Source organism: Cnephaeus nilssonii (genome assembly GCF_951640355.1).
Source record: "Cnephaeus nilssonii genome assembly, chromosome: 6".
Taxonomy (NCBI): Eukaryota; Metazoa; Chordata; class Mammalia; order Chiroptera; family Vespertilionidae; genus Cnephaeus; species Cnephaeus nilssonii.
Genome location: NC_137077.1, coordinates 52,256,654 through 52,371,524, shown reverse-complemented (window position 1 = coordinate 52,371,524; position 114,871 = coordinate 52,256,654). Strand labels below are relative to the sequence as shown.

The following is a 114,871-nucleotide window of genomic DNA, read 5'->3' as shown; positions in this document are numbered from 1 at the left end:
ATTTCAGAGCTGGTAAATTGAGTTAGCAATTTATTTTATTTTTATTGTACTGTCAGAACAAATGTGGTAACTTAACTTTTTCATGACGCTCAGGGATCATAGTTCTCTCTCTTTTTTTAAAAAACTAGTAATATTTGACAATATCTTTTATTCCTGGTACTGTAAAATTTTTGGAACATATTATCACAAAACTCATTCCTGCCTTTTTTCTCTCACCTGAGATCCATCAATTACACCTGGGTGGATAAATAAATAAATAAAAACATTTATTAAAGATTTTCTTTGTATTTATGGAAACCTTTCAAAAAATATTTTGTAATTCTATGACTACACATCTATAAAATCTAAATATATTTTCCTTATACTTCAGAGACTGTGATGTTTTCCTGCAAATGTTGTTTTTTAAAAAAGGAAATAGCAATGTTCTTCTTTATATATGTCATACGAGTGGAACTAGACTTATTTTATCTGTGTCTTTCTTATTGGCTCAGGGGAGTTCATTAAGTAAGCTGAGTGCCAAGGAGAGGCATCATTAACAGATACAGATGATTCATTTTTATAAATATTGATAAAGATTAAAAAACAAAATGGTTGAGGTAAATGAGGCAAATATATAAACAAGATGTATATTGAGTGTGTGTAAGTTTGATTTATAATATGACTCTTCTAACATTGTCCAAGGAGTCTATTTTTTTTTCTCATAAAGATTCTGGACGTAAACCTCAGGAAGGTTCATGTGCTTACAGGTACTGAATTTTGGCAAACTAAAGAAGAGTTCTTTACTGTACCAGGATGAAATGGTACAAAACACTGCATTGGATTTCTAGTATGACCTGATTGTCTTCTGAAATGGACAACATGTTAAAGACTGATGAGGAGTTTTATCCCAATATTGACTCTGAATTGACAGAAACCCTTCCCATGGCCCATGACTAATATCATAGCAATATTTGCTATGAGTTGTGTTTATTGCTTTTGACTACTTTCCTTCACCATATCATTTATTTTCATGCCCAGCCGGAGTAGCTCAGTGGTTGAGCATTGACCGATGAAACAGGAGGTCGTGGTTTGATTCCCAGTCAGGGCACATGCTTGGGTTGCAGGCTTGATCCCCAGTGTGGGTGTGCAAGAGGCAGCTGGTCAATGGTTCTCTCTCATCATTGATGTTACCATATCTTTCTCCCTCTCTTTCCTCTCTGAAATCAATAAAAATATTTTAAAAAACAAACAAATTTTTTTTCATGAAATCCTAACATTAAATTCCTTTGCCTATATTTGTGAATATGGCATCTTTTTATTGTGAGAATATTTATAAACCAAGAAAATAAATATTTGGAAATCAGGCATTAGATATTTTTAACTTGCTCATTTTCACACTTTCTGCAATGAGAGATATAAATTTTATAACTAGAATATAATATTCATATACTATACTAGAGGCCCGGTACATGAAATTCGTGCATGGGGTGGGGGGTGTCCCTCAGCCCAGCCTGCACCCTCTCCAATCTGGGACATCCCTCTCACAATCCAGGACTGCTGGCTCCCAACTGCTCACCTGCTTGCCTGCCTGCCTGATTACCCATAACCGCTTTTGCCTGACAGCCTGATCACCCCTAACCACTCCCCTGCCAGCCTGATTGAAACCTAACTGCTCTCCTACTAGCCTGATGGCCCCTAACTGCCCTCCCCTGCTGGCCTGGTCACCCCTAACTGCCCTCCTCTGCAGGCCTGTTCCCCCCTAACTACCCTCCCCTGCAGGCCTTTTTCCCCCTAACTGCCCTCTCCTGCAGGCCCTTTCCCCCCTAACTGCCCTCCCCTGCAGGCCTGGTTGCCCCCAACTGCCCTCCCCTGCAGGCCCTTTCCCCCCTAACTTCCCTCTCCTGCAGACCTGGTCCCTCTCCTGTAGGCCTGATTGCCCACAACTGACCTCCCCTGCTGGCCATCTTGTGGCGGCCATCTTTGACCACATGGGGGCAGCCATCTTGTGTGTTGGAGTGATGGTCAACTTGCATATTACCTCTTTATTATATAGGATATACACATGTATAATTGTGTATATCAAGTTATCCTTATTACTTCATAGTTATAAATAGGGACATAAACTATGTGTGCATGTAATGCCAGGAGTAAAAGATGAGAATATATGAAATTGGGGTAGAAGGAAAAAGAAAGGAAAGGATGAACTAAGTACTAGTTACAACATAGGACAATACGTAGACATCAAGATGTGTTGAATTTATAATTGATATACATTAAAATAGTCATTAAAATTATTAAACATATTTCAGTAGAAATAGTGAAACTAATTTTCTACTTATGGAAATTCTTTTCATTTGCCTTTATATTTATCCAAATACTGAATCTATTTATATTTTGTATCTTAAACTTTTTAATAATAATACATGTAGCAATATTTTTTAAGATTTTATTGATTACCAGGCCTTGATTATACACTTAAATTTTCTCATTTCCCTACCAAACAGATAACAAATAAGCTTTGAGGTATTATTATTTTTTATATAAAGAGTCAGACACAGGTAGAAGTTGGTTACGTATCTTATCTTCATCACATTCATATTTGTGAGTAATGCAGCCTTTATTGATTTTCTTAGAGGAAAGGAGAGTGAGTTTCTATCTCACAAAACACCTCATTTCATTAGAAAAAGTCTATTAGACATGTTTCTTTTCCATAATATCTTTTCTCAGTCTCTTAGATACTGAAATTGCCTGCCTCTCTTCCTTGATCACTCTCTCACTCTCTTATTTTCTACTTTTATTTTTTTATTACTAGTTCCTAATAGCTTTCTAGCTTTAGACTGACTTATACCCATTACACTTCTGTCCACATACTAGTAGGACATCTGCTTTTTAATATTGTATCCAGTTATGTCCAAGTAATTATCAGGTTGATCCGTGACTAGGTTTTATTTTTTAAGTATATTTTTATTGATTTCAGAGAGAAAGGGAGAGGGAGGGAGAGAGAGAAACATCAATGATGAGAGAGAATCATTGATTGGCTACCTCCTGCATGCCATGACTGCAACCTGGGCATGTGCTCTGACTGGGAATTGAGCTGTGACCTCCTGGTTCATAATAGACTAGGTTTTAAACCAATGAAATACATAGTTCAACCCGGCAAGAGGAGCTCAGTTGGTTGGAGTGTCCTTGCACTGAAAGGTTGTGGTTGTGATTCCAAGTCAGGGCACATACCTGGTTTTTGGGTTTGATCCCCAGTCGGAGCACATATGAAAGGCAACTGATTTATGTTTCTCTCTCACATCAATCTCTCTCCATCCCTTCCTATTTCTAAGCATGTCCTCTGGGAAAGATTAAAAGAGAAATACATAGTTCAACTACCAGGTTTCACTCTTCACAGAAAATGGAGGAAGAAATTAAATTACAAATAATATTTTGTCATAACATGCTCAAAATCCAAAAACAAAATTTATTAAATCAGAGTGGTTAAAGGATCTAAATATTTTAAGACTTCTCTGAAAACCATGCACTTATCACAACATTATTGACTACTAGAGGCCCGGTGCACGAAATTCGTGCACGGAGGGGGGGGGGTGTCCCTCAGCCCAACCTGCACCCTCTCCAATCTGGGACCTCTTGGTCCATGGGATCGGGCCTAAACAGGCAGTTGGACATCCCTTTCACAATCTAGGACTGCTGGCTCCCAACTACTCTCCTGCCTGCCTTCCTGATTTGCCCTAACCGCTCTGCCTGCCAGCCTGATCACCCCCTAACACTCCCCTGCCAGCCTGATAGACGCCTAAATGCTCCCCTGCCAGCCCGATCATCCCCAACTGCCCTCCCCTGACATCTTGGTCACCCCCAAATGCCCTCCCTTGCATATTCCCTCTTTATTAGATAGGGTTTTTTCTTTAGCATATTGGACAGTCCTAACTGGTTTGGCTCAGTGGATGGAGCATTGGCCTGCAGACTAAAGGGTCCCAGGTTCGATTCTGGTCAAGGGCATGTACCTTGGTTGGGGGCACATACCCAGTGGGGAGTGTGCAGGAGGCAACTGATCGATGTCTCTCTCTCATAGATGTTTCTAGTTCTCTATTCCTTTCCCTTCCTCTCTGTAAAAAATCAATAAAATATATATTATAAAAAAAGAAACATTTAAGATTCCTCCATATCTGCCTGGCTGGTGTGACTCAATGATTGAGACCCCAGGCTGCCACCACTGGAAGGGGATCGTGCCCTGGCCAGGCTGAGACCCCAGCCCAAGCTACCATCTCAGCCCAGCCAGGCTGAGACCCCTGCCCAGGATGCCATCTCAGCCTGGCCAGGGATAGCACGGTGGGGGTGCACGGCCCCAGCCCAGGCTGCCTCCGCTGGCCTGAAGATCTCGTGGTGGGGTTGCATGGCCCTGCAGGTCTGAGACCCCAGCCCAAGCTGATGCCTCGGCCAGAGGATCCTGCAGCTTGGGTGCCAGGCCCTGTTGGCCTGAGATCCCAGCCCATGCTGCCTCCTTGGCTGGGGGATTGTGTGGCTTGGGTGCAAGGCCCTGTCGGCCTGAGACCCCAGCCCAAGCTGCTGCTGGGGCTGGGGGATCGCATGGCTTTAGTGCTTGGCCCTGCCAATCTGAGACCCCAGCCCAAGCTACCGCTGCTGGCCGGGGATCGCGCCGGGTGCTGGCACCTCCCAGCCGGACACCCTGGACTGCCGCTGCTGCTGGGCGGACTTGGGGACTCCAGCGGGGCTAAGAGGACTGGGAGCCACCATCTTGTGGCTATGGGCACCGCCATTTTGTCACGGAGTGATGGTTAATTTGCATATTACTCTTTTATTAGTTAGGATATTCCCCTTCAACCTTTTTTTGCCATCCCTACCCCTTCCATCTGGTAACCATTTTCTTTGGTCTCTGTATGAGTGTGTTTTTGTTTTGTTTTGTTTGTTCATTTGTTTTGTTTTTTAGATTCCACATATAAATAAAACCATACAGTATTTGCCTTTCTCTGTTTGACTTATTTCACTTAGCATAATACCCCCTAGGTCCATACATCTTGGAAATGGCAAGATTCCATTCTTTTCTATGCTGAGTAATATCCCACATGATCTTTATTCATTCACCTATTAGTGGATACCTAGATTGCTTACCTATCTTGGCTATTGTAAACAATGCTTCAGTGAACATAGGGGTGCATAAATCTTTTCAAATTAGTGTTTTTTTTCCTTTCGATAAACACCCAGAAGTGGAATTGCTGTGTCATATGAAAGATCTATTTTTAGTTTTTTGAGAAATCTCCATACTGTTTTACATAGTGGCAGCATCAACTGTCAATCCCATCACAATGCACAAGATCTCTCTTTTCTCTTCATCCTCGCCTACATGTGCTTTTTAACAATTTTATTGTTGTCACTATTATATATGTCCCCAATTCTCCATGTTCTCTATCCACCTTCACCCAGCCTCCCCCTCCTTCCCTCTGGCCATCAACCATACTATTATGTGTGTCTATGGGTAATGCCTATATGTTCTTTGGTTAATCCCTTCACCTTCTTTCATACAGCCAACATGTTCTTTGTTGACTTTTTGATGATAGCCATACTGACTGTGAGAGGTGATATTTCATTGTGGTTTTGATTGCATTCCCCTGTTGATTAGTGATATTGAACATCTTTTTACATGTCTATCAGCCATTTCCGTAGTTCTCAGAGGTGATTTTTTAGCAAAAAATGGTATCTACAGCCCAAGATCTGGATGCTTGGTGGGCTCCTTGCTGTTGGGTTATTGTTATTCTTTAGAATTTTCATGCAACAGAGAAAAATGCATTTATAAAAATAATAGTCTTAAATTGACATTTCGTATTCCAGTACATTAACATATAATTTTTTTCTCTTATACCACATTTGAATCTCTTTTCCTCAGCACTAAGAAATCTGACTCCAACAATCTATTTACTAGTCAATTATTCTATTCTACAACACACACACAGAATATTTTTAATGGGAATTGTTACACTCCCATTATTATTTTTAAAAATCTACTAAATTAAGTACAAAACACTTTTTGCAGTGTCTGTACTACTTATGACCAATTATCAAAATGTTATCTTGAACAATTAATTGTATCAATTCTCTATTCTTCCCATAGTTATTGATTTAGTTTATAACTAGAGGCCTGGTGCATAAAATTTGTGCATGGGGTGGGGGGTCCCTCAGCCCGGCCTGCACTCTCTCCAATGAGATACCCCTTGGGGGATGTCTGACTGCCTCTTACAATCCGGGACAACTGGCTCCTAACCGCTAACCTGCCTGCCTGCCTGATCTCCCCTGACCCTTCTGCCTGCCTGATTGCCCCTAACCACCTCTGCCTGCCTGATTTGCCCTTAACCAAGTCTGCCTGACTGCCTGATTGCCCCTAACTGCTTCCCTATTGGCCTGATCACCCTTAACCACCTCTGTCTCGCTCCGCATCTGGGACCCAGGATTCCCTCCTCTGGCCAGTCGCTGGTACCCAGGACCCAGGCTGGCTTCACCTGGGGCCAGCCGCAGCCGCAGGGGCCTGTGGGTGGGCGGCTCTGCCTGGGCCGCAACCCCAAGTGCCTGGGACCATGGGGCATGCAGCTTGTCCCTCTCCTGGGCCACAGGTGCAGGCACAACCGCTGTCGCCCAGGACCATGGGGTGTGTGGCTTGTCCCTTTCCCTAGCCGCAGGTGTAGGCGCAGCCGCTGGCGCCTGGGACTATGGGTTGGGTGGCTTGTCCCTCTCCCAGGCCACAGCCTGGCTGGTCCCCATTCCTTTACCATGAGCTCATTTGTGCCTGATGGTCCCCATTCCTCTCTCCCCAGTGTTGAGTGTCTGGGCCATTATGGCGTGATGGTGTGAGGGCATGATGACCATTTGCATATTAGCTCTTTATTATGTAGGATTATGTTCACATACATAGAGGTTTTTCTCATTCTTGGTCATTTAATTTTGTCTGTGGAATATGTGAAACAATAAGAAAATTTTAAAAGTTAAAACTATTTAAACAGTTATACTCAAAACACACCACTTATATTTTTACTACATTAATTTCTCACTCTTCATGCCTAAGTGCATGGTTTAATTATAGAAGCTTTATATTATATTTTAATATCTCTATGGTTATCCCTCTCATATTGCTTGTTTTCCAATATTACTTAATTATTACTGTATGCTTGACTTTCCATATAACATTTAGTATTGATTTTAGTGTTACTGTTCTTCCACTTGACACAAGTGATCAAGAAATTCTAATGCTACTTGAAGTGTCAATGACAAACAGCGATGCTATATGGCACTTGTGCTGTGCCACTATGGGAAGATTAATAGCACAGACTGTGACTATGGAGCAAGGTATTGCAGATATTCACTCTTCTTTTCAACAGCACTTTCTGGCTTACTACAGGGACCTAGTAGAGACTAAAGGTCAAACCATAGGACATCATCAATTGACGATTAGATTTGAGCTTGCTCTAATGAGTTGAATGTTATTGGGCCCTCTGAGTTATAATGCTGGTCATTCTATCATAGCAGCAATCTGTCATCAAAGGGAGATAGTACTTAAGAGATCAGATTTGAGCAGGTCCAGAAGGCACGAGGAAGGCTTATGAACAGATGATTCAGGCTCCTTTAAAAGGAATTTCTCCTGAATTTACATTCTCTTCCTCTATCCACATATATGGCCTTATTGGGAGTCCCTCATAACAAGTTAACCGATAAATACAAGTATATACTTAGTCGCAGATGTTCTGTAAAATATGCTAGTATCCACTCAAAAGTAAGTGATTGAAACAATAAAATATAAGTGATGTGTACATTATTTTTTTAAAAGCTAGTATAGTTATATCAATAGTCAATGTAGATGTTACTGATGAAAGTACACTTCAGAAAGAGAGAAATTGGTGTTTCTTTCATAATGACAAGATAGGTTATGGTCACTAAAAATATATAACCGTTTTAAATTTGTGTCTGCACAAAATCACAGTGTTAACATTTTTTTAAATAAAAAAATTGACATAACTACAAAGAGAAACCACTCCAGAGCTGTATAAGGACATTTCAATATCTCAGTAATGATAAAAACAGTAAAAGTAGAAATTTAAATTACATGGTTAATAAACTTAACCTAGTTGACTTATATAGAACACGGCACTCAATTATCATTACCTATAAATTCCAAATGTACAAGGAACGTTTACAAATCTCTGACCATCCTCTAGGCCATAAAGAGATTCAACTAATTTAGAATGATTTAAGGTAAAGAAAGTATGCTTTATGACACTATAAAAGGATTTTTAGAAAATTTTATGCTTCATAGGATCTATTTACAGCAGCAGATTGAAGCCAATCCAGCTTGCGGCCCCTCCCCCAGGAAGAAAAGAGAAGAGTGGAACATGAGTCCAACGTTTGGGCTTTTCAGTGGCTGTTCTAGGACTGGTGTCCCTTTAGCCTATCTTGGAGCCCTCATGGGACCTGACATCTCAGGATGCCTGGAAGCTGCTGAGAACATACTGAGCTGGGCGGCATGCCATTGCTTCAAGGAGCTGAGTTACAGCAGACAGAAAGAGAGAGAGCAAGAGATTAGGAGCGCCATCTTTCTATATATTTTTTTACATGGGCAAAACCTTCTCATTAAGAATCTCCAAACACAAGTCTGAGATGCTTCATCCTCAGAAAAGGTTAGAGAGGCCCCCAGAATCTCTAGTCTAGGTGGACTGAATAGTGATGGTCTTCCCCTGTATGAACCCTGTTTAAAAAGACTGGGAGAGGTGATGACTTTTTCAAATGTGTAGATAAGTGTCCCAATCAAAGAAACAAAAACAAATCTCCATTAAACAGACCCTTTAAAAAATGGAGGAAAATGAACACCTAACAAATAATTCAAAACAACTGTTATAAAGCTGCTGATTGAGCTCAGGACAGCAGCACGTGTTTTAGGTTTTTTTGCATCTATTCTGAATGTTTTTAATGAAAATATTCTCTAAAATGCTAGAAACATAGAAATTCTGTAAATAAAACTGAACATTATGATCACTACTTATCTTGAAAATATGAACTAATTTTCAGAAAGTATAAAGCACTGCATGTAAAGTGCAATGCACAAGTACATATTACCTCATAGAACCTCATTTAATGTGCAATAATATCAGAACATTTAGATCCTTTAAATGTTAAAAAAGTATCAATGTCTTGATAACACACAAGAAGTTACACACTATTTTGGAAACTCAACTTTTAATATACAATGTGATATTATATGCATCTTTTAGGGACTGATGTTAACAGAATTAGACCTATTTTTTTTTACATTACACTCTAGAATATATCTCAAAGAAATATATTTCATTTCCAGAACATTCAGTAGAAGAAATAAACTTAAGTATATTTTTAAATAAGTCAATTAAGAATGTATTGGAGAAACAGTATGGAAGTGGAAGAAATGGGAAATTATTAACTATAATATGGCATATAAAGAGACTTTGGAGAAAATGCATACTTACATAGATGTTTAGGAATTTCAAGATTTCATGTAATTTTCTTTGAGAGTGCCCTTTATTTCTGACAAAAATATCAAATCATTTACTTGTAGAAAATACTACTTTATGGACCACGTCTTTGAAGGCTTGTTTTACTTGCTGGTTTCTCAGGGTGTAGATGAAGGGGTTGAGCATGGGGGCAACAGAGGTATTTAGAATAGCTACTCCCTTGATCAATGATGCCTTTTCTTTTGCAGAGGGATTAGCATACATGAACATGCAGCTTCCATAAGAAATGGAAATGACAATCAAATGAGAGGAACAAGTGGAGAAAGCCTTTTTTCTCTGACTGGCAGATGGGATTCTCAAAATAGTCCTGATAATGTACATATACGATAAAATCACCAACGCCAAAGTGAATAGCAAAGTAACCAAAGCAAAGTAAAAACCAATTGCTTCTAGGAGCCATGTATCTGAGCAAGACAGTTGTAAAAGGGGGAAATAGTCACATACAAAGTGATCAATGATATTGGAAGCACAGTAATCCAGCTGGAGGAGAAGCATAAGGGGAGGGAAAATGGTCATAAACCCTCCCAGCCACGCACACAGCACAAGCAGGGTGCAGAGTTTCCTGTTCATGATGATTGTATAATGCAGGGGCTTGCAGATGGCAACATAGCGGTCATAGGACATGGCAGTTAGAAGGTAAAATTCAGTCACCCCCATGAAAATAAAGAAAAATAGTTGGGCTGCACAGTTATTATAGGAAATAGTCTTATCCCTGGTGATAATTGCCCCCAGAAATCTAGGGATACATACAGTTGTAAATGAGATTTCTAAGAAAGAGAAGTTCCGGAGGAAGAAATACATAGGCGTCTGTAGATGGGAGTCCACCAAGGTTAGGGTGATGATAATCAGGTTTCCAGCGACACTTAGTATATATGTGATAAATAAAAGAAGAAAAATCATAATCTGAAGGTCAAAATCATCAGAAAGGCCTAAGAGGACAAACTCTGTGACCACCGTGTGGTTCATTTCTCTGTCTCTCTCTTTCTATTCTTTTAAAGATATTTAGGTGGAAAAAGTATTAAAGAGAGGCGATGAGAGATATGATTCATCATGATCAATATCATCATCACTAAATTCTAAAACATTTTTTATAATCTGTGCAGATTTTATTTTCTTTTGGCTGGCTTGTTTGCATTATGTCTTAATACATATTTATGAGTTCTGCTTTATGTACTAGTTCTTTTATTTTAAATCTAGGTATCTTATTTTAAATCTAGGAGAAGTTAGGAACAATTCATTCAACAAATCACATCATTGAGATATGGTAAATAAAATTAATACTTTTTGCAAATCTTACATTTTTCTTGAACCAATCATATGAAATATGCACGTTCTTTTTTTCCTGTCATGTATTTATTAGAGGGTACTGCCACCTAAAAACAGAAAAGAATGATCTTAATTCTATCAAAATGTAAAGGTGAAACTTAGAAGACTAAAATAACAACCCGTTACATTTTCTATAAGAAATCAATTAATAATTTTCTTAGAAAATAATTAATTATTTTATTACATTATTCATTTTTATCTTTAACATTAATTTTATAGTGTAATTATCAAGATGATATGAAAACATTCTGCACATATTATGTAATAATATGTATATTTTCATTAAGATAGAATAAGTAATCTATTTTGTTTAACAAATAGTGAACATGTTCACTTATAATTCCATAAAAATCATTAATGTTTGACATCTTCTATGACTTTATGGAAATATATATAGGAGAATTTTTTATTTTTGAGCTTAAAGGAATATGCTGTATTTCTCTATCTATTTTTCATTTTTCACTGAAGTACAAATTGGAAAAATACTACTTGCCTCAGATCTTAGCGCTCTGTCACTCAGATTGTAGCCAGTGTATTTTCGCTTTGAACATCATTTTTTCTGAGTTAATAAAGTTTATGAAAAAAATGTTTCATTCTTTTATAATTTGGCCCCACATTTGTCTTTTACATGAGACCTCTGACCCATAAAGATATTTTAGAACTATATATAAAAAGCACTCCCCCACTCATCCTAACCTATTCAGTTAATTCGCAGCTATTTGGATAGACCATGCTGTAAATGCAGTTTGCTAAAATTGTGACAGTTACCTCCTTCATATTTTAGATAGTCAAATTTCTGCCATGAAGGATAGAATGTAAAACCATCACTTCTCTGCCAGCCACTAGCAAATTCCTAATCAAATTTTATTTTATTTCTTTCTCCATTTTATGATGGCTCAAAGGAAATAGCTCAGCAAGTAGAAATGGAAAGTCAGAAACCTGAAGATGTGGAAATATACAATAGTCCTCTTCAATAACGTTGATCTAGGAGTTTAAGAAAGCAACATTTAAAAAGAGAACAGAGAGCCCTGGTTAGTGTTTCTCAGTGGGCAGGGTGCTGGCCTGAGCACCAAAGGGTTGCAGGTTTGATTCCCAGTCAAGGCCATGAACCTGGGTGGTGGGTTCGCTCCCTGCCCCTGGTTGGGATGCATGCAGGAGGTAACCAGTTGGTGTGTCTCTCTCAACCTCCTCACTCCCTTCCTTCCACTTCCTCTGAAAAGCAATGGGAAAAAAATATCCTCAAGTGAGGATTAGCAAAAAAAGAAAAATAATACATTAGAAAAAAGAGAATTGAGAGAGATATGACAACAATGGGTATTATGAGTATAGATTCTTAAACTAGGATCTGGCTTCTAGTGGCACTGTAGTTCAGATATTTCAAGTCCACTTGTCTTGACCTCAGAAGGAAGTTATGCATTGATCTCTTGGGAACAAGACAAAGTCCAAGCCACGTCTTGGCTACATTATAGACCATGAGGGATTTCTGGAAATCCTCCTTGGATTTTTCAATAGCCTAACTCTTCTCTTAGCCAATGGTTATGTTCATCTTTGTATCCCACAGAGGACCTAAAATGTCGACTTTTAGAAAACAATTACTTCCATTAATCACAATTGCTTACTATTTCATGAGTGATAAAATAGTTTTGAACTCCACTTTCTTACAAAAATACAACTCCTTATTTATATTAAATAATCTTGAAATATAAAAGTTTTCTACATATATTCTTTTATTTACCCTTTGGCTTTTTTAGTGTTGGGGCATCAAGAAACAATATTATTTCATAATTCTAAGTTAAATAATAACTATTATAATACACATATTGTGCTCACAATTATTTTCTCACAGTTTTTAATGTGATTACATAGGTTAACTAAATTAACCCTCATTATAAACAGCAATAATTAATTGCAGTTAATTTTGTCCATTTTTCTCATCTTGGTCTTTACATTTATTTATCATATTTTTAACATTCTAATGAGACATATTACAAAATACTCATTTTGTTTATTTCAAATTCCATTAAGTGAATTATTATTTTTTAGTTAATATTATTTATTTGGTAAAACACAATGAGTATTTTATGTTAAGTGGAATAATCATTATTTATTGTTCTTCATGTTTCCAAAATATTTTGATTATAAAAATTATATTATATGTAATCAGTTAATAATAAGCCATGCATTTGTTATCTATATATATAAAAAGCCAGCGACCAGAACACCATAACGACCGGAATTACTGGTGGCTATGATGCCCACTGCAGCCAGTAAACCCGCCAGATCTGGTGGTGGGGCTGGCTGGCCAACCCCCTGTGGCCCTTTCCCCCAGCCAGCCACGCCCCTATCACTCCCCCCAACCCCAACAGGGGGTGGGGCTGTTGGCCAACCTCCTGCAGCCCCTCCCCCAGGCTGGCCCAGCCCCCAATGGGCCCTCTCCACCCCAATCAGCATGCAGCCCCTCCCCTCAGCCAGCTCTGCCCTCAATCGTCCCCCCCCTCTCTAATCAGGGGCAGGGCTGTCTGGCCAACCACCCATAGCCCCTCCCCCAGGCCGCTGGCCCCCAATCAGTCCCCTCACCCCATTTGGGGGTGGGGCTGGTTAGCCTACCACCCACAGTCCCTCCCCATCGCGGGCCCCACCCCTGATCAGCCCCCACCACCCCAATCAGCCCACAGCCCCTCCCCCAGCCAGTTCCACCCCAATTGTCCCCCCACAGCAATCAAGGGTGGGACCAGCCGGCCCACCACCCATAGCCAGCCTCGCCCCCCATCGCCACCCCAACCCAATTAGGAGCAGTGCCTGCCAGCTAATCGCCCATGGCCTCTCCCCGCAGCCAGCCAGGCCCTGATTGGGCCCCAATTGGAGTGGGCCGGGCAGCCAACCTCCCTCCATCTCCTCCTCCCAACAGGCCAGGCCCTGATCCACCCCGATTGGGGCCAGGATGGCCTGACCACACCCATGCACAAATCCGTGCACTGGGCCTCTAGTATAATTATATAAGTTATTAATACATATGGTGTAACTTAATGTTATATATTTAAAAAATAACTAAACATGTATTTAATGTAAGAAATACAATAGTGAATTTATATAATAAAATAATAATACAGCCATCAATGTAGAACTAAATCATGGCTGGGACGTGTCTATTTGGGAATTACTTATTGAAAGAGAGGAACTAGAAGAGAGTGTGTAGAAAATAGAAGAAAAATATAACTCAAATCTATGACAGTGCATGTGTGTTATGTGCCATTAAGTTAGCTCAGACTCTGAGTAACCTTGTGAATGAATAATATCTACCATGTCCTGTCCTCAATAGCTCCACTCAGCTCCTGTGGACTCATGCCTTTGACTTCTTTAAGGGAGTCAATTAACCTCATATTTGGTCTTCCTCTTTTCCTGCTGCCTTTTCGTTTGTTTATTTTGTTTCTGACAATTTGATTATAGTGTGTTTCAGTGTGAATACCTTTAGCAAATTTCAAGTACATAGTACAATTATTAGTAACTATAGATACTATGTAATACATTAGATCTCCAGAACTTATGCATCTCACATAATTGATCCTCTCTTCCCCTTGGTGAATTATCATTCTACTCTCTGAGTTCAAGTTTTTAAGGTTCCACATATAAGTGAGATTATGCAGTATTTTTCTGGGTCTTTCATTTACTATAATGTCTTCCAGTTCACATCCTGTTGTAGCATATGACAGAATTTACTTATTTTTAAGACCGAATTATATTTTATTATATATATAAACCATTTTTAACCCATTTATTAGTTGATGGGCATAGGTATTTCTATATCTTGTCCTTTATGAGTAATGCTGCAATAAAACTGGGGGTGCTGATGCCTCTTTCAGATATAATTTCATTGGCTACTGGAATTATATACCCAAAAAAGTAATACTACTGGATCATATGGTAGTTTTAACTTTTGAGGAACCTTCATACTGTTTTCCATGATGGCTATTTTAATTTACATTCCCACCCCAAATGTTTATGAGGATTCCTTTTTCTCCATGACCTTGCTAAAATTCATTTTTTGCAAGTGGTGATATCTTATTATGGTTTTTAACTCTCTATAAAACTTAAATAATTTTGTTTAGATATAAAATAATTTGTACATATACTCAGATTTAAGCAAATCCAAAACTTCAGAGAAGTAGAATTTACCTTCTATGGAATTAGAATAAACTTATTCTATATATAGGCAGTCTTTGGATTACGTTGGAATTGATGTATGTTGTTTTGTGGTTACATCACTATTTCCCATTTATTTATAAAAAAAATTCTGTCATTTCGACATATGTAAATAAGTGCTTTATGTTTTTTATTATTTACTGTATTTACCACAAGTAAAGGTCAGGAATTGTTATCTTTCTTTTAATTTTTTTTTTACTGTTTCACTTCATTACTGCTGTGTATGTGCTCCATGTGAGTGACATAGGTGCTTATGTAGGTGGGTTCTGACTTACTGCGAAAATTGCGTTACATTGCAGCATAACCCCAGGACCTACTGTATCTAATGGCCGCTATTTTTGATAGATAATTTATATGGACATACTCTATTAAAGTGGGAAAAAAGTACTGTTTCTCAGTTTTTAAATGAAAGCATTTACATTTTCAATAAATTATAAGGTATTGCCCTAACCCTGTGGTCAGCAAACTGCGGCTCACGAGCCACATGTGGCTCTTTGGCCCCTTGAGTGCGGCTCTTCCACAAAATACCACGGCCTGGGCAAGTCTATTGAAGAAGTGGCATTAGAAGAAGTTTAAGTTTAAAAAATTTGGCTCTCAAAAGAAATTTTAATCATTGTACTGTTGATATTTGGCTCTGTTGACTAATGAGTTTGCCGACCACTGCCCTCACCGGTTTGGCTAAATGGATATAGAGTCAGCCTGTGGAGTGAAAGGTCCCAGGTTTGATTCCGGTCAAGGGCATGTACCTTGGTTGCAGGCACATCCCCAGTAGGGAGTGTGCAGGAAGCAGCTGATCGATGGTTCTAACTCTCTATCCCTCTCCCTTCCTCTCTGTAAAAACTCAATAAAATATATTTTAAAAAATTATAAGGTATTTACATTTTCCCAGAGAAACTGTAATATAGTTAAGAGAATATCTGTCAAATATAAATTAAAAATAAAATTATATTTTCTATGTGTAGTAAATAAAATATCATATAACTATTTTATAAGTATCGCTGTCATTCCTAGTGATTATTTTTTCCTACACAAAACTCAAAATATAATTTTACTTTAAAAAATAATTATTATTTAATAAGCTGTAATATTGTATACCTGAAACTAATAGAAACAATGTAAGATGTATACCAACTATCCACAAATTAAAAAATAAATTTACTGGATGAAAGAAAGTGAAGGGGTTCACCAAAGAACATATATGCACAACCCATGGACACAGACAACACTGTGGTGATGGCCCGAGGGAAGGGGGTTGGGGGCTGGGTAGAGGGATAGAGAGGGGGGGAAATGGGGACATCTGCAACAGTGTCAACAATAAAATAAAGAAAAATTTTTGAAAATAAATAAATTTTAAGAAAGTTGTGACAGTGTTCAGAAGAATGAGAGTCAGAATGACATAAGAAAAATAGTTTAAATTAAATGGGAAATATATAAAACAAACAGAATTGTTAGAAATAAAAAGGATGACAGGGAGTTTATTGTGATGTGTAGAAGCTACTGAAATTTCATGTTTACATTTTAAATATTTCCCGCAATGTTCTCAAATTCCTAACACCACATTATTTCATTTGCTTGTGAAGAATAGTCTTCCTTGCCATGTCCATGAAGGCTTGCTTGACTTGCTGATTCCTTAAGCTGTAAATAAAGGGGTTCAGCATGGGAGCTACTGAGGTGTTTAGCACAGCAACTCCCTTGCTCAAAGACACCCTCTCCTTTGCTGAAGGTTTGATATACATAAAAATGCAGCTGCCATAAGAGATAGAGATGACAATCATGTGAGATGAACACGTAGAAAAGGCCTTTATCCTCTGACTAGTCGAGGGAATTCTTAAAATTGTTCTGATGATATATATGTAGGATAGAAATATCAGTGCCAGAGTGAACATTAGAGTAAACACAGCACAGGCAAACCCCATTATCTCTAGGAATTTTGTGTCTGAACAAGAAAGTTGCAGCAGGGGAAAATAATCACAGGTAAAATGATCAATAATATTTGACCTGCAGTAATCCAGGTTTAAGAGCAAGATGAGTGCAGGGAAGATGATTAAGAATGAAACTAGCCACGAAGAGAAGACGAGGAGTATACAGATTCTTCGATTCATGATGGTCATGTAATGCAGAGGTTTGCAGATGGCAACATAACGATCATAGGACATGGCAGCCAGAAGGTAAAACTCAGTGACTCCCAAGAGAATGAAAAAAAATAACTGAGCAATGCAATCATTAAAGGAAATGGTTTTATCTCCTGAAATAATAGTGGCCAGGAACTTGGGAATACTGACAGTTGTGAATGAAATCTCTAATAAGGAGAAATTTCTGAGGAAGAAATACATGGGGACCTGGAGGTGGGAATCCAGCAGGGTAAGGGCGATAATGGTCAGGTTCCCAGTGATGCTCAACATGTAGGTGATGAGCAGAAAGACAAAGATCACCACCTGAAGCTTTGGGTCATCTGACAGTCCCAGGAGAATAAACTCTCTTACTTCTGTATGGTTTCTCATTCTTCAGTTGCTATTTTTTGTTTTTCTCCTGCCAGATCGATAGGAGAAAGCACGAGGAACAAACCATCACAAATCTTGAAGTGGCAGGTCCGGGATTTGTTCCCAGACGTTTCTGACCCCAAATACACCCTGTGAAGTTTCAGAGACGTGTCCACAAAGTTTCTTCCCAATGAGAACCAGCTTTGTGCTATTGCTCCAGTCCCTAAATGTTTCCCATTCTGTGTAAATGTTTAATCACATTGAGAATCCTAAAAAAATGAGAAAGATACTACATTGTTAAGTAAAAAGTGACTTTTGTCCTTAGCCACTTAACAATTTTGTGAACACGCAGCTTTATCAACTCCTGCTGCACTTCATTGGTAGTCAGAAACACTAATTCCATTGCCACCAGCAACCTGAGATGCTAGGGAAAGAGGGGAGAAAGAGGCAGAAAATAATTTAAGTAGAAAACACTTAGACCTGAGGCTGATTACATCTGAGTTATTTTATGACATTTCAGCATACCTATCTGCCATTTGTATGACCTTTATTCCTATGCGACCTATTTCCTTTTATATTTTTAAAATCTTCATATTATTATTATCATTATTATTTAAAATGTTCTTTCAGTTAAAGAGTGAGATGAATGATCTCCAGGAATACTTAATAACTCCAATAAAGCTGGTCTTAACAGTTTAATGTCTTTATTTGTATGTGTTTTTACTTATTTTTTTTTAAATTTTAATTGATATTGAGAAAGAGAGAGAGAGAGAGACCAGTTGCTTCTTGAATGTGTCAGACCAGGGATCAAACCAACTACCTTTTGATTTATGGGAGGGCACTCCCATCAACTGAGCCACACCAGCCAGTTTGTTGTGTTTTTAAAATATTAAGTTTCAATTTTTAAAAATAAAACAAATGATATTACCATAGATATTTTCATAAGGAATAGTGATGATATCTAGGCTAAATCCAAGCCACTTACTAGTTCTGAAAATCAGTCCCTTTGAGCTTCTTCTATAAATACAGTTTATTCCTCTGTATACAAGCCTATCTCATAAGGTTATTATGAACATTAAATGAGTTAATATACGTGAAGCATTTGGAAAAATGTTTAGCATTTAATATAAGCCACACAAGTTTTTGTTCAATGAAAAAGATGTTCCCTAACCACTGAGCTGAAAACCTTTGGGCTTAATATGGTGCCCCTGTGTGAAAAACCAATATCCAATTTAAATAATAATGAATGAATTTAGCACCAAGAGAATCACATAGAAACAATGACAAAAATAAGGAGGAATCTCTGTGAGGCATTCTAGACAAATGAATCTTAGCCCTGTTCTTCCACTTTTGTGCATGCTGACCTCTCCCATCATGGTGTATCTGTCCTCTCCACCCCACCACCCCCTACCTCCTCTATACAAACCACATGCCTTATGTTGATCTAGAACCCGATCATCACATTTGAGGCATGTTAGATATTTGCAGCATGTCAACATGGCTACCAGTGGCCACTTTTTGTTGTTGTTGTTTTTGTTCATCACTAGTAATAGTAATCTTTCTGAGAAAGATTGTGAAGCTTGCATTAAATAAAGTAAATGAATGCAACTAGTATTGTAGGTAGCAAATTTCAGTGACACCCCAAATCACCTCCTTTCTTATTTCCACATTGGGTTGAGTACCCATTGTATGAGTTCTATAAGAATCTTATAGTCATTCTTCCCAACCCAACACATATACTGTGCTGAAATCTCTTGTGAACTCTCTTTGCATTTATGCAAGTTAGGACAGTCTTACCTCCAAAGCTATTGAAACACAATCCATTGCCTAGTGTAGTCATAGTAAGTTTAAAATAAACACTTTTCTTATTAGTTATTGGTGTTGAGTTTGTTACTGAGTCACATATTGCCATCAGGTGCAGTTCTCCATTTTATGTCAAATTCTAGGCTTTATATTATGTAAGTAGTATCTTTGTTTTATAAAATGTGTTTTCCTACTTTTCAAGATATAGTCATATACTTAGCCTAAATTATCTATATTGAGTACATTTATAACAAAGGACATGTAAATAAAATAAATATTTTTCTAAATAATTAAAAAAAAAACTTCTTAAAATATTAGCTTAAAGCCAGAGAAACTCTATATTACAGGATACATAGAGTTTGTTCCTCAGAGAGACTAAGAGGCTTTAATTTATTTCATTTTTTTCTGGTGTGTTTTGTTGTTTTTAATAATGGCAAATGTTTCAGTGGTGGAAATATCCCTTAGTAATGCTATAACTTTGAAAGTTTAATTGTTTCAACTTTATCTATGTTTATTGAATTCTCTCTTCTTTGGCTCAACTTTATTTGAGGTCGGTCAGTGGAAAAATTTTGTAAATCATATCTCCACAGCACTGTGTTTTATTGATCATACTGCTCTGTTTTTTCTACTTTATGAATTTAAAGAGTTGTTCTCGGTTTAAGTCTATACCTTAGAGAAAAGGAAAATTGTTCAATTTGTGTTGTGGGAAACTTCTAGTTTGGCTTCATAATTACTCTAAATTTATTTTGGGCACTACTCCATGATTTGGGCTTTGGAACATGACACCGGACCCTTTAAGAACCTCTCTTGTCCTGAATGAAGCAAAGACTCCTCAGGAAGACCCAATAAGTGGTCAGAAAGATTGTTTAGATGCTTTTTTCCTTTTCATAATTACTTTCGGTGAGTATTTCCTGGAGATATCTGAATAACTTATATTTCATCATTTCAATAATGATGGGGATATTAAAATCCCCGCATTCATACCAATATTCATAGAAACATATCAAGAAAAAGGAGACATCATTGAATCTCATTCAATAACAATTTTAGAAATAGTAACACTCATATCTGTAGGGGTTTATGACAAATGTCAAATAATTCACACTTTCTTTCTTTTTTTTTTTTTTACTCCTCACCTGAGGATATTTCTCCCATTGATTTCTAGAGAGAGCGGAAGGGAGGGAACAGGGGGAGAGAGAGAGAGAGAAACGTTGACATAAGAGAGATACATCCATTGGTTGCCTCCCACACGTGCCCCTACTGGGGCTGGTGAACTGAGTACTTGCCCTTGACCAGGAATCAAAACCGCAACCCTTTGATCCACAGGCTGATGCCTTAACCACTGAGCAAAGCCGGCCAGGGCATAACCTCACACTTTCAATTCATTAGCTAGCCATCTATAATTTGGACAAGAAAGGAAAAGTTAATTGATAAAGTTTTTGGTATCAAAACATTATTCATTTCTTATTTATGGCATTCTAGGGTAAATTGTTAATACAGAAAGTATATGGATTTTTCAGTTAGAGAAATATGGATTAAAATCCAAATGGACCACTTAATGGACTAGTGACTTTAAGTGAGTTAATTTCTTTAAGCTTCAGTTTTCTCTGTTTTAAATGAAGCTGACTACCATGAATAATGCTGCAATGAACATAGTGGTACATATAAATTTGTAAATAAATATTTTCAAAATTTTGCATAGATATCAAGAAAAGGGATTACTGGGTTATATTACAGCTGGATTCTTAAATTTGCAGACCTCCCTTCCTGTTTTCCATAGTAGCTGTACCAATTTACATCCCTACCAGCAGTTGAAACTTATATAATGTTATCAACCAATGTTACCCAATAAATTGAATTTTAAAAATGAAGTTTCAAGGATGTTTTGAGAATTAATTTTAATAATATAAATAATAGTGCTCAGTTACTTATGTGGCACTTAACGTATGTTAAGAAGAGCTGTTTTCTTTATTTTTCTCTTAGTTGGAATTAATTTCAACCTCTGGAAAGGATATTCACAGTAATTGTGATTTATCAAAGCAGTATTTATTTTAGTGAAATACTAAGGACTTTTAAATTTTCTTTCATTTAGCCCTCGTAACACACCTATGAAACTTTATCTTTATTCCCAAATAAAGAACTGAAGCTCAGAGAGGTTATGTACATTAGACATATTCATACATCTGGAAATGTCAAATATAATTACACACTATCTAAAATGAAAATATGTTCTCTTAAAGTGCTGCACAGCCTATATTCAATTAGAAACACACAGGCACAGAAATGATAATTTCCTGCCTTTATAGAGAATTGATATAATAAAACAAAATATATCAATCTTTTTTTAATTTTCAATATATACAGTTACAAAACATAACTCAAATATGTAATTTGAATTAATTAAAAGTTGGCTAATAAGTGATGACTCAATGATAAGATTTGGGAGACCGCCATTGCCTTCTTTCTGCCACACTTACCTCTGATTTTCCAATTGCTCACCAACAGTCAGAACGCCTGGACTGTGAAAACTATTAACAGCTGTCACTATTAATAGGATACCAACATCTCTGAAAATATTTCCTCTCACTTAACAATTTGCTTTCTATTGTCAATGTTTTTGTCTTAAATTTCCCATTTTATCCAGAGGGGATATATTAGTTTGACCATAGAAAGTGAGAAAGAATCAAATATATAAAAGAAAAGATCAGGAGGTGTTTTAAAACTCTCAAGAATGGTTTCTATATAGATTTTACTGGCACAAGCTACTTAATGTTTTATCTAGTCTCTCTGACACTGGGGACTAATTTAGCGAATCAAAATTGCCAAAACAGGAATATATACAGCACACTAATGAGTGTAATGGGCAATACATATTAGTATTAAAATTTGTAAAGAAGCTTGGTGGACAGTGTCTCATGCGACAGAAAAAAAAAAAATAACAACCAGCAAACAACAAAACTAAATGTGAAGTTTGTTTTCCTTGACATTATTTTCAGACAGAGATTAGCAATCAAATATCTTAATTTCCAATGCAGATCTCTCCCTAATACTCTATGCCATTAAAAAAAAAGAATCTGTAAATATATCACATTATATTATGTACATTCATTAACTCTATCATTTTTAATCTACCTTCCAAAAAAGTGTTTGGTACCATAATACTGCTAATGTATTATGCTTATTTTTCTGCTCAGTCTTGCTCACCAAGAATGGTAGTTGAAGAGTTTCTGGTTTTGATTGATTCGTGTTGCAACTTATATGCCAAGTATAATATTAGGAGTTAGTACCTTCTGTGACTAAACTATAATAATATAATCATGTCCAAATGAGGTGAGGTGAGTTTTAAAAGCCCCCCAAAAGGAAAAGAAAGATAAAAAAACTCATGGGCGTGGACAACAGTGTGGGTGCCTCGGGGAAAGGGAGGTGAGGGAAAGGTAGAAGAGGGTAAAGGGGGGAATAAATGGTGATGGACAGAGACTCGACTTGGAGTGGTGAAGTGGTATACAGATGATGTGTTGTATAATTGTGCACCCGAAACCTGTATACTTTTGTTAACCAGTATAATCTCAATAAATTAAATTAAAAATGACAGTAAATTTGTGCTGGTCATTAGTAAAAGCAGCATAAACCTTGTAGTCCCTTCCAGAATTTCAAGTAGTATGTATAAAATGAAGCAAAAACAAGTTTTGTGTTTTATTTTATTTCATTTTTTAAAATCAGGCTATCATATTGGCTATTAGAGCTTAAGATCTTTAGCAAGTTATTCAACATTTCTGAGCATAAATTTACAGATTTGTAAAAAAGGAGATAATTTTTCTAGTTGCCAGAGGTGAAGATTACATAATATATAGTATAAGGTATATCTAGTTCAGCATATTCTATAGAATAAATGCTCTCTATAGAAGAGATGTTATTATTTATAAAATTTCTTTCAAACTTCCAGGGGGTATAAGAGTAATGATGGCTCCCTAAATATTCTTCTTTTACATATTATAAAACATAATACAGCTAAATAAGGAGAGTTTACAAAATAAGACATACATGCCTTCAGCATGCCAAAGAAATATCCTATATAATAAAGAGGTAATATGCAAATTGACCATCACTCCAACACACAAGATGGCCACTCCCATGTGGTCAAAGATGGCAGCCACAAGATGGCCAGCAGGGGAGGGCAGTTGTGGGTGATCAGGCCTGCAGGGGAGGGCAGTTGGGGGGGACCAGGCTGGCAAGGGAGGGCAATTAGGGGTGACTGGGCCATTAGGGAAGGGACGTTGTGGGAAATCAGGCCTGCAGGGGAGGGCAGTTAGGGGTGACCAGGCTGGCAAGGGAGGGCAATTAGGGGTGACTGGGCCATTAGGGAAGGGAAGTTGTGGGAAATCAGGCCTGCAGGGGAGGGCAGTTAGGGGTGATCAGGCTGGCAAGGGAAGGAAGTTAGAAGTGACCAGGCCAGCAGGGAAGGACAATTGGGGGCAACCAGGCCTGCAGGGGAGGACAGTTAGGGGTGACCAGGCAGGCAGGGGAGCCGTTAGGCATCGATCAGGCTGGCAGGGGAGTGGTTAGGGGGAGATCAGGCTGGCAGGGGAGTGGTTAGGGGGTGATCAGGCTGGCAGGCAAGTGAGTGGTTGGGAGCCAGCAGTCCTCATTGTGAGAGGGATGTCCGACTGCCCATTTTGGACATCCCTCGAGGGGTCCCAGATTGGAGAGGGTGCAGGCTGGGCTGTGGGACACACACCCTGACCCAGTGCACAAATTTCATGCTCTGGGCCTCTAGTAGGATATAATGAACTTCAAATTATTTGCAAGTAGAAAAATAAATATACATGTGCATCAGATGAGTGGGAATAATTGAACAGATACTACAGCTAGTGTGAAAAAAATACAATAGTTGCAAGTCTTTAAATAATTCCATATTTCATATGACTTTATGAAAAAATATACTAGTAACAAGAGAACATTTAAGAGTAAGATAATTGAAATAGTGTATACTCCTTTAGCTATTACTGTATGAAATATTTTTATTATTCAGAAAAATAATCAAAATGATTCATTTTCTATAGCTACTGGTTTTCTATCCAGATATAATCAATGATTACATGGAAGCTATCAGACAGCTTGAAAGGAAGACACAATATAGTCACTTTCAGGTTGAAAAGAAAGCTTAAGCAAATGAGATCAACAATACAGTTATCTGTGAGATGGGTAGAGGAGGATATTGTAGAAGTTACAATCTCATTGTTCCTTTATTGAACCTTCACAATGACATTCCTTCATGCTAGTACACAATATCATTTGTTTCTAGAAAACACTATTTTTTGTTGTTGTTAATTCTCACCTGAGGATAGTTTTTCCAGTGATTTTAGAGAGAGTGGAAGGGAGAAAGATTTGAGGAGAGAGAGAGAAAAAAACAACATCCATGTGTAAGAGACATATTGATTGATTGCCTCCTTCATGCACTCCAATGAGGGCCAGGATTGAACCTGCAATCCAGGTGCATGCCCTTGATCTGGAATCAAACCCATGACCTTTCAGTATACAGCCCAGTGTCCTAACCATTTAGCAACACCAACCAGGGCTAGAAAACACTATTTTAAAACCAAATTTTTGAAAACTTTTTTATTTGATGGTTCCTCAGAGTACAAATAAAAGGTTCTTCATGGGGCAAGTGAAGTGTTGATACAAGAATGAGCTCCTTTCATAGAATCCTAACCAACACTAGGTATTAAAAGTCCTTTACAAATTATCCAGAGAGATAAAAATGGTGTCACAATTCACTTATTCTTTTTCTTTATTGATTAAGGTATTACATATGTGGCCTTATTGCCCCCCCAACCCCCACTCATGCCCTCAACCCCCCTGTTGTCTGTGTCCATTGGTTAGGCTTATAAAGTCCTTTGGTTGATCCCTCCCCCTACCCTCCCCCTCCCCCACCTTCCCTTTGAGGTTTGATGGTCTGATCAATGCTTCTCTGTCTCTGGATCTGTTTTTGTTCATCACTTTATGTTGTTCATTATATTCCATAAAAGAGTGAGATCATGTGATATCTTTCTCTGACTGGTTTATTTCACTTAGGTTAATGCTCCCCAGTTCCATCCATGCTGTTGCAAATGGTAAGAATTCCTTCTTTTTTACTGCAGCGTAGTATTCCATTGTGTAAACGTACCACAGTTTTTTAATCCACTCATCTGCTAATGGGCATTTTGGCAGCTTCCAAATCTTAGCTATTGTAAATTGTTCCACTATGAACATAGGGGTGCATATATCCTTTCTTATTGGTGTTTCTAGTTTCTTGGGATATATTCCTAGATGTGGAATCACTGGGTCAAATAGGAGTTCCATTTTTAGTTTTTTGAGGAAACTCCATACTGTTTCCACAGTGGCTGCACCAGTCTTCATTCCAGGCAGCAGTGCATGTGGGTTCCGTTTTCTCTGCATCCTCGCCAGCACTTGTTTGTTGATTTGTTAATGATTGCCATTCTGACAGGTGTGAGATGGTATCTCATTGTCGTTTTGATTTGCATCTCTCGGATAATTAGTGACTTTGACCATGTTTTCATATGTCTCTTGGCCTTCCTTATGTCATCTTTCAAAAAGTATCTATTTAGGTCCATTGCCCATTTTTTTATTGGATCATTTATCTTCCTTTTATTAAGTTGTATTAGTTCCCTGTAAATATTGGAGATTAAACTTTTATCAGTGATAACATTGGCAAATATGTTCTCCCATGCAGTGAGCCTTCTTCTTGTTTTGTTGATGGATTATTTTGCTGTGCAAAAGCTTTTAAATTTGATGTAGTCCCATTTGTTTATTTTATTACAAATAAAAAATTGTAACTCTTTAGTTTCAATTGACCTAGGAGCTGTATCAGTGAAGATATTCCTTCAGCATATGTCTGAGATTTTGCTGCCTGTGGATTCCACTTATATTTTTATGGTTTCCTCTCTTATGTTTAAGTCCTTTATCCATTTTGAGTTTATTTTTGTGTATGGTGTAAGGTAGTGGTCTAGTTTCATTTTTTTGCAAGTATCTGACCAATTTTCCAAACACCATTTATTGAAGAGACTGTCTTGACTCCATTGTATGTTCTTGCCTCCTTTGTCAAATATTAATTGAGCACAGTGGTTTGGGTCAATTTCTGGGTTCTCTATTCTATTCCATTGATCTAAATGTCTGTTCTTGTGTCAGTACCAGGCAGTTTTGAGAACATGACTTTCATACAGCTTGATATCTGGTATTGAGATTCCACCTACCTTGTTTATCTTTATCAGGATTGCTGCAGCTATTCGGGTTCTTTTTTTATTCCAGATAAATTTTTGGAGAGTTCATTCTAGGTCTGTGAAATATGCCATTGGTATTTTAATGGGGAGTGCATTGAATGTGTAGATTGCTTTGGGTAGTATGGACATTTTAATGATGTTGATTCTATCAATCCATGAACACGGTATGTTCTTCCATCTGTTTATGTCTTCCTCTATCTCTTTTTTCAGTATCCTGTAGTTTTCGAGTACAGGTCTTTTACCTCTTTAGTTAAGTTTATTCCTAGGTATCTTAATATTTTTGGTCCAATGGTAAATGGGATTTCTTTTTTAGTCTCTCTTTCTGTAAGTTCACTTTTGGTGTATAGAAATGCCATAGACTTCTGGGTATTAATTTTGTATTTTGCTACATTCCCCAATTCATTTATTAAGTCTAATAATTTTTATGGAGTCTTTACAGATTTCTACATATAGTATCATGTCATCTGCGAATAAGGACAGTTTTACTTCTTCTGTTCGAATTTGGATACATTTTATTTCTTCTTCTTATCTGATCACAATGTCTATTACTTCCAGTACTATGTCAAACTGGAGTTATGAGAGTGGGCAATCCTGTCTTGGTCCTGTTATGAAAAATAGTTTTATTTTTTGTCCATTGTGGGTTTGTCATATATGGTTTTTATTATGTTGAGGTATGATCCCACCTTGCTGAGAGTGTATATCAAGAAAGGGTGCTGGATTTTGTCAAATGCTTTTTCTGCATCAATTGATATGACTATGTGATTTTTATCTCTTAATTTGTTTATGTGATGTATCACGTTTTATTGATTTTCGGATATTGTACCATCCTTGCATCTCCAGGATAAATCCTACTTGGTCATGATGTACGATCTTTCTGATGTAATGCTGGATCATATTTGGTAGAATTCTGTTGAGGATTTTGGCATCTATGTTCATGAGGGTAATTGGCCTGTAATTCTTTTTCATTGTGTTGTCTTTATTTGGTTTTGGTATTAGGGTGATGCTGGCTTCATAGAATGAGCTTGGAAGTGTTCCTTCCTCTTAAATTTTTTGAAATAGTCTGACGAGGATAGGTTTTAGTTCTTCTTTGAATGTTTGGTTAAACTCCCCTCTGAAGCCGACTGACCCCGGACTTTTGTTTGTTGGAAGCTTTTTGATGACTGCTGCAATTTCTTCCATAATTATCAGACTTTTTTCTAGGAATATGTCCATTTCCTCCAGGTTGTCCAGTTTGATGGAATATAATGTTCATAGTATTTTTAACAATCCTTTGTATTTCTGTGGGGTCTGTTGTTATTCTCCTCTTTCATTTCTAATTTTGTTTAATTGGGTCCTCTCTCTTTGCTTCTTGGTGAACCTGATTAGATGTTCATCAATCTTGTTTATCCTTTTGAAGAAGCAGCTATTGGTTTTATTGATCTTTTGTATTGTTGTTTTGTTTGTTTGTTTGTTTTTGGTCTCTATGTCATTTATTTATGCTCTGATCTTTATTATCTCCTTCCTTCTGTTCACTCTGGGCTTTTCTTGTTGCTCTCATTCTAATTCTTTAAGTTGTAGAGTTAGATGATTTACTACCATTTTTTCTTGTTTTTTGAGGTAGTCCTATAGAGCTATAAACTTCCCTCTCAGTACTGCTTTCATATAGATTTTGGATTGTTGTGTTTTCATTGTCATTAGTTTCCAGGATGTTTTTAATTTCTGCTTTGATCTCTTTGTAACCCAATCATTGTTTAATAGTATGCTATTCAGCTTCTAAGTGTTTGAATTTTTAAATTATTTTTATTGTAGTTTATTTCTAATATTATGCCATTGTGGTCTGAGAAGATGCTTGATATGATTTCAATCTTATTAAATTTGGGGAGACTTTGCTTGTGACCCAATAGGTGGTCTATTTTTTAAAATGTCCCATGTGCTTGTTTTGGACTCTCTGTGCTTGTGTGACTTTTTTCTTCCCCACATCAGGGAAGTTTTCTGACATTATTTCTTCAAATAGGTTTTCTAACCCTTGTTTCTCTTCCTGTTGTTCTGGCATCCCTATTATTCGTATGCTGCTTTGTTTCATGTTGTCCCACAGGTCTCCTAGGCTCTCCTCCTGTCTTTTAATATTTTTCTCCAATTGCAGTTCAGTTTGGATGTGTTTTGCTTCCCTGTCTTCTAATTCGCTAATTCGGTCCTCTGCTTCTCCTAGTCTACTGTTGAAACTTTCCATGGTGTTTTTAATTGCAGCTATATCACTCTTTATTTCTTCTTGATTTTTACATAAGTTGTTGATTATTTTCATCCATCCGGTTTATGAAAAAAATTATTGAACGCTTCACGAATTTGCATGTCATGCTTGCACAGGGGCCATGCTAATCTTCTCTGTATCATTTCAATTTTAGTATATGTGCTGCCAAAGAAAGCACACAATTCACTTGTTAATAATGACAGTGTCATAAAGACCAGATCACACTACCTGGGTTTTGAGCTTAAAGAGATTCAATATGTTTGTAAACTTACAAAATTTATTTAACATTTCAGACTATCAGTTTCTCTAGTCATAAAATAAGAGGACTAATAATCTTAACTTATAGGATATTGTAAAGATTAAATGAGATAATATATCACTAGTGCTTAGCAAAGTAGTTAGGATATAGTAAGTGCTCAGAACTAAATGTTATCTATAATTGAAATTTTAGTATTCTTTAATTAATAGATCAAACATTTTTAATATTTATATTTCTCATCCATGAATTACCTATTCATAGCTTATGTTCACTTTTCATTTATTTGTAGGAGTTATGTATGTACTATGGGTATAACCTTTTGGGTATATTTCTGTTGCAATGCTGCCAGAACTTATCATTATTTAACTTTTTTACGGTGTGGTTCAACTCAGAAAGATAGTGTAGTCTATCATGAATTTTTGGTGACCTCTTCTCTATGGGACATCCTTCCACACATACTTGAAAATAACATAGATATTTGTTTATATTTAACACTTTTATGGCTTTGCTTTTGACATTTACGCCTTGAATCCATACAGAGTTAATCATCTGTGAGATATGGATCCATATTTATTGCTTTTTAATTAAGTTTACTGGGAGTGACACTAGTTAATAAAATTATATAGATTTCAGGGGTACAGTTCTATAATCCATCATCTGTATACTATATTGTGTGCTCACCACTCCAAGTTACATCTCCTTCCATCACCATTTATTCCCCCTTTACTATCTTCTACCTCCCGACCCCACTTTCCCTCTGGTAATCACCATACTGTTATCTGTGTCTATGAGGGATTTTTTTTTCTTTGATTAATCCCTTCACCTTTCTCACCCAACCCCCAGCTCCCTTCCCCTCTGACAGCTGTCAGTCTACTCTCTGTACCTATAAGTCTGTTTCTATTTTGTTTCTTAGTTTATTTTGTTCATTAGATTCCACATAGGTGAAAACATATAGTACTTGTCTTTCTCTGACTGTTTTATTTCACTTGCTTTTTTAACGGATAACCAACTGCCCTAACATCAAGCTAGAGGCAATAGGAGTTTAGAGAGTGAGTTACTGAGAGCACCAAAATCATGTTATTACTTTTTAGTAATGTTTCCAGCCCAGTGTTTTGATTAACAAGATGCACAACTAATCTTTCAGCTGAAGATAAAACTGATTCCATTGAAAACTTTAGTCTGATAACTCATACTTCTATTTCAGGAAATTTTCTTCTTAGTGCCCTGAACATAAAGTATCCAATTTTAACTGAGCTAAATCCCTGAAAGATTTGACCCCCCACTCCTACTATTTCAGACTCACTTCATACCATATACTCTCACTTTTTCCACTCCAGGATTAATCTGTACTGTGGTTTTGTTTGTTCATTTGTTTTAATAATCTGACACTTCCTCTTCTCCTTCAAGACATGCACACTCACATGTTTTTCCAACTCGGGAAGTGGTTTTTTGGTACCTCAAATCACTTCTACTCATTCATAATTCTACTTTAAATTTATTCTCTTCATGAAAGTATTCTTCATTCTTTGATTTTCTTAAACACTTATATGTTTCCATAATGCCCTGTGCTTCATCTTTGTCACAGTAATTATATTTTAACTAGAGGCCCGGTGCACAAAATTCATACATGGGGGGGGGGAGGGGTGTCCCTCAGCCTGACCTGCACCCTCTCCAATCTGGGACCGCTCGAAGAATATCCTACTGCCAGTTAACAGGGACCAGGCCTAAACTGGCAGTTGGACATCCCTCTTGAAATCCAGGACTGCTGGCTCCTAACCACCCACCTGCCTGCCTGCCAGCCTGATTGTGCCTAACCACTCTGCCTGCTGGCTTGCTCACCTCCAAATGTCCCTCCCCACCAGCCTGATCACCCCCAATTGCTCCCCATGGCAGTGTGCTCGCCCCCAACTGCCTCCCCACTAGCCTGCTTGCCCCCAACTGTCCCCCTGCTGACTTGCTCACTCCAAACTGCCCCTCCCCCTGCTGTCCTGATGACCTCCAACTGACCCCCATGGATGGCCTGCTCTCCCCCAACTGGCCCCCCTGCTGGTCTGCTCACCCCCAACTGCACTCCCCTGCCAGCCTGATCACCCCCAATGACGCCCCCCACCAGCCTGATCACCCACAACTGCCCTCCCCTCTTGGCCTCTAACGTCCTCTACCTTGGCCCCGCCATCATGGCTTTGTCCAGAAGAACATCTGGAAGGTCTCCTGGAAGGTCTCCCAGTCTAATTAGTATAGATAGAGGCCAGGTGCACAGGTTGGGGCTGGCTGGTTTGCCCTGAAGGATGACCAGGATCAGGGTGGGGGTTCCCTTGGAGCATGGGGCAGCCTGGGCGAGGGGCCTGTGGTGGTTTGCAGGCTGGTCATGCCCACATGGGGTGAGGGTCCCTGCTGGGGGGTGTGGCCAGCCTGGGTGAGGGGCTGAGGGTTGTTTTCAAGGTGGCCACAGCCCCTTCACGGTTGGGGGGTCCCTTAGGGTGCCTGGCCAGCCTGGGTGAGGGGCTGATGGCTGTTTGCAGGCTGTCCAAGCCCCCCAGAGGGGCCCCTCACCCCATGGAAGCAAGGCCAACTGGGTGAGGGACTGAGGGCTGTTTTCAGGCCGGCCACACCCCCTTCAGGGTGGGGGTCCCCACTGGGGTGCCTGGCCAGCCTGGGTGAGGGGCTGATGGCTGTTTGCAGGCTGGCCAAGCCCCCCAGCAGGGACCCTCACCCATGGGGGTGTGGCCAGACTGGATAAGGGGCTTTTTCTCTTTTTTTTTTTTCAGCCCCTCCTTGAGCAGAGGCCAGGTCCAGCTGGAAGCAGGTATTTGGGATATATTTCTTCTATAATTGAAACTCTGTATTCAATTATAGACGATAAATAGAACAGAGGCCAGGTCTGGCCAGGGCAGGCGGGAAGCTTGGCTTCCTCCATCACCGAGGGCAACCCAAGCCTCCTGCTCACTCCAGCTCTGTGGCTGCCATCATCTTTGTTAGGTTAATTTGAATTCTCGCCCCTGATTGACTGGTGGGTGTAGCAGAGTGATAGTTAATTTGCATGTTTCTCTTTTATTAGTGTAGATATTTATTTATTTAATATTATTATTATTATCCTATAAAATAAAAGGCTAATATGCAAATCAGGGCAGAACAACAGGTTGCTATGATGCGCACTGACCACCAGAGGGCAGGCGCTCAATGCAGGACCTGCCCCCTGGTGGTTAGTGTGCTCCCACAGGGGCAATGCCACTCAGCCAGAATCCAGGCTCATGGCTGGCAAGCGCAGCGGCAGTAGCGGGAGCCTTTCACTCCTCTGTGGCAGAGCTAAGGACCCCCCAGTGGACATCCCCCGAGGGGTCCCAGACTGGGAGAGGGTTCAGACCAGGCTAAGGAACCCCCCCCCCCCCCACACACACACACACTGTGCATGAATATTGTGCACCAGGCCTCTAGTTATTTTTATATTTGTATTAGTATTCTACTTCCTATTTTTATTTTTTATCATTATTTTACTGTATCTCATTTTTTCCTTCATGCCAACCCTTTCTTCCTCACTTCTCCCTTTTTCATCATGTTTATCTTCTCCTTTTCTTGCTTTAACTTTTCTCTTTCCTTTCTTTTATTCCTTGTTAAAAATTGATCTTCTTTATCTTCTTTATTGATGCATTACTATTATAGTAGTCTCTGTTGGCTTACTCATATATCTAATTTCCTCTCCCCTACTCCAAGTCCATGTACCCTTTTCTTTTCTCTTCTTCACTAGCCAATTTTTTTCTTGTTATTGTTATTTGATTGATTGTTTGTTAGTTTGTGTTTTTGTTTTATGCTTTTGTTTTTTTCTCTCCTCACTCTCTTCTTCTACTAATAGCTTAATTAGTTTCACTCACCAAACTCCAGGCCTATATGCTCTCTATTCTTCTTTCCTAAAAATAGGTGAATATATAGATAGATAGATTGATTGATTAAAGAAAGGGGATTTTTTTTATTTTTATATAAAAAATTTTACACATATATTTTAATATATATTTTAATTATTATTATTTTAATTATTATTCTTATTGAATATTTTGATTTTTACTTTTCTTATTATACACTCATTCTCTTTCTACCTCTTCTATACTGAATCACGACCATTCCCCCATTCATTTAATTTCTTTACCTTACCTTCTGGAAATAAGCTTTGCCTCTTCAGATTCAGCTACCCCCTTTTTTTTCTGGGTGTTTGCTCTTTGCATTTTTTATCTAGTTGTTTGTTTTGTGCAGTTTTCTCCCTATAGATATATATCCTCCACCCCTTTTTAAAATTCTTTTTCTTTTCTCTCTTACCTTTTTTCCTTTTCTCAATAATATTTTTGTGCTCTTTTCTCTTCCCAATTTTATTTCCTCTGGTGGTCACCATTATTTGGAGTTATTGGTGTCATGAATACATTAGTATTTTGTTCTCTTTGTGTCATGTCTTGTCGAGTTGTATTTTGTACCTTTTGTTCAACATGATAGAGGGTGAGCCACATAACCAGACACCCTAAGGGGAGCAAAATGGGGAGACAAAGAAACAGCCACATATGAAAGGATAGCAGGAATCACCAGAAAAGAAAGTAAACAAAATGGAGACAAGCAATTTGTCAGAGAAAGAATTCAGAACAATGGTCATAAGGACGCTGAAAAGGATGGAAGACAAATTCAATAACATGTGAAAGAATCAAGAGAAAATTAAGAAGAACCGGGAGGAAATGAAGAGTGGCATAGCTGTAATAAAGAACACAATAGAAAGCATCAACAGTAGACTAGAAGAAGCTGAGGACCACACCAGTGAGCTAGAAGACAAGGTAGGAAAGAGCAGCAACTGGGGGGGGGGGGGGGAAATAAGCTTAAAAAACAGGAGGAGAGCCTAAGGGAGCTTTGAGACAACACAAAACAAAACAACATCCACATAATAAGGGTGCCAGAAAGATTGGAAACTGAGCAAGGAATAGAAAACCTGCTTGAGGAAATAATGACAGAAAACTTCCCTGACACTGGAAAGAAGAAACACACAGAAATCCAAAAACTCACAGAATCCCAAACAATATGAACCCCCCAAAAAAGACTGACACCAAGACACATCATGATTAAATTGGCAAACACCAACAACAAAGTAAGAGAGACAGAAAGTTACCCATAAGGGATCTCCCATTAGACTATCAACTGATGTCTCAACAGAAACATAGCAGGCAAGAAGGTAATGGAATGAAATATACAAAGTGATGCAAAGCAAGGGACTGAATCCAAGAACAAGGCTATCATTCAAAATTAAAGGTGAAATCCTAGTAGCTTCACAGACAAAAGGCTTAGGGAGTTTATTACCACCAATGCAAGAAATGCTAAAGGGACTGCTGTAAAAAGAAGCAATAGAAAGGGAAGAAGGAACACATGCATAAAGAATAAAAATGGCAACACATAAGTATCTATTAATAATAACCTTAAACAAAAATGTATTAAATGCTCCAATTAAAAGACATAGGGTAGCTGAATGGATAAGAAAACATTACCCATATATCTGCTGTCTACAAGAGACCCACCTCAGAACAGACTGATAGTGCTGGGATGAAAACAAAATTTTCAGGTGAATGGAAATGAAAAAAAACTGGGGTAGCAATACTTATATCTGAAAAAAATTATTCCTCAAAGTGAAGGCCCAAACAAAAGATAAGGAAGGCCACTTCATAATACTAAAGGGAGAAATTCAGCAAGAGGATATAACTCTGGTAAACATACATGCACCCAATACAGGAGCACCCAAATACATAAAAAAAACTTATGGAAGATATCAAGGGAGAGATCAACAGCAATACACTCATAGTAGGGGACTTCAGAAGTAATACCCCATTGACACCACTGGATAAATTCTCTAAACCAAAAGTCAGGAAAAAAAATTCCTAAATGACTCGCTAGATCAGATGGAACAAATTGACATCTTCAGAATATTTCACACGAAAGCTACAGAATATACATTCTTCTCAAATGCACACAGGACATTTTCAAAGACAGATGACATATTAGGGCACAGGCAAAATGTCTTCAAATTCAAGAAGATAGAAATCATATCAAGCATCTTCTCAGATTATAATGGCATAACATTAAAAATGAACTACAGTAAAAAATGAGAAAAAAATCAAATACTTGGGGGCTAAATAGCATGCTTAAACAATGTTTGGATTACCAAATAGATCAAAGAAGAAATAAAAAGTATCCTGGAAACAAATGACAATGAAAACACAACAATACAAAAATCTATGGGATACAGCAAAAGCAGTTCTGAGAGGGGAGTTAATAGCATTACAGGCCTACCTCAAAAAAACAAAACAAAACAAAACAAAAAATTAGTAATAAATTACCTAACTCTACAACTAAAAGAATTAGAGAGCAGCAAGAAAAGCCCAGTGAGTAGAAGGAAGGAGATAATAAAGATCAGAGCAGAAATAAATGTCATAGGAATATCTTTACCGACACAGCTCCTAGGACAATGGAAATTAAGGAGAAAATAAAGAAATGGGACTACATCAAAATAAAAAGCTTCTGCACAGCAAAAGAATCCATCAACAAAACAACAAGAAAGCCCACTGCATGTGAGAACATATTTACCAATGTTATGTCTGTTAAGGGTTTAATCTCTAAAATTTACAAGCACCTCATACAACTTAACAAAAGGAAGATACACAATCCAATAAAAAAATGGGCAAAGTACCTACATTGACACTTTTCAAAAGAGGATATATATATAAGGCCAAGAGACATATGAAAACATACTCAAAGTCACTAATCATCCGAGAGATACAAATCAAAATGACAATGAGGTACCATCTGACACCTGTCAAAATGACTATCATCAACAAATCAACAAATGACAAGTGCATGAGAGGATGCAGAGAAAAAGGAACCCTTGTGCACTGCTGGTGGGAATGCAGAATGGTGCAGGCACTGTGGAGAATAGTATGGAGTTTCATCAAAAAACTCAAAATGGAAATCCCTTTAGGCCCAGTAATCCCCACTTCTAGGAATATATCCCCAAAAAATCAGAAACACCAATCAGAAAGGATATATGTACCCCTATGTTCATAGCAGCACAATTTATTATAGCAAAGATTGGAAACAGCCTAAGTGCCCAACAGCAGATGAGTGGATTAAAAAACTGAGGTACTTCTACAGAATGAAATACTATGCTTCTATAAAAAAGAAGGAATTCTTACCATTTGCAACAGCATGGACGGACCTGGAAAGTGTTATGTTAAGCGAAATAAGCCCTTTGGAGAAAGATAAATATCACATTATTTCACTCATCTGTTGAATATAATGAAGAACATAAACAAAATATATGATGACCAAAATAGATCCACAGAAATAGAAGCATCAAACAGTCCAACCTAAGATGGAAGACGGGTCGGGGGTGGTGGTAAACGATCAACTTGTATGCATGCATATGAGCATAACCAATGGCCACAGTCAGTAGGGCAGTGAATGCATGTGCTGGGGTGTGGGAGCGGCCATAGCGAGATCAATGGGGGGAAAAAGAGACTTATGTAATACTTTAAACAATAAAGAATTTAAATTTTAAAAAAGATATATGTACCCAAATGTTTGTTGCAGTATTATTCATAATGGCCAAGGCATGAAAACAACTTAAGTGTCCTCCATTAGATAATTGGATAAAGGTATACATAGAGAATCAGAGTGCTGGGAGTCAATATCACACTCCTAAGAATTTACTTATAAAGAATCTTTTTGCCTGAGGAAACGTCCAGAAAAAGAGAAAGAAAAAGCAAAAAGTGTTCAACAATGACTCTTTCTCAGGGATGAGTGACAATCAAGAATGTGGTTATAGCCAGGCCAATGTGACTCAGTGGTTGAGCATCAACTCAAGCACAGAGATTTCTAGTTCTATTCAAGGTCAGGGCACAAGCCTGGTTAGCGGGTGTGCTGGAGGCAGCTGATCACTGTTTCTTTCTCAGCTATGTTCCTATCTCTCTCTCCCTCTCCTTCCCACTCTCTCTAAAAATCAATAAATGCATGTATATATTTTTAAAGAATATGGTCATAGAATTCTCTCAGGAACAGTAAAAAGGACTGGACACAGCTCAGAGGGCCTTGTACAGAGATTTGATTGTGGAGAGCTACAGAAATCTGCTCTTCCTAGGAATTTCTCTTCCTGATCTGAATATTATTCCCATTTCAGTCCAGGGAAAGCTCCCTGGACTCTGGAGAGTGAGTTGAATATAGTAAAACAAAACAAACAAACAAATAACACAAGTTAGTGGGAATGAAACAAAGGTGTGAACACAGGGCTTATTGCCAATGCCAGGCATAGAAGATTGATCACACAAAATGCTACTGGTAAGATATGAAAGCTGTGGCCTGAGAATGTATACTTAATGAAAGACTGGGAATTGAGTAGAATTGTGAAGGGCAGAAAGATCCTATAATGGACATAGCCATGCCGGGACAATTACTAATAATAAAATCCTTGTTGCCAAAAGAGATCAAAGATGCACACCATTTTAGGGAAACTATCTCTTTAAAAAAGTTACATTTGAAAAAAAACACTGTGTTTCTGAATGCAAAGACCCAGAACAATTTTTTTTAAACACACATATTCTTCTAAAGGAAATTTTGAAAATCTGAAAAGTCATCTAGTCTGTGCTACAAATAATCATTTGGACCACTTAAAATGTAGTAACAGATTAAACAAGAGTCAAACATTTCTGAAAATCAGAGATTTAAAAATAAAGACAGAAATTCAAAAGGTGATCCATTTGAGAATCTATTAACAAGGGATTCCTTATTCTTTTACTGAGAAAAATGCCCTCCTTACTCTAAAGAATATAATTTTTACAAACTTGGGATGGTCTTTATACCACCATCATGATTCAATAGGTATCATAGAATAGTTATTTGGTAATAAATGTACCCGTTTAATAAAATTAAAGTCCCCATAAATGAAATTAATGGCTTTAGTTTTATCAATTATTACCATACTATGTGTAATGGAGAGAGAAGTAATCAATTGAACGAATTTTGGAAAAGCTTTAAGGGTCAAATCCTAATAAAATGTCTGAGAACTCATTTTCCAGAAAGCCATTATAAATGTGGGAAGTCTTTAGTCAAAGCTCTAATGTATTAGTAGACATTAGAATAGTCATAGTGCAAAGAAGAAAAACAAAGATAGTGAATGTGACAAACCTTTGAACCAGTCTTTAAATCTTGGTGATTATGGTAATATTCATACCGGGGAACATGCTTACAAATTTAATCAGTGTGTGGAAGTCTTTACTTAATTATCCAGTCCCAGTAGATAAAAGAAAATCCATACTGGAGAGAAGCCTTACAAATATGAAGAATGTGTCAAAGTCTTTAATCAGAATTCACATCTTACTCAACATGGAAGAATTCATAGCAGAAAAATACAAAGCCTTGCAAATATAGAAAATGTGGAAAAGCCTTTATTCACCATTTACAGTTTACTCCACACATGAATATTCATAATGGAGCGTAAAGAATATGGGAAACCCTATAGCTGGACCTATAGCCTCACTCAATATCAGAGAATGCATATTGGGGGGAAATTCCACACTCATAATACACAACAAATGACCTTTGTCCAAAATATATACTTTGAAAAACACCATAGAATTCATGCTGCAAAGTGACTTTAAAGGTGTTTTTTTAAAATGTGGGGAAATATTTAATTAAAAATGAAATCTGAAATGTTAGAGAATTTACATTAAAAAGTAGTAAGTCAATAACATTTTTCAGATATTATGCTAAATTAGAATACATAGAGGATAATCCAAAGTTTTAAAACATGCTAGTAGATAATAATTTTTAATATGCTTCAAAGTATTAGGAAGACAGATTTCTGGACAGGTGTAATTACTTAAAATGTATCCTTTGTATATTGACACTATTTGGGATTATTTTAAAAGAAGATATTAATGTGATTTTACTATGAAATCACTTGATGCTACATCTTTATCCTTAGTGTATTTGTGAAATCATGGGGTTGATTGTTGCTGCCTCAAATATCTGAGAGCCCTTGTGTATTGGGGTTTGGGGGTTTACTCACATCTATTTCCTTGAAGTTTAAGGGAAATGTGATGTGCAACATATGAAGAAAATCTAAATGGATATGCTGTTTGTGGTTGACTTAGGATGTTAATGTAAATCACCATGAAGTAGATATTTCGTGCATGGGGGTGTGTGTCCCTCAGCCCAGCCTGCACCCTCTCCAATCTGGCATCCCTTGAGGGATGTCGAGGATCGGGCCTAAACAGGCAGGTGGACATCCCTCTCACAATCCAGGACTGATGGCTCCCAACTGCTTGCCTGCCTGCCTTCCTGATTGCCCCTAACTGCTTCTGCCTGCCAGTCTGATCACCCCCTTACCACTCCGCTGCCAGCCTGATTGATGCCTAACTGCTCCCCTGCCAGCCTGACTGCCCCTAACTGCCCTCCTCTGCAGGCCTGGTCCCCCCAACTGCTCTCCCCTGCAGGCCTGGGTCCCCCCAACTGCCCTTCCCTACAGGCCTGGTTGCCTCCAACTTCCCTCCTCTGCTGGCCTGGTCACCCCTAACTGCCCTACCCTGCAGGCTTGATTGCCCCCAACTCCCCTCCCTTGAAGGCCTGGTCCCTCCCTACTGCCCTCCCCTGCTGGCCTGATCGCCCACAATCTGCCCTTCCCTGCTGGCCATCTTGTGGTGGCCATCTTGTGTCCACATGGGGGCAGCCATCTTTGACCACATGGGGGCAGCCATCTTGTGTGTTGGAGTGATGGTCAATTTGCATATTACTCTTTTATTAGATAGGATTTCTGTGAGAGTGTTTCCAGATGTGATTAGCATTTGATTCTGTGCCTGAGTAAAACAGATTGCCCTGACCCAAATGTGGGTGTATCATCCAATCCCTGAAAAACCCAAATAGAACAAAATGGCAGAGGGGTGGGGTGGTATTTTCTCTCTGTTCCTGTCCTCAACTGGGACTTATACCATCAGTTCCCTGGATCTCAAAGTTATATCAATACTTTCCTGGGTCTCCAGCTTGCATAGCAGATTGTGAGATTTCTTAGCCTCCATCTTCAAGTGGGGCAATTCCTCATCATAAATTTCATATTGGTTCTGGTTCTCTGGAGCACCCTGATTAATACAGGTAGTATATGCTTACTTCAGATAGTGATGTTTCTTATGGATTAGTTCTGTTTATGAAAGATCCCATTTTATCCATGCTAATGCCTTTTTCAGTAAAGTCTACTGTATCTGCCATTAGTCTAGCTAGAACTTATATTTTTGGTTAATATGTTCATGTTACATAATTTTCTATTCTGTTTTTTATATTAAAACCAAAGGACTTGTATGCATGCATATAAGCATAACCAATGGACACAGACACTAGAGAGATGAGGGCATTGCCAGGGGGTCGGGGAGGCCAGGGGAAGGTCAATGGGGGGAAAGGAAACATATGTACTACTATTTGTAATACTTTAAACATTAAAAAATAAAAACACACTGTCAACAGGGTCAGTGTGAACTTCCAGAAGGTTCTGTGCCTGGAAGAGCATTTCTACAGGGACATGACGGGGGCAGCAGGTGCTGGGGGAGCAGGAACTCTGCAGCTGGAGTGCTCAGGGCAGACCCTGCCCCTGCTATCACGTGTGTGATTCTGGGAGTGATGGGTGCCTCTGTGCCTCAGTTTCATTTGTAAAATGATGATGAAAACCAGAGAAAATGAATCAATATTTGTAAAGGATTCCAAAACATGCCTGGAATATATTAAACATGTCCATGCTTATGGAAAAATAAACCTTTTATTCTCTGTTTAAAAAAAATAATATAACTTAATCATCATATAATTTTATAATTGAAATGAAAATTAGTTTGAAAAATGTTTCATCCATGCAAATTCAATATAATTACTGATATCTACCTTTTTATTATTTTTTATCCACTTGATTGACCTGTTTTTGTTCCTTATATTCACTTTCAAGTGCCTTTACTTGGGATAACAAACTTTTATTTTATTATTCCATTTTACCTCTATTGATTGCTTTGTTATATTTAATTATTTTTCAGACATTAACCTAGAGATAACAGCATACATTCTTACCTTAATTAATTTTCATATTATTAAAACCTTAGAATATTTTAGCTTAATTTATCTCTTCTTACCACTTATGTTATTGTTGTTGTGCATTTCAATTCTACATATCTCAAAGTTGTCCTGAACCTATTATCTTCTTACACCATTATTATTAAATCAATATTCATTTATTTTATCTAATTTTTACAATTACCCTTCTTGCATCTCTGTGCTGCCTTCTAACTGATATGTTTCTTTAATGACAGAACTGTTTACAGCACACTTTTGAGCTACACATCTTTATTTTATTATAAATATTTTATTTGAATATTGAATTCTAGATTTTTCATTTTGTGTTATTACATATGTGTTCTGATATATTTAATTAGTTTTTAAAATTCTTAATAATTATCTTTTCAACTGAAGCTTTTGTCCTATGTTTCTCTGTTCTTTGTTTCCTAGGACTGATTTCATTTTACTAAGTCCCATAGTAAAGAATATGTATTCTGTGCACTTTTTATAAAAATAATTCTGGATATTTCTCCTAACCATTTTTCCAGTACATAACCCCTCTTCTGCTGTCAATTATTGTATGAATATTTCTTGAATTCTCAATACCAATTATTTTAGATCATTAATTTATACTTCTTCTATGAAAATAATGCTCTAATTGTTTTTACAGACTGTGCTAAATACATGTAGATCTTTTGAGTCTCTTTCTATTTCTGTTATTTTCATGGGTTTTGGTCATTGGAAACTCCCTTGGTATGTTTGTGACTTTTTTACTGTATACTCAAAACTATACAAGGGTTAAGTCCCTGGATGATGACTTATTCCCACAAATAGGATTTGATTTGCTCTGGCACATAGGTACAGGCAGACATCCTTGACCAGAACAATAAATAAGATTATCAATTCTGTTTTCCTTTACTATAAACATTACCATCATTGCCTTGGTCACTTTCTTTCAGAGCAATTGAAATGAGAAAAAAAAATATATTTTACTTCCCCTTATTCCAGTTTTGAAGCTCTTCATTTCATGGAGAAAATTTAATTTTTTTATTTAAAATATTTTGTTTCTGTCAGTAGGAAATCCTTTAACATTTCTTGTAACGTAGGTTTGTTGACAATATATTCCTCGGTTTTCATCTATCTGAGTTTTATTTCTCTTTCATCTTTGAATGTAGAATTTTAGGTTGTGACTACATACCTTTTTTGCTTGTATTGCTTCTGATGAGAAGTCAGAACTAATTGTTATTCATGTTTATATGTAGTAAATATGTTTTTCCCCTTGAATGCCTTCAAGATTTTCTTTTTGCCTTGTTATTTTTTCAGCTTTAAATGGTTGTGCCTAAAGGGTGTTTTCCTCTTCTTGTGTTCTCTGACTTTCTTTAACTTACGTTTTGCCATTTCTCAATACTTTCAGAAGATTTTCAGCCATTTTACACACACACACACACACACACACACACACACACACACACATACACACACACTATTGGAATTAGATGTGATCCATCATTAGGGAAATTGCAAAGATAATAAAGAGAAGAGCATTGAGGATTCTAATATTTAGGAATCAAGCACGGGGGAATCAGCAAAAAAAGAGATGATAGATAGAGATAGAGATAGAGATAGAGATAGAGATAGAGATAGAGATAGATAGAGATAGAGATAGAGATAGAGATAGAGGTAGAGGTAGAGGTAGAGGTAGAGGAAGGGGTAGGGGTAGGGGTAGGGGGAGAGAGAGAGAGAGAGAGAGAGAGAGAGAGAGAGAGAGAGAGAAACCTCCAGCCCTAGCCAGTTTGGCTCAGTGGACAGAGCATTGGCCCCTGGACTGAAGGGCTCTGGGTCTGATTCTGGCCAATGGCGCATACCTGGGTTGCAAGTTTATCCCCAGGCCTGGTCGGGGTGCGTTCGGGGGAGGCAACAAATCAATGTGTCTCTCTCACACATTGATGTTTCTCTCTCTCTGTCTCCCCCTCCCCCCCCATCCCTTCCACTCTTTCTAAGAAATCAATGGAAAAATAACCTTGGGTGAGGATTGACAAAACAAACAAACAAACAAAAACACCTTCCATATAATCACAGAAAACCACACAATAAAATCTAATTTAATCAAAACAACTAAATTCTTTTAACTATTAAGGCAGAGATCAATTGTTCTAAGTAATGCTGATATTCATTACTATGACAGTAAAAAGATGACTAATCTGGAAAGGCTGTGTTTAAAAGAGGTTACTGAATTGGTGGCTTATAAACCAGTAAAAGATGGCTGTGAAGAGAATGTGAAGTAAAAGTTGATGAAGGGAATAACAGATAAATGTAGGCAAGGATGATACTTTTCAAATTCAGATTACAAAACAAGCAAGAAAATATATTTATTAGGAATGGAATATTTCAAGTATTTTGATCACAATGGAAACCCTACTTCAATGTTTAGTAAATAATATCATGAATAATAAAAAATTCTAGTAAATTAAGTAAGAAAAGAAAACATGTATAACTGAATATTTCAAATTATGACTGACTAACTTAAAATTAGAGATTTTTAGACAATCTGATTATAGTGATTATGCCATGTTGGGAAAAAGAGAGCACTACAAGATGATAAATATATTCTAAACCATAGAAACTTACATTTGAAATATTCAGAAATAAACCACATTTCTGTCTAGAACTTACATTTATGGGAGAATTATCTGCACGTTTTACAGACTCTAATCACATGCCAAGATGACTTCACCTTAAAAAATATTGGTGATCCTTATTAAAAGTCACAAAACATCCTCTATGGTAAATAACTAATAGAGGGCAGACATTTAAATATCTATTAAGTAAAGCATTTCAGAACAGCTCAGTGATGAATTAGTGGTTTACCTTAGATGTGATAAGGGAAGTCATCCTGACTGAGATATAACAGAATCAAAATTAATCATAATAGTAAGAGAAACTCAGGTTTTATTTTTATTAGATTAACTCAAAATTAACATACATATTTTTCTCATTTCCTTGCTCTTAAAATTTCTAAAAGTTTGATAATGTTTTAGGATTATTAAATCAACTTTATCAAAACGGATATACAAACAAAATTATCAAGAAAAAATATAATTAATTGTTTAAGTAACCATTTTCCCTGAAATCATATCTATGATCCAAATATATTTAAGATCCTGTTCATTCTACAAATGCTACATAAACTTATATAATTGTCTAGTCAACTATATACCTTATGTAGTTTTCTTCCTACCTATCTTTTATCTCATTTCTATTGCTATTTTTCAAATATTTCTTATAAATAACTAGTTTTATAAAATGTACTTTAAAACAACAATCATATTTTTAATAAACAAACATTTTCAAAGATGAGCATCAACACTCTTGCAAATCTGTTACAGTTTGCTTTTAATTATTTCAAATAGAAAGTGCACCAATAAATCAGTAGTATTACAGAAAATGTAAATGAATATTAGTTTTAAATAAGTTACCAATGATCATAATTAAAGTACAGTAACAAACTTTGCATTGCATGCTACATGAAACATAATTCAAATTAAATATTATTTCATTGTCTTGACTAATTAGAATTGAAAGATAGAAAAAGACAGATTAAATATTTAGTTCAATTTCTTTTACATATCCAGAGGAAAACAAAATGAGGTGAGAAAAAAATATCTATATTGAAGAAAATAAAGAATATTAATGTAGAACAATGATTTCTGTGAAAATAAAGCTTCAAAGAGATAAAGGTAAACATCCTAGAAAAGAAAGGGAAAAAAGGAGAAACTATGTATGGAAGATACTATTAGATATACTGTTATTATTAGGGGCTCCTTTGTTCATTTTTTTTAATAGAGAGTGCAATAGGACATTCATTTCTTTGAGAAAAAAATAACCCTGTGGATCATACTCATGAAGGCTTTTTTCACTTGTTGGTTCCGTAAAGTGTAGATGAAAGGGTTCAAAAGTGGCGCAACTGAAGTATTGAGCACGGAAATTCCCTTGGAAAAATATATCTTTTGTTTGACTGATGGATTAACATACATGAAAATACAGCTGCCATAAGAAAGGGATATCACAATCATGTGAGAAGAACATGTTGAAAAAGCTTTTTTCCTCTGACTAGTTGAAGGGAATCTTAAAATGGTCAAGGCAATAAAGGCATATGATATTATCACCATTATCAATGTGATCATGAGTGTCACCAAAGCTGCGATGAATCCCATCAGCTCAAGAGTCTGTGTGTCTGTGCAGGAGATCTGCATAAGAGGAGTAGTGTCACAGTAGAAATGCTCAATAATATTGGAGGCACAGAAGTCAAGGTCCAGGCCTAAGATGAGCGGTGGAAAGATGACAAAAAAACCAGCAAGCCAAGAACTGAGGACAAGCTGTGTGCAGATTTTATTGCTCATGATGACTGAGTAATGCAGGGGCTTACAGATGGCAACATAGCGGTCATAGGACATAGCTGCCAGCAAGTAAAATTCAGATGCCCCCAAAAGGAAGGCAAAAAACACCTGAGTAACACAACAATTATAGGAAATGGTTTTGTCCCCTGTTGCCATAGTAAGCAAAAATTTAGGAATGCATGTACTAGTATAGGAAATTTCTAAAAAGGAAAAATTCCGAAGGAAAAAATACATGGGGGTCTTGAGGTGAATATCCACCAAGGTGAGTATGATGATGATCAGATTGCCAGTGATGCTTAGCATGTAAATGAGAAGCAGGAAGATGAATAACACAACTTTCCATTGTGGGTCATCAGTCAAACCTGCTAGGATAAACACTGTCACTCTCGTATGATTTCCCATTACTATACTTGCTATATCTGAATAGGGAAAAAGAAGAAAATGATGGTCCCAATGAAAAAATAACCATGATAATTAACGTTGAAACTAAAGTTAGCAAACTGATATTTCAGATAGAAAAACACATTGCTCTTTTATTTTTTTTAAATGTTTTCTTTGGGGGGGGTGGCAGTAAAAAAGTAGTTAAAACTGTAGTTGAAAATTGTACTAGAGAATAACCTATATAGCAATAGTAATTGTTGATTGTTTTTATGTGGGTAAATTAGAGAGATTAGAGAGATTTTCAAAGCATATGAAAATGTGTTTTTTCCTCCTGTTAATATTCAAGGGTCAGGATGGCATGCCATTTCCTGTTTAATAAAGAAGTTTTCATCCTAGAATCAAAATGATGTCACTACAAGCTCATAATTTGCCCCCCACACACATGTACCACAAACCTAGCCATCATCAATAAACAAGGCTAATATACATTTACTATTTTACTCAACTAAGCAAATTCAAATGCCTGATTCTTGTCCCATTTATTTTCATGGTTAATGATATCCAATTCCAGGTAAGTGATTAGGAGATATTGGGGGGGAAAAATCTGTTCTCAATAGTATGTCCATCCCCTCAATCTCTGTTGCAAACCAGCACTTACCAATTTGTACCCCAAAAGAAAATCAACAAGCACAGTCTGGTAATGTCAGTCTGTGTAAGAAGAAACTGCTAATTTGTGAGAATAAGGAATATAAAAGCTGAGAGAAATAGCCCAGGTTGGGTAGGTCAGTTGGTTAAAGTGTTATCCTAATACACCAAGGTTGAGGGTTCAGTTCCCAGTCAGGGCATATAGAAGAATCAACCAAGGGATGCATAAATAAGAGGAACAACAAATCAAAGTTTCTTTCTCTTAAAATTTTCATTTAAAAAAGAAGCAGAGATAAGCATATAAATATGGATTCTTAAATCATATGAGATGAAAGGAGTAAAGAGAAATATAAGAGCAAAGATAAAGCTTTATAGAAACCTAGAGAGGGAAGAAGGGTTTTTGAGAGATAGGATAGTGAATTTGAGGGGAAAAGTAAAAAGAAGATTAAAAATATGTAGATTAGTAAGTAAAATTGTAAAGAGAAACTATTTACCAATGCAACTTCTCTCCATCTGCTTGCCTTTCTTATACTTACCTTTTTGTTCTTTGTCTAAAATATAGACGGAAACATAAACAGTTGTGAAATCATCATAGCCTGAAAGAGAAGATAATTATTTGGCAAATTACAAACACAAAAAAATCACAGAATAGTGTGAGGTATATATTTTCTTATCATAAGAATATTCAAATGTTTGGTAAACACAGTTAAGGAAATATCTATAGATGACTAGTCTCAACAAGAGGCATATATTGAGACAGATTGTTCAGGTTTGCACAGCTATTAAGTTGGACATCAGCATTAAGATTTCCAAAGTAGTCTCCTTAGAAGTATACATTTTTTACATAATACTATGGGCCAGATAATAGCTTATTTCTTTAAAATAAAAAAGCTTAACAATATCTCTAAGGAAAATTTCTTTCCTCAGTATCTTCATCTAACACATAAAATGATTAAGGTCTTATGATAAAATAATGTTTTCTGTTTGAGAATACAAAAATTATTATTTCTAACTTATTTAAAACATGTATTATCATTAAAGAGCCATATATATAGAAATAAAAATAAACTTTTAAGGACAAATAAACCTTGGTTCCAATAATATCTAGATGAGTTCACAGAAGGAAAGTTAGATTTAAAGAGGTCTTAGAATATAAAAATATTAGAGAATGTATTCATTCCTTAGAGAGGAAACAGCCTGAACAGAGATAAAGTGAAGACTACATGCATGATTTCATTAAAGGAAATTATTAGAGATTTATTATCGAAATCATGTATGTATATAGACATTTATGAGTGAAAACAAACTAGCCTTTCTCCCTGGACATTCCTTCCACATGCAGATAATTGTGAAGTTGCCTGTTATAAAATTTTCCTCATTTACACAACTTACCATAATGGCAACACTGTAGAAAAGTTATATTTAAATCACCCAAATAAGAATTTTATCACGTCAAATCATTTCTTTGTCCAACTTCAACAATTGTGCACACCAACTATCTCCCAACATACACTGTAACATAAACAACAACAAAGTTGACAAAATGAAACCGTTAGAAGTCAGGCCTATGAATGCAGGTATATTTCTTTGTATTAGATACTATCAATATTAGATAGATTTCAAAAAGAAAAAGGATTTCAATACTAAATGTTCATTATATTTCATTTGTCTTCTTCACCATTTTCCCTACCTTAAAATTTAAAATGTTGGGGAAACAAGGTTAAAGGTGAAAATAGAACAAATGTGAGATAAAATATACTTACCAGGGAACATTGCCATTACTTTTGAGAAATATTGTTTTCATCTTTTCGAGTCTACCAAAAACAGTTAAAAACTCAAACACCTTTTAAAATAAGATATACCCACAGATTTATTCTGACAAAAAATCTCAGTTTCAATACTTAGATCTCTTATCATCAGCTGAACAGAACACACCAATGTTCCATTTTTTTAAATGGATTTCACTCTATTCTACAATCTATGATTGTTTTTTAGCCCCTACTTTGGAAAGAGTTTGATTAACTATTTTATTACAGATTTTTATGCAGTGAATTAAATGTTCCCATTATGTGTTGAATATTCTAAGTATTACAGATTAATCAACACTTGATCCCATGTAGTATTTATGCTTTCTGTACTCTAAAGGAAAATTATCTAGATTACAAAGAATTCTCATGTGGATATGAGATTCTTGAACACCATATCCCAAAGCAAACCAATTTATATGTTGTTATAGAAGTATTCTCCCCAGGTACTAAATTACTTTGAACATATAAATTTTTAAAAAATTAGTTTATACTGTATCTCCAGAGAATTCAGTATACTAGTACATTTCCCTAACATATGTGTGACTTACCACACATTTGTGTCTTGAAATCCCAGATAAAGACCTGAAAGAAAAAATAAAGTTTGTTAGTTAGTAATAAAATGTGAGTATATGAGATAGATAATTTAGCCTGGCAGAAAATAGTGTACCTCAATCTAAGTGCACCATCTATATATATATACTAGAAGCCCGATGCACGAAATTCGTGCATGGTGGGGGGTTGTCCCTCAGCCCAGCCTGTACCCTCTCCAATCTGGGACTCCTGGAGGGATGTCCGACTGCCCGTTTAGGCCCGATCCTGGTGGGATCAGGCCTAAACGGGAAGTCGGACATCCTTCTCACAATCCAGGTCTGCTGGCTCCCAACTGCTTGCCTGCCTGCCTTCCTGATTGCCCCTAACCACTTCTGCCTGCCAGCCTGATCACCCCTAACCACTCCACTGCCAGCCTGGTTGATGCTTAACTGCTCCCCTGCCAGCCTGTTTGCCCCCAACTTCCCTCCTCTGCCGGCCTGGTCACCCCTAACTGCCCTCTCCTGCAGGGTTGATCACCTCCAACTGCCCTCCCTTGCAAGCCTGGTCCCTCTCAACTGCCCTCCCTTGCAGGCCGGGTGCCTCCCAACTGCCCTCTCCTGCTGGCCATCTTGTAGTGGCCATCTTGTGTCCACATGGGGGCAGGATCTTTGACCACATGGGGGCAGCTATATTGTGTGTTGCAGTGATGACCAATCTGTATATTACTCTTTTATTAGATAGGATAGAGGCCTGGTGCAAGGGTGGGGGCCAGCTGGTTTGCCCTGAAGGGTGTCCCGGATCAGAGTGGGGTACCCTTGGGGCGTGGAGTGGCAGGTGAGTGATTCGGAACCAGTGGTCCCAGATTGCAAGGGGGATGTCCCAGATTGGACAGGGTGCAGGCCAGGCTAAGGTACACCCCCCATGCACTAATTTTGTGCACCTGGGCCACTAGTTATCTTATAATTCTCTAAACACACTTAAAAGAATATCCTTGCCTATGCAGGGCCATGTCTCCATCCTAAGCTCATCAGGATTGAATGCAGAGACCAGGCAAGGACCTTGAGAGGCCACTGGCAACCAGGAGCTGATCTGACTCACATCAGATGGAAGAGCAACATACAACAGATGCCACTCATTACAGAATTATAGAACACTCAGTTCAACTTAGGTCTTAGGTGAGATTACAGTGATGACTGAGGCTGTAGCTGGGACTCAAAAACAGGAAAATTCCAGGCAGCTGTGAATAAAAGATTCCAGGCCTCCGACCCAGGAACCCCAAGTGCAAGCAGCAAATGGGATCCTTGCTATTCACCCAGAGGAGTCTCCCCACTTGTGGTCCCACAGAATCACCAGAAAATGAAACTGGACAACCAGTTGACTTGATCCAATTAAGCAGAGCCAGGGTTGAATCATATATGAATGTTTATTCCAATAATGCTGGCAATATGGGAGAGCAGCAGGTTAGCCACGAAAATCTGCTCTACTCCACCCACATTAGGCAGCTACTTCTATTGGGTAGAAGGACAAAGGTTACATGGGAAAGTGGGAATAACAGGCACGGGGAAGCAGACAAGGTATAATGGTTACAGGCAATATGGATTGGGGGTGGGGGGTCACAAAGGAAAGGCACCTCTAGGACCCGATTGTTTCAACAACAATGTTGTTAATCTTTCCATGATGATAGTCAGTTCTTGGGAAAGGAGGTTAACTCCCATATCCACGGGCGTTCAACTCCCAGCCAGGTTAGAATGTGCTATCTCTAATCAGAACAGAACAAGTAGAGTTAACAGAGCCTAATTAATATTTCACAGAGCATGATTAATATTTCTTGTAATTATAGCCGGTCTCCACTCTTCTATTTCTGCTCCTAGCACTTGTACTTTTTGAGAAAAGCTGGACATTCTGTGTCACCAAAGGAATGGAGATAAGTAGGCCTTCAGTGTGAGGGTTTATGTTATTATCTCTAGGACTTGAGTTTGGTTTAATGTTTTCTGTAGCTATACGTGCCAGAGGCTTCTACGTCCTCTACTGTCCTTATTTTCTTTCCCCTTTTGACTTTGTGTTTTTGTAAGAACTCCTTCTCTGGAATGAGCCTGAGTCTTAAAACCTTTCAACTATAATTCACTGCTTTATCCTGGGTCCTCTGTTGGTGAGGTGGTAATGTGTGAGGGAGCCAGAGTGATACTGTTGTAATTAGCAAGTTATTAATAACAGGAAAGGAGCAGAGAAAAGGCCAGACATTGTAGGCATGTTCCCTGCCAAATATTGGGGGAGGGGACTGGACAAAGGGAAGATAGATGCATGCTAGGAAACTGGGGTGACACCTGGAATGTGCTTGCTGTCAATCATACCTGGGGACAGAGAGAGTTGCCAGAATGGGAATGGCCTGCAAAGGCATGAGGATTTGGGACACATAACCCCCTAAACAAAGGAGTTAACTCTCTGGCTCTCTTGGGACTCATGTGACTCTGGGCTTGTGGGGCTCTTTTGCTCCTGCTCCTCTGCATCCGCTCACATGACACGTGGCCATGGGAACCCCACACACATGGACTAATGTAACTAGCCTGATGCTGAATGGGCCCAGCTCCAACATATGAAGGAAGCGCTGGACACTGGCTCTGATTGTAGCTTTACAGAAACCCCAGAGATACTTCTTCTATGACTGGACTAAGGGAAATGGGGCTTTGGAAACTCAGGGGTATCATTCCACAAAAATAAAGCTTTATCTTATCTCATCCTCCAAAAATGCTTTTCCAGCAGTAACCCAAGAACCGCGCCCCCCCCCCCCCCCGCTCCCCCACTAGTAATGGAAGAAGATGAGGAACATTTTTCTCCTATAATAAAAGAACATTCTTTGATCTTCCAATTAAATACTGGCCTTTTAGTGAGCCTTTGTCGCTGGGCTCTGACTTTCACAAGCATTTCTCCAGTGGTTTATCTTTTTTCTTCACTGGCCTCTACTCCTTTCCCTGCCTGCAGCATGCTCAATCTAGTTCCTTGAAGGCATGGCACCCATTGACTATGCTCTGCCCCCTATTAGGTGACAGAACAGAGTGAGAGGATGCCCTTTGTCCACAGACACTGGCAAATTCTTTTCCTCTGGACAATGGTCCTTTGCTGTGGAGAAAGCTCCAGGTATACTTCACAGTGATTACTCTTCACTTCCCTTGCCAAAAAGCACAAGGGTTGTTGTTTGTTTGTTTGTTTTTTGTTCTTTTTCCCAAAGACTCACCTTGAGAATCTGGAGCAGTTTTTTTTTTGTTTTTTTGTTTTTTTTGTTTTTTTTTTTTGAGGTAAAGCTCATAAAATTGTTGGGTCTCCCTTAATATTGTGGCCGATAGGAGTGTCTCTCATTCTTATCCACATTCATGCTCTAGAGTTCATCCAACATAGTATTTAAGTGTTGATACTTGATTACTGTTGCAGGGGTTTCTATGCCAAGTAAGCAGATTTCACCTGTGACTCCCTGGAAGCAAGTCTGTCCACATTTCAGGGCAGCAGTTTCTCCCTGCATCCTTAGTTCTCTACTGGGTATGAGAAAAGTAGTCATTCACAGTTGTCCAGCTTTTTGGTCATACATTTGGAAGTGATAACTTTCAAGCACTTCACATGTTGGAGTTAAAACTAGAAGTCATGGGCATAATGACTTTTCATTATGAGTAGTCAGATGTTTGCTTGTGGGTCATACAAACATCTGATATTGCATTACACCCAACGCCAGGTGCGGGGAGGCTGTGGCCCTTCCTCCTGCCTACAAAGGAGTGAGCAACAACAAAAAGGAGTGCTCAGGCAGCTAGTTTCAATCCTACCTCCTTGCCCTTGGCTTCATTGACTGTTGTGACAGTGGGGCACCCTTATCCTCCTCACTCAGCACTTGTGCAAGAAAATATACAACTGGATATAAGGAGCCTTTCCTATCCCTAACTTTGCCCATGGGAGGCCCTTGTGCCCTCCTCTTCCAGCAAGTCATCCCCTATAACAAAATGGCCCAGAACTCCAAGGGCTATAATAGGTCAGCCAGCCACAGTTTCATAGATTCTGGCAAAAAGCACAAGACTCATGAGTCAAAGACAATAAATGTTATTAAAGCACAGGAGGTTGAATGAGTTTCATGTTAGCTCAGTTCCACCTGCCCCCTAATCCGCAGCAGGGGCAATGTAAAGAGGATCCACATGCATGTTGTACATACTGCACATAATCAGTTCATGTCAAAGTTGAGGAACCCCAAACTTAAGAGACTGACAGTATTACCAGCAAATCTGCCCAACCTTGCCACATTGAGAGGCAGTTCTTTGTAATACTGGTTAGGGAAGAAATATGCTGTTTTCTCTATCTCCAAGACTAAATAATATAAAATTATCTTGTGAAAATAATCCAAAACAAGAGCTAAAACAATATAGATAGACATACCCTTAAAATATCATTCCTGCACTGCAGGTTACATAAAATATACCCTTAATGGGGGATTTTGAAATTAGTTATCTGACCTTCTGAAGGCAATATTGTGACCATAAGAAGATGAGAATGTTAGAAGTCCATGGCTTCAAGTGTTGACAGAGTTACTTAAATCATCACTTGGAATGAGCATGGCATTAAAGGCTGACCTTTCTCAACTGAATGTAGGTCATACAGAGCCATATGATAAGCATATAAAATACAATCACTACAAGTGCTACCAGCCAGAAAGTCTACTTCTAACCACACTAAGAATCTACAGAAAGAAAATGACAAGCTTGGGGTTTTAAATTCTTAGCTTCAGTAATGATCAGCAAATCATGGCATTTCTATGCTACCATAAATAAATTTATCTCAGAGCCTCATGTCAGTTGTTTTTTAAAACAAAGGGAGGCTCTGATCTTGCCACTCATTAAATAGCAACATCGGTTGAATTATATTAATCTCCAACAAAGGACACATTTGATTCTTATTTTATTAGTGAACATGTTATCTGTTCTTATTTCTTGTCATTCATTGCTTCATTAATTTATTTATTCCTCTCTAGGCAGTGGTTTAAAAGGTAAGAATGTAGGAATATGTAAGATGTTGGTTTTGCTCTTGAGAAATTGGAGTCTACTGCAGGAAAGAAATATAGTTAATTGCATGTGTTGTAATAGCACTACTGAGAGTTGATATAAATACCATGAAACTTTGAGTATGAAGTAACTACCATGGCCTTGTCGTTAAGAGTCTTCCAGAGGAGACTCATGTTAATCAACTTTAACTGAGACTTGACGTGTTTTACACACCAGCAGAGAAGACCTGGGCAAAGAGCATGCACTCTACATATGTGACAGTGTACAATTTTTCAACACGTTTTGCTATGGAATATGATCAAGGCATAGGATTCCTAATTGGAAGAGATAAGAAATGAAACAGAAATGGCTAAATTATGAAAACACTTGAGGAGTTTGAACATTACTTTGTAAGCAATATAAAGCCTTTAAAAATTCCTTTGCAGGGATTAGCCATAGAACATCCTATCTAATAAAAGAGTAATATACAGATTGATCATCACTGCAACACACAATATAGCTGCCTCCATGTGGTCAAAGATCCTGCCCCCATGTGGACACAAGATGGCCACCACAAGATGGCCAGCAGGAGAGAGCAGTTGGGAGGCACCCGGCCTGCAAGGGAGGGCAGTTGTGAGGGACCAGGCCTGCAAGGGAGGGCAGTTGAGAGGGACCAGGTTTGCAAGGGAGGGCAGTTGGAGGTGATCAACCCTGCAGGAGAGGGCAGTTAGGGGTGACCAGGCTGGCAGAGGAGGGAAGTTGGGGGCAAACAGGCTGGCAGGGGAGCAGTTAAGCATCAACCAGGCTGGCAGTGGAGTGGTTAGGGGGTGATCAGGCTGGCAGGCAGAAGCGGTTAGGGGCAATCAGGAAGGCAGGCAGGCAAGCAGTTGGGAGCCAGCAGTCCTGGATTGTGAGAGGGATGTCCGACTGCCCGTTTAGGCCCGATCCTGGTGGGATCGGGCCTAAACGGGCAGTTGGACATCTCTCCAGGAGTCCCAGATTGGAGAGGGTACAGGCTGGGCTGAGGGACAACCCCCCGCTGTGCACGAATTTCGTGCACCGGGCTTCTAGTATAAGTATAACACATAGACACAGACAATGGTGTGATGATGGCCAGAGGGAAGGGTGTGGGGAGCTGGGTGGAGGTGGGCAAAAGTGGAGGGAAATAAGAACATGTGTAATAGTGTCAACAATAAAAATAACGTTAAAAATTTTCTTAGACGAAAGTGCCATGAGCAATTTGTATCTTAGGAAGTGTTCCAACAGCAATGTGGAGGCTAAGTCAGAGATCAAAGACAAGAAGGTATTTAAGAGACAATGGATGTGCCTTCAGTCCAACTTTTCTTAACACTTATTCAATATATATTAGTGAAACACAACCTGTTAACAATTTTGTTATCTTTAAGTTCCAGAGGAAAAGGAACATCAGAGATGGCAGCAATAGATGCACAAATGGGATTTTAATATTTTTAAAAGTCTAACACAATTTGAGAACCATAGGTTCATATATAATACATGCTTATCCCTGCTATTATCAAAAGTTAAAATTTATTCAGAAACACCTGATTTATTGCAAATTAAGTAGAAAATTACTTCTACTAATTATTTCCCATTATACCTTAATCCTGGAGTTTCCTTTTTTGCATTTTCTCTTATTTATTTATATACAGACTACTAATGAAAGATGAAAGGGGGCCTGTGCAGTGTAAGTAGTTAAACCTAATAAATATATTTAGGAATTTTAAAAAAGATATTCATAATTATATTGGATATAAAGAAAAAGGGATGATATTACAGTATTTTATCTATATTAAACTAGAGGCCCGGTGCATGAAATTTGTGCATGGGTAGGGGTTGTGTCCCTCAGTCAGCCTGCACCCTCTCCAATCTGGGACCCCTCGAGGGATGTCCGACTGCCCATTTAGGCCCGATCCCACTGGAATCATGTTGGAGACCGGGTGTAAGCTGACAGAGTCCTTACACCCAAAGGGACTGATAAGATTCAGTCCCCTACCCACACAGTGTTCCCAGACTTGTTTGTTTGGCAATTTCCAATTTTCAGCAGAATGAGAGCGACCATTCATGGCTTACCAGAAGTCTGTAACAATTTACTGAGATTTGCTGTACCGAGAATTTGCCTTTCTGCTTTATCTCTCCCTTAGAGATTAAGAGGAACAAAGAGTACATTCCTCTTGACTGACCTCCTATTCAGTGTTTGTGTATAAAAGGCATTACGCAGTTAATAAAGCTGCTGCAGTCTGTCAATGGCTTGCAGCCCTCCCGATCCCGCTTTCCTGTCTTTATTTCTTTTCTTAATTCCCACCTCCCTACCTCAGCCTGGTTCACCTGTCAGGCTGGCCCTGGCAGGATCAGGCCTAAACGGGCAGTCGGACATCCTTCTCACAATCCAGGACTGCTGGCTCAAAATCCAGGACTGCTGGCTCCCAATTGTGCACCTGCCTGCCAGCTTGATCTCCCCCTAACCACATCCCTGCCAGCCTGGTCACCCCTAAATGCCTTCCACTGCCAGTCTGGTCGCCCTTAACTGTCCTCCCCTGCTGGCCTGGTCACCCCTAACCGCCCTCCCTTGCTAGACTGGTTGCCCCTAACTGCCCTCCCATGCAGACCTGATTGCCCCCAATTATTCATAAGGTCACCATTTACGTTGTCCAGAAACAAGTGCTAGATAAATATTTATCAAGGAAACTTATATTAATCAGAAAAATATTTTCTTTTTGTCACACTGAGGTATAACAATTTGGGAAAGGATAAAAATATTTTGTTTTGCACAAGATCAGTCATTATATCTAATTTTCAATGCTCAAATCACCTAATTTGAAAAATCAAGTACCATACTACATTTCATAAGGACTACTTTTTTATAGGTCATTTCCTTAACTTAATGGAAATTTCTTAAAAGAGCTAATTTCATTTGCCTCCTAAATGGCAATGGGATTGAAGAGATTTCCACTTCATTTTGTTAACAAAATATAAAAGATGCATGGACAACAAAGGACTGTATTTTGTCATCAGTGAGGAGTTTGTTTTCTGTCATCATCAAGTTACTTGGGCTCTAAATATGCCTTAGATTTTTATTAATAAACTAGAAGCCCAATGCATGAAGATTCGTGCTAGAATGGGCTTTCCTTTCCCTGGCTGCTGGCATCGCCTTTCCACTCCAGCCCAACCCCTTTCCGCTCAGGCCCCTGAGCCACCTCTTTCCGTTCCTGGAGCCACCTCTTTCCACTCCTGGATCCACCTCTTTCCGCCCTGGGAGCCACCTCTTTCCACTCCGGCCCTGCCTTCCCACTCTGCCCAGAGGCCCTGAGAGATCCGAGGTGGGGCAGAACTGCCTGTGTCGTCGCCATGGCAATGACGCAAGCATCCCGCCCCCGTCACTTGGCGCCTGTGTATACAAATTAACCTCCATCTTTTTTGGGGTTAATTTGCCTATCACTCCTGATTGGCTGGTGGTATAGCGGAGGTATGGTCAATTTACATGTTTGTCTATTATTAGGTAAAAAGAGCATTATGATACCTGTCACACAGTTTTGAAGATGGGAGCTAATGCATTCTCATTGTAAGCAATCACTAAATGTTAGCAATGTGTTCTATCTAATAACTGTAAGGTCAGTAATGCTTTGACCTCTCTGGAGCCTCTAATCTGTTTCTAAAAACACACAATTTTTTTTTGTCTTTTCAGTTTCTTTTTTTTTTAAATTTATTGTTTAAAGTATTACAAATAGTAGTACATATATCTCCTTTTTTGCACCATTGACTTTTTCCCAGCCTCCCCTACCCTCTTGCACATGAACTCATCCCACCACCCCAGTGTATTGTGTCCATTAGTTGTGCTTATATGCATGCATACAAGTCCTTTGGTTGATCTCTTTCCCAACACTCCCCAGCCTTCCCGCTGTAATTTGACAGTCTGTTTGATGCTTCATCAGGTTATAATGTAATTTATTTTCCATAAATGAGTGAGATCATGTGGTATTTTTCTTTCATTGCCTGGCTTATTTCACTTAGCATAATGCTCTCCAGTTTCATCTATGCTGCTTCAAATGGTAAGAATTCCTTCTTTTTTAGAGCAGCATAGTATTTCATTGTGTAGATGTACCATAGTTCGCTAATCCAATCATCTGCTGATGGTCATTTAGGATGTTTCCAAATCTTAATATTGTAAATTGTGCTGCTATGAACATAAGGGTGCATATATCCTTTCTGTTTGGTATTTCTGGTTTCTTGGGGTATATTCCTAGAAGTGGATTACTGGATCAAATGGGAGTTTGATTTTTAATTTTTTGAGGAAACTCCATACTGTTCTCCACAGTGGCTGCACCAGTCTGCATTGCCACCAACAGTGAAGGAGGGTTCCTTTTTCTCGGCATCCTTGCCAGCACTTGTCATTTGTTGATTTTTTGATGATAGCCATTCTGACAGGTGTGAAATGGTACCTCATTGTTGTTTAGATTTGCATCTCTCGGATAATTAGTGACTTTGAGGAATCCACTAAAGAGATAGAGGAAGACATATGGAAACTAAAGAGCAAGTAAACAAATGGGACATATCTATCTCATATGTCTCTTGGCCTTCCTTCTGTCTTCAATAGAAAAGTATCAATTCAGGTCCGTTGCACATTTTTTATTGGATCCTTTATCTTCCTTTTGTGATGTTGTATGAGTTCCCTGTAAATGTGGGCGATTAAAGCTTTATCAGTGATAACATTGGCAAATATGTTCTCCCATACAGTGGGCTTTCTTGTTGCTTTGTTGATGGTTTCTTTTGCTGTGCAAAAGCTTTTCATTTTGATGTAGTCCCATTTGTTTACTTGCTCTTTAGTTTCCATTGCTTTAGGAGCAGTATCAGTGAAGAAATTGCTTTGGCATATGTCTGAGATTTCGCTGTCTGTGGATTTCTCTAGTATTTTTATGGTTTCCTGTTTCTTGAGAACAGTGGCTTTGTAAAACAGCTTGATATCTGGTATTGAGAGCCCACCTACTTTGCTCTTCTTTCTCAGGATTGCTGCAGCTATTCGTAGTCTTATTTCATTCCAGATGAATTTTTGGAGAGTTCTTTCTAGGTCTGTGAAATATACCATTGGTATTTTACTGGGGAGTGCATTGAATTTATAGATTGCTTTGGGTAGTATGGATATTTTAATGATGTTGATTCTACCAATCCATGAAAATGGTATGTTCTTCCATCTGTTTATGTCTTCCTCTATTTCTTTTTTCAGTGTCTTGTAGTTTTCTGCGTGTAGGTCCTTTACCTCCTTAGTTAAGTTTATTCGTAGGTATCTTATTTTTTTTGGTGTGATGGTAAATGAGATTGCTTTTTTAGTCTCTCTTTCTGTGACTTCACTATTGGTGTATAGACATGCCATAGATTTGTTGGCATTAATTTTGTATCTTGCTACATTGCTGATTTCATTTTTAAGTCTAATAATTTTTTGATGAAGTCTTTAGGGTTTTTTATATACAATATAATGTCATCTGTGAATAAGGAAAGTTTTACTTCTTCTTTTCCAATTTGGATGCCTTTTATTTCTTCTTCTTGTCTAATCACAATGGCTAGTACTTACAGTAATATGTCTTACAGGAGTGGTGAGAGTGGGCATCCCTGAATTCTTCCTCTTCTTAGGGAAAATGATTTTAGTTTTTGCCCATTGAGTATGATATTGGCTGTGGGTTTGGAATATATGGTTATTATTATGCTGAGGTGTGATCCTTCTATTCCCAAGTTGCTGAGAGTTTTTATCAAGAAACGGTGTTGGATTTTTTCAAATGATTTTTCTGCATCAATTGATATGACTATGTGATTTTCATTTCTCAATTTGTTTATGTGATGTGTCACTTTTACTGATTTGTGGATATTGTACCATCCTTACATCCCTGGGATAAATCCTACTTGTTCATGGTGTATGATCTTTCTGATGTACTGCTGGATTGGATTTGCTAGAATTTTGTTGAGGATTTTGGCATCTATGTTCACGAGGGATATTGGCCTGTAATTCTCTTTCATTGTGTTGTCTTTATCTGGTTTTGGTATTATGGTGATGCTGGCTTCATAGAATGAGCTTGGAAGTGTTCCTTCCTCTTGAATTTTTTGGAATAGTCTGAGGAGGATAGGTTTTAGTTCTTCCTTGAATGTTTGGATAAACTCCCCTGTGAAGCCGTCTGTCCCCGGGCTTTTGTTTGTTGGAAGCTTATTGATTATTGCTTCAATTTCTCCCATAGTTATTGGCCTATTGAGATTTTTAGAATCTTCCTGATTGAGTTTTGGAAGGTTGTATTTTTCTAGGAATATGTCCATTCCCTCCAGGTTGTCCAGTTTGAAGCCAGCATCACCCTAATACCAAAATCAGATAAAGACAAAACAATGAAAGAGAATTACAGGCCAATATCCCTCGTGAACATAGATGCCAAAATCCTCAACAAAATTCTAGCAAATCAGATCCAGCAGTACATCAGAAAGATCACACAATGAACAAGTAGGATTTATCCCGTGGATGCAAAGATGGTACAATATCCGCAAATCAATAAATGTGATACATCACATAAACAAATTGAGAGATAAAAATCACATAGTCATATCAATTGATGCAGAAAAAGCATTTGACAAAATCCAGCACTGTTTCTTGATAAAAACTCGCAGTAAGGTGGGAATAGAATGATCATACCTCAACATAATAAAAACCATATATGACAAACCCACAGCCAACATCATACTCAATGGGCAAAAACTAAAACCATTTCCCCTAAGAATAGGAACAAGACAGAAATGCTGACTCTCACCACTCCTGATCAACATAGTACTGGAAAAACTAGCCATTGTGATTAGACAAGAAGAAGAAATAAAAGGCATCCAAATTGGAAAAGAAGAAGTAAAACTGTCCTTATTCACAGATGACATGATACTGTACATAGAAAACCCTAAAGACTCCATCAAAAACTTATTAGACTTAATAAATGAATTTGGCAATGTAGCAAGATACAAAATTAACCCCCAGAAGTCTATTGCATTTCTATACACCAATAATGAACTTACAGAAAGAGAGACTAAAAAAGCAATTTTATTTACCATCACACAAAAAAATTAAGATACCTAGAAATAAACTTAACTAAGGAGGTAAAAGACCTATATGTGAAAACCTACAGGACACTGATAAAAGACATAGAGGAAGACGTAAACAGATGGAAGAACATACCTTGTTCATGGATTGGTAGAATCAACATCATTAAAATGTCCATACTACCCAAAGCAATCTATAGATTTAATGCACTCCCCATTAAGATACCAACGGCATATTTTACAGACCTAGAACGAACTTTCCAAAAATTCATATGGAATAATAAAAGACCCTGAATAGCTCCAGCAATCCTGAGACAGAAGAACAAAGTAGGTGGGATCTCAACACCAGATATCAAGATGTATTACAAAGCCACTGTTCTCAAAACTGCTGGTACTGGCACAAGAACAGACATATAGATCAATGGAATAGAATAGAGAACCCAGAAATCGACCCAAACCACTATGCCCAATTAATATTTGACAAAGGAGGCAAGAACATACAATTAAGTCAAGACAGTTTCTTCAATAAATGGTGTTGGGAAAATTGGACAGATGCATGCAAGAAAATGAAACTAGACCACCAACTTACACCATACACAAAAATAAACTCAAAATGGATATAGGACTTAAACATAAGACAGGAAACCATAATAGTACTAGAGGAATCCACAGACAGCAAAATTTCAGACATATGCTGAAGGAATTTCTTCACTGATACTGCTCCTAGGGCAATGGAAACTAAAGAGAAAATAAACAAATGGGACTACATCAAAATAAAAAGTTTTTTCACAGCAAAAGAAACCATCAACAAAACAATAAGAAAGCCCACTGCATGGGAGAACCTATTTGCCAATGTTATCATCAATAAGGGTTTAATCTCCAACATTTACAGAGAACTCATACAACTTAACAAAAGGAAAATAAACAATCCAATAAAAAAAATTGGCAATGGACCTAAATAGATACTTTTCCAAAGGAGATGGAAGGCAGGCCAAGAAACATATGAAAACATGCTCAAAGTCACTAATTTTCCCAGAGATGCAAATCAAAACAACAATGCGGTACCATCTCACACCTGTCAGAATGGCTATCATCTACAAATCAACAAACAACAAGTGCTGGCGAGGAGGCGGAGAAAAAGGAACCCTACTGCACTGCTGGTGGGAATGCAGACTGTTGCAGCCAATTTGGAGAACAGCATGGAGTTTCCTCAAAAACTAAAAATGGAACTCCCATTTGACCCAGTGATTCCACTTCTAGGAATATATCTCAAGAAACTGGAAACACCAATCAGGAAGGATATATGCACCCCTATGTTCATAGCAGCACAATTTATAATAGCAAAGATTTAGAAACAGCCTAAGTGTCCATCAGCAGATGAGTGGATTAAAAAACTTTGGTACAGCTACACAATAGAATACTATGCTGCGGTAAAAAAGAAGGAATTCTTACCATTTGCAACAGCATGGATGGAACTGGGGAGCATTATGCTAAGTGAAATAAGCCAGTCAGAGAAAGATAAATATCACATGATCTCACTCATTTATAGAATATAATGAACAACATAAACTGATGAATAAAAACAGATCCAGAGACAGAAACATTGATCAGACTGTCAAACCTCAGAGGGAAGGTAGGGGAGGGTGGGGGTAAGGGGGAGAGATCAACCAAAGGACTTGTATGCATGCATAAAGCCTATCCAATGGACACAGACACCATGGGGGTGAGGGCATGAGTGGGGCGGTGGGGGGGCAATGGAGGGATAAGGACACTTATGTAATAACTTAATCAATAAAGAAATTAAAAAAAAATAATTCTACTTTAAAATTATTCTCTTTATGACTGTATTCTTCATTCTTTGATTTTCTTAAACGCATATGTTTCCAGAATGGCCTGTGCTTCATCTTTGTCACAGTAATTATATTTTACTAGTGGCCCAGTGCATGAAATTCATGCACATTAAAAGGGAATTAGAGAAAATATTTTAATATTGCTATTTGCCCTTTCTCTATAATAGAAGTGTCAGAGATGAAAGAAAATTAGTAAAATGTATATGAAAATCTTCCTCCTGTCAGAGTCTGGGGCGTGCCATGGGACCCAGAGTCAAGTCCCCACCCACCCGTGTGCGCCTCAAAATCGCACAAGACCCACACCTGGCCGGCCCCACCCCTGTCAAGCCCCGCCGGGTGGGGGGCGCAGCCTCAGGTCCCCTGGCCCAGTGCTGGGCGGGGGACACAGCCTCAGGTCCCTCGTCAAGCCTCGCCGGGTTGGGGGTGCAGCCTCAGGTCCCCCAGCACACACCAGGCGGGGGGCGCAGCCTCAGGTCCCTTGGCGCCGGGGTCGTGGCCTGAGGTCTCCCGGCCTGGTGCCAGGGTGGGGGGTGCGGCCTGAGGTTCCCCGGCCCGGGGCAAAGGACGTGGCCTGAGGTCAACCGTCAAGCCTAGCCAGGTGGGGTGCACGGCCTGAAGTCCCCCGGGCCAGTGCCAGGGTGGGATGTGCGGCCTGAGGTCCCCCGGCCTGGTGCTGGGGCGGTGTGTGTGACCTCAGGTCTCCTGGCCCAGGGCGAAGGGCGCAGCCTCAGGTCCCCCAGCCCGGCACCAGGGCGGGGGGCGCCCTTGAGGTCCCCCATCAAGCCCCAGTGGTTTGGGGATGGCCTGAGGTCCCCAGTCAAGCCCCACTAGGCGGGGGGTGCAGCTGCAGGTCCCCTATCCAGGCCCTGTGCCATGCAGTCTCAGGTCCCTGCTGATCACTTGTTACGGGAACCGTGCCTCCGCTGTGGGTGCAGCCATCTTGTGATGGTGTGAGGGTTAATTTGCATATGACCTCTTTATTATATAGGATTTGCTAAATAGGTAGCATCCTTTGTAGACATTTAAATTTAAATATGAATTAAATAAAATACAAATTCATCTTTATACAAATGAATTTAAATAAACTAGGTAGTCATATTAATAATATTTCAGGAACTCAATAGTCAAATGTGTCTAGTGGCTAATAAATTGAATAGAAAATTATAGAACATTTCCATTAATGTTCAAGAAAATAATTGTTTTGGACAGTTATTTCTCTTAAAGAATTATCTGAGTGCAGAGCATGGTTTCTGGAACCTAGGTCTTGTGCAAGCGTTGCTCTGATCTTATCAAATTGTTCACCATTTCCTGTAGGGCATCTTTCTTTCTCTCTCTCTCTCTCTCTCTCTCTCTCTCTCTCTCTCTCTCTCTCTCAGTGCACACACACACACACACACACACACCTTGTTAAGGTTTCATCTAAGTGTCATGTAATCTTCGAAATCTTCCTTGGTTGCAAAACAAGAATTAGATGCTTTCTATTCTTTGCTCTTCTAAAAGTTTGTTCTTTTACCTTATTCTATTGCAATTGTACGTATACCCTTTTCCATGAAATAGCTACCTAAAGTTGGGCTTTGGTTTACTTAATTTATATTTATATATCTACTGAAAGGTACATAACATCAAACTTGATTATGATGTGTTATCCTTTATACATCCTATATAATAAAAGCCTAGGTGGTGTCCTGCCCTCACACCATGCCCTCACATGATGTTGTCACAAGATGGCCGCACACACAGTGGAGATGTGGGACGGTGGCCACTCTGCCAAGTGAGACCTGGGAGTCCCTCAGCTCTGCATGGCGTGGAGGAGGCCAGTCCCAGCGTTGCTGCCACCTTGTGCAGAGGAGGCGGGTCCCAGTGGAGGAGGTGAGTCGTGGCAGGGGAGGGCAATTGGTAGTGATCAGGACGGCAGGAGAGGGCAGTTGGGGGCAACCAGGCTGGCAGGCAGATGTGGTTAGGGGCGATCAGGCTGGCAGGGGAGAGCAGTTAGGGGCAATCAAACCAGTCTGGGAGGGCAGTTGTAGGCAATCAGGATGGCAGGGGTGGGCAGTTGGGGGTGATCAGGCTGGCAGGGGAGCAGTTAGGCGTCAATCAGGCTTGCAGGGGAGCCGTTAGGATGTGAGGAGACTGGCAGGCAGGCAGGCAAGCAGTTAGGAGCCAGTGGTCCCAGATTGTGAGAGGGATGTCCCAGATTGGAGAGGGTGCAGGCCGGGTTGAAGGACATTTCCCCACCCCCCACACACTGTGCACTAATTTTGTGCACTGGGTCTCTAGTATTACTATATTTGAATTACTAATAGAATTTTATTAAGAATTTTTGCATCTATCTTTAGAGATATTAGGCTGAAATTTTCTTTAATTTATTATTCTTGGTTTCAAATTAGGTAGTTAATCTTATTTTAAAAGTTGGTAAATTTTCTCTACTCTTCTGATTTCTGGAAGAGCTATACAGATTTGGTATAATTTCTTCCGTACAAGTTTAATGGAATTTACCAGTGAAACCAATTAAAACTGGAGTTTTATTTTTAGAAGAATTTTAAATATAAATTAAAATTCTTTAATAGATACAGATATATTCATGTTTTCTTTCATGAATTTTGGTTTTTTATATATTTTAGAAATTAGTCCCCTTCATTTAAGTTATCAAACTTATGAGCATATTATTGTTTGTAACTTTCCTTTATTTTCCTTTTAATGTTTGTGGAATCATAGTTATGCATTATCCTTCATTCCTGATAGCAGTGTGTGTATTTTCTCATTTTCCTTGGTTAGCCTTACTAGATATTTATCAATTTAATTAATCATTTTTTTAAAAAAATCTTTGGTTTCATTGATTTTTCTTTGTTGGCCTTTTTTCTGTTTTTATTTATTTATTTTTATTTTTTTTAAATATATTTTATTGATTTTTTACAGAGAGGAAGGGAGAGGGATAGAGAGTTAGAAACATCGATGAGAGAGAAACATCAACCAGCTGCCTCCTGCACACCCGCTACTGGGGATGTGCCCGCAACCAACGTACATGCCCTTGACCGGAATCGAACTTGGGACCTTTCAGTCCTCAGACCGACGCTCTATCCAATGAGCTAAACCGGTTTCGGCCTTTTTTCTGTTTTTAATTCCATTTCATTCTGCTATGATATTTATTATATCTTTCCCTCCAGCTGCTTTATGCTTACTTTGCACTTCTTTCTTAAATTCTCTAAGGTGGAAATGATAATGCTGTAATAATCTGGTTATTATTTAACAGGAAAGGAGTAAAGGGAAGACTGGATAATATAGGCATGCTTTGCTAATTTTACACTCTCAAAGTTTGTTCCCCGCTGATCAATATGGGAAGAGACTGGACAAAAGCAGTTTGGACACATGCCCAGTAAGGTCTAGGTGAGGTGGGAAGATCCTTGTCTGTCAATCACATCTGGGGACAAGTAATTGGCCAAAACAAGGGCCACTGCAAGGGTGGGAAGCTGGGTATTTAAATTTGTAAACAAAGGACATTTCCCTCTCTTGGCTCTTGGCTCTTGGTCCTCTTGGAACTCCTGTTGCAGGGGGTGCACTCCCCTGCACATGCAATGGACTAATGGACTTGAATTAACCTGATGCTGAACTGGACCTGGCTGCAACATGGAATGGAGACTTGGCCAATGACCCTGGTTGTAGCTCTAATGAACCCCCAACTACACTTCTCCCATTACTGGATGAAGGGAAATGGGACTTTGGAAAACAAAGGCTGGAATTTCACAGAAATAAAGCTTTCTACCATATTGCATCCGTCCTTGCGAGTCCTAGAAAATTCCTTTTCTTGAGATATTGCAAGAACTCCACCCCCAGCAGCAACCAGGGAAGATGAGGCATGCTTCTCTCCATTAACATTGGAACTACTGGCTAAACAATAATGTCAAAGGATTCTCTCCTATTCGATTTATGGAAAGACTGTGTATATAATTGATATTTTTTTAGATTTTTGGTAGAATTCACTAGGGAAGCCATCTAAGTCTAGATCTCTTTCTTTTTTTAGTTGTTTTTTTTTTTGTAGTAAGGTTTTAAATTACATATCAACTATGTTAACAGATATAGGGCTGTACAGATTTTATATTTTTTATTGAGAGCTTTATTCATTTGTGTTTTACAAGGATTCTGTCCATTTATTAAAAAATCATTCTTTTTAGCATAAATGTGTTTATAGTAGTGATGGGGTTCAGAGCAGTTCACCTCATAAAGTGCCATTTGGCATGTGAATTACTTTGAGCTGAGGACAATCAAGGCCCAACAAACTCCAGGAGAGGTTTTAACACCCTTCTTTTCTGCCTAAAATAACTTATATATAAAGTCTGCACCAGGAAGGCAGCTAGTACCAAAGATTACTTTCTTTTACATAAGAAAGACTTCTCCATATGGCAGGACAAAATATTTCTTTACCAAACACTTGTTCTCATCTCCTTGTAAATTATCTTCCTCCTCTTTGAAGTCCAAGGCCCCAACCCATTCCTCCTTAGCTTAGAATAATATATAAGCCTCAATTGTTCTACTGCCTATAGGCCTCATAGCCTGTATGTATATATAAAATTAAATTTTATTTTATCCTGTTAATCTATCTCATGTCATTTTAATAATTTGACCAGTCAGAAGAACCTAGAAAAGTAGAAGATAAAAATTTTGTCCCTAATATCAAATTTATAAACTTTAAAATCAGTAATTTGTACCGTGTCATTTTTTTCTCTGATAATTCTAACTAGAGATACATTAATTATATTTACCTTCTCAAATAATTGACTTTGTATTTATTGTTTTCTGTGTCAAGAGTTCTGCTCTGGCCCTAACCGGTTTGGCTCAGTAGATAGAGCGTTGGCCTGTGGACTGAAGGGTCCCAGGTCGATCCCGGTCAGGGGCATTTACCTTGGTTGCAGGAACATCCCCAGCAGGGGCATGCAAGAGGCAGCTGATTGATGTTGGTCATAGATGTTTCTAACTCTCTGTCCCTCTCCCTTCCTCTCTGTAAAAACTCAATAAAAAATATTTTTAAAAAAAGAGTTCTGCTCTGGTGTCTCAGTGGCTATAGAACAGTCCTCAGCAAATATAGTCCAAGCAATTGGATATTTATTTATAAGTCATAATTGAACTTTATTCTTAGACTCATACCTGAAATATATGGAAGTCCATGAATTCATGAAAAAAGAAAACATATCGTAAACATTTGTGGTTACTAAGGTGCCAGATAAATACATAGAAAGACACATTTATTTTTCCTCTCTTATATAAATAACTTTAGAGTAATTAAATAAATGTAATTAGGTAAATTAAGTTTCTTGTATAGAATAATTCTGGAATACACATAAAGAATAAAAAATTAAATTGGAAAATAAGCATTTTTCAACACCTAATTAAATAACAAAACACTTAAGGAAATAACAAATGGCAACATTTATTAAAAACGTTAACCATTTAGATAGGGGAAATGGGAAGAAGCTACTACATGTAGCCAATGATATTTATGGCATCACTAGGTGTGTGCTTAAGGATATAATGCAATAAGATTTACATAGAGAGAAAGCAATAAATCAAATTCATAATGTGGGGTATTCTAAAGGACAAATAACCAGTCTACATGCACACACATATGTAAACATATACACAATAGATACAACTGGGAAATTTTAATGTGAACTGGGTTTTAGGTAATGTTAAGGGGTTTTGTTGATGGTGATGGGTTTGATACTAATATAGTGTCATGCCAATTATGTATTACTTTATTAACCTGATATTTAATTGTACTTTATTATCATTATAAGTGGTCAATATACTCTGCTGGGTGGCAGAGAGTACACTGGTCTAAATGCAAGAAAGAAGGTGAAATCCATAACCTCAATAATTTTACAGGTCACTTAATTTTATAGCAATATAAATAAATAATTAGAATGTCACTTGTTAATGAGTTGACTGGAGTCCAGGGGAAGGATTTATTCATACTCTGAGGGTATCATAGCAGGCTTAAGACAAAAATAAGCATTTACCAGAGTTAAATGATAGGAAACTATATTCTAGGTAAAAATAACCTCTTTTGAATGCTATTTTCAGGAAAAAAACATAAGATTTAAGGTTCTTATACATACAATTGTTATAGGGAATGATTGCATCATGGGGACGAAATTAAATATAGCCATATAAAAATTATTGTCAAACTCCTATTTTTTCATGAGCTGAATCAATTTTGAAAGAGATAAGTTAAAACATAAATTTCTCCCATGTGTAACCATTTACAATGTGCCAAGAGCATTGTGATAACTGCACATATATTCTATGTAATTTTTCATACTTTACATTTGTGCTAGTCATTGTTCTAAGTTACATGAACAAAACTTCATAAACTTGGTCATTTTATCTCTTATTTCCATTATACAGATGAAGAAAAAGAGCCACAGAGAGCTTAAGAATTTTTCCATGGAACAGACTGACAAAGGTCAGAGGGGAAGGGGATTGGGAGGGATTGGATGAAAGAAAGTAAAGAGATTAATTAGCCAAAGAACACATATGCCATGGACACAGACAATAGTGTGGTGATAGCCAGAGGAAGGGCATGGAGGGCTGGGTGGAGGTAGTAAAGGAGAATAGGAGAATGGGGGACATCTGTAATACTGTCACAAATAACTGAATGAATGAATGAATGAATGAACGAATGAACAAAAAACAAATAATAAAACAAAAGCCAACCAGGGCTTACCTCTGGTCAACAACAAACAAAAAAAGAATTTTTCCAGAATTATCAGGGGATTTTTAAAAAATATATTTTTATTGATTTCAGAGAGGAAGGAAGAGAGAGGGGGTGCATTAGAAACATCAATGATAATGTTTCTGGGGATCGAGCCCATACCAGGAACCCCCAGTCCTCAGGCCGGCGCTTTATCCACTGAGCCAAACCAGCCGGGGCATCAGGGGATTTTTTTTTAAATTTCTTTATTGATTAAGGTGTCACATATTTGTCCTCATCCCCCCATTCCCATCCCACACCCCTCCCCACGGATGCCCCCACCCCCCTGTTGTCCTTAACCACTGGTTAAGCTCATATGCTTGCACACATGTCCTTTGGTTGATCTCTCCCCTTTACCCCCACCCTCTCCTACCCTCCCTCTGAGGCCCGACAGTCTGATCCATGCCTCCTTGTTTCTGGGTCTGTTCTTGTTCATCAGTTTATGTTGTTCATTACTTCCCCTAGATGAGTGAGATCATGTGCTATTAGAAATACACTTATAAGAACCGAAAATGAGACAAGCAATAATGGTTATGCTGACAGGCAAATGAATCAGTCTGTAGTGAGTTTCTTTCTGGGCCAACAGTTCTTTTGAGACCCAATTTCAATGTCAAACAGTTCCTTATGTGTACATGTCAGCCATGACATTTCAGTTCTGGATGGTGGACAAATGGTGGTAATGCTGGTCTGACCCTCTCTGGTTTGGTCCTGGGCAACCTGTAGTGACTCACAGCTGTTAACTGCTAGTATGGCAAGGGGACGTCAGCGTCTTCCATCTCTGGACTGCTTCTCTTCTGTCTTGATGGCTGGAGTAGTCCTGTCGATTCCTCTCTGTTGCTGGAATCCACATGGTCTCGGAGTTGTTTTCTAAAAATATACAAACATATTCTCGACCAAAAGTTAATAAAGGAATATTTTCTATAAATTTGACTTGGGATCCTATTTCATTTTTTGCCCAAATGATTTTCCTCTGGCTTGTTTTGACACCTTGTGTGTTTTTCATGGGTGTCTTGCTTTTAGCCTTACAATTAATTTTCTAAAATATTAATTTCCTAGATGTAATTACTTACAGGATATTTTTCCTTACATGATATTCTTCTACCACCCCCCTTTTTTATTTAAATATTAGGATGCTTTTGAAAATTTTATAATGTAATCTTGATGGCTTTTAAATTTTAATTTTTAGCACTATAATATTACTGTTTTAGGTTCATTACATGGTACGCATTTTTATCATGAGATGAACTACCAATAAAAATTTTAGTTAACACTTTAGGAACACCTTTTTGTCCAGTACAATTAATTTTTCTAGAATATTCGCTTGTTTCAACTAGCCAATTTAAATTTGCCTGAAAACTTGACTACTATTTTACTGTCAAATTTATTACTCCATCAGGGGATTTTTTGTTAGTGGTATTGTTAACAGTATTACAAATGTGCCCCAATCCCCCCTCCCCCCCCCGCCCCACTCCTGCCCTTTTACCTCTTTCTCCCAGCCCTTGTCCTGCCCCAGGCCTTCACCACACTATTGTCTCTGCCAATTGGTTAGGAATATATGTATATAAATCCTCTGTTAGATTTCTTCCTATCTCCAACGTCCCCACCCTCCCGAATTATGTCAGTCTGTCTCATACCTCCATGCTAGACCTATTTTGTTTGTCTGTTTATTATATTCATTAGATTCCACTTATAAGTGAGATCATGTGATATTTGTATTTCTCTGACTGGCTTATTTCCCTCAGCATAATATTCTCCATGTTGACCAAACATCATTATGAGGTGCATAACTTGATACACGATGTAATGCAAAATTCACCATTATAGTACCATTACAGAATATACTTATAACCCCAAAAGTATACCCCATGCTCATTCAAGAGCCATATCACTATCTTCCCTTCCTCTAGCCCAATAACTTCCCTCTGTCTCTATGAACTTCCTAATCTGGACATTTAACATAAATAGAATCACACATTATGTGGACTTTTGTGTCTGACTTTCTTCACTAATATAATGTTTACAAGGTTCATCCATGCTGTAGCATATATCAGTACTTCATTCCTTTTTATGCCCAAATTATGTCCCATTGTGTGAATATGCCACATTTTGTTTATCCATTCATCACTTGAAAGATATTCAGGTTATGTGCACCTTTTAGCAAATATGTATAATGCTTCTATGCAAGTGTGCATACAATTGTTTTTGTGAACATGTGTTTTCAAGTCCTAGAAGTAGAATTGTTAGTTTATTGGGTCATATGGTAACTTTTTTGAGGAAGTGTCAAACTGTTTCATGAGTAGCTACACAATTTCACAGTCCCATCAATAATATATAAATCCCCTAGCAGTGCTAAAGTGGCTGTTACTATATTTTTTTATTTGCATTTCCCTAATGACTACTGATTTAAGCATCTTTTTATGTGCTTTTTTGCCCAATTATATGTCTTCTTTGAATAAATGTCCAATGAAGCTCTTTTCCAATTTTTGTTGAGTTTTTGTTCTATTTATTGTTCACTTGTAAGATTTATTTTAAATAAATTTATCTAAGAAAGTGCAGTACTTACACAAAGAAATGACAAAACATTTTTAAAAGACATTAAAAAAGAACTGAATTGTTATATTGTAAATCAGAAGACGCCTTAATCAATAAGCCAAATTTATTTGGAGTCGTGTTTTGCTAGCGCTAACCGGCCCAGAGGAAATCTCACTTCTCAAATTCTGGGGTCCAATATGGTAGAAGTCTCCCTTATTTATACGTTTTTCAGCTCTTTCTCTCTCAAATTTAGAATGAGACTTCCGGACCTTCTGAGAAAAAGTCCTGTGTGCTGGAACTGGGCAGTGAGACTATATCTCAAGGTCTGGCCTGGAGCCAGCACTGACAACTCTGTCTGAGGCATAGCTTATGGCCTCTCTGGAATGGGAGTAGTCTTACTTTCCCCATTATTTAAGCAAGCAAATGTTTACAGAAGCCAGAATAGCGGGGTTAAAATTTTAAACAGCAGTTTTTCCCAACATGGAGTTTACTATGCTTCAGAATAAATGAAAAGACATTCATGTTCATGGATAGTAGACTAACAATGTTAATTAAGATAGCAATACTTCCCAATCTGATTTATAGGTTCACTATAATTCTTATATAAATTCCAACTGTTCTTTTTGCATAAATGAGCAAGCTAATCTAAACCATACAAGGAATTGTTAGGGACTCTGAAAAGCCAAAATACTGAAAAAGAGAAACCAACCAACAAACAAAAGTCATACTTTTCAATTTCAAAACTTACTATAAAGCTACAGTAATTAAGACAGTGTGATTCTGGCATAACAATAACTATACAAAGTGATGAAATAGAACGCTTTGGATAAATCTATGTAACTTTGGATTAGGCAATGATTTCTTAAATATATGACACCAAAAGCACAAGCAACAACAAGAAAAATAGGTAAATTTGACTTCATCAAAATTAAAATTTTGATGATCAAAGGACACTATCAAGAAAGTGAAAAGTACAACCCAAAGAATAAAAAGAATATTTACTAATAATATATCTAATATGGTCTAGTAGATTTTAAAAAGCTTATTGGAAGGCAAACTGTGGATGGAGGCTTTCAGGGCTTTGAGGATAATAACATGGACTCCCTTCATTCTATTTGCTATAGGAAAGCAGTGTTGGCTTCCAAATTTTTAAGTGAGTCAAAACACAAATCTGAACTTAAATTATTTCTATTCAGGGCCACATGGATAATCATTACACCATAGAATGCCTTAATGATTTTTTATTCATATTTCTCTGATGGCATTTTATATCCAATACAGAACTCTATATATCTTAGGGATTTCTTTTCAGGTCACTTTCTTTTTTATTAATCTGACAGGTTATCAATACTACTCCATTCTTAAAAGGCATTAAACACACAAGTGAATATGTGCAGGAGTCAGCCAAAAGGAAGTCCCAAGAAGATTCAACTCATTTTTAAATGCTCCTTTCATTTATTTCATATATCCAAAAGGTTAACAGTTCCACTTAGTTTGTTCTCCTAAATATCTCTAGAGACATCTCCTGGAACTTCAGATTCATTGCCACTATTAAAATTTAACTCTCAAATAACTCATTTAGTTTAATACATAAGCCTTCTTCCTGACTCCAACATCTAAAAAATTAATTCTCAATGCAGTCAACAAAACAATATTTCTAAAATAAAAATATGATTACATAATCATAGATTAGAAAAAAAAACTCTCATATAAACCCCCTGCCTGAGAATCACCTGTAGTCCATGTTTCTACACTGTACTCTAGATAAATTAAAAATATATTTTAGGGATGAGAACCTAGAGACTTTGCATTAAAATAATCTGATCAGGTAGGTGACTCTTATTCACTTCAAGTTTTCAGGTTTATTTACCAAATAAATTCCTAGTACATGTTAGGACATACAAGCTTTTTATTATTTGAAGCCTACCTCTTTTTTCTTACCTGTTAAATACTGTCTTAACTGAGGCAACCTTTCCCCCCCAGGGCAGTTAACATTTATTGAGAATTCTGTCTAGGCCAGATGCAAATCTAGAATCACTTTATACATACTTTGTCATTTCATTTTCAAAATAACCTTATAAAATAAGAATTATTATTATTATATCTACTTTATAACTGGAGAAACTTTAGCAACAAAAATTTTGAGAAACTTGGTCAGGTGCACATATATGTCTGGATTTAAACCTTTGCTGATCTGCTGAAAAATCTGCACTCTGAATTATAAGGTTTGTGCTAGTTGCCAGTGACCTATGAAGTACTTCCTAGAGCCTGGTGCTGGTGCATGTGGTTATATTCCTGTCTATGAAATCTCTTATGATTAATATGTAGTTAAAGTAGTTTTGAGGAGACCACTACCATGTCTTATAGAGCAAATAAAATATAATACTTATGTTGATATCTTGAAGAGGTGACTCTTACTCTAGCACAGAAAGGAATGCTAATCATAGAGAGAAATAGGAAGGAAAAGGTGCATTGTGCTAAAAGGTTAAAATGTTATTAGAGGGCTAACTCACTAAAGACAGATTAAGTAAACTAGTAAAATTTTTATTTACCTTTTTTCTCCAATTTTCCCCTCATTTTTTGAAGAAAAGGGAAATCTTTTGGAGTGTATCCTTGAAGGCTTGTTTCACTTGCTTATTCCTTAAAGTGTAAATGAAAGGATTTAATAAAGGAGCAACAGAGGTATAGATAACAGCTACACCTTTGGATAAAGTCACTCTTTCCTTTGCTGATGGCTTCATGTAAATAAAGATGCAGCTACCATACGTAAGGCAAACTACAATCATATGAGAAGAACAAGTGGAAAAAGCCTTTGTTCTTTTCTGAGCAGAGGGGATGCTTAGAATAGTCTTGATAATATATGCATAGGAAAGAATCACTAACAACAATGTGACCAAGAGTGTTACAACAGCTGAGACAAATGAAAATAATTCTAGGACATGAGTGTCTGTGCAAGAAATCTGCAGCACAGGGGAAGTGTCACATATGAAATGATCAATGACTTTGGAAGCACAGAATTCCAGTTTCAGTCCCAAGACCAATGGTGGAAAGGTAATCAGAAAGCCAGCTGCCCATGAACTGAATACAAGTTGGTAGCACACTTTGTTGCTCATAATAATCAGGTAATGTAGGGGTTTGCAGATTGCTACATAACGATCATAAGACATCGCAGCGAGTAGGTAAAATTCTGTAACTCCCAATAAGAGGAAAAAGAATAACTGAGATGCACAACTATTATAGGAAATAATTTTGTTTTTAGTCACTATGGTTATCAGGAATCTGGGAATACAGATCGTTGTCAATGAAACCTCCAAGAAGGAGAAATTTCGCAGAAAGAAATACATAGGAGTTTTGAGACGGGAATCCAGCAGGGTAAGGAGGATTATGGATAAGTTCCCCATCACACTAAACATATAGTTTAGAAAGAGAAATATAAAAATCACAATTTGAAGTTGAGGGTCATCAGTAAGTCCCAGGAGAATGAACTCTATGCTTGACTGATTATGCATTTCAGATTTGAATCTATTAAATAGACATAGAAAAACAACTATAAAAGTGGAAAAAACAGGAATTTAAAAAACTACAGACATAGAAAAAATATTCAGAATTGTAAAGAAGTTTAAAAGGTGGATTCAATTTGACAAGAGAGATGATATAGAAAATTATAGCATAGATAACCTAAGCAGCCTCTAATTGACTGTTCCATTTAAACCAATTACCTGTTTATAATGATACTTTTTTTCTCCATTTGAATTTGAAAGATAATTTAAATTTTAGCTGATCATTTTTAGATGAGTTTAACACAGTTATATCAGTGTTAATATGCAATGTTTATTCAAAATTCCTTACTTCATCAAAACACTTTTTAAATATGTGGAACATAGAAATAATAAAATTACATATCCTCTATATGATTGAAATATTGTAATATATATTAATTACTTCTTCTCAATGTGATTCTTTTCCATTGTTCCTTTATCTCATTTCGTGTAATTGTTATTTTTCTTTAATTTCAAATGTATCATTCTTCTCATCAGTTGCATTTAATCAGGAGGTTTTGACTATTCAATCTATATTAAAATAGAAAAATATATAATAATTCAAAAGTCAGTAGATATTACTTTACTCATACTTACAGAATTGCTTTCATATATGATCAAGATAATTATTCCAAATTATAAGTGACTTACCATGGTAATGTATATTGATATAATTCTCTCATGGAAATATGGTAAAATCAAGAGTCAAAATAAATTGTGAGTATCTCTCTCTTGTAATATTATAAAATATTCCATTATTTCAAGATTAAATTTAATTTCAATCCTTTTTTGGAGAAGAATTTGAAACAGACAATGCAATCTAAAAATTATATACATCTGCTAATATCTTCCACCTTCATTCACACTCATTAAAATCACAGACCCAGGTATTATAGATAATTCCATTAGAATATCCTTTTATGCCAGATAAGATTATTTTTCTGTTTTTATCTTACATATTTTAATTTTTTAAAATTTCCATAAAACTTCTAAATAAAAAGGTGATGCTCTAGATTTTCTGGGAAATCTCAAATGAAAGGAACTCAAATTTGTAATAAAGAATAACTGCTTCCAATTGAATACCAATAAAAGCCACAGTTTTATTATTTTGCTTATAAAATACACCAAGGGATTAATTGAAATAAAAAGAGGAAAGAAAAAGAAATGCCCTCTGGAGACTAGTGTCAGGACATACCAATTATGAAAAAGAGAGAGAGATGAGGAAACAAAGAAAGAAGGAAATAAAAACCACTAAGAATTGCTTTAACTATAAAACTGAAAAACATTATCCCAAAAGAGAACTAGAAATAATTTAAACTCTATACTTAATGCAAACAAGAATTTCAGATTTTCCACTGGGACAATATGGCCAATTCTATTGGTAAGAAAGTTTACCCTAAAAAGAGCCTCTCTCATTTCCATTAGTCTATGTGTTAGGATTGCATTAACTTGGTTGTGACACCCCCAAAAAAAAAATTGGGGTAAGGGGAGGCAGGTCTTAAATGTTTCCCTATTATTTTTGAAACAATCTATAATAATAAAAGCATAATATGCTAATTAGACCAGACAGCTGAACGACCTTCTGGACGTCATTCGGATGTCCTTCCGGACAAAGCCACCATGGCGCGTGCCAAGGCAGAGGCAGTTAGGGGTGATGAGGCAGGCAGGCAAGTGGTTAGGGGCGATGAGGCAGGCAGGCAGGCAGGCAGGCTAGCAGTTAGAAGCCAGCGGTCCTGCATTGCGAGAGGGATGTCTGGCTGCTGGTTTAGGCCCGATTCCGCAGATATGCCCCCTTGCCATGCACAAATTTCATGCACCAGGCCTCTAGTATAAAACAAAGAAAAATAACAACAAATACACAATGAGGATCTTTTATTCTTGAGTAATTATTTGGTGCTCCAATTGCTACTCAATACAGTAGCATGTATATATGATAAAAGGAATATTCTACTAGATAAACACAATGCAATCATCATTAGCAAAACATTAACATATACTATTAACATGTAATTCTCCATTTAAGTTTCACCAATTGTCTAATTTTTTTTCATAGAAAACAGAATATAGTTTAGAATTACATTTTATATAATTGTCATATAAAAGACACATGGTAAAATCAAGAGTCAAAATAAATTGTGAGTATCTCTCTCTTGTAATATTATAAAATATTCCATTATTTCAAGATTAAATTTAATTTCAATCCTTTTTTGGAGAAGAATTTGAAACAGACAATGCAATCTAAAAATTATATACATCTGCTAATATCTTCCACCTTCATTCACATAGTGTCTTTTAACCCTTTGCACTCGCTTGCTTTTTTCTCAATTCCTTTATTCTACTTGGGATTTAATTTTTTAAATCCCCCAGATTTTACAAAGCACAGCAGTAGAATAAAAAACTGGAGTTTCTTTTCATACAAACTTATTTATTTGGACTTTTTTTATATTTCAAATTATTGATACATTCAAAGAGTATAAAAAGAGCTGCTACCGATGCTAACCATGTCGAGTCACACTCGACATCCGAGTGCAAAAGGTTAATTTGGACTAGTTCCCTAGTCTTTTCTTAACTTTCAAAAATGTTGTTGAAAATTATTTTTCAGAAATTATATATATATATATATATATATATATATATATATATATATATATATATATATCTCCTTCAATCTTGGTCTGAAGTTTCTGCATAATTGTATTCAATTCATTAATCTTTGATAGGAGTCTCACAGAAGTAATGATATCCTCATAAAATCCCATCAAGGTTCACACAATATCATTTTTTTCCTCATTATTGATGTTGTTTTCTTTTATTTCTTGTTTAATGTGACTATTACAGAATTGTCTACCATAAAGCTATATTTTTATCTTTGTAATTAATAAGTACTTTGTATAAATACTTTGAATTCTATATAAATATCTCAATCTTTGTAAAACATCAGCTCTATAGATTACTTTATATCAGTATAGATTCATGGTTTCCATTTTTATTCATTGTTATCATTATTTACTTTGATTCTCAATTGCCCAGATTTGGCCAGTGAAGCTGCCTTCAAGATTGGTCCCTTTTCCTTTTGATACACCACATCAAGTTTCAAGGACTTCTTTATTTCCTGGCACCACAAAGTGCTTTAGGCTCATCTTGTACCTTTTCTGCACCAACTTTGGTATCAGCCATTTCTTCAAGGAATCCTGGTTCTTATAATGAAAAGTTATTTTAAAACCCAGATCTAGGTGCCATATGCACTCATTGTTATTGGGGCCCTCATAGTGGACAGATTCGCACACACACACATGCACACACAATTTATACATATGTAAAATATATACAGAAGGATATATATATATATATATATATATATATATATATATATATATGTATATATACATATCTATATATATACACACACACACACACACACACAGATATAGATAGACAATAGAGATAGATACATAATACACATATATGTATACAAAATGCATATACATACATAAATATTTGTACCTATATTTGTTTCTACAATCTCTCCTTATATATAACTAGAGGCCCGATGCACGAAAATCCGTGCAAGAGTAGGCCTCCTTCCCCCAGCTGCCTGCACCAGCTTCCCTCCGGCACCCAGGACCCAGGCTGCTTCCCTCCTCCTGCTGCCCGCAGGCACCCAGGACCTGGGCTGGCTTCCCATGGGCCGCCAGCAGGCACCTGGGACCTGGGCTAGCTTGCCTCCGGCCCCAGCTTCATTAGGAAGGACGTTGTGAATGGTATCTGAAAGACATCCAGTCTAATTAGCATATTACCCTTTTATTATTATAGATAACATGATTTCACACCAATATATCACCCAGCACCACAAAGTGTACTCACTGCATTTATATGACGTGCAATTGTAAAACAAATGTGGCTCAAGGGGATGATATTTCCTCCAGAGATGTTTAAGTTTTGGTTTTGCCAGGCACGTGAGGCCCTTAGTAATCCAGGATAATCTCAGTACAAATGCATGTATGAGATTATTTGAAGTTCAACTTTATAGTACCTACTAGAGTTTCTCAGCTCAAAATTAGAGGTGTTCACCAAGTCTTCTCTTTTTCCATGGACCCAGGGATCAGAAACATTGAGTTTTCTCTCCTCAGTTTCTCAGTCATCACCTCTGAGTCAGGGAAAATGAAACCCAATTGTCAATCTTATTTTCTGTATGTCTATTCAATGTATACTGCACTGACAATCCTTCCCTATCTTGTTATCTTTTCAATTAATGTCAAGCACGTGTTTTTCATATTTCCCATTTCTTCCAGCTCTTTTTCACGTGAGTCTTGGTATATATTCAAAGCTCTCTGGAATTAATTTCTTCATAAGTGGTTTTAAACATTTTCCTAATTAGAAAAGAAGTTCAAAGTCATCTTTAGATGTTTCATGCCCCATGAAATTCAGCCAGTTTTGTATAGATTGTTTCTCTATTCCTTATGGTTTCACAGAAGGATTTTACTATTTTGCAGATTCTAATCATTTCTGGCTGCAAATATTGCCACTCATTTTGTGGATTATATTTTCATCATTTTTCTGATGTTTTCAGAAAACTGTCACAGCTATTTCTCTGCCTATAATGCTTTTAAGCTCTAATTCTCCATAATTTTGTTGCATGTACAAGTCTAATTTGGCAATATTTTGTTCATATTTTTTATATTAAACTAACTTTGTATAACCAAGTTGCTGTTGAATTATTATTTGCATATGTAACTAGTCTATCTTTATTTTCTGAATGCCCTTAAGATTCTCTCTTTTTCCTTACAATTTTAGCAATTCCTACGCATGTATTCCTACTTGATTTGCCTCCTCATGGATTTCTTTTTATTTAACTTGCTTAATTTATTTTTGAAAAAGGGAAGAAAATACTCTTATTTATGACAATACTATATTGTATTAATTTATGTTCAATTTCTTTACCACTCAATTTTTATATTGCATTGATAGTAAATGATAATGTGATATTTGTAATAGTATATTAAACACATAGATGATAGTTGGTAAACTCATTTTTATGATTTTATGGCAACCACAGGATCAAATATACAATTGAAAATTATCAGGGACTAGAAGGTGGGGAAATGGGGAGATGCTAGTTAAAGGGTACAAAATTCTAGTAATCAGATAAATGAATAAGTATAGGGAACTAATATACAACATGATGACTATAGTTATAATACAGTATCATATACTTAGAAGTGACTAAGAGAGTAGATCTTAAATGTTCTCACCACACACACACACACACACATACACACACACACACAATTAAAATTAGCCCTGGCTGGTTTAGCTCAGTGGATAGAGCATCTGCCTGCAAACTGAAGGGTTCTGGGTTCGATTCTGGTCAAGGGCATGTACCTTGGTTGTGGGCATGTCCCCAGGAGGGGGTGTTCAGGAGGCAGCAGATCGATGTTTCTCTCTCATCGGTGTTTCTAACTCTCTATCCCTTCCCCTTCATCTCTGTAAAAAAACAATAAAATATATTTTAAATTTTTTTTTAAAATTAAAATTATGTGTGCTAGACTTGCCCTAACCTCCTGGAAAAAATAATTACTTTAGTATTAATATAATTTATTTCCCTACTTTTATTCTTCTTCGTTCTCATTCTTCACTCCATATAAAGTCCATCTACTGCCCTGGCTGGGTAATACAGTTGGTTGGAGCATCATCCCATACACCAAAATGTTGCAGGTTCAATTACCATTCATGGCACATACCCAGGTTGCAAGTATGATCCTTGGTCGAAGCACAGATGAGGGGCAACCCATCTATGTTTCTCTCTCTTCTTTCCTCTCTCTAAAAATCAATAAAAACACTTTGTCAGGTGAGGATTTAAAGAAAAAAAAATATCTCCTGTGCACTGTAGAAACACACTTTTCAATAAGGGGGCCAAAGGTGTCTAAAGTAATATGAATGTATTACATGGATTGAACAATCATGTTAGAATCTTCAAATAATGTTCTAAATGGGAGAAAACTGAACAAGAAAGTGCAAAACAAATTTTATGTCTCCTAACTGGCCCCTAATGCTGTCATTACTCTTTCTTTTAATTTTTATTAAATTTATTGGCATGATATTGGTTAATAAGAATATATAGGTTTCAAGTGTACAATTCTATGATAGATCATCTGTTTATTGTATTGGTGCCTACCACCCAAAGACAGTTCTTATGTGTCACAATGTATTTGACCCCTTTACCCCCTTACTACTCCTCTATACTCCTTCCCTCTCATAACAACCACTGACATCACTCTTTGGGCAGAGCCAATGATAGAAGCAAAGACTTGCAATTTCTGAGACCATGTTTTTTATTATTTTCAAAGTATTTGCATTCAACTGTATGTTTTCAACTTATCCTATCTAATAAAAGAGTAATAATGCAAATTGACTGTCACTCCAACACACAAGACGGCTGCCCCCATGTGGTCAAAGATGGCCGCCCCCATGTGAACACAAGATGGCTGCCACAAGATGGCCAGCAGGGGAGGGTAGTTGGGGGGGACCAGACCTACAGGGGAGGGCAGTTGGGGGGGATCAGGCCTGCAGGGGAGGGCAGTTGGGGGGGACCAGGTCTGAAGGGGGGCAGTTGGGGTGAACAGACCTGCAGGGAGGACAGTTGGGGGAGACCAGGCTGGCAGGAGAGGACAGTTAGGAGGGACCAGGCTGGCAGGGGAGGGCAGTTAGGGGAAATCGGGCCAGCAGGGGAGCAGTTAGGCATTGATCAGGCTGAGAGGCAGAAGTGGTTAGGGTCAATCAGGCAGGTAGGCAGGTGAGTGATTGGGTGCCAGCAGTCCTGGATTGTGAGAGAAATCCCAGATTGGAGAGGGTGCAGGCTGGGCTTAGTATAATGTAAATGTTCTCTGTCCTCATTATGACTGACAATATTTGTCCAAATACATTCATTTAAAATAATTGTATGCAGTTTTATGTAAGGTACTAGTGGCCTGGTGCACAAATTCGTGCACATTGAAAGGAAACAAATTAGAAGAAATATTTTAATATTGCCATTCACCCTTTCTCTATAATAGAAGTGTCAACCAAATTCATGATCAATCAACAATGACAGATGGAAACACACATGTACGATTGGTGCCAGTGAGAGCTTTATATGTATAGCGCATGCTCAAGTCAACTTAGCCTTTTATAGATATAGAATAAACTTGCTTAATTAGAGCTGCTTTCTGATTTAGCTAAACTTTTTCCAGCCCAGTGAAGCAACCCAACTTCTCTTTCAGGTAATTGTCAGAAACACAGCAGTAAATACCAATATGAGTTGGATTATTATTATAGACCCCATGCAGGGAGAACAAAGGGTAAAATATTTAACTGCAGCAGTGTTTGACTATATTCTGTACAGTGAGAAAACCTGAAGTCATTTTCAAGGTCCACCATTTCTTATTTCTTTTCAGTCCAGTCAAGTTTCTAAGCTTTCTAAATCTCCATTTTCCGGCTAATGAAAAGAAAATAGTATTGCACCAAGTCTCCTATCTACCTACTCCAGGACTTTTGTGAGGATCAAATGAGATGAGGCATGGGAAAATGCTTCACAGACATTTGGTTACAGTGTAAAGTGTTTCCACCTGGCTATAAAGCAAGTTGGGTTCCTGGGCTGCAGAAACTTAGGGAGGCTAGTTGCTAGGGAGAGGAAGCTGGGGATTGCTATGTGATGTCATTACTTGGATGGACACTTAGGACATTAGCCTCTTATATCTATAGACTAGAGGTCCAGTACATGAAATTGCGCGAGGTAGCCTGCCACTGCTCGCCGCGCTCGCCACCCTGCCCACCTGACCACCACCCCGCCTTGCTAGCCTCCCCGCCCACCCACCTGCCACCCGCCTCACTTGCTTCCCTGCCCACCCTCCCGCTGTGCTCACCCGCTGCCCGCCTTGCTGCAATTGGAGCCTGTGGGTGGTGGGGGAGGGATTGAGAAGTGCACAATGCACCTCATGGTGACTGGTCATTTGGTCATCCTGGTCATCACGGACACTGGCTTTTTATATATATAGGTAGCCTGTTGCTAGGGAGAGGCCTGGGCATTGATATGTAACATCATTATCTGGCGCCCACAGCCACTGTTTCCCTGGCTGGGCTGGGATGTGGGCCGCATTTTGCACCATGGGTTCTCAGAAGCATCGGCTATGATTTGGTGAGCTGTCGCTCTGGGGTGGTGGCAGGGCCTGTGTCCCACTTGGGGAGAGCCAAGTGTTGCTTTGTTGGCACCAGGCCCATGGTGCTGTTTGTCTGTGTGCATCACTGCAGCTCCTGCATTGAGATTCTATCCCCTGGTGGTCAGTGTGTGTCATAGCAACCTGTCAGAAGGTGGGAAGGACACTTAGCATATTTGCCTTTTATATATATATAGATATTTAGTAAAATTTGATTAAACTGATACAAACAGAATGGATCGGGCATTTTTAGTTTAAAATATATAAAAGATCCCCAACCTCATATATAAATAAATTATAACTATATTTCTTTTATGGGTTACTATCAATTGTAGACCTAATACTGTAATGCAATATAAGCAACTTTAAATTTATGTATATCTATATCTATATCATCTATATCTATACCATCTATATCTATATCTATATATCTATATCCATTTGATTTTGGAGCAGAAGAGAGAGAAAGAGAGAGAGAGGGAGAGAGAGAGAGAGAGAGAGAGAGAGAGAGAGAGAGAGAGAGAGAGAGAGAGAGAAACACCAGTGATGAAAGAGAATCATTGATGGGCTGCCTCCTGCACGCCCCACACCTTGGATCAAGCCTGAAACCCGGGCATATGCCTTAACAGGGAATTGAACCATTATCTCCTGGTTCATAGGTTGATGCTCAACTACTGAGCCATGCCAGCTGGGCCATATAACCAACTTTAAGCAAGGCTTGGAGATAAATTATTTCTACTCTAAACAATAAGAATGTACAAATACCATATGCTTAATCATTGTAACTCTCCAGTTGAAACTTGTGTGTTAGAATCTTAGTTCCTTTTCTCATTTTATAGCTCTGATTACTGAACCCTTGAACCTTTAATTATTGTATTAATTTTCCAAGTTTCATCATAACTGATTTTTAAAGGCTATCTTGATCCTTAACATATTTAATTTCTCTCTTTTTTCATCACAATGGCAATTATTAAATGCTGTAATAATTATCAGATTTTGAGTTTTTTCTCACATTTTAGCTGAGAAAATACTTAAGAGCACATGCAACACTTAGCAATTAGCACATACATGTTGAAATAACTGTGTATATCTAGCAAGTTTTAGTTTTTGAAAGCATTCAGTACATGAAAGTATCACTTATGGAAAGAGACATTCCTAGTCAAAGATGGAATTTAATATTCTGAGTTGAAAAAAGCAGTTTACCACTAAAGAGTTTTCAATTTTCACATTCATGTTTCTACAACATATTACTTACATCCCGATTTTGTCTCATTGTTTTCAAAATAACAAAACCTTTGAAGCATATCCTTGAGAGCTTCTTTCACCTGCTGGTTCCTTAGAGTGTAAATGAAGGGGTTTAGTAAGGGAGCAACAGAGGTATTGAGCAGAGCTACGCCTTTAGTTAAAGACACCCGTTCTCTTGCTGAAGGTTTCATATACATAAAGATGCAACTCCCATAAGTAATGGAGACAACAACCATGTGTGAGGAACAGGTGGAAAAGGCCTTTGTTCGCTTTTGAACAGAAGGGAATTTTAGAATGGTTTTGATGATGTACACGTAGGAGAGGACCACTAACAACAAAGTGATGACAAGTGTCACCACAGCTAAGACAAAGGCCATCAGTTCTATGACATGTGTGTCTGTACAAGAGATCTGCAATAAAGGAGAAGTGTCACAGAGGAAGTGATCAATAGTTTTGGAAGCACAGAAATCCAGCCTGAGTCCCAAGACCAAAGGGGGAAATATGATTAGGAATCCAGATATCCAAGAGCTGAGTACAAGCTGACAGCACACTTTGCTGTTCATAATGATGGGGTAATGCAGCGGTTTGCAGATGGCAACATAGCGGTCGTAGGACATGGCAGCCAGAAGGTAAAATTCTGTAACTTCTAATAAAATAAAAAAGAACAATTGAGTTGCACAACCATTGTAGGAAATTGTTTTGTCTCCAGTCAGAATGCTTATTAAGAATCGCGGAATGCAGATGGTTGTGAATGAAATCTCTAAGAAGGAGAAATTTCGGAGGAAGAAATACATTGGAGTCTTGAGACGGGGATCCAGCATGGTGAGGAGAATGATAATTAAGTTCCCCGTCAGGCTCAGGATGTAGTTGAAAAATAGAAACAGGAAAATCACAATTTGCAACAGAGGGTCATCTGTCAGTCCAAGCAAAATGAACTCTATTTCCATTGATTTGTTCATTTCTTTATTTTTCCTATCAACCCAGAAAAAAACAAAATTTAAATCACAAGTGAGAAAATAGTTTTCTTTATTCTCCGCCATAGAATGTTCCACATTCAGAAACTTACCAATATGCAAATATTTTCACCAATCTATTTTGAGTTTATCAAAATGAACATGTCCTCTAATGTCCGTCATCTTTACAGAAATTCTGAATTTTTTTCCCATTGGCTAGATTGAAATAAGTATAACTTACCACTTAATAGGGGACTTATTATTCAAAATTTAGCTCTACCATTTAGTGTTGATCTATCTTCCAAAGAATTTACCCTAATAGACTATTTAAATAGATTATATATTTTTTATTTTCTGAAGTTTACAAATATTTTAAGTAATTTTATTCCTTTTATTCATCACCAAATTCAATTTCATATATCCTTTCTTACATTTTAAAAATAATTTTATTTCAATTTTTTAAACTTCACTGCTTGCTCATTCATTTATTTTATCAATGGTCTTTAGATTGAACACTTAGAAAATTCCTGGTAAATCATTAACAATGATTCTAATTGAAATGACATAGGAAATGAAAACAAGCAGAAAAAGTGAAATGGAACTTCCTATATTTTAATTTTTTTACTTCATTCAATTTATAATAGTCTCATATTTCTTTATGGTTGTGCAGATAACATTAAGAAGCTGTATCTTTTTGTTTAAATATAAAATGATTTTAAGCAGTCATAGTTCTAGTCACTGACTAGTGTTATAGCAATATTTCATAGTTATTAATTATAATTTGTTTTTTCGTTAATCATATTCTTTGTAGTATAGCGAGACTCTTTGTCTTAGCCACTTGCCAGATAATATTTTAAAAGCTTTCTTTATTACTCTTGTTTTAAAATATAAGTTATAGTGACTCTCAATCACTCATTCATTTGATAAATATTTACTTAGTTCTTCCTATGTGCAATGAATTTCTCTAGGTAGGAACTGGGGATTTAGTGGAGGCAAAAAGCATTACTGTTTCAACAAATATATATATAATTCTCACCCAAGGTCATGCATAGAGAGAGGAAAAGAAAGAGTGAGGGGAGGGAGAGAAACATTGATCTGAGAGAGAAACATCCCTGCTTGTCTTCCATAGGCTCAAACCTGAAACCCAGGTATGTACACTGACTGGGAATCAAACTGGCAACCTTTCAGCGCATGGGACAGTGCTCAAGCAACTGAGCCACTCTGGCTGGGTGACAAGTATATATTTTTCAGTTTATAAAGATTTAGGGTTCTGTTTAGGAATAATTACATTTTCTTTTAGAATTAGTTGTATTACTTTGACAAATTCCAGTGGTTATTTTGTTGCTGTTTATGTACAAGAAAAATAACTTCAATCTTAAAGTCCAGAAAAAAAAAATTGTTGTCAAAATCTTACATTCTTGCCCTAATCAGTTTGGCTCAGTGGATAGAGCGTTGGCCTGCAGACTAAAGGGTCCTAGGTTCAATTTCGGTCAAGGGCTTGTACCTTGGTTGCCCTAGTAGGGGGTGTGCAGGAGGCAGCTGATCGATGTTTCTCCCTCATCAATGTTTCTAACTCTCTATCCCTCTCCCTTCCTTTCTGTAAAAAATCAATAAAATATATATTTAAAAAAAAACCACAAAACAAAAAGAAAATCTTACATTCTTCTTAAGTAAATACACTTTTTAACATGAAAAAAAAAACAAAATAGAAACTACAATAGAAAAAATCAAATGTCATGTATTTTTCTTTTCTTTTAAATGAAGTTTATTAAAATAGATTTCTCAATTTTTCTAGGTGACTTGATATTATTTTATTCACACATTTTTAATGCTATTGAATTCCTAGAATTGTTGGATTAACCATATTTGAATGCTTGCCACAAAATTTTAATCTATTGTTCATGAATAATATTAGTCCTTGCATTCCAACATAAATATTTCTATTTGATTGTCCCTTAAGATTTTTTATTAATCACTTTCCTTCAATTAAAATATGAATATACATTTTACTTCATTATCTGAGGAATCTTAAGACTTGATAGACTAAATATAACTAGTAGACACATTATTTTATCATTTCTTATTTTTCATTAATGTTTTGTTAAATATACTAATAGCCTTTAACCCTGAACTGGTGTAAATGTTTTGTTAGATTTCCTCAAGATAAATGAAACAGACCTATAGCTGTCAGATAAAAAAGAGTAAAGGGATAAACCAAAGAACATATATGCATAACCCAGAGACACAGACAAGAGTATGGTGATGACTAGAAGGAATAGGGGGGGTGGGGTCTGGGGAGTAGTGGGTAAAGTGGGTGAAAATTGGGAAATCTGTAATAGTGCCAACAATAAAAATAAAATAAACCCTGGCTGATATGGCTCAGTTGGTTGAGCATTGTCCTCATATAACAAAAGGTCACTGTTTAATTCCCGATCAGGACACATAGCCGGGTTGCATGTGCAATCCCTGTCTAGGTGTGTGTGGGAGGCAGCTGATCGATATTTCTCTCTCCCACTCCTTTTCTCTCTCTCTAAAACAAAAAAAGTCAATAAAAATATCTATGATATATAAAAGCCTAAGTGACTGAATGACAGAATGACCGAACAACCAGTTGACCAGTCGCTATGACGCGCACTGACCACCAGAGAGCAGACTCTTAATGCTGGAGCTGCCTCCTGTTGGTCAGTGTGCTCCCACAGCCAACCTCCCACGGCTGGCCAATCTCCCACAGTCCCTCCCCTCTGGCTGGCTGGCCCTAGTCGCCCTGATCGGGACTGGGTAAGATAGCCCCAGTCGGCCCCAATTGCCAGCCAGGCCGAGGGACCCCACCCATGAACAAATTTGTACACCGGGCCTCTAGTTAATAATAACAAAATTTTAAAAAGGATCACAGCTAAGATGGGAACAAAAATCTCAAAAACAAAATCTGTTCTCTAATTTTTCCTTCAATGCAGTTAAAGTTTATAGAGTTAGATAAAACCAATGAATTATTTATTTACATATATATAACATATATATATATATGTTATTATATTTTAAAATTTTTATAGTAAATTATATAGGAATTCTTACTTTTCCATAAAAAAATAATAGATCAGTAAGACAATTTAAAGATCAATTAAATTATTTTGTACTTCCAAAATATCTCCCTAACTTCTGATTCAAAAACAAACAAACAAACAAAAACAAACAACAACAAAAACAAGTTAACCTTAATATTTAACTTTCCTTACACAGGACATATTGGGATTTCTTTTTTTTGTTATGGTATGCAGTAGAATATATAAACTAACTAAATTAAGAGCGATGATAATTATTTCAGGACTTCAATTATTGAAAGGTTATAAAAACAATGTGTGTTTTCTTTTTTTAAAAAAAAGAATTCAAATAAAATGTGAAATACTTTTTATTTATTTTTCAAAATATTCCCATTTTTTACTTAAGTTTACATTCACTACATATCTCAGTATTCAGATACTAAGCAACATTCATGCATCTCTATCATCCCTCCAGTTTGGTTAAAATTTCAGACAGAAAGTTTTCCTTAATCTTTAACTGGAAGTGTTATAGCATAGATTAAAATCTGGGAAGAAATACAATATCTAAGTACAGAAATTTAACATAATTCATGATTGTAACTAAATTTTATCTTTTGGCTCAGTAGAGACACAAGGGAATCTGTTGAAATCAGCAAACAAACAAATAATTAAAATATTTTTTGAGAGACTGGTATTCAGAAAGTACTAGTTATGTGCCAAAAAAAAAAAAATCCACTCAGCTTTTTCTTTTTTAATGTGGGAAATATGCAACAAAAACACCAATTGTTTCATAGTCCTAAGGTAATATGAAAACCTTCCTATCTATTTTTCTCGAATATGAAATTTCTCTTCCTATTGCAGACATAATAATAGTAATAACAATAATAGTCAAGTAGCAGACTTAATGTTGCTGTAAATAGATTCAGTTATTTTAGCACTTCCAAATGGCTTTATTTCTTTTCCCTCTTTTTTTAATCCATGAGTTTTTAATACTTGCTTTATTATTTTTAATTAAATTTATTGGGTGACATTGCTTAATAAAATTCTATAGGTTTCAAGTGTACAATTCTATAACGTATCATCTGTATATTGCTTTGTATGTTTATCACCTGAAGTCAAATCTCCATCCATCACTATATACAGTATTTGACCTCTTTACCCTTTGCTACTCCCTTGTCCCCTTTTCCCTCTGGTAACCACCATACCAATTGTATAATAAGGTTATTAATTGTATATTACTAGAATATTATAGAATATTATAGGAGGTGTTTTGTTTTTTTAGTTTTAAGAGAGTGTGGGGATTTTTTAATGGTGAGGGGAAAAAACAACCTATGGTAAAACATTTAGTTTATGACATGAGAGCCTATTCAGGATACCTCAAATATCTGAAATGTTTGAACTGTATTAATTGTTAAGAGTCTGCTCAAAATGAGTAAAATGGCTTGATTACATATATTATATCAGAGATTAATAAATTATTAATCTATAAATTATTATTAAACAAAGTTCCCTATGATTTTGTCATGATCAAAAAAAATCATCAAATGAAGTAAAAAAGATGTGCTATTAGTGTTTAAATATAAAGAAGATTTATTTTAAAAATCTTAAGTTAAAATTTTTAATTCATGTATAGTTAGTATACGATATTGTATTAGTTATATTAATTTTAGGTATGCAATATAGTGATTGACATTTTTATAATTTACAATGTGTTTGTCTCACTAACTCTAATTATCATCTGTCACTGCACAGACTTACCAGAATATTAAGAAAATATCTTAAGACAACTTCAGGTCTACTATCAGAATTCACAGAGTTGAATGGCAGCCCAAACACTGCTCTTATACAATATACACCTCAGATCTAATTGTGTGTGTGTGTGTGTGTGTGTGTGTGTGTGTGTGTATTGTCTATTTCTGGACTCTAATCTGTTTTATTGATCAATTTACCTCCTCAAAAATAATGCCACACTGAATTGATAACTATAGCTTTAAAATATAAAAATGGATCACAGATATAAATGCAAAACTTTATAGAACTTTTAGAAGAAAATATGAGAAATTCTTTGTGTACTTAGGTTAGGTGTACTTTATCTATAATAATAAAAGGGTAATATGCTAATTAGACCGGACGTCATTCCAGACCTCATTCTAGACATCCTTCTGGACAAAACCGGGGCTGGAGGGAAGCCCGGGTCTTGGGTGCCAGAGGGAAGCTGGTGCAGGAAGCCGGGGGAAGGAAGGCCTCCTCTTGCACAAATTTCATTGCATTGGGCCTCTAGTATGTGACACAAAAGGAATGATCTATTTTTTTAAATTACAAAGGAAACTTCATCAACATTAACCAAACTTGTTTTTTTTTTCCTAAAAATGCTGTTATTATAATTAAACCCAAATTACAAAATGGGATAATATATTTGCAAATTGTATATCTGATAAAGGACATTTATTATAATAAATAAAGAACTCTCAAAACTCAATAATAGAAGACTCAGCAAGATGAAGAAATAATCAATCTTAGCCCTTGCTTCCTCACAGAAAAACATGAAGAGACAAAATACATTAAAAACAAATAACAAAAAAAAAAAAAACTTTTACAAGAAAATCCAGAAATCAATTAAAAGACTGAATTGCCCCCTCTGGCCACAAAATTGAGATCAATCACACTGAAATGGGTAAGAACAGCAATTTTCATCTTACCCATATTAGTCCCTCCATCAGGCTGGCATAGATCAGTGCAACAACTCTCTCCTGGATTTGGGTGAGCACAGGAGATAGTGAGGCTAACAGTGAATGGCCTCAGCTTTTTGCTCAGGCTCCAAGGGGCTGACATTAGTCTGGCCTCACGTGGAGCTCTGAAAGAACTGGTGTTGTGCAAACACAGGGGGAAGCCAGTGAGGTGGGCACCTGCCTATGTTTCAAGGCATGGCTCTCCATGGCTTAAAAAAGGCACCGATCTCACACCTCTTCTCCAGAGGGAGAGAGGAATGGAGGAGCTCCTTTTATCCTGCCCTTTAATCATGCCTCCCAAAGGGGAAGATTCTGCCCTGCTTCACACAGAGAGCTGAATAACCCTACATAATATGAACACCTGGGGAAGCTGCAGCTGGCATGGCTCTGCAACATTAGAAAAAGAAGCATAAATGAGGTGTCTCCCAGAATACAGAGGAGAAGGAGTGTGAAACTCCTCAAAGGCCCTGTTAGTTGACCAAGGGGTTAGTTTATATCTCACTTCACACAGAGAGGTGATGGATCTTCCATAGTCAGACAAGAGGATATGGTCTCCTAAAAATATATATATCTAATGCCTGGGACAGATAAGAACAAAAGTTGTGAGTCCATAGCCAGGCTAACTGTTAAAATGTCATTCCTGGTCAAACCAAGCCTGCTGCAAATGAGGAAGACACTAAGAAGACGCTGATGCAATTCTGGAAGGATTATTACATTTATGACGCCATCAAGACTCTTGACTGGACTTCGTGTGATGTTACCAAGAAGCATATGAATGGCACCTGGAAGAAGACACTCAAGAGGTTCATCCATGACTTCAAAAATTTTATCAAGGACAAGGAGGTTGCAAAAATCAATAAGCTTGTGGTTGAAATGACAAACAACTTTAACCTATGTGTAGATAAGGATGACGTTGAAGAGCTCCTAAAGGTAGTTTCTGAGGCACTTACTAATGAGGAATTGTTGGAACTGGAACAGGAATGCATAGTTGAAGGAAAGGCAAAAGAAAAGGAAACCTCAAGAAAAGATAAAGAAAAAAACTATAAAATTCACAGCAAAGGGATTATCAGATACTTTTGCAAACCTTATAGAACTCCTTTAAAAGTTTAAAAACATAGCCACCAGCCACCCCCCAGACACACACACACACATACACATACACACACACACACGCACGCGCGCACACACACACACACACACACTCGTTTTATCTTCTCTTGATAATGGCCATTTTAATCTGCTCTTCAGGATCACACAGGAAGTGAAATTGCTGGATTGTGAAGTATACTAAAAAAACTTTTAACATGTAATCTCTAGGGGTTTTTTTTGTGTGTGTTGTTTTTTAAAAAATATATTTTATTGATTTTTTACAGAGAGGAAGGGAGAGGGATAGAGAGAAACATCGATCAGCTGCCTCCTGCACACCCCCTACTGGGGATGTGCCTGCAACCAAAGTACATGCCCTTGACCGGAATCGAACCTGGGACCCTTTAGTCCGCAGGCCGACCCTCTATCCACTGAGCCAAACCGGTCAGGGCTAATCTCTAGTTTTGAGAGAAATATCAGGTTCGAGTAAGCGAGGTTTAACATTTACTAAGATTAATATGGTTAGCTTTATATAAGTATAGCATGTTTATTCCCCAGTACATATATATGTGGTTTTATTTCTTGGCTCTTAGTTCTGTTCCATTGGTCTGTTTTTCTGTGAATACCATGCTGTTTTGATTTTTGTCCTTTGTTAGTATAATTTGAAGTAAGGCAGTGTGATACTCTAGCTTATTTTCCCCCTTAGGATTGCTTTGTCTATTCCAGGTCTTTTGTAGTTCCATAAAAATCTGATGATTTTTTGGTTCTATTTCTTTAAAAAATTCCATCGGAATTTTGATAGTAAATGCATTAAATCTGCATATTGCTTTGGGCATATTCCATATTAATTATGTTTATTCTTCCAATCAAGGAACTTGAAATATTTTTCCATTTCTTCATGTCTTCTTCAATTCCATTTATTTATTTATTTATTTATTTATTTATTTTTCCCAGGATGCTGACTTTTATTTTAATTGTTTACAGTATTACATATGTCTCCTTTTTACCTGATTGACCACCCCCTGCCACTCTCACCCCCCAGGACAAGCCCCCGCCACCCCAGTGTCCATATCCACTGATTATGATAATATGCATGCATACAAATCCTTTGGTTGATCTCTTTATCCCCCACCCTTCCCTGCCTTCTCTCTGAGGTTGGATGGTGTGCTCAGGGTTTCTTTGTCTCTGGATCTATTTTTGTTCATCAGTTTATGTTGTTCATTATATCCCACACATGAGGAAAATCATGTGATATTGATCTTTTTCCAACTGGCTTATTTTGCTTAGCATAATGCTCTCCAGGTTCATCAATGCTGTTGCAAATGGTGAAAGTCCCTTTTTTTATAGCAGTGAAGTATTCCATTGTGTAGATGTACCACAGTTTTCTAATCCACTCATCTGTTGATGGGCACTTAGGCTGTTTCCATATCTTAGCTATTGTAAATTGTGTTGCTATGAACACATGGGTGCCTATGTTCTTTCTGATTGGTGTTTTTCGTTTCTTGGGATATATTCCTAAAAGTTAGACTACTGGGTCGAACAGGAGTTCCATTTTTACTTTTTTGAGGAATCTTCATACTGTTCTCCACAGTGGCTGCACCAGTCTGCATTCCCACAAGCAGTGAAAGAGGATTCCTTTTTCTCAACATTCTCAGCAGTACTTGTCATTTGTTGATTTGTTCATGATAGCCATTTTGACAGGTATGAGATGGTACCTCATTGTTGTTTTCATTTTCATCTCAGATGATTAGAGACTTTGAGCATGTTTTCATGTGTCTCTTGGCCTTCTGTATGTCCTCTTTCGAAAAGTGTCTCTTTAGGTCCTTTTCCTTTTTTTTTTTTTATAGGATTGCTTATCTTCCTTTTGTTAAGTTGTATGAGTTCCCTGTAAATTTTGGAGATTAACTACTAATTTGAGATAGCATGAGCAAGTATGTTCTTACATTCAGTGGGCGTTCTTGTTGTTTTGTTGATGGTTTCTTTTGCTGAGCAGTAGCTTTTTATTTTGATTTAGTTCCATTTGTTTATTTTCTCCTTAGTTTCCATTGTCTTAGGAGCTGTATCGGTAAAGATATTACTATGACATATGTCTAGTATTTTGCTGCCTATGGAGTCTTCAAAGATTTTTATCATTTCCTGTCTTACATTGAAGTCCGTTAACCATTTTTATTTTATTTTTGTGTACGGTGTAAGATGATGATCTAATTTCAGTTTTTTTGCACATATCTGACCAACTTTCCCAGCACCATTTATTGAAGAGGCTGTCTTGACTCCATTGTATGCTCTTTGTAAAAGAGCATAATGGCTTGGGTCAATTTCTGGGTTCTCTGTTCTGTTCCATTGGTCTATATATCTGTTCTTGTGCCAGTACCAGGCAGTTTTGAGAACAATGGCTTTGTACTATAGCTTGATATCTGGTGATATTGTGGTCCTTACAACTTTGTTCTTCTTTCTTGGGATTGCTGTGGCTATTCAGGTTCTTTGTTTTATTCCAGATGAATTTCTGAAGAGTTTGTTCTATACCGTTGAAATATGCCATTGGTATTTTATTGGGGATTGCATTGAATATATAGATTGCTTTGGGTAGTATGGGCATTTTAATGATGTTGATTCTACCAATCCATGAACAGGATGTGTTCTTCCATTTGTTTATGTCTTCCTTTATCTCTTTTTTCAATGTCCTATAGTTTTCGAGTAGATGTCTTTTACCTCATTACTTAAGTTTATTGCTAGGTATCTTAGTTTTTTTTTGGTTATATGGTAAATGGGATTGTATTGTTTAGTTTCTCTTTCTGTGAGTTCATTATACTATATAATAAATGGCTAATATGCAAATAGACCAAACGACGGAATAACCGAACAACCGAACAATCAACTGAACAATTGGTTGCTATGATGTGAGCTGACCACCAGGGGCCATGTGCGGAACATGGCAAGTGGTGGCTGTGGCAGGATGGTGGAGGAGGGGAGCGGTGGTGCCACACCAAGGCGGGGCACCAGTCGCTGTCATCAGAGCAAGCCTCTGGTGGTTACTTAAAATGCTTTGCTCCCGCGTGCGAAGGTTCTGCCTGGCACTAGCACCTGCTGCTGCCACCCACCCCACTCGCACCTGCTGCTGGCACCAGAGCCACTGCTCACACCCACTGCCAGTGCCCAGCTCTGGTCCCAATCACTCAGCACTATCACCAGGTGCAAGCAGCGGCTGCTGGCCCTGATTGCCCATGAGGGCTTCTCTACTCCCCTGGCTCCTGAGGGGCTATCAGGGCAGCAGCCATCATTTCCACCAGCTGCTGGCACTGGCCCCAATCACTCTGTGCTATCAGTGGGTGCAAGCAGGGCTAGCAACGTCAGCTCGTGGGAATGGCAGCAGCAGGAGCAGGGCTGGCGGCAGACAGGGAACTGGGGGCCAAGGAGAAAGGGTCCAGGAGAGGTCAGAGAGGATGGGCCGAGACCCGCCCCTGTGACTACTGCAGCTTCGAGGCCCACAGATCCTTCTAAGGTGCATGAATTCGTGCACTGTGTCCCTACTTGATGTATAAAAAGCCATAGATTTCTGGGTTTTAATTTTGTATCCTGCTACATTGCCAAATTCATTTATTAAATCTAGTAGTTTCTTTATGGAGTCTTTAGGGTTTTCTATGTCATCTGCAAATAATGACAGTTTTACTTCTTCTTTTCCAATTTGATGCGTTTTATTTCTTCTTCTTGTCTGATTGCTATGGCTAGCACTTCCAGTACTATGTCGATCAGGAGTGGTGAGAGTGGGCATCATTGTCTTGTTCCTGTTCTTAGGGGAAATAGTATTAGTTTTTGCCCTTTGAGTGTGATGTTGGCTGCAGGAGTGTAATATAAGGCTTTTATTATGTTGACGTATGATCCCTCTATTCCCACTTTTCTGAGAGTTTTATCAAAAAAGGGTGTTAGATTTTGTCAAATGCTTTTTCTGCATCGATTTATATGATTATGTGATTTTTTTCTCTCAATTTACTCATATGATGTATCACATTTATTGATTTGTGGATATTGTACCATCCTTGAATCCCTGAAATAAATCCCACTTGGTCATGGTGTATGATCTTTCTAATGTAATACTGGATCTGATCTACTTTAATTTTGTTGAGGATTTTAGAATTGATGTTCAGCAGGGATATTGGCCTGTAGTTCTCTTTCTTGGTGGTGTCTTTATCTGGTTTTTGGTTTAGGGTAATGGAGGCTTCATAGGAAGAGCTTGGAAGTGTACCTTCCTCTTGAATTTTTTTGGAATAGTCTGAGGAGGATACGTTTTAGTTCTTTTTTGAACGCATGATTTAAATCCCCTGTAAAGCCATCAGGATCAGGCTTTTTGTTTGCTGGAAGATTTTTGATTACTGCTTAAATTTCTTAAGTAGTTATCAGCCTATTCAGGTTTTTTTATTCTTCCTGGTTGAGTTTTGGAAACTTGTATTTTTCTAAGAATATGTCCATTTTGTCTAGGTTGTCCTGTGTGTTGGAGTAGAGTTGTTTGTAGTATTTTTTTTTAACTATCCTTTGTATGTCTGTGGGGTCAGTTGTTACTTCACTTCTTTCATTTCTGATTTTGTTTATTTGGATCCTCTCTTTTTGTTTCTTGGTGAGCATGGCTAGAGGTTCATAAATCTTGTTTATCCTTTCAAAGAACCAGCTCTTGGTTTCATTCATCTTTTCTCTATTGTTTTTGTTTGTTTGTTTGTTTTTGTCTTTATGTCATTTGTTCCTGCTCTGATCTTTATTATTTCCTTCCTTCTGCATACTGTGAGCTTTTCTTGTTGCTCTCTTTCTAATTCTTTAAGTTGTAGGGTTAGCTAATTTATTGCAATTTTTTCTTGGTTGTTTTTGTTTTTTGTTTGTTTGTTTGTTTGTATGTATGTGTTTTTGTTGTTGTTTTTAGGTAGGCCTGTAGAGCTATGAACTTCCCTCTCAGGACTGCTTTCACTGTGTCCCATAGATTTTGGGTTGTTGTGTTTTCATTGTTTTTTGTTACCAAGATGATTTTTATTTCTTCTTTGATCTCTTTGGTAACCCAATCATTGTTAATAGCATGCTATTTAGCTCAAAGTGTTTCTTGTTGTTTTCATTGTAGTTGATTTCTAATTTTATGCCATTGTGAACTGAGAAGATGCTTGATATGATTTCTATTTTCTTGAATTTGAAGAAACTTTGCCTGTTTCCCAATATGTGGTGTATGTTTGAAAATGTCCCATGTGCACTTGAGAAGAATGTATATTCTGTAGCTTTGGGCTGAAATGTTCTGAAGATGTCAATTAATTCTATTTGATATAGTGAGTCATTTAAGAATGATGTTTCTTTGCTGATTTTTGTTTAGAGAATTTATCCAGTGGTGTCAATAAGGTATTATAGTCCCCTACTATTAGTGTATTGCTGTCGATCTCTCCCTTGATATCTTCTAGAAGATTTTTTATGTATTTGGGTGCTCCTGTAGTGGGTGCATATATGTTTACTAGAGTTATCTTCTTGTTGAATTGCTCACTTTAGTATTATGAAGTGGTCTTCCTTATCTCTTATTATGGCCTTCAATTTGAGGTTTATTTTGTCAGAAACTAGTATTGCTAACCCAGCTGTTTATTTAATTTCCACTTGCCTGAATTTTTTCCCCATCCCTTCACTATCAGGCTGTATGAGTCCTTTGTTCTGAGGTGGGTTGCTTGTAGACAGCATGTATATGGGTCATGTTTTCTTACCCATTCAGTTACCCTATGTCTTTTGATTAGAGCATTTAATCCATTCATATTTAAGGTTATTATTGATGAGTACGTGTTTATTGCCATTTTAATTTTTTATCCCTGTGTTCCTTCTTCCCTTCCTATTTCTTCTTTTTATAGCAATCTCTTTAGCACAGTGGTCGGCAAACTCATTAGTCAACAGAGCCAAATATCAACAGTACAACGATTGAAATTTCTTTTGAGAGCCGAAAACCGAATTATGCGCATGGGCCATGAAGTTTCAATTGCACTGTACGTGTGAGCCCAGATGTGGTATTTTGTGGAAGAGCCACACTCAAGGGGCCAAAGAACCACATGTGGCTTGTGAGCCGCAGTTTGCCAACCACTGCTTTAGCATATCTTGCATTGGTGGCTTGTTGGTAATAAACTGCTTTAGCCCTTTTTTTCTATGAAGCTCCTCATTTCACCTTCAATTTTGATTGATAGCATTGCTGGGTATAGTATTCTTGAATTCACTCCAGAGTGAATCAATACATTGCATCACTTTATGTATTTCATTCCATTCCCTTCTGGCCTGATGCGTTTCTATTGAGAAATCAGTTCATAGTCTCATGGGAAATCCCTTATAAGTAATTTTCTGTTTCTCTTTGGCAGCCTTTAAGATTCTTACTTTGTTGTTGCTGTTTGCCAATTTAATTATGATGTGTCTTGGTGTCAGTCTTTTTGGGTTCATCTTGTTTTGGATTCTGTGAGTTTCTTGGACTTGTGTGAGTTTTTTCTTCCCAATATCAAGGAAGTTTTCTGTCATTATTTCCTCAAACAGGTTTTCTATTCCTTATTCAGTTTTCTCTCCTTCTGGCACCCCTATTATTTGGATGTTGTTTCATTTTGTGTTGTCCCAAAGTTCCCTTATGCTCTCCTCCTGCTTTTTATGTGGTTTTTTTTTTCCAGTTGCTGCTGTGCTTGGGTATTTTTTCCTACCTTGTCTTCTATCTCACTGGTGCAGTCCTGACCTTCTCCTAGTCTACTGTTGATGCTTTGTATTGTGCTCTCTATTGCAGTTATATCATTCTTCATTTCCTCTTGCTTCTTCTTCATTTCCTCTTGATTCTTACACTTGTTGTTGAATTACTCTAACATCCTTTTCAGCATCCTTATGACCATTGCTCTGAATTCTTTCTCTGACAAATTGCTTTCCTCCATTTCATTTACTTCCTTTTCTGGTGATTCTTTCTTTTCTTTCCTATGGGGGCTGTTTCTTTGTCCCCCCATTTTTGCTCCTCTTTGGATGTTTGGTTATGTGGCTCACTCTCTACCTCGTTGACCAAATGGCACAAAATACAACTCAACAAGACACAACACAGAGGGAACAAAACACTAATGTATTCATGACACTGATAATCCCAATAAAGGTGACCATAAGAGAAAAAGAGAATTAGGGAGAGAAAAGAGTGCAAAAATGATATTGAGAAAAGAAAAGAAGGTAAGAGAGAAAAGAAAAAAGAAGGGGGAAAATATACGTATATGGGGAGAAAACGCAAAAAAAAATCAAACAAATAAACCAAAAAATGCAAACAACAAACACCCAGAAAAGAAGGGGGGTACTGAATCTTAAGAGGCAGAGTTTATTTCCAGAAAGTAAGGTAAAGGAATTGAATGAATGTTGGAATGGCCACGGTTTAGTATAGAGGAGGTTAAAAGAAAATGAATGGATAGGAAGAAAAGTAAGAAATAAAATAATCAGTAAATTAAAAATAAAAAAATTCTCCTCTCTTTAATCTATCTATTTATATATTCATCTATTTTTGGGAAAGGAGAATAGAGTAGAGAGCAAATAGGCTTGAGTTTGGTGAGTGATATTAATTAAGCATATGGAGAAAAAGAGAGCAAGTGAGGAGAGGAAAAACAAAAGCATAAAAAAAAAACAGAAAAAATGGCTAGCAAAGGAAAAGAAAAGAGAAAGGTGCATGGACTTGGAGCAAGGGAGAGGAAATTAGACATATGAATAAGCCAACAGAGACTGCTATAATAGTATTGTGTCAATAAATCAGATAAATAAGATCAATTTTACCAAGAAATAAAAAGAAAGGAGAGAGAAAAACTAAAGCAGGAACAGGAGAAGAGAAACAGGAAGAAAAAAGGAGAAATGAGGAAGAAGAGGTTGGCAAAAAGTAAAAAATTAGATAAAGTAAAATAATGATAAAAAATAAAAAAATAGAATGTAGAATACTAATCCAAAAAAATAAAAGGTTAAAAAAATAATAGTAGTAATAACAAATAAAAATAAAATAAAGCAATTTTTTCCCCTTTTCTTTCTTAAGTAAAAGATAAAAAATAAACAGGTGAAGTAGTGAAGTGTCATTTCAGCTGAGTTTTATTGTACCATGGGGGCTGGTTTGAGACCCCTCTCTACTGTTCTGTCTGGCACTTCTCAGTTTTCTGTTAGGTAGTCAGCATCATGTTGAAGGTCCCAGTGATCCACTACTGCTCTGTGTCTGTCTCCACAGCCTTGGTTCCAGGCAGGCAGGACCAATCTGCCCACTTTGTTTGTCTGCCTGCTTTCAGTCGTATTTACACAAGTGTCTATTTCTGACACTGGCTCTAGGTGGAGGTGTTGCTGTATTAGTTTCCAGGACCAAATGGCCTCTCAATCCAGTCCCCAAGGGCTCCCTGAGGGTATTCAGATTTTTATTTCCCTGCAGAGCTCGAGGCTGGGTGTGGCTGCGCTGCTAGGAGGGGTCAGCTCTTCAGGAGCAAAATTGCTGCTTAGGGCTGGAGGAACTGGACTGTGTCAGAGCTGTATTCCCAGTTGCCTCTCCCTGCCTTGCTCTCCAGCCTTCACAAACCACCTCCACCTGCACTGCAGCATTGGTGAGTGTTTGTAATTAAAAGATCCTATGTACTGGGTTTAGCAAGTAAAAGCAAGGAAAATATAAAAACAGAGCCACCACGCAGCTCTGCACTTTGTATTGTGCTCTGTCCTGTCAGCCGCTATCTGTGGACTCCCCTTCAATTCCTTTTTTTAATGTCTTGTAACTTTCAGCGTATAGGTTCTTCACATCCTTTGTTAAGATTATTCCTAAGTATTTTATTTTTAGTTGCAATTGCAAAAATGAATTGTTTTTAAAATTTCATTTCTTTTTCTGACGTTATATTGTTATACAGGAACACAATGTATTTTTGTACATTAATTTGTATCCTAAAACTTTACTACCTTTGTTTATTGTTTATAATAGCTTTGTATTGGAGTCTTTAGGATTTTCTATATAAAGAATCATGTCATCTGTAAAAAGTGACAGTTTTACTTTTTCATTCTTAATTTGGATGCCTTTTATTTTTTTTATCTTCCCTGATTGCTCTGGCCAGGACTTCCAATACTATGTTAACAGTGATCAAAAAGAACCCTCATGCACTGCTGGTGGAAATGTAAATTGGTGTAGCCTCTATGGAAAACAGTATGGAGGTTCCTCAAAAAATTAAGAATAAAGTTATCATATGACCCAGCAACTGTTCTTCTGGGTACTTATGTAAAACATTTGAAAAAATTTATTCATAAAGATATATGTTCCCAAATGTTTGTTGCAGCATTATATATAACTAGAGGACCGATGCATGAAGATTCCTGCAAGAATAGGCCTTCCTTCCCCTGGCTGCCAGCACCACCTTCACTCTGGCCAGTCCCACCTTTTCGCTCCTGCCCGGAGCCGCCTTTCCGCCTTCCCACACTGCCCAGAGGCCCAGAGCTGCTGGAGTGGTGCAGAATGCCTGTGTCATCACAATGGCGACAACGCAAGCCTCCCACCCAGCCCCCGGCTGCTCAGCGCCTGTGTATGCAAATTAACCCACCATCTTTGTTGGGTTAATTTGCATACTCACTCCTGATTGTCTGGTAGGCATCTCGAAGGTACGGTATCTCAATTTGCATCTTACTCTTTTATTAGTGTAGATGTCCAAGACATAAAAACAACTGAAGTGTCCTTCAATAGATAATTGGACAAAGATATACATAGGAAATCAGAGAGCTGGGAGTAAAGGTCACATTCCTGAGAATTTACTTATAAAAACTCTTTTATCCTGAGGAATAAGCCCAGAAGAAGTGAGAGAAAAAGCAAAGAGTGTTCAACATTGAACCTTTCTCAGGGATGAGTGACAATCAAGAATATGATCATAGCTAGGCCAGTGTGGCCTATGCTTGAGCATCGACCCAAGCACAGAGAGATTGCTGGTTCTATTCCAGGCCAAGGCACATGTCCAGGTAGTGGGTTTGATTCCTGATTGAGGTGTGGGGGGGATTACAGAAGGCAGCCGATTGATGTTTCTCTCTCAATAATGTTTCTGTCTCTCCCTCCCTCTCCCTAAAAATCAATAAAAAATATTTTTTAAAAAGGGAATATCATAGATTTTTCAGGAGGAGTTATAAAGGCCTGGACACAGCTCAGAGGGCCTTGTACAGAGATGTGATTCTAGAGAGCTACAAAAACCTGTTCTTCTTGGGAATTTCTGTTCTTGATCAGAATATTATTTCCATTTTGGAGCAAGGGAAAGCTCTCTGGATTCTGGAGAGTGATTTGAATATAGCAAAATAAACAAAGACCCAAAACAATTTTTTAAGCACATATATTCTCTTAAATGAAATTTTGAAAATCTGAAAAGTCATCTAGTCTATGCTTCACATAAGCATTTAGACCATTTAAAATGTAGTATTAGGGAGGACAAAATGGCGTCAGAATAGACAGATGTGTCCTGAGCCTTGTCCTGGAGCAGATAGAATGAGCAACTTAATCAAATAACATCCACCCAGAATTGGCGAAGGAGACACAGCTGGTGAGACAATCCGCAGTTGGGAAGGGCAGAGGACACCTGGAGAAAGGTAAAATCAAGGATCTGGGCTGGAGAGAACTGCAAGACCTCCAATCCCAGAGGGTCAGAGGGAAAACACACACACTGAGCCACATCCCTTGGACAGGCACAGAGTCTGACTGTGGAAAGGAGGTCCACAGGACTGCTGGTGGCAGGTGATTCTAGATCTGGGTCCACAGTCACAACAGACTGATCCTAGAGGGGGCATTCTGGACAGCTGCCCAGACCATGCAGTGCTGGGAGGAGAGGGGCTCACAGAGGTGCAGCTCTTTCCCTTCTTTGTGGTCTTTGCTTTTCTTTGCTGAACCTAGTTCATAGGACCTTTCAGATACAGACACTCACCTGTGGCTGGGGTGCAGGAGGAGGTGAGAACATGTGGAGACTGGGGAGAGGCTGGGATGAGGAGAGGATCCAGGAAAAGCAGCCACGAGTCTGGCGCTGAGTCATACATGATGCGCAGGACCTAGGTAGCCATTTTCTCCTGAAGAGATAGCCTCTCCCTGAAGTCTCCAGGCAACCAATACAGCCATGCCCAGACTATAACCTGAGTGTTACAAGGATACAAAAAATAAAAAAAAATCTGAATAGTCCCTGAGAGTTCACAGGGACTGGCCTAAAGAGAGGCTTTCACTCCCAGCAACAGGAAACTGAGAAACCACAGACAGTACACAAGAGTGGGATCTTAAACCAGCCAAAGAAACGACACTTCACTTTTTCATTTTTATTTTATTTTATTTTATTTTATTTTATTTTATTATTATTTTGTTACCTCTTTTTTCTTTAATTTCCTTTTTTAATTTATTTCTTTATTTTCAATTTCTTTTCACATTATTTTGATATCATTCCAATTTATTTTATTTTTACGCTAATTTTTAAATTTATTATTATTATTATTATATTATTATTATTATTTTCTTTGCTCTCTCATTCTTCTTATCTAATCATCCTCTTTCTCCTTCCTCTATACTGAACTGAGGACCTCCCAATAGTCATCCAATTCTTAACCTTATTTTCTGTATATAAGATTCTGCCCCCACCCTCTTTACTGGAAATTTGGTGTTTGTATGTTTTGGTTTACCTGTTTGTCCTCTGGTGTTTTCTCACCATATATATATTTTTTTCTTTTTTCTTCTTTTTCTTTTCTCTCATACCATTTTTCCCTCTTTGATATCATTTGTGCTCTCTTTTCTCTTCCCTACTTCTCTTTTCTTTGGTGGTCACTTATACTGGGGTTATTGTTGTTGTGAGTACAATTGTGTTTTATTCCCTTTGTGTCATGTCTCGCTGAGGTGAATTTTATCCTGTTTGGCCAATGTGCTAGATAGAGTGCGAGCTACATAACCAGACACCCAGAGAGGAGACTCTATCCATGAACAGTTAATAACACTCCAGACCCAATTACAGAGGTAGGAAGAAGGCGGCAGTGAGGGAGAGAGTGTGAGTGAGTGAGTAAGTGAAAAAGGAGTGTGTGGTCATGTGGGGTGTGTGTGTGTGTGAGTGTGTGTGTGACAGTTATATCCCACAGGGCCTTTGGGGCAGGTTAACTGGGCTCACCTAATAGGCAGCCTCTGAAACCATTGCAAACAGTCCCAGAGAGGCCAGTTCTTCCTCAGAGGCCTCGCCTTTTTGAGGGGGAGAGCTGCTGTGACTGGGAGTCCAGCCTCACCTACACCCAGGATGCCCTCAGATAACACCTGGGACGCTACAGCCACCCCTTCCAGGGACCTGCTACCTCGGCTGTGTTCCCACAGTCACCGAGACTCTAGCCACCCTGGATGCAGGCTCCTGTGAGTTCCAAAGCACGCTCTCCTCTGACCAGCCCAACACTTTAGCCCAGGGCACTGTGACCATGTGAGCAGCAGACATGTGAGCAGCTTGCTCCTTTCCAAAGAGCATCAGCCTCACTTGGCCTGCCCCTATCCAAGGACCAGCAGCTGTGTGAGTGGCCCACTTCCCGTATGAGGAGCAGCAAGCATACAAGCTGCCCACCCCCATTCAAGGAGAAGCATGACCCCACCTGAGGAGCAGCCTGCCCCTATCAGAGGACCAGCAGCCGCACATGCAGCTCACTCCCATCTGAGTAGAAGCAGTTACGTGAGCAGCCAGACCCCGACCAAGGAACAGCAGCCACATGAAAAGCCCACCCCCATCCGAGGAGCAGCAGCAGCACGAGCAGCCTGCCCCCATCTGAGGATCAGCACCTGAGCAAGCAGCTTCCACTCACCACCCAGAGGAGCCACCACTGCTGTGAACAGCACCCACCAGAGGAGCCTCTGCCAACTGAGGAGCAGCCGCTACCCGAGGAGCCACTGCCACCCAAGGAGCAGTCCCTTCATGACTAGACATCTAGATCAGTCAGTGAGAACAAAAAAGGGTAGACAAAGAAGCCCCCAAATGAAAGAAAAGGAGGAATCATCAAAAAAGCAGCTAAGTGAAATGGAGGCATGAAATATGCCAGAAAAACTATTCAGATTAAGGGTCATACTGTTCATTAACCAGATGGATGAAAAAAAATCAACAACTTATATAAGAATCAAGAAGAAATGAAGAGTGATATAGCTGCAATAAAAAACACCATGGAAAGTTTCAACAGTAGACTAGGAAAAGAGGAGGACCGAATTGGCGAATTAGTAGACAGGGAGGCAAAACACATCCAAACTGAATGGCAATTGGAGAAAAAAATTAAAAGACAGGAGGAGAGCCTAAGGGAGCTATGGGACAACATAAAACGAAGCAACATACAAATAATAGGGGTGCCAGAACAACAGGAAGAGGAACAAGGGTTAGAAAACCTATTTGAAGAAATGATGTCAGAAAACTTCCCTGATGTGGGGAAGAAAAAAGTCACACAAACACAGAGTCCCACACAAGATAAACCCAAAAAGAGCCACACCAAGACACACCATAATTACGATGGCAAATGTTCAGGACAAGCCTGCACCTATCCGAAGAGCAACAGCTGGGTAAGCAGCCTGCCCCCATCTGAAGAGCAGCAGCCACATGTACAGCTCACTCCCGCCCAAGGAGCAGCAACCACCCGAGCAGCCCGCCCCTGACCGAGGAGCAGTCACACGAACAGACTGCTCACATAGGAGGAGTGACAGCACTGCGCAACCCGCACTAGTCCGAGGAGCAGCAGCCACACGCAGCCTGCACCTGTCTGATGAGCAGCAGCTCAGTGAGTGACCCACCGTGTCCGAGCAGCAGCAGCCTCACATGCAACTCACTCCTGCCCAAGGAGCAGCAGCTGCGCAAGCAACCCACACCTGCATGAGGAGCAACAGTCCTGCAAGCAACCTGTCCCTGTCCAAGACGTGGCAGCCTCACGAGCAGCCCTCCCCATCTGAGGAACAGGAGCAGCATGCAGCCAGCCCCAATCCAAGGAGCAGCAGCCACGTGAGCAGTCCACCCCAGTCCTAGGATAAGCAGCCCGCCCCCATCCAATGAGCAGCTGCCGCGCGCAGCCCGCCCTCATCCTAGGAGCAAGAACCTTGTGATCAGCCCACTCCAGTCCAAGGAACAGCAGCTGTTTGAGCAGCCTCCCCAACCAGCCAGAGGAGACACCACTGCTGCGAACGGCACCCACCAAAGGAGCTGCTGCCAACTGAGGAGGAGCCGCTTCTGTAACCACCTCAGGAGCAACTGTCGCCCGAGGAGCCACTGCCACACAAGGAGAAGCCCCAGCACAACTCGACATCTAGATCAGTCAGTGAGACCAAAAATGGGTAGGCAAACAAATCCCCAAAGGAAAGAAAAGGAGGAATTGCCAGAAAAGCAGCTAAGTGAAACAGAGGCATGTAATATGTCAGAAAAAGAATTCAGAATAATGGTCATACAGTTCATAAACTGGATGAAGGAAAACATCAACAACTTATCTAAGAATCAAGAAGAAATGGATGAAAAAAATCAACAACTTATATAAGAATCAAGAAGAAATGAAGAGTGATATAGCTGCAATAAAAAACACCATGGAAAGTTTCAACAGTAGACTAGGAGAAGTGGAGGACCAAATTGGCGAATTAGAAGACAGGGAGGCAAAACACACTCAAACTGAACTGCAATTCGAGAAAATAATTAAAAGACAAGAGGAAAGCCTAAGGGAGCTATGGGACAACATGAACGAAGCAATATATGAATAATAGGGGTGCCAGAACAACAAGAAGAGGAACAATGGTAAGAAAACCTATTTGAAGAAATAATGTCAGAAAACTTCCCTGATGTGGGGAAGAAAAAAGTAAAACAAGCACAGAGAGTCCCAAGCAAGATGAACCCGAAAGAACCCACACCAAGACACATCATAATTACGATGGCTAATGTTCAGGACAAAGAGAGAATCTTAAAGGCTGCAAGAGAGAGACAGAAAGTTACATACAAGGGATGTCCCTTTAGATTATCAAATGATTTCTCAACAGAAACCCATCAGCCAGAAAAGAATGGAAGGAAATTTACAAAGTGATGTAAAGCAAGGGACTGCATCCAAGAATACTCTATCCAGCAAGGCTATCATTCAAAATTGAAGGGGAAATAAGGAGCTTCACTGACAAAAAAAGGCTAAGGGAGTTTATCACTACCAAGCCAGCAATGCAAGAAATGCTAAAGGGAATGCTGTAAAGAGAAGAAATTAAAAGGTAAGAAGGAACACAAAAACTAGAAATGGCTACAAACAAGTACTTTTCAATAATAACTTTAAATGTAAACAGACTAAATGCTCCAATCAAAAGACATTGAGTGGCTGAATGGATTAAAAAACATGACCCATATATATGCTGTCTACAAGAGACCCACCTCAGAACAAGGGACTCACACAGAATGAAAGTGAAGGGATGGAAAAATATCTTTCAGGCAAATGGAAATAAAAAAAGAGCTGAGGTAGCAATACTTATATCTGACAAAATAGACCTCAAAGCAAAGGCCATAACAAGAGATAAGGAAGGCCACTTCGTAATACTAAAGGGATTGATACAACAAGAAGATATAACCCTGATAAACATATATGCTCCCATTGCAGGAGCACCCAAATACATAAAAACTCCTGGAAGATATCAAAGGAAAGATCGACAACAATACAATTAACAATGGAATTTAATACACCACTGACATCACAGGATAAATCCTCTAGACAACAAATCATAAAAACAAACAAAAAAAAAAACACCCAGCAATCCTAAATGACTCAATAGATCAGATGGACTTAATTGACATCTTCAGACCATTTTCCCCAAAGCCAGAGAATATACTTTCTTCTCAAGTGTGCAGGGGACATTATCAAAAATAGACCACATATTGGGTCACAAGCAAAGTCTCTCCAAATTTAAGAAGAATGAAATCATATCAAGCATCTTCTCAGACCACAATGGCATAATATTAGAAATAAACTCAATAAAAACAATTGAAAAATTCAAACACTTGGACGCTGAATAGCATGTGATTAAACATGATTGGATTACCAAAGAGATCAAAGAAGAAATTAAAACATTCTGGAAACTAATGACCATGAATATACAACAATCCAAAATCTATGGGACACAATGAAAGCAGTCCTGAGAGGGAAGTTTACACCTCTACAGGCCTACCTCATAAAACAAGAAAAATTTGGTAGTAAATCATCTAACTCTACAACTTAAAGAATTAAAAAGAGAGCAACAAGAAAAGCCCAGAGTGAGCAGAAGGAAGGAGATAATAAAGATCGACAGAGAAATAAATCACATAGAGACCAAAAAACAATACAAAAGATCAATGAAACCAAGAGCTGGTTCTTTGAAAAGATAAACAAGATTGATGAACCTCTAGCCAGGCTCACCAAGAAGCAAAGAGAGAGGACTCAAATAAACAAAATCAGAAATGAAAGAGGCAAAATAACAACAGACCCCACAGAAATACAAAGGATTGTTAAAAAATACTATGAACAACTCTATTCTAACAAACTAGACAACCTGGAGGAAATGGACATATTCCTAGAAAAAAACAACCTTCCAAAACTCAATCAGGAAGATTCTAAAAATCTCAATAGGCTGGTAACTATGGAATAAATTGAAACAGTCATAAAAAAAACTTCCAGCAAACAAAAGCCTAGGGCCAGATGGCTTCACAGTGGAGTTTTACCAAACATTCAAGGAAAAACTAAAACCTATCCTCCTCAGACTATTCCAAAAAAAAATACAAGAGGAAAGAACACATCCCAGCTCATTCTATGAAGCCAGCATCACCCTAATACCAAAACCAGATCAAGACAACAAAATGAAAGAGAATTACAGGCCAATCCCTTCATGAACATAGATGCCAAAATCCTCAACAAAATTCTAGCAAATCGGATCCAGCATTACATCAGAAAGATCATACACCATGACAAAGTAGGATTTATTCCAGAGATGCAAGGATGGTCCAATATCTGCAAATCAATAAATGTGATCCATCACATAAACAAATTGAGAGATAAAAATCACATAGTCATATCAATTGATGCAGAAAAAGCATTTGACAAAATCCAGCACCCTTTCTTGATAAAAACTCTCAGCAACTTGGGAATAGAAGAATCACACCTCAACATAATAAAAGCCATATATGACAAACCCACAGCCAACATCATAGTCAATGGGCAAAAACTAAAACCATTTCACCTACAAACAGGAACAAGACAGGAATGCCCACTCTTACCTCTCCTGTTCAATATAGTACTAGAAGTACTAGCCATTGCAATCAGACAAGAAGAAGAAATAAAAGGCATCCAAATTGGAAAAGAAGAAGTAAAACTGCCCTTTTTCGCAGATGACATGATACTGTACATAGAAAACCATAAAGATTCCATCAAAAAATTAGTAGACTTAATAAAAAATTCCACAATGTAGCAGCATACAAAATTAATGCCAAGAAATCTATGCCATTTCTATATATCAATAGTAAACGTACAGAAAGAGAGACTGAAAAAAGCAATCCCATTTACCATCGCACCAAAAAAAAATTAAAATACCTAGGAATAAACTTAATTAAGGAGGTAAAAGACCTGTGTGCAGAAAACTACAGGACACTGAAAAAAGAGATAGAGGAAGACATAAACAGATGGAAGAACATACTGTGTTCATGGAATGGTAGAATCAACATTATTAAAATGTCCATACTACCCAAAGCAATCTATAGATTCAATGCACTCCCCATTAAAATACCAATGGCATATCTCACAGACCTAGAACAATATCTCCAAAAATTCATCTTGAATAAAAAAAGACCCCTTATAGCTCCAGCAATCCTGAGAAAGAAGAGCAAAGTAGGTGGGATCTCAATACCAGATATCAAGCTGTACTAGTATTACAAAGCCACTGTTCTCAAAACAGACTGGTACTGACAGAACAACAGACATATAGACAAATGGAATAGAGTAGAGAACCCAGAAATCAACCCAAACCACTATGCTCAATTAATATTTGACAAAGGAGGCAAGAACATACAATGGAGTCAAGACAGTCTCTTCAATAAATGGTGTTGGGAAAATTGGACAGATACATGCAAAAAAATGAAATTAGACCACCAACTTACACCATACACAAATATAAACTCAAAATGGATAAAGGTCTTAAACATAAGACAGGAAGCCATAAAAATACTAGAGGAATCCATAGGCAGCAAAATCTCAGACATATGCCAAAGCAATTTCTTCACTGATACAGCTCCTAGGGCAATGGAAACTAAAGAGAAAATAAACAAATGGGAGTACATCAAAATAAAAAGCCTTTTCACAGCCAAAGAAACCATCAACAAAACAATAAGAAAGTCCACTGCAGGGGAGAACATATTTGCCAATGTTATCACTGATAAGGGTTTAATCTCCAACATTTACAGGGAATTCATATAACTTAACAAAAGGAATATAAACAACCCAATCAAAAAATGGGCAATGGACCTAAATAGAAACTTTTCGAAAGAAGACATAAGGAAGGCCAAGAGACATATGAAAACACGCTCAAAGTCACTAATTATCTGAGAGATGCAAATCTAAACAGCAATATGGTACTACCTCACACCTGTAGAATGGCTATCATCAACAAATCAACAAATGACCAGTGCAGGCCAGGAAGCAGAGAAAAAGGAACCCTCCTTCACTGCTGGTGAGAATGAAGACTGGTGCAGCCACTGTGGAGAACACTATGGCGTTTCCTCAAAAAACTAAAAAGGGAACTCCCATTTGACCCAGTGATTCCACTTCTAGGAATATGTCCCAAGAAACTGGAAACACCAATTAGAATGGATATATGCACCCCTATGTTCATAGCGGCACAATTCACCATAGCTAAGATTTGTAAACAACCTAAGTGCCCATCAGCAGATGAGTGGATTAAAAAACTGTGGTATAGCTACACAATGGAATACTATGCTGCGATAAAAAAGAAGGAATTCCTACCATTTGCAACAGCATGGATGGAACTGGAGAGCATTATGCTAAGCAAAATAAGCCAGTCAGAGAAAGATAAATATCACATGATCTCACTTATTTATGGAATATAATGAACAACATAAACTGATGAACAAAAACAGATCCAGAGACAGAGAAGCATCGATCAGACCGTCAAACCTCAGAGGGAAGGTAGAGGAGGGTGGGCGTAAGGGGAAGGGATCAACCAAAGGACTTGTATGCATGCATATAAGCCTAACCAATGGACACAGACAACAGGGAGGTGAGGGCATGAGTGGGGGGTTGGGAGGAGCAATGGGGCAATAAAGACACATATGTAATACCTTAATAAAGAAAAAAGTAGTATTAGATTAAAGAAGAGTCAAACATTTCTGAAAATTAGAGATTTTAAAATAAAAATAGAAATGCTAAAGATGATCCATTTGAGAATCTATTAACCAGAGATTCCTTATTCTTTTACTAGGAAATAATCCCTCCTTATTCCAAATCCTGTACCTTGTATAAACTTGGGAAGGTCTTTATATAACCATCATGGTTCAATATTTATCATAGAATACTTATTTGGTAATAAATGTACATGTTTAATGAAATTGAAGCCCTCACTAATGGCCTTTCTATTATCAATTTTTACCTTAGTGTGTGTGTAATGGAGAGAGAAGTAATCAATTCAATGACTCGTGGAAAAACTTTAAGGGTCAAATTCTAATAAATGTTTGAGAACTCATTTTCCTGAGAGCCATTATAAAAGTCAGAAGGCTTTAGTCAAAGCTCAAATCTATTATTATACATCAGAATAGTCCTAGTGCAGAGAAGACAAAAAAGGTAGTGAATGTGACAAATCTTTGAACCAATCTTTAAATCTCAGTGATTATGATGATATTCATACCGGGGAAGACACTTACAAATTTAATCAGTGTGTGGAAGTCTTTACTCAATTATCCAGTCTCAATAGGTAAAAGAAAATCCATACTGGAGAGAAGCCTTACAAATGTGAAGAACGTGTCAAAGTCTTTAATCAGAATTCACATCTTAGTCAACATGGAAGAATTCATACCAGAAAAAACAAAGCCTTACAAATGTAGAAAATGTGGAAAAGCCTTTATTCACCATTCACAGTTTACTCAACACATGAATATTCATAATGGATTGTAAAGAATATGGGAAACCCTATAGCTGGACCTATAGGCTCACTCAATATCAAAGAATGCATATTGGGGGGAAATTCTACACTCATAATACACGACAAATGACCTTTGTCCAAAATATATACTTTGAAAAACACCATAGAATTCATGCTGCAAAGTGACTTTAAAGGTTTTTTGTTTTTTTAATGTGGGGAAATATTTAATTGAAAATGAAATCTGAAATGTTGGAGAATTTACATTAAAAAGTAGTAAGTCAATAACACTTTTCAGATATTATGCTAAATTAGAATACAAAGAGGATAATCCAAAGTTTTAAAACTTACTAGTAGATAATAATTTTTAGTATGCTTCAAAGTATTAGGAAGACAGATGTCTGGACAGGTGTAATTATTTACAATATATCCTTTTTATATTGACACTATTTGGAATTATTTTAAAAGAAAATATTAATGTGATTTTACTATGAAATCACTTGGTGCTATGTCTTTCTCCCTCATGAATTTGTGAAATCACAGGGTTGATTGTTGCTGCCTCAAAGATCTGAGAACCCTTATGTATTAGAGGTTGGGGGGATTCACTCACATCTATTCCTTTGAAGATTAAGGGAAATGTGATGTGCAATGTATGAAGAAAAACTAAATGGATATTGCGTTTGTGGTTGACTTAAGATGTTAATGTAAGTCACCATGAAGTAGATATTCAGAACATTATTCCTTGCATTAATGTAAGATAAAGGAACATTTTACATTTAGGAAAAATAAGGTTGCAGTTCATTAAAACCCTGATGTATCTTCATAGTAGTTACAGATAGAAGTCATGAATAATGTCTGATGTGGTTAGAATAAAGACATATTTAGAAATATCTTAGAAAGTATGGACAACTCATCCCTAAATGCATAAAATTATTGTATATCCATGTTTACCAAATAATGCAGCTCAGTCTTAAAAATCATAGAAAAGCACTGCTCTCAGATCATTGTATCAGGAGAACAGGAATAATTCTTGAATGCTTGTAATGTGTATTTTAAGAAATGGTCATACATGGGTTTGCAATACTTTATTTAGACTATGTGTGAACTGAATATATTTTTGTTAATAAAGCTGAATGAATTTATTTAAAAAAGATGTATGTATGTACAATGAAATACTACTTAGCCATCAGACAAGATGAAATATTGCCATTTGCTTATAAGTGACAAAATGGATGGATCTTGACACCAACATGCTAAAAGAAATGTCAGATGAAATACGTAAAAAAAAACACATATGATTTCACTCATGTGTGAAATATAAAACTGAAAGCAACAAAAGAACAAGACAAACAAACAACCAAAAACTATAGACATAGCAACAATGTGGTGGTTACCAGCGGGAAATGGTGGTACAGAGGTAAGAGGGTAAAGGTGTTCAAATATATGGTGACAGGAGGAGACTTGCCTTTGAGTAATGAACACACAATGCAATATACATATGATGTGTCATAGAATTGTACACTTGAAGCCCATATAATTTTATTAACCAGTGTCACCCCAATACATTTAATAAAATTTAAAAAACTAACAACACCAAAAGCTTTTCATTAATACAGAGGAATGTTCATAGTGTATTTTTGGCTTACAAGGTTTTTAAACATAAAAAGTTTATAAATTAAAAACATTACAATAAGCTAATATTAATTATTATTTTAAAAATATATTTTTACTAGAGGCCCAGTGCATGAAATTTGTGCACTCAGTGGTGGCGGGGAGGTCCCTCAGCCCAGATTGCGAGAGGGCGCAGGTTAGACTGAGGGACAACACTGGTGCACAATT

General features: G+C 37.7%; 3 protein-coding genes across 7 annotated transcripts; all 3 read right to left on the bottom strand.

The window, feature by feature from the left end:
• Nucleotides 1-9,557: 9,557 nt before the first annotated feature.
• LOC307101486 (olfactory receptor 6C3) lies at nucleotides 9,558-75,679 on the bottom strand (the record flags this gene model as incomplete). 5 transcript variants are annotated; one of them, XM_079774478.1, is made up of 2 exons in its annotated part: nucleotides 9,558-10,430; nucleotides 75,614-75,679. In XM_079774478.1, the coding sequence occupies 2 exons, from the start codon at nucleotides 75,677-75,679 to the stop codon at nucleotides 9,558-9,560; spliced, it is 939 nt and encodes a 312-aa protein (XP_079630604.1). The 5 variants fall into 5 exon arrangements, with proteins under 5 accessions (XP_079630604.1, XP_079630605.1, XP_079630606.1 ...); XM_079774479.1 differs by lacking the exon at nucleotides 75,614-75,679 and adding an exon at nucleotides 16,673-17,554 and having other exon boundaries at nucleotides 9,558-9,614; XM_079774480.1 differs by lacking the exon at nucleotides 75,614-75,679 and adding an exon at nucleotides 17,393-17,554 and having other exon boundaries at nucleotides 9,558-10,334.
• Nucleotides 45,056-45,994, bottom strand: LOC307101494 (olfactory receptor 6C75-like; the record flags this gene model as incomplete). The annotated part of the gene is made up of 1 exon (XM_079774487.1): nucleotides 45,056-45,994. One exon carries the CDS (start codon nucleotides 45,992-45,994, stop codon nucleotides 45,056-45,058), a length of 939 nt encoding a protein of 312 aa, XP_079630613.1.
• Nucleotides 75,680-85,148: 9,469 nt separating the features above from the next.
• Nucleotides 85,149-86,105, bottom strand: LOC307101483 (olfactory receptor 6C6-like; the record flags this gene model as incomplete). Its single annotated transcript, XM_079774473.1, has 1 exon — nucleotides 85,149-86,105. One exon carries the CDS (start codon nucleotides 86,103-86,105, stop codon nucleotides 85,149-85,151), a length of 957 nt encoding a protein of 318 aa, XP_079630599.1.
• Nucleotides 86,106-114,871: the final 28,766 nt, after the last annotated feature.